Source organism: Bos grunniens, chromosome 5 (genome assembly GCF_055505025.1).
Source record: "Bos grunniens cultivar Pamir isolate PY7600 chromosome 5, Bosgru_T2T1.0, whole genome shotgun sequence".
Classification (NCBI taxonomy): Eukaryota; Metazoa; Chordata; class Mammalia; order Artiodactyla; family Bovidae; genus Bos; species Bos grunniens.
In genome coordinates, this window is record NC_141169.1 from 116,025,355 (window position 1) to 116,153,494 (window position 128,140).

A 128,140-nucleotide genomic window follows, 5' to 3' on the forward strand; every position below is an offset into this window, starting at 1 on the left:
AGCCTAACCTCCCTTTGTGGAGCGCTGTGGAAATTCTCCGTGCAGTGCCATCACAGAGTCCAAGGGGAACCCAGGCACTTCCTAAGGGCACAAGAAATACCCCAGGCCTGAGCCTCCAGAACCCCTGATCCTGCACAGCCCACCCGACCCCCAAGCACCTGTTATGTACAATTTTGACTTAGAAGTGAATTTTTGAAGGGGACTTCCTATCATTATCATTCAGTGAAAAATCTCCACCATTTGCCGAGAACCGAAGACATCATGCAAAAACTTGCAGGAAGTCAAAAACATGAAATTCCATTTAGATGCTGGTGCCTACTGCAAGCTTGCTTCCTCCTGTAAAAAGGTAAATGAATACACGGTCCGAAGGATATTAAGAACCTAAGTGGCGGACTCCCACGTGGTTCGTCTGCCCACTAACGCAGGCCACAGGAATTATATCCCTGGTCCAGGAAGATTCCACCCGCTGCGGAGCAACTAAGCCCCTGGATCCCAATTACTGAAGCCCAGGCGTCCTAAAAGCCCACGCGCTGCAACTCCTGAGCCTGAGTGTTGCAACTGCTGAAGCCGGTGTGCCTAGGGCCTGCGCTCGGCAACAAGAGAAACGAGGAGAAACCCACGCACTGCAGTGAAGAGGAGGTCCTCTGGGGCAGCAAAGAAGACACAGGGCTACCGAAAATTTAAAAAAAAAAATTGTTTTTAAACTTAAACAAAGAACGTTAAGTAGGCAGCTGTAACGTTCTAACTGGTTTAAGGGGTGAAAAGGAACCGGCAAGGAAGCTCTGGATCTGCACTGTCAAAGGAGCTGCAGGAACTCCCTCCTCCACCCTCACCTGGCCCAGGTCTTCCGCTCTCTGCTCCGCAGGGTCCAGACCCCTCCCAGCCTCCCGCCTCCGGGGAGGGCGGGGTGGCCGCGCTACCCGCACTGGGCCGCCCGGAGGCTGGCTCGCGTGGTCCGAGTGGGGCGGGGGCGGGGCCGGTGACGTCGCGCCGGGAATAGCCCGGGCTGCGGCGCCCAGGCCCGGCGGAGAAGCAGGGTGGGCGCCGGACGGAGCCGCGGCGCGCTCGGACCCCGGCCCACCGCCCCAACCTCCCGCCGCTATGTACGACGCCGAGAGCGGCTGGAGCCTGTCCTTCGCCGGCTGCGGCTTCCTGGGCTTCTACCACATCGGGGTGACCCGCTGCCTGAGCGAGCACGCCCCGCACCTCCTCCGCCAAGTGCAAAAGTTCTTCGGCGCCTCGGCGGGCGCGCTGCACTGCGCCTCCTTCCTCTCCGGGATCCCGCTGGGTAGGTCCCGGGCTCCGCGCCGGGATGGGGCGCGCGCTGGGAGCCGGGGCTGGAAGCGGGCCCTGCGGGGGTAAAGCCGGGGTCTCCCCCCAACAGTTGGGTCGTCCAGTGCATCTTTTTTTGCCCGGCGCCGGGGAGCCCTGGAAGCGGGGCGTGCAAACCCGGAGCGCATCCTCGCCTCAATTCCCTTTTGGCTCCCGGGCTTGGAGGAAGCCCCTCTGCCCATTCCGGGACTAAGAGCCAGGTGGTGTCGGAGCGACCGGGAGGAGGGAGCGTGACGCGGTCGGGGGAGCGGAGTTCCCATTTCCCCTGCGTGAGGCCAGGAGGGAGGTTTGGGGCTGTGTCCCAGGCAGGGGTGAGTACCTTCTTCCCTCTGGGGACTCGAGGGGCTGAGACAGCCCCCCGTCTCCGCCGCCGCCAGGGGCCTTTGAACTCCGCCCAACCCTGGGGACTGGGGGGCGCCAGGGTGCCTCTGAGGTAGAAGGCAGCTTGCTGGTTTGGGGTGAAAGGGGGTTGAGGAGAGCTGTTTTGGGAGAGGAGAGGAATTCGCAAAGTTGTCTCCTCTCCTCCTTTCCTGGTGTTGGAGACCCTTTGGGGGACTGGACGTTCCCATCCCATCCTCCCCACCACGTCCCTGCACAGTGCCCTGGAAACAGGTCCTGGCTGTTTGAATCTTGTCCTAGTGAAGGTCTCCGTCCCCGTAGAGACCGGAGGGAGGGGAGGACCGAGGCTGGTGGCCAGCGGGCCTGAATCACTAGGGCCTGGCGTCCTTGGCCTGTGGTTCTGGCCAGGGAGCAGAGCCTGGAGCGGTGAGGCTGTTGGTGCCCACACTGGGCGACAGAGCTTCTTCTCACCGGCCCCTGTTTTACTGGGCTTCCTCAACACTTTACATTTTGCTCTACCCGGGGACAGCTGTGTTGGGCACTGCCAGCAGGAAGTGACTGTTCCTGGAGACCAGGAATCCCTTACGAATACTCACAGCCCTGCCACTGGATAGGATCAGTGAGGAGACCCTGGGCTGATTGTGAGTTGGGGATTGGGAGAGGCCACGCTGGCAACCGTCTCCATCGAGAGGGAGAGGGGCAAAGAGCAGGAAATGTGACCTCGGGGGTGACTAGACTGGACACACAGCCAGTCTGCACAGCTTGGACTTGAGCTGTGATAAAAGCCAACCCTTGCGTCTCCCGCTTGTGACCTGGAGACACGCACACAGTCCAGTGTTTCATTGATTCCGATGCACAGACCCCAGCACCGGAAGTTGGCCGAATCCAGCCTGGAGGAGGTTCACAGGTAGAGGACAGGTGCAGCGGAGCGTCTGGGCTTGCAGGGGGAGGCTCGGGACCAGCAAGTCCCCCGAAAGGGTCTGGAGGTTTTGGCAAGAACTGCTCCGCAGGGTCTGGGAGCCCCGGTTTCCTGCTTTAACTGCCTGTCTGACTTTGGGGAGCTCCGGGGAGCATTCCCAGGGCCTGTGGCTTGGGCAGGGTTCCTGAGCACATCTCTCAGCCAGGGCTGACCTGGAAGAAGAGCCTGGCAGAACCAAGCAGCTCTGTGCAATCATGTGCCTTCTGTCTGGCCTCAAAGGGGCCACATGTGCAGGGAGAACCCAGTGGAGTCGGAAGTGGGTCAGGGCCTGCTGGTGTGTCCGGGCCCTCTGCGTCCCCGCATCTGTGGATGACCAGGGCTTGGGCTGGCACTGCCTGCCAGGGCAGTGCAGGCCACCAGAGGGGCCCAGGCCAGTGAGTGAGGTCAGATGGAGCATGAAAGGGCCCTGTGTCCACTAGACGGTCTGGCAATCGTAGCATTAGAGGTTAAAAGTGTCCTTGGTGGCTCAGAGGGTAAAGAATCTGCCTGCACTGCAGGAGACCCAGGTTCGATCCCTGGGTGGGGAAGATCCCCTGGAGGAGGGCATGGCCCACTCCAGTATTCTTGCCTGGAGAATCCCCATGGACAGAGGAGCCCCGGGGCTGAGTGACTCCCTTTCCAGAGGTTCAGAGTTAAGTCTGGGGACTTCCTTGGTGGTCCAGTAGCTAAGACTCCGTGCTGCCAATGCAGGGGACCCGGGTTGCGTCCCTGGTTGGGGAACTAGATCCCACATGTCACAACTAAGGGTTCTCATGCTGCACTGGGAATTTGCATGCTGCCTGGGAAGAACTGGCCTGCACAGTGACGATCAAAGATCTTCACACAGTTCCATGTGCCGCAACAAGACCTGGTGCAGCAAATAAATAAGCAAATGTGTTTTTGAAAGTTAAGTCTAGAAATTTACGAGGTGCTTCCTCCGGGTTGACCGTGTACAGATTTTAGTGTACCTAACCTTCTCCATCTCCAGAATACAGGTGAGTGTTGTCCCACATTAAAAACATACTGTCTGAGGCTCAGAAGGAGTGATGTAACGTGTTGAAGTTGCTCAGCTAGTAAGCGGTAGAGACAGGATTCAAACTCAGGTCCCAGCCTGCGCTTGCTCTCTGCTCCCTGCAGGGTTAGGCCCATCCATGCTCAAGCTCTGATGCTGTGGGTTCCTGGCATCTGGCCTTGATGGAGGGATGAAGACGAAGGGAGGGCTCCCTGGGCCTCTGGAGGCTCGTTCCTCTGGCCCGGGAGGGTCAAGAACGGCTCTGACCAACAGGATTATGTGTATCTTTATTTCCTAGTTGTGGTTCAGTCAGCAAGTCGTGTCTGATTCTTTGCCACCCCGTGGACTGCAGCACACCAGGCTTCCCTGTCCTTCAGTATTTCCTGGAATTTGCTCAAATTCATGTCCATTGAACTACGTGGAAGAAATAAAAGACATCAGTGAAATTTATTTGATTTATCCCAGTGTAGCCCAAATATTGCCATTTTCACATCTAATCAACACAAAACATTACCCATGAGATAGTCAACGTTTTGTTGTTGTGATCGTCATTCTAAGCCCTCGGGATCCCGTGCGTCTTTTACCCATCAGTGTGGACTAACCACATCTCACGCTCAGGAACCACCGGCCCGATCCGGCAGCCCAGGTCTAGACAAAGGAGAGGGTTGGCAGCTTCCTTGCCATCAGGTTTCTGGTCCCACCGCAAAGCAATGGCCACCTCCAGGGTGGTACATTCCTTTGCATATTTCTCTCTCCACCCCTCCCCCTCCCTTCTTCCCCTCCCTGCCCATCCTCCACTTCACCCCCGACCCAGACCAGATGTTGCAGATCCTCGTGGACCTCACCCGGAGCGCCAGAAGCCAGAAATTCGGGATCGTCCACCCAGGCTTCAGTTTGAGCAAGCACATCCGAGACGGTCTCCAGAGACACCTCCCTGACAACGTCCACCAGCTTGTCTCGGGCAAGATGGTCGTCTCGCTTACCAGAGTGTCCGACGGAAAAAACGTGCTGGTGTCGGATTTTCATTCCAAAGACGAAGTCGTGGACGTAAGCGGCTTATCTGGGTACTGTCGAGTCGGAAGGGCCATTTCGTTTTGGAAGCAACACAGGGAGGGGCTGTTGTAAGCCAGTCTGCCCCATGTTTTACTTAAGATGCAGGAGAACCTGGCTGCCCGTGATGCAGGTTGGCTTCCTGCACCAGAGTGATGGAAGCTGTGTGCCTCCAGCGGGCTGGTCCAGAGCCTGTGCAAACCTGGGGTGTCCCAGACAGTGTCAGCTTCGAACAGTGTCTCCCCCTCCTTCACGCCTTGGTTCATAACCTCCTGCTCCAGGGACCTTATGTGTGTGGCCGTCCTCCCAACGATGCCTGTTCCTTAATGAGGACCCGCCCAGTGAAGCCCACAAGGGTGGGAGCGTGTCTTGGTTACCTCTGTCCTCTGGCTCTAGCACAGAGAAGATCATTGGCGATATCAAAATGCCGTTTGGTTTGGCTGAGTCTTTTGTGAGAATGCCTTGGGCGTCATTTCACTTAACACAGGTCCATACGAGCCAGCTGCCTGGCGAATATAACCAGCTGCTTCTCAGCAGCCAGTGTCGTCTTCCACTTAACCTTGTTTCTGGGAGCATTTTCTAGGTCCCAGCACCTGTGCATTCCCACAGGAGCCCTTTTCTCTCATTGCACCAGTGTTACATCATGCTTAATTTAGTGCTCGCTAGCTCGGTGAGATGCAGAGCGTGGTCCCCCGGGGACCCGCAGCAGCAGTATCTCCTGGGGGTGTTTTAGAAGTGCAGGCTCTCAGGCCCCGCCTCCAGCCTGCCTCATCAGAATCTTAGGGGTGGGGCCCCGAGTCTGTGATTGGCCAAGCTTTCCAGGTGATTCTGATGAGTGTCAGTAATTGCAAAGCCCTGATCTAATCTCCCAGAGAAGGCAATGGCACTCCACTCCAGTGTTCTTGCCTGGAAAACCGCATGGACAGAGGAGCGTGGTGGGCTACGGTCCATGCGGGTCACAAAGAGTCGGATGTGACGTAGCACACAAGCACGCTGAAGTAATAAGTGTGTGGGCAGGCTCATCTTCATCCAACCATTCAGAAAAGCACCTGCTCTGCCAGCAGCGCTTTCAGGCTTATTGCTGTCCTTGCTTGTAGAAGGCTTGTGAAGGCCCAGGGAGTAAAAGGCCGCCTGGTCTGGGCTGTGCTGTGGTTTCACTCTCTTTTGCCTTCGCAGGCCTTGTGCTGTTCCTCCTACGTCCCTTTCATCTGTGGCTGGATCCCCCCTTCCTTCAGAGGCGTGGTAAGTCCACTTTTCAACGGTGTTTCTGGGAATTCCCTGGTGGTCCAGTGGTTAAGACTCTGCACTTTCACTCCCAAGGGCCTGGGTCTATCCCTGGTCCAGGAACTAAATCCCGTACTAAGCATCTTGGAAAAAAAAAAGGAAGACAAGGCCCTGGGCTCAGGCACCCTGGGCCCCTGAGACCTGTCCCTAAATGAAGAAAGCCTTTTGCCTCTCAGCCTTCAGACAGAGGTTCCACAGCTGAACCCCTTCCAAGCTCTCTTGAAGCAAAACTGACTTTGTGTGGGATAATTAACTGCTCACCTGTAACGTAAGCTGTTCACATTATCTCCACATGAGCACCGACATAGGTGCCCAGTGGCCTACTTAGAGTATAAGTTGCTCAAGAGTCAATTTACTCACTTAAGGTTTAATTCTGAGGAGCTGAGAGTTTCAATCCTCTCTGCCTCTGACTCTGTCTTTTTCGGTCCATGGCTTTGGGCAGAGGCTTCCGACAGGGCTGTGATTCAACTCCGGTGTAGACACATGTGGCTGTTCCTGAGCACTGGCTCAGGAGGAAGAGCAGAAGTTGAGGTGTCGGTCCTACAGACTCTGGGCTGGATGCTGGACCACCTGGCAGCCTCCTTCTAGGGCAGTGGTTGTCAGATAATTCTGTCCCTTGTCCCGGGACATCTGGCGACGTCTGGAGACCGTTTAGGTTGTCACAGCTGTGGGAGAGAAGACGAGACATCCCCATGTCTCAGCAGGAAGGCACTTCAGAAGCCCTTTCGGTTCACGCTTTAACAGCAGTACGGGCCTCACACTGCAAAGCGACTTGCAAAGGCAGGTTGCGAATAGGCTCACTCGTGCCCCGGAGCTTCCGCCGGACAGACACACAGCTGGCCCTATTTACAGATGAGAAAACCGAGGCCTGGAGCCATGAAGCGGTCACCTGTGGTTCTCACAGCCCCTGCCTGGCAGACAAACCTAGAATCGAGTGTCTGCTTTAGCCCATGTTAGCTGGGCCACGTTGATCCGTTCCTTTCTTTCTTTCTAACATTTATTTGCTGATTTGGCTGTGCCGGGTCTTAGTTGCGGAACTCTGGCTCTTCGGTTGTGGCATGCAAATGCTTAGCTGTGGTGTCCCCGGTCTAGTTCCCTGACCAGCTACTGAAGCCGGCCCCCCTGTATTGGGAGTGTGGGATCTTAGCCACCGAGCCTCCAGAAAAGTCTCTGGACACATTTCTTAAGTCTTAGAAAGAATTGCAAACTGGGAGTCAATAATAGTGTGCAGTTGTTGCACTTTCGTGGAACTTACCTGCAATAATGCACTGAAGTGCCCGGCACAGAGGCCGGCACTCTTAAGTATTAGGTAAATGTGGGTTGTTTTGTCGTTGTTGTCATTGTCATCTTTGCACTTCCCCTTGGCCGCCCCGGCCGTGGGCCACACACAGTCACAGCCTCAGTGTCCTCAGACAAAACCTGCTGAAAGTCAGAGCAGAGTGTTCTTGGGATTCCACTGAGCAAACTCAGAACATTCCTCCAGGAAAGTTCAGGCTGGAGGAAAACCCCACAGGACAGAGGAGTCATTGGACTTTACAGTAGACCTTGAGCGGCAAAAGAGGGCATGTGTGTGTGTGTATAACAGCTGCCCGTTGTTGTACAGCAGAAAGTAAGACGACAGTGGGAAGCACCTAGGCTCCAGCAAACATGAATTAAAAACATAAAAAACAATTGGAAAAACAGTCCCTTGCTTCTGCCCATCTCAATCTCAACTTTGCTGATGTTGGGTTCCGAGTCCCTTTCTGCCAGTGAGGGATCTGACGATGACAAACAGCTACGATGCAGAAACTAGTGGTGTGTGTGCACAGCTGATCACTGTGGGCCTCAAGGGAGGACTCTCCTGATCCCGAAGGCGTGCCTGAGCATGCCCAATCCTGTCCGGGACTCACATTAGGCCAAAGTGTGCCCTGGCATGTCTCCCTTTGGAAGGACTGGCTGGGGAAAGCCTCCCCCTTGTGATATTTGAAGGCTCCCCCACCCCCACCATGGGCAACGACAGCTAGACTATGATGGTTTGAGGTTCGGGAATCATTCAAGATGTTGGCTTCATAGGTCTAGACTCGATCCAAACTGTAGCACAACCTTGCTGCCCCAGCCTGGCCGTGGGCACTAAGGTTGTTTGAGGCTATGAATACATTAATAGGAGGACTTCCCAGGTGGCACAGTGATAAAGACCTGCCTGCCAATGCAGGAGATGCAAGAGTTTGGGTTTGATTCCTGGGTCGGGAAGATCACTTGGAGTAGGAGATGGCACCCCCATTCCAGGTATTCTTGCCTGGAGAATCCCATGGGCAGAGGAGTCTGGCGGGCCACAGTCCATGGGGTCGTAAACAGCTGGACACAACAGAGTTCCTGAGTGCTTACATGGAATATAGGAAAATGGATTCTCACAGTGCTTACCCAGATGCTCCTTTCCTGTGGGATAAGATGCCAGTTTTTAAGAGCGCAAGTCCTGGGTTTGCCGTGTCATTTAAGTCTCCAGTGCTGGTTCTCATTGCCCAGGTGTGGACAGAGAGTCAGGACCACAGGTTAGGTGTCTCGTCCAAGATCGCTCAAGCAGCAGGGGGCCTCGGGAATCGAACCCATGACCATCTGTCTCTCTCTGGCGCCACCTACATCACACTCTACCCTGAGTGCGCTCAGCGCCCCTAGTGGATGCGAATTACATGGACTCGCCTGGGGTCGCTCGTGACTGGGCACAGCAACGTGGCCAGGCGCCAGCCTCCGTGTGCCTCTTCACCCGGCACTGTTCTGGTGCAGCGCGCGCGCTGCGTAACAGCATGTGGCAGTCCTGAGTGCCAGCCTGCAGCCTGGCCTGGCACAGAAATGCTCGCTAACAGCATGTGGCAGTCCTGAGTGCCAGCCTGCAGCCTGGCCTGGCACAGAAATGCTCGCTGGGGATTTGCTGCAAGAGTTGTTCCAAACTCCCTGGTCTCTCACTAGGTCTCCCTGCGGCTCTGAGAAGTCTCTATCCCTAATCTGAAGCACACAGAGAACTCCAGCCTAGAACTAATGACAATGTGTCCTTTTTTTTGTCCTCTCCCTTAAAAGCGATATGTGGACGGAGGAGTAAGTGATATCATGCCCTTCGTTGATTCCAAAAAGACCATCACTGTGTCCCCCTTCTATGGGGAGAGCGACATCTGCCCCAAAGTCAAGTCCACGTTCTTTCTTAACGAAGGGTTCACCAAGCTCAACATGCACTTCTGCACAGAGAACCTCTACCTGATGTTCCGGTCGCTGTTAATGCTGGATGTCAAGGTGAGAGGGGGCTGTGAGTTCTGGGGGTGCTGTTCTCCCCTTTGCGTCCCTCCTTGCCAGGCGACCCAGCAGCTGTTCAGGCTTCCCGGATGGCTCACTGGGTGAAGAATCTGCCTGAAATGCAGGAGACTCGGGAGATGTGGGTTCGATCCCTGAGTTGGGGGAAGGAAATGGGAAGCCACTCCATAATTCTTGCCTGAAAAATCCCCCGGACAGAGGAGCCTGGCGGGCTACAGTCCAAAGGGTCACAAAGAGTCGGAGATGACTGAGTGAGCAGAGCAGCAGCTGTTCCCCACACTGATGGACCAACAGCAACAAAGCCCATCCTTGGAAAGGAGCTCAGTTCAGGGCTGCCTCCCGCTGGCCACCGGAATCCCCTGGGGCCATTGGAACGGAGGGCTGGGGGTTGCCACTGAGATCTCACTTCCAGGGGCTGTGGCTTAAGTATCCACAGCCTGGATCCATCTGCCAATGCAGGAGATGCAAGAGACTGGGGTTTGGTCCCTGGGTTGGTAAGATCCCCTGGAGAAAGAAATGGCAAGCCACTCCAGTATTCTTGCCTGGGAAATCCCAAGGCAAAGGAGCAATTGAGTTGGACATGACCGACCATAGCACATCACAGCCTGGGCAGTAGGGTGTTTTGTTTTTTATTATTTAATTATCCCGATGATTCTTTTTAAATTAATTAATTTGGCTGCACTGGGTCTTAGTTGTGGCACAAGATCTAGTTCCCTGACCGGAGGTCGACACCCCCTGCCTTGGGCGTGCAGAGCCTGAGCCACCAGACCACCAGGTGAGGCCCCCAGTGATTATTGGCAGCCATGGTCAAGAATTACACTGCGTTTGGTGGTTTAATCTTTTCCTTTTTTTCCCCAGCTGGGCCTTGAGACTTGTAGGATCTTGAGGGATTGAACTCGAGTCCTTGGCCTGAGAGCGTGGAGTCTTAACCGCTGGACCACCGGGAAATTCCCCATTTAATCTTTTGTTTTGACTGTCACTATAGTGTGCTGGAACTTACCACCCTAATATAGTAAGAAAGTTGGTAGAATCTGCACAGTGACAGCTCTCTGGGGAGAAAGAAGGCCATGCCATACAGCGTACGTGAAGGCGTGTCGTCATGGGTAGAGATAAGGCTGGACCACAGCATCAGGTGCCCATGTGGTTTGAGTGCAGAGGAGGCAGCTCAGTGTCCCATGACAAGGAGATCAGGCCCCGGTATTTGTGAAGATGGAGGCTCATCCAGGGACCAAAGGACACCAGAGGAACCAGCTCCCGTCATGTTGGGATGCCAGTCCAGGCTGCACGCGGAGCGGGTGTCCTTCGAGGGGAGTCCTGCGAGGAAGAAGGGCTGCCTCTTCCGGGGAGCGCAGAACCCTGTCCACAGGCGGCGTCGACTCGGAGCTCGGGGGTTCCTGGCTCTGTGCCTGCCGTCTTCAGGCGCTGCTGGAAGGATTGCCGCTTAGTGACTCCGCCTGCGGTTCACGTCATGTGGTTTGTCCACAGATGCTTGGAGAGCTGTGCTTTCAAGGATATGTGGACGCGCTCAGGTTCTTGGAGAAGAACGGTGCGTATGGCGAGGGCGGCAGGCATGCCCTTTGAGTCACTTTTCTGTTCAGTCTTGGTCACCAGGGGAGCCATGCTGGTGCCATCACTCAACGCTCAGCACATTCACCTGCCATCAGGCTCGGCCCTGAGAGATAGGCAATCATTGGCCCATTTTACAGATGGAGAAATGGAGGCAGCCACGGCCCGCAGTCTGGGGAGCAGGGCTGGGGTGAGCCTGGCTGACCCTGCAGAGGTCACAGCCCCAGGGTTCCTTTCCCTCCGCAGTGTCCCTGTCTGCCAGCCGAAGGCAGCTCCTTTGCTTTTTCATTTCTGCTTGAACAATTGTGAACCTTTAGTTTGATGGGGAGAAGTCAGTGGCACTCCACTCCAGTACTGTTGCCTGGAAAATCCCATGGATAGAGGAGCCTGGTAGGCTGCAGTCCGTGGGGTCACACAGAGTCGGACATGACTGAAGCAACTTAGCAGCAGCAGTTTGATGAGGAAGGAAGAGAAACGGTTTCTGAGTCTCAGGTGAAGCCATCAGGAGAGCTGCCTCCAGCCAGGTGTGGGCCGCGCCCACCAGCCCAGCTGTGTTCTGGGGAAGGTCCTGGCTGGTCTGGGCTGGGGAACTTGGGTTCTTCACATGTTAGTGTGGAACCAAGTATTAGTTGTGTCTCGAGCTATTTTTCCCGGACACTAACGGTTGCTACAGTCACTGATCCTCTGAGTTAGTCTTTGTCCGAGGCCGAGGAGCTGGTGTGGTTCATGGGACATCTGTGTATTTATCTGCTCAGAAAGTGCTTACCGTATACCTTCCGGGCGCTAAGCAGTTGGCTGTGTGCTTGGGACTCCACAGTGGGTAGACAGATGCAGCCTCTGCCTTCCTGGAGCTTAGTCTTGGGATTGGGGAGGGGCCAGGTGCCTGAATAGAAGGCTGCCAGAGGGCTCAGTGCCCTGGCAGGAACGTACAGGATGCTGTAGATTCAGCTGGGGTTCAGTTAGGGGAAGGGGGGTGGGGTTCTGCAAGGCAGGGGAAAGCAGGGCTCCTGGGAGGACGCAAATCCGCAGTGATGCTTTGAGGGTGAACAGGAATGTTCTAGGCATGGGGGGGTGTGAGCGTGAGTCCTGCAGACAGGTAGTCTGTTCGAGGTGGAAAGAGGCATGTGTCACTGGAATGGTGGGGGTGGGGGACAGAGGAACAGATAAGAGGGAACAGGAATGGGGGTGAATGGAAAGAGGGGCAAGGCTGGGCCTTGTGGAGGTGGAGAGGGGCTTGCCTCTCACAGCCATAGGGAGCCAGGGAGGGCTGCTGACGCGGGAGTGAGGGCAGGCAGAGGGAGCTCTGCCAGGGCCCCTGGCTGCAGTACAGAGAGGGTGAGGCCAACATCCCCGGTCAAGGTGGCCACCATGGGTTTGGCTGGGGTCACGGCAGCAAGGTGGAAGGGGCCGGAGGGGACAGGACTTGGAGACGACCCACCAGAGATTGCCGAGGAGGAGGACTCGGGGATGAAGTCCTGCCCTTGGCGTCTGTGGCTGGGACCGGAGCAGAGGGTGGTGCTCACAGTTTGGGCCCTTGGGAGGGAGCGGGTCCTGCAGGAAAGCTCGAGAGCCCCATGGGTGGTGCCCTGGGAGAGATTTGGGTGGTTGGCAGAGGGACTGGGCCTTCCCAGGTGGCACTCGTGGTAAAGAACCCACTGGCCAACGCGAGAGTCGTGGGAGACGCAGGTTTGTTCCGTGGGTCGGAAAGACCCCCTGGAGGAGGGCCTGGCAACCCACTCCAGTATTCTAGCCTTGACAAACTCCATGGACAGAGGAGCCTGGCGGGCTACAGTCCACAGGGTCTCAGAGTTGGACACGACTGAAGCGACTTAGCAGGCATGTACACAGAAGGCATGGTGATGTCAGAGTTCGAGGTTCTAGAACGCAGGTCTGAACTGGGATTGGCATTTGGGAGCCACCTGGAAATAAAAGACAATGAGGAACCTTCTAGAAGTTGCTAGGTGACTTTGGGCTAGCCCCTTCTCTGTCTGGGCCTCTGTTTCCACATCTGTAGCAAGAGGAGTTTGGAGTGAATGATGCCGACTGATTCTTAGTAATTCTAAATCCTGGCGTGGGCTGGGCGCTTGCAGCATGGGTGCTGGGTTTGGGTTTAAGGATCTAAGCCAGGTTCTGCCTCGGTCACCCTGGCTTCCTTGGGGTTCAGCAGAGGATGCATGGGGGCGGGACAGGTGTTCCTTGGAAACAGATTCTCTGACACATTCCTCAGAGAGAATAAGTCCCCAGAGGCTGAGCTGTGTGTCTGTCAGAGGCTGGAAAGATGCAAGGGAGTCGAAGCGGGAGGTGTAGCTTGGGAGTGAGGCGAGGGGCATGCAGGGACAGCCCCTGGGCTTTTAACCTGAGGTTGGAAGCGAGAGGTGAGCCCGGGGAGGTGTGGGCATCCAAGTCTACCCGTCCCACCGTCCCCACGCAGCGTGAGAGCAGCAATCACCCACGGGGATCAGCCCCTGAGCCCTGGCACCCAGGGCAGGGCCAGCACAGACTCTCCAACCTGTGGCTTCTTCTCAAGGTCGGGTGACGGAAGGGTGCCATCTTTGATATCAGACCTGGGTTTGAATATCGCTCTGCCGCGTGTCGGCTGTGTGACTTTAGGCAAATCCCTTCACCTCTCTGGCTTCTGATTCCTCAGCGTTCAGCTGGGAGCAGCTGCATGGGTCGTGCAGGGCCTGGAACACTGGGCTTCTCGAGTGGTTCAGTTGTTATGAATCATCCTTTCCTCTGAACCTCATGAATCCACATGTGGCTCTAGAGCCCACACGGCTTGTGCGTGACAGAGCCAGCTGCCCGCCTCATCCGTCCCCTTCCAAGTACCACCCTGCGCTCTCCCTGTTAGGACTGGTGGTCCCTGTTCGAGGTGGAGCAGGGGGGATCCCAGGCGGATTATTCCCAGGTGGATCCACGCTGCGTACCTATAACAGGCCTGTTAGCTTCCTCCAACTGGGTGGGCAGGTGGCTGGGCGAGTAGTGGCCCTGCAGACTGAAATCGCCTGATGGGTTTTGTTTCCGTGCCCTTCGCAGGCATCCGTGAGGGGCCCCATCCGTGCCTGAGCGCGTCCCCCGCAGAGGCAGAGTCGGAGCCCAGGAGCCTGGAGCCTCTTCTGGGTGTGGCCACGTGGGAGGCGGGGCCTGAGGCAGTCGAGCTGCTGGACCACCTGCGCCTCAGCGTGCTGACCTGGGACGAGGGCGTCCTGGAGACCCTGTCGCCCGAGCTCAGCATGGGTACTGGCTCTGGGGGCGGGGAGGCGGGGGGTGCAGAGGAGGCGGTGGTCAGTGCCCCTTTCAGAGGAGGAAGGGCGGCTTCCCCGTGAGCTGTGGAGGAAGGTCCTGCTGCTGCCCCGGGAGAAACAGGGCAGAGCGACCAACGCTCGTTGGTCGGGACCCCCACCTCCGCGCATGGACCTCCCATCCCCCTGGGTCCTTGCTCTGTCTCCCTTCCCATTTGGTCATGGCTAGAGGAAAACAAATTCCAAAGAGTTTTTATTTCATTTATCTATTTATTTTTAACACCAAAAACATTTTATATTGGGGTAGAACTGATTTACAGTGTCCTGATATTTTCAGGGGATCAGTGAAGGAACTCAGCCATACAGGTATCCATTCTGTCAAACCCTCCTGCCACCCAGGCTGGCACATAACATTGCAGCTGGGTTGTTTTTTTTTTTTTAATGTAATTCATTTTTGGTTGCACTGGGTCTTCGTTCCGTCTAGCCAAGGCTATAGTTTTTCCAGGAGTCATGTATGGATATAAGAGTTGGGACTATGAAGAAAGCTGAGCGCAGAAGAATTGGTGCTTTTGAACTGTGGTGTTGGAGAAGACTCTTGAGAGTCTCCTTGGACTGCAAGGAGATCCAACCAGTCCATCCTAAAGGAGATCAGTTCTGAATACTCACTGGAAGGACTGATGCTGAAGCTGAAACTCCAATACTTTGGCCACGTGATGTGAAGAGCTGACTCCCTGAAAAAGACCCTGATGCTGGGAGAGATTGAGGGCAGGAGGAGAAGGGGATGACAGAGGATGAGATGGTTGGATGGCATCACCGACGTGATGGACATGAGTCTGAGCAAGCTCCCGGAGTTGGCAGTGGTCAGGGAGGCCTGGCGTCCTGCAGTCCATGGGGTCACAGTCAGACACGACTGGCTGACTGAGCTGAACTGGGTCTTGTTTGCTGTCCCTGAGCGAGCAGGGGCTACTCTTGGTTGTGGTACCCAGGTTCCTCATTGCGGTGGCTTCTTTTGCTGCGGAGCACAGGCTCCAGCTGCAAGGGCTCTGTCACTGCATCGCGAGGGCTCAGTAGTTGTGGCACACAGGCTTAGTGCTCGACAGCATATGGAGTTCCCTGGACCAGGGCTAGAACCCATGGCCCCTGCGCTGGCGGGAGGACCCTTATCCACTGGACCACCAGGAACGTCCTCTAGCTGAGTTTTGAGTTAACCTGCTGTGCTCTCTGCTCAAAAGTCCAAACACACTGGGTTTCTAGGGAGCCTCCTGGGGTGGCCCGTTCTTTGACAATGCTGTTTGCTCTCTGTCCTCCCATCTAAGAGTCTTCTCTCTCTTGAGGAGCCCCTCCAAACGTCTTCCTCCTCCCCAAACCACAGTTTTGAACCTTCACTGAAGGTGATGTATCTTATCGTGTCATCACAAACTGTCTGATGGACAGATGAGTGCACCGTCCAGTTTCCAGTCAGGCATTTGGGGAAAGTGAAGGAAATGGCAACCCAGTCCAGTCCTCTTGCCTGGAGGATCCCATGGACGGAGGAGCCTGGTGGGCTACAGTCCACGGGGTCGCAAAGAGTCAGACACGACTGAGCAACTTGACTTCACTTCAAAGCTGACTTATTGGAAAAGACCCTGATGCTGGGAAAGATTGAGGGCAGGAGGAGAAGGGGGCGACAGAGGATGAAATGGTTGGATCGCATCACTGACTCAACGCACATGAGTTTGAGCAAACTCTGGGAGATGGTGAAGGACAGGGAAGCCTGGCATGCTGCAGTCCACGGGGTCACAAAGAGTCGGACACAACTGAGCCGCTGAATAAAACAAAGATGAAAGGGATGCCGTTTCTTGCCTTAGGTACTAATGCCCTAGGATTCGCACTGACCAGCAGCTGCTCAGGTTATTGTGATCTGAGGCATGGTGAGGTCATCACAAAGGGGAAAATAGAAGGCTAGGGGTCCCAGGTGGCAGAGTGGAATCCAATTGCAGATGCAAAGAAAAGCTCATGAAGCCTGGGCTGGCCAGATTTGAGACAATTGTGTCTGCCTCCAAAAGTAATTTAAAGAGGTAGTGAAGTGGGATTTCCATTCTGGAAGCCTCAGTGCAGTGCCTAAGAGTCAGTGCAGCTCTCAAAGCACGGGGCCCAGGTTCAATGCCTGGTCCAGGAACTGGATCCCACATGTCACAGCTAAGACCCAGCACAGCCAAATAAATTTAATAAATAAAAAATAAACGAAGTAAAATGTAGTAGTGAAAGCTGCTCAGTCGTGTCCAACTCTTTGTGACCCCGTGGATTGTAGCCCAGCAGACGCCTCTGTCCATGAAATTCTGCAGGCGAGAATACTGGAGTGGGTTGCCATTCCCTTGTGCAGGGAGTCAGTTTAAAGGAGACTCTTTCAAAGGGATCCTGTGTCCTGTCGGCGATCCAAGGGCTGTGTAGGCACATTCCACATCTGACCTCAATTGTCATAGCTTCTGATTCTTTCCCTGCTGACTCAGATGGTCAAGGACACACCTGCAATGTGGGAGACCTGGGTTTGATCCCTGGGTTGGGAAGATCCCCTGGAGAAGGGAACAGCTACCCATTCCAGTATTCTGGCCTGGAGAATCCCATGAACAGAGGAGCCCGGCAGGCTACAGTCCATGGGGTCACAAAGAGTGGGGCACGACTGAGAAACTTTCACGTTCACTTTTTCACTTTCTGATTGCTTAGCTGCCAGGATTGGTAGGATTTATAGAAATTCCAGGCACCAGTTGGGGAAGGTGGCTTGGTTTTTACGCTGGTGGGAAACAGACCTCCAACTTGTGTTTTTCAGCTCTGAGGAAGGCAGTCAAAAACCCAGATGGGTACAGAAACAGGATTTGCAACTTCTTACCAGTTAAGATCATGTCCTACGTGATGCTGCCCTGTACGCTGCCCGTGGAGTCTGCCATCGCTGTGGTCCAGAGGTGAACGCTTTCCGTGGCTTTCTGGCTTCCTCTCGGGGCTTGGAGGTAGGGTGAGGATTCAGTGAGAGGAGTCACGCTGGGCGCTCAGCCCAGAGCCTGGCTCCTTGCACATCTGGGTGGAGCTCGCTGTCTGCGTGGAACACCCTGGAAAGGTGCCTGGTCGGGAGCCCCTGGCCACCCCAGCTCCTTTCCCATTGCTCCCTCAGGTTTGTGGCTTCTTGTAGGTCTGCGTTTTGGGGAGGGAGGGGGATTTATTCCTGTGTGTTGGAAGGATCCCGAGGCCTACGCTGTGTGGCTGCTAGATTCCCGGGCATGGTTTTCCCTCCGTTTTCTTCAGATTTTCTTTAGTGTTTATTTTCTTTTTGCAACGTAGTCAGCATGTCTTTCAGTCTGTCTTTCTAAACGTCCCAAAGTGAAAGTGAAGGTTGCTCAGTCATGTCCGATTCTTTGTGACCCCATGGACTATACAGTCCATGGAATTCTCCAGGCCAAGAATACTGGAGTGAGTAGGCTTTCCCTTCTTCAGGGGATCTTCCAAACCCAGGGATCAAACCGGGGTCTCCTACATTGCAGGCAGATTCTTTACCAGCTGAACCACAGGGGAAGCCCAAGAACCCTGGAGTGGGTACCCTTTCCCTTCTCCAGCGGATCTTCCCCACCCAGGGATCAAACCGGGTGGATTCTTTACCAACTGAGCTATGAGGGAAGCCCCTAAAAGTCCCAGCCATCCTTCAAAATCCGGCTCAGTTCTCTGGCTCTGCTGGACCTCCCACATCACTCCCCAGCCCTGCCAGTCAGCCACCTGCCTTGTCCTGGGAGGAGGGCTGGCTGCTCTGGCATAGTTTTTCCTTCCTTTTCCTTTGTGTTAAAAAAGGACTCTGATAACTTCTTTGATTTGTGTATTGTGCTTGTGCTTGGTTTTCAGACCAGGATGCACATGGGCTTCTCTAGTCGTGGCGAGCGGGCTTAGTTGCCCTGGGGCGTGTGTGATCTTAGTTCCCTGACTGCCGTGGACCAGCCCCGGCTGATCCAGGGTATTCGAAGCGGGGACGGCGTCAGCGACCTATTTATTTAAATGTTTTATCAAAGATATAAAGAGTAATAGGATGAGGATAGCTCAGTAGGAAAATTTAGTGGAGAAAAGAGGCTGAGTAGCTTGGTTTACACAGGAGACCAATAAAACTTCAAAACAAGAAGTTTGCACCACTTACGTAGGCCGCAGGCGTCCTTCCGTTCTCCCGAAGGAGAGGAGACACAGGCCTTCCCGGTCGGATCTTGGAAGCCCAGGCATAATTAGCAAGTGTGGCGGGTTCCGCGCTCCAGATGGAGACTCAGCCAGAATTTGAGAGAGAGAGCAACATGGGGAGACCAAGTTTCAGTGAACAAGGCCCGCACTTTATTTTCCAAAGTAGTTTTTATACCTTAAGTTGTGCATAGAGGATAATGGGGGACGGGGTGGAGTCATGCAAGGACAGCAGTTCCTGGTCGTAATCGAAGCCAGGCTTTCAAACTTATCATATGCAAAAGTTCAGGTGAATTACATCATCTTCTGGCCAGGAGGCCTGTTAACATTTTAAGAAACTTATCTTTCTCTAAAGGTGATTATTCCAAAGTCAGGCACCAGCCTCCAAAAAAGCATTGGACAAAGCTGCATTCCTATAGGGCAAAGGTGAGGTGGGCTCAATCAAGAAAAGAATTAACTCAAGGGTCCAAGGTTACACACATTGAGGCTACTACTTACATTTCTATACACCCATTCTATCAATCAATACACTGCCAAGGACACAGTAGGTAAGGAGTATGGAGACTTAGCAGCAAACCTTGGCCCAACAAGTGAAAAACCCTTCACCAATACAATTCCTAATCAATCTTTTAACTACTCACAGGAATCTGTGTTTAGACAGTTTAGAACACCTCCTGCCTCTCGCAGTTGGGAGGCTCTGAACAATCACATGTGGCCAGAAAAACCTATTCAGGCAGGCTAGAGGACTTCCAAAGGAGTTTGTAGGTTGAAACACTGTCACACCCAGGAATTATTAACTAGAGCTGTAAGCTAACTCTTTTTTCAGAGAGAGGTAGTGGGGGACAGCCCCCCGTAAAGTCAGAGGTGTAGGTGAGAGCACAAAGCAGAAAGTAGGCAGACTCTGGTTTTGGGGGTAGACGCTCAAGAATTTCCAGGGGGACTCCTGAGGTTCGATCCCGCCTTTGCGTATGCCGAGCCTCCTTCCTCATGACCTTTGTCATGGGTGGAGCTCCTCACGCTGTCTCCCGGCAGTGATAGAATTCCAGTTGAGCTATTCCAGATCCTGAAAGATGATGCTGTGGAAAGTGCTGCACTCAATATGCAATATGCACTCAGTATGCAATATGCCGGCTCCCGGCACCTGACCAGGAATTGAACCCTCGTCCCCTGCAATGGAGGGCAGATTCTTTACCACTGGGCCGCCAGGAAGTCCCTTGACATTTTTTTTTTTTTTTTTAATCTTTTTAACACCAAAAACATGTTTATAGGAGTATAGACGATTAGCAATGTTCTGATAGTTTTGTGTGAACAGTGAAGGAACTCAGCCATACATATACACGTATCCATTCTCCCCCATATCCCCCTCCCAAGCAGGCTGGCACATAACATTGAGTAGAGTTCGATGTGCTATACAGTAGGTTTTTCTTTCTTTCTTTCTTTCTTTAATGCAGGAGACCCAGATTTGATTCCTGGGTTGGGAAGATCCCCTGGAGAAGGGAATGGAAACCCACTCCAGTATTCTTGCTTGGAGAATCCCAGGGACAGAGGCTCCAGTCCATGGGGTTGCAAAGAGTCGGACTCGACTGAGCAACTAACAGTTTCACTTTTAAAGAATATTTCTTTATTTTTGGCTGTGCTGGGTCTGCGTTGCTGCGTGGGCTTTTCTCTAGTTGCGGTGAGTGAGGGCTGCTCTCCAGGTGCGGGCATGGCTTCCCACTGCAGCGACGTCTCGTTGCTGAGCACGGGCTCTCGGGCGCGTGGCTTCAGTAGTTGCGGTTCCCGGGCTGGAGAGCACAGGCTCAGTAGTTGTGGTGTGCCGGGGTCCAGCCCCGGCTGATCCAGGGTATGCGAAGCGGGGACGGCGTCGGCGAGGATCAGGATACAATAGCTTCAGTTAGATGTTAACTAAAGATGTAAAGAGTAATAGAATGAGGATAGCTCAGTAGGAAAATTCAGTGGAGAAAAGAGGCTGAGTAGCTTGGTTTACGCGGGAGACCAATAAAATTCAAGACAAGAAGCTTGCACCACTTACGTAGGCCGCAGGCGTCCTTCTGTTCTCCCGAAGGAGAGGAGACACTGAGGCCTCCCCGGTCGGATCTTAGAAGCCCAGGCATAATTAGTAAGCATGGCATGTTCCACGCTCCAGATGGACACTCAGCCAGAGTGAGAGAGAAAGCAATATGGGGAGACCAGTATTTCGAGAAACTGATCCCAATTCTTTATTTTCCATGGTCTACTTTTATACAGTGAGATGTTATGCAAAAGTCACGTGGGGTCAGCAGTCCTGACTTTTATCAAAGTCAGGTGCTTCATACCAATGTATACAGAGGTCTTAGGGGTGTTACATCATCTTCTGGCCAGGGGGCCTGCTGACAATTTATGACCCTCTCCTTGTGACAGCGGTCAGTCAACCAGGACACTTATTTCTCCAGGGGTGATTATTCTTAAAACAGACACCACCCAAATAAACTTACATTCCTATAGGGTGAGAGTGTAGTGGGTTTTAGTTAAGAAAAGAATTTACTTAGCCTAAGGTCTAACGTGATTAATATCAAAGGTTAATACTTATTTCTTCTATATATTCGTTAACGTGTGTAAGGGCAGGGGATGTGGAGACTTAGCAACAAACATTGGCTCAACAAATGAAAAACCCTTCACCAATACAATTTCTAATCAGCCCATTATACTTATCCTAATAGTTTTCTAACTTTTCTAAGGAACCTGTTTTTAGAAGGTTTAAAGCATCTCGTGCCTCTCACAGTTGGGAGGCTGTGAGCAATCACATGTGGCCGGACAAGCCTGTCAGGCAGGCTAGAGAACCTTCAGAGGAGTTTGTAGGTTAAAACACTCTTGTCACGCCCAGGAGTTTTTATTAACTGGAGCTCTAGGTTAACTCCTTCTCCGAAAGAGGTTGTGGGGGACAGCCCCCCGTAAAGTCCGAGGTGTAGGTGGGAGCACAAAGTAGTAAAGCAGGCAGGCTCTGGTTATGGGGGTAGATGCTCGAGGATTTCCAGGGGGACTCCTGAGGCTCGATCCCGCCTTTGCGTATGTCGAGCCTCCTTCCTCATGACCTTTGCCACGGGCGGAGTGACTCACTCTGGCCCCCAACAGTGGTGCATGGGCTTAGGTGCTCCTCAGTGTGTGGGATCTTCCTGGAGCAGAGCTCGAACTCATGCTTCCTGCATTGGCAGGCGGGCTCTGCCACTGAGCCACCAGGGAAGTCCTCCGCTGACATTTCTTGAAGCCCGAGACGTGGGGTCCTTTTTGTGTCCGGGGTGTTGGAAGCCTGGAGGGCAGAGGTCAGGCCTCCTTGGCAGCTTCCTCTGCGGGCACGCACGTGGCCGAGCACCTTCGATGTGGGCGCAGGGGATAGTGTCTCAACCAGAAGATGCTGTGTGCCAGGGTCCACGTTGCCCCAGAGGACTGGGCTCTGGGAAGACCCAGGCCTTTTATCTTCGTGTAAGTCCTTTGAGCTTTCCTGAGTCCAAAGTGGCCTCATTTTGCTTTAGGCTTTTAGGTGGGTTTGCCTTGCGGCATTTATCAGCTTGGGGTTAGAAGTGACCCTGGCAGTACCTGAACGACGGTACTGGCGTCAGGTGTCTGCCTTCGGGGTGGGTTTCTTCTTGTCCTTTCTGCTGTGGCTCGTCTTCACTCACGTACGAGGTGTGCGTGTCTGCGTTTCCATCCTGCAGACTGGTGACGTGGCTTCCAGACATGCCCGGCGACATCCAGTGGCTGTGGTCGGCCACCTCCCACGTGTGTTCTCAAGCCATGGCGCGTCTGCTCCCCGCTTCCAGGTAAGTGATTTGGTTGTGGGTCTGGGGGTCCACCCAGCACCCTCTCATCTGCTCAGGCCTCACGCACCATCCTAGGAATGTCATCAGACCCCGGAGAGGGGACAGGGACCGTGTCCCCTGGTGCCAGAGGCCCTGCCTTACGGGAGGCCGCTGGGCCCATCAGAGGTCCCAGTGTACCTGCTGGAAGCTAGTGACCGAGACTCCCCTGCAGAGAGTGTGCTGAAGCCCGGGGAGGTGTGTCCATGGAGCGTAATTTTTAAAAAGTTGTTTATTTAGCTGGGCCAGGTCCTACTTTCAGCATGTGGGATCTTGAGTTGTGGCGTGTGGGCTCTACTTCCCTGACCAGGGATCGAACTCCAGCCCCCTGCAGTGGGATCACGGAGTCTTAGCCACTGGACAGCCAGGGAAGTCCCCCACTGAGCCCATTTTGAGGGCAGAGGAGGGGGGAGCTGGCTGATGGAGCAGGAGCAGGGCCAGTGGACAGGTAGCATTGGTTTGCCTAAAGGGAGTGGCTCTGGGTACCGGTAGCACAGGCAGGGGGTGAGGCAGGGAGAGAGGGTCAGGGCCCCTCTGTGTGTGTGTCTGCGTGTGTGTCTGTGTGTGAATGTGTGTGTGAATGTGTGCGCATCTGTTAATGGAAATTCCTGTCTCACCTTAGACCCCCTGAATCCTGGTCTCTTGGGCTGGAACCCGGCCGTCCACACTGTTAACATGGCCCGGGTACTGCTGCCACCACTTCCTGAATTCTGAAAGCTAATGAGGAGCAAGACGGGCCTGGTCCCAGCAATGATTCTGGGACTTTTGTCCTGAAAGTCTCGGACCTTGGCTTCCTCCCCCGTTCCCCGGGGGTGAGCCTCCTCACCCCATTAGGTGTCTGTGAGGCTTTGTGAGTCCCCAGCTCAGTCCTGACACGTGGCAGGTGGCTGGGAGACGAGCCCTCCAGTGTTTCTATTAACAGACATGGAAGGTTTAAAGTAGGGATGGAGGGGTCTGGCTTGTTCTGGGAAATGACAGCAGTGGGCTTGCAGAGGCCGGATCCCCAGAGAGGGCAGAACTGGCCCATCGAGGGGAAGGGCTTGCTCTCCAGAGAAACTGCAGGGCTGAGTGCTGTTCATAGGCTCCAGTCAGAAGGATGATAGCAGCTGGGAGGCGCTGCTGAGCTCCAGGCTGGTCGGCAGGCAGGAGCAGGGGTGGGGGGGATGGTGGTGTGGCTGCAGAGGGCCACCCTGGCGGGTGAGCTGGTATGCCTGGAGGTGACCGATGGGCTACTCCGGGCCTGTGCACGTCCAGTGGGAGGTGTCCAGGTGGCTGGGAGGGCCACAGGTTTGGAGGCCTGGGATGGTGATGTCAGCCAAGCACGGGGATGGGGGATCCGAGGAGGTGGTGAACTTGGGCTGGGCCACCCTGCACACCCCAGACCGTGTGACAATGTCCCCCCTCCCGCATCCCCACAGACACTGCAGACCAGAGCAGCAGGTCGGCGGCTGAGTCAGAATTCTTTGTTTGTTTCAGATCCTAAATCCCAGCAAGCGGCCAACGGCCTTCCTCCACAACCAGGACACTGTGGGCGTCGCTGGGCTCTCTGCTCCTACTAGGATCCGGACACCCACCCAGTGGACGTCCCGCAGAGGCTAGAGCTGACAACTATGATGTCCGCAGAATGACCTGTGTGCTGAGTTTGTAGTGTCCTGAAACCAAAGGCAATCTTTCTGTCTAACAAAAAGCTAGGAAGCTACTCTTGGTGTGCGCGGTGGGTGCAGAGCTCAAGCATATCCAGGATATGAGTCTCTAAGTATCGTTGGCTCGGTTGGGAAACTCCACGAGGGAGCCCGGCGTGGGGGCATCTGTGGCTGACTCGTCACCCACTCGGCTGTCCCAGGGCACGTTCCTAGGGTGACTGGTGTTTGGATCGGGTTTCCTTACCGGGGGGCACTGGGCTACCCTTTGTGCAGTCTCGGGGGTTGAGGGGAAGGGCTGTGGTCCCATCTCTCCGTACAGAAAGCAACCTGTGTCGGGCGAGGTGGGGTGCCATCCTCCCAAGGACACCCCTGGTTTCGGGGGGCATTACGAGGTGGTAACGTACGTGTGCTCTGGTACATCTTGCTGCTGCTGCTGCTGCTGCTGCTGCTAAGTCGCTTCAGTCGTGTCCGACTCTGTGTGACCCCATAGACGGCAGCCCATTAGGCTCCTCTGTCCCTGGGATTCTCCAGGCAAGAATACTGGAGTGGGTTGCCATTTCCTTCTCCAATGCATGAAAGTAAAAATGAAAGAAGTTGCTCAGTCATGCCCGACTCTTAGCGACCCCATGGACTGCAGCCTACCAGGCTCCTCCGTCCATGGGATTTTCCAGGCAATAGTACTTCCCTATCCTAAATATTTGGTGGCGTTATATTAAACATAACTTTCAGCAGGCACTGAGAGAGGGCATCAGAGGGCAGACAGATGGAAACCACAATCACAGACAACAGGCCAATCTGATCACACGGACCACAGCCTTGTCTAACTCCATGAAACTAAGCCGTGCCGTGTGGGGCCACCCAGGACAGACGGGTCATGCTGGAAAGGGCTGATGGAGTGTGGTCCACTGGAGAAGGGAATGGCAAACCACTTCAGTCTTCTTGCCTTGAGAACCCCATGAACAGCATGAAAAGCCAAAAAGATAGGACACTGAAAGATGAACCCCCCAGACTGGTAGGTGGCCGATATGCTACTGGAGATCAGTGGAGAAATAACTCCAGAAAGAATGAAGGGATGGGGCCAAAGCAAAAACAACACCCAGTTCTGGATGGAACTGGTGATAGAAGCAATTTTCGATGCTGGAAAGAGCAATATTGCATAGGAACCTGGAATGTTAGGTCCATGAATCAAAGCAAATTGGAAGTGGTCAAACAGGAGATGACGAGTGAATGTCGACATTCTAGGAATCAGCGAACTAAAATGGACTGGAATGGGTGAATTTAACTCCGGTGACCATTATATCTACTCCTGTGGGCAGGAATCCCTCAGAAGAAATGGAGTGGCCATCATGGTCAACAAAAGAGTCCAAAATGCAGTACTTGGATGCAATCTCAGAAACGACAGAATGATCTCTGTTCCTTTCCAAGGCAAACCATTCAATATCACAGGAATCCAAGTCTATGCCCCAACCAGTAACGCTGAAGAAGCTGAAGTTGAACGGTTCTATGAAGACTTACAAGACCTTTTAGAACTAACACCCAAAACAGATGTCCTTTTCCTTATAGGGGACTGGAATGCAAAAGTAGGAAGTCAAGAAACACCTGGAGTAACAGGCAAATTTGGCCTTGGAGTCCAGAATGAAGCAGGCCAAAGGCTAATAGAGTTTTGCCAAGAGAACGCACTGGTCATAGCAAACACCCTCTTCCAACAACACAAGAGAAGACTCTACACATAGACATCACCAGATGGTCAACAGCGAAATCAGATTGATTCTATTCTTTGCCGCCAAAGATGGAGAAGCTCTATACAGTCAGCGAAAGCAAGACCAGGAGCTGACTGTGGCTCAGATCTTGAACTCCTTATTGCCAAATTCAGACTGAAATGGAAGAAAGTGGAGAAGACGACTAGACCATTCAGGTATGACCTAAATCAGTCCCTTATGATTATACAGTGGAAGTGAGAAATAGATCTAAGGGCCTAGATCTGATAGAGTGCCTGATGAACTATGGATGGAGGTTCATGACATTGTGCAGGAGACAGGGATCAAGACCATCCCCAAGAAAAATACAAAAAAGCAAAATGGCTGTCTGAGGAGACCTTATAAATAGCTGTGAAAAGAAGGGAAGTGAAAAGCAGAGGAGAAAAGGAAAGATATAGCCATTTGAATACAGAGTTCCAAAGAATAGCAAGGACAGATAAGAAAGCCTTCCTCAGCGAACATGCAAAGAAATAGAGGAAAACAACAGAATAGGAAAGACGAGATCTCTTCAAGAAAATCAGAGATACCAAGGGAATATTTCATGCAAAGATGGACTCGATAAAGGACAGAAATGGTATGGACCTAACAGAAGCAGAAGATATTAAGAGAGGTGGCAAGAATACACAGAAGAACTGTACAAAAAAGATCTTCATGACCCAGATAAATCACGATGGTGTGATCATTCACCTAGAGCCAGACATCCTGGAATGTGAAGTCAAGTGGGCCTTAGGAAGCATCGCTAAGAAAAAAGCTTGTGGAGGTGATGGAATTCCAGTGGAGCTATTTCAAATCCTGAAAGATGATGCTGTGAAAGTGCTGCACTCGATATACCAGCAAATTTGGAAAACCCAGCAGTGGCCACAGGACTGGAAAAGGTAATTTTCATTCCAATCCCAAAGAAAGGCAATGCCAAAGAATGCTCAAACTACCGCACAATTGCACTCATCTCACATGCTAGTAAAGTAATGCTCAAAATTCTCCAAGCCAGGCTTCAGCAATATGTGAACCATGAACTTCCTGATGTTCAAGCTGGTTTTAGAAAAGGCAGAGGAACCAGAGATCAAATTGCCAACATCCGCTGGATCATCAAAAAAGCAAGACAGTTTCAGAAAAACATCTATTTCTGCTTTATTGACTACGCCAAAGCCGTTGACTGTGTGGATCACAACGAACTGTGGAAAATTCTGAGAGAGATGGGAATACCAGACCACCTGACCTGCCTCTTGAGAAATCTGTATGCAGGTCAGGAAGCAACAGTTAGAACTGGACATGGAACAACAGACTGGTTCCAAATAGGAAAAGGAGTTCGTCAAGGCTGTATGTTGTCACCCTACTTATTTAACTTATATGCAGAGTGTATCATGAGAAACCCTGGGCACGATGAAGCACAAGCAGGACTCAAGATTGCCAGGAGAAATATCAATAACCTCAGATATGCAGGTGATACCACCCTTATGGCAGAAAGTGAAGAAGAACTAAAGAGCCTCTTGATGAAAGTGAAAGAGGAGAGTGGAAAGGTTGGCTTAAAGCTCAACATTCAAAAAACGAAGAAAATGGCATCCGGTCCCGTCACTTCATGGCAAATAGATGGGGAAACAGTAGAAACAGTCACTGCCTTTATTTTTCTGGGCTCCCAAATCACTGCAGATGGTGATTGCAGCCATGAAATCAAAACTTGCTTACTCCTGGGAAGGAAAGTTATGACCAACCTAGACAGGGTATTAAAAAGTAGAGACATTACTTTGCCAACAAAGGTTCGTCTAGTCAAGGCTATGGTTTTTCCAGTGGTCATGTGCGGATGTGAGAGTTGGAATGTAAGGAAAGCTGAGCGCAGAAGAATTGATGGTTTTGAACTGTGGTGTGGGAGAAGACTCTTGAGAGTCCCTTGGACTGCAAGGAGATGAGTCCTGAATTTTCATTGGAAGGACTGATGTTGAAGCTGAAACTCCAATACTTTGGCCACCTGATGTGAAGAGCTGATTTGAAAACACCCTGATGCTGGGAACAATTGAGGGCAGGAGAAGTGGATGACAGAGGATGAGATGGTTGGATGGCATCACTGACTCAATGGACATGGGTTTGGGTGGACTCTGGGAGTTGGTAATGGACAGAGAGGCCTGGCGTGCAGCGGTTCATGTGGTCACAAAGAGTCGGACACGACTGAGCGACTGGACTGAACTGAACTGAACTGATATTAAACATAAAGGATTCTTAAAATCTGTTGAATTATCTATTATGAGAATCAATAAAATATTCAGAGAAGAAGCCTTGAAAATAAAAATCCAGCGCGTAAGACAGTCACCCTGGCACCTGCCTCCCCCTCCCCCCGCCAGAGCTCTAATGGAGACGAGCAGGAGGCAGGCACGCACTGTCTCTCCAGGGTGGTAATCTGTTGGCAGGCACAGATTACATGGGCCCACTGCCCGTGTAATATGACCCAAGGAGCAATGTGGTGTGTGTTTTGCTTATTTATGCATTTGAGGATACCAAAAAGGAAAGGAACAATCAGCTCAAATCCTACTTGTGGGCGTGCAAAGTCGCAGCTCTCACCCACATCGTGTAGGTGTCCTGGAGCCGAAGAACCAGCAGGGCCAGACAGAGCACCGCACTGTGAGGGCAGCAGGCAGGGGCTGCCTGTGAAAACACAGGGTCGGCTCGCAGTGCAGGGAAGTTCCCCGTGGGGGCTCCTGGCTGGCTCCTCACGTTTCTGAGGTCTCCTGTGCTGGTAACCCTCACTTCCCGAGTGAGGAAGGCTGAGTGGTGGGCTCTCTGGCCACCTGGGCCCCAAGTCAAAGCACTGTCCCCTTGCTGAGCTGACCTGGACTCCTGGTGACACCCTCACACCTTCCCTGAGCCCGGTGCTCGGGGTCCCAGTGGCTTTCTCTCCCAGAACCATGGCCCGGATCTAAACACATGCAACCCCACCTTAGCAGCATTTTACAATAACCAAGACACTTCCATTTAGATAGTATTCTCTGCACTGGGTCTGACGTCATCGTAGGGAAAAAGATGTGTTAAGATAGGATTACATGGGACTTATTTTCTTACTGTCTGTGATTATTCCATCTTCTTACGATCAGCATGTGTTTTATTAATTCGTTTCAAACGTGCACTAAGACGAGGAAGTGTATTACTGTTTCTTAGGAATATCCTGGGTTCCGCCTCACTGGTGCCTTGTCTCCTCCTCATTGGCTGACCCCAGGCCACCCCCCGACATCGTCACCGCCCCCCAGGCCCTCACCTCTCCAGCACTGCGGGTTTCTCATCAGCGTGTAAAACATTCTCAAGTTTCTCCCACCTTGTCAAATATTGATGATCCGCTCGGTATGCTGGGATGCTCCAGTATCAGGAATCATTGGTGTGCAGTGTGATTCATGCCAGGGAGCAACCGCCTGTTTGGTAAACAGATAGCAGAGCCTGCTGAGAAGCACGAGCCCAGTCTTGCTAAGGAAATAAAATGTGTGTGTAGAGTGGAGGCTGAAAGACTGTTTGCCCGGTTACCGACGGTGGTTACCATGATGCCGTTCCCTGTAATTACATTTTATATTAAATTTCTGCGTTCATCAGGATATAATTCATAACAAATGTGATTGTTCAACTGCTTCCCCGTGTCTCTGCATCCTTCGCGCTGTGCTGCTTTCCTTGCCTCACGGCCAAGCTCCTTTAATCTCTTCTGGGACCCCCCACCCGATCCCTAAGCAGGTTCACGGGTCTGCTGCCCCAGATGGGCCACGCCAGGCCAGGCGGCCTTCGCGTGCTCTGTCCTGAACACTGAAGCCCAGACCCTCCTTCCTCTGGGACCCCAGACTCCCCGATTTCACCCTGGGAACCCAGCTCTTCCCCAGGGCCTGGACATGCTGCTCTGCGGAAAGCATCCAGCCACCCCTGGGGAGGCCTCGCTCACTGAGGACTCTCCAGTCTCTGGTTCAGGGGAGAGCCCTAACACCGCCCTCCTGTATCAGGTGGCCAAGGTATTGGAGTTTCAGCTTTAGCATCAGTCCTTCCAAAGAACACCCAGGACTGTTCTCCTTTAGGATGGACTGGTTGGATTTCCTTGCAGTCCAAGGGACTCTCAAAAGTCTTCTCCAACACCACAGTTCAAAAGCATCAATTTTTCAGTGCTCAGCTTTCTTTATAGTCCAGCTCTCACATCTATACATGACCACTGGAAAAACCATAGCCTTGACTAGATGGACCTCTGTTGGCAAAGTAATGTCTGTGCTTTTTAATATGCTGTCTAGGTTGGCCATAACTTTCCTTCCAAGGAGTAAGCATCTTTTAATTTCATGGCTGCAATCACCATCTGCAGTGATTTTGGAGCCCAGAAAAATAAAGGCAGCCACTGTTTCCACTGTTTCCTCACCTATTTGCCATGAAGTGATGAGACTGGATGCCATGATCTTCGTTTTCTGAATGTTGAGCTTTAAGCCAACGTTTCCACTCTCTTCTTTCACTTTCATCAAGAGGCTCTTTAGTTCTTCTTCACTTTCTGCCATAAGGGTCGTGTCATCTGCATATCTGAGGTTATTGATATTTCTCCCGGCAATCTTGATTCTAGCCTGTGCTTCCTCTAGCCCAGCATTTCTCATGATGTACTCTGCATATAAGTTAAATAAGCAGGATGACAATATACAGCCTTGACGTACTCCTTTTCCTATTTGGAACCAGTCTGTTGTTCCATGTCCAGTTCTAACTGTCGCTTCCTGACCTGCATGTAGGTTTCTCAAGAGGCAGGTCGGGTGGTCTGGTATTCCCATCTCTTTCAGAATTTTCCACAGTTTGTTGTGATCCACACAGTCAAAGGCTTTGGCGTAGTCAATAAAGCAGAAATAAATGTTTTTCTGGAACTCTCTTGCTTTTTCGATGATCCAGTGGATGTTGGCAATTTGATCTCTGGTTCCTCTGCCTTTTCTAAAACCAGCTTGAACATCAGGAAGTTCACGGTTCACATATTGCTGAAGTCTGGCTTGGAGAATTTTGAGCATTACTTAACTAGCGTGTCAGATGAGTGCAATTGTGCGGTAGTTTAAGCATTCTTTGGCATTGCCTTTCTTAGGGATTGGAATGAAAACTGACCTTTTCCAGTCCTGTGGCCACTGCTGAGTTTTCCAAATTTGCTGGTATATTGAGTGCAGCACTTTCACAGCATCATCTTTCAGGATTTGACATAGCTCAACTGGAATTTCATCACCTCCACTAGCTTTGTTCGTAGTGATGCTTTCTAAGGCCCACTTGACTTCACATTTCAGGATGTCTGGCTGTAGGTGAATGATCACACCATCATGGTTATCTGGATCGTGAAGATCTTTTTTGTACAGTTCTTCTGTGTATTCTTGCCACCTCTCTTAATATCTTCTGCTTCTGTTAGGTCCGTACCATTTCTGCCCTTTATTGAGCCCATCTTTGCATGAAATGTTCCCTTGGTATCTCTAATTTTCTTGAAGAAACCTTTGGTCTTTCCCATTCTATTGTTTTCCTCTATTTCTTTGCATTGATCGCCGAGGAAGGCTTTCTTATCTCTCCTTGCTACTTTTTATAATTTATGGCTATAATTTATGGGGTCACAAAGAGTCAGACGCAACTTAGTGCCTGAACAACAACAGCAAGAACCCCAAACTCTTAATTTATCGCTCTCACACCCCCTCGCCTCTTTGGTGACCATAAGTCTGTCTTCTGTGTCTGGGAGTCTGTTTCTGTTTTGTATACAAGTTCATTTGCATCATATTTTCGATTCCGTGTATAAGTCAGATCATATGGGATTTGTCTTCCTTTGTCTTCACTTGGTGTGATAATCTCTAGGTGCATCCATGTTGCTGCACATGGCATTGTTTCACTCTTTTCTAATGGCTGAGTGATATTCCATTGCGTATATATACACCACATGTGTATGCATTCATCTGTTGATGGATATTTAGGCTGGTTCCGTGTCTTGCATAAGCAAAGTTTCTGTCTGCCTTCCCCCACTGGAGACTAAATATAGGAACATACAATAGCCAGACCACGCATCAAAAGAGAATTCTGACATATGTAGCAACCAGCCAAGGAAACCAACCCAGCATCTGAAGTAACTGGCCCCGGACACCCGCCACAAGGGGAGTCAGACTTGTAGGCGGTCAGATCACTATCTCTAGCAACCGGTCCAGGAAGCCAAACAATAACCCGGTGACAGCCATCCTCACAAGACCAGGATCTGTGGGCAGAGTCTTTGCCGTCTGAGCCACCAGGGAAGCCCTGATCACCGACAGCTTCCCCAGTTTTTGTCTTGCTTCCAACTTAGAACCAGAGAAAGTCAAATACACTTCAGTGCTGTTCAGTCCAATCACTGAGTCGGGCCCGACTCTGTGACCCCATGGACTGCAGCATGCCAGGCCTCCCTGTCGATCACCGAGTCCCGGAGTTTTCTCAAACCCATGTCCATTGAGTCGGTGATGCCATCCAACCATCTCATCCTCTGTCATCCCCTTCTCTGCTTGCCTTCAGTCTTTCCTACCATCAGGGTCTTTTCCAATGAGTCAGTTCTTTGCCTCAGGTGGCCAAAGTATTGGAGTTTCAGCTTCAACATCAGTCCATCCAATGAATATTCAGGACTGATTTCCTTTAGGATTGACTGATTGGATCTTAAAATTGGTTAAAATTGGAAATTTTACATTCTGCATATTTTACCAGGATTGGAATAAAAAAGAAGGTCTTCCTGATGATCCCGTGGCTAAGACGCTGCCCTCCCCATGCAGGGCGCTGAGGTTTGATCCCTCCTCAGGGAACTAAATCCCACAGGCTGTTAATACAACTGAGAGTTCAAGTGCCTCAACGTGCCTCACGTGCCTCAACTAAGCATTCGCACACTGCACCTAAGATCCCTTTGATGCTGCATTGAAGACCAGGGGCTGCAAGATGAATCAGTAAATACTTAGAAAAAACGCAGCCTTGTGTGATGGGCGCTTCTGTGTAAAGACGCCTCATGTGACGCACACATGACTCACGGATGTGGAACTGCCACTGGTGCCATTCCTAAGCTCACTGACACGCCATCGTCTCCACAGTGAGGCCGGCACAGCCTTCTTGAGCTTGGCCGTGCCAGGGGGCCCTCAGCTCTATGCCTGGGGACCATTTTAAGCTGGAAAATCGCCACCAAAGGGCACCACAATGTGAAACAAAGAAGTAAACCGATGACAGAAAGGACCCTTGTTTATAGCAGGGACTGAGACAGGCAGGCACAGCAGTTCGGCCACAGCTGGGAACGGCAGGTATGGGGCAACTTGAACGTTTTGGCTGCTCTGCAGATACCCATGAATGGCCCAAAACAGAGCTGTTTGCATTAATCTGGATTTATAAATATGCTCCAGTGAGTTCTAGGCGAGTTTGTGAATACAGAACCATCAACAGTGAGGATGGCTGAGTGTTTCTTTCCTTTCTGAGCTGGTCTCTCCTCTGTGACTTTCTCACTTGTCTCCTAGCCAGCGGTGAGGCTGTTTCCTGCCCAATAAGATGAACAATCCTAGGACTGTTCCTCCTGAAGATTTATAGGCCAGGCAGACCTACCCCGACATTTGCAAGTGGCATGGGTTTGACCCATATCCCAGTGGGTCTGGGACCAAAAGTTTTCCCAGGATGTAGGACTTTCAAGTGCCCAAAGCAGGGAAGTCCCTGGCAAAGTGAGCTGAGTTGGACTTTTTATATATGTGTGTGTGAAAAAGATCTAAAGGTTTTAAATCTATTTAATATGGCTGAAAGTTGAAACCTTAGTCAATGCTTTTATCAAGATAAAACTATTGGCAACTCTACTGGCCCACTCTCACCTAGCTGCCAAAGTAAAGAGTAACAGGTTTCATGCCTTAGAGTCAGGCCAGTGAACTAACCAGCTTAATAGCAACAGGTGTTTCTTAATACCACAAAGTGTTCCTCAGTCTTTGGGTACTGCTGCAGCTGCTGCTAAGTCACTTCAGTCGTGTCCGACCCTGTGCGACCCCATCGATGGCAGCCAACGAGGCTCCCCCGTCCCTGGGATTCTCCAGGCAAGAACACTGGAGTGGGTTGCCATTTCTTCTCCAATGCGTGAAAGTGAAAGTGAAGTCACTCAGGCGTGTCCAACCCTCAGCGACCCCATGGACTGCAGCCCACCAGGCTCCTCCGTCCATGGGATTTTCCAGGCACGAGTACTGGAGTGGGGTGCCATTGCCTTCTCCGAGTCTTTCGGTACAGCGACTGCCAAAACAGCCCACATTTGATCAGGATACCATGATATTTAGGACATGAAGTTCAGCAGGGAGTGGACACTTGCTATTTCTGGGTAACACTACTGTTCGCCATGTACCTTACTTGGCCCCAGACTACCAGACAGAGCTTTGACCTGGTCATTCCTAAATGCTTTGACTCGCAGTCAGATTCTTGTTCCGGGAGCAGTTCTAGCAAGTCATAACGGGGAGTGGTGGGACTCCGGGGACCCGATGTGCCAGTGGCATCTGGAGTGGGGCCAGTCTTGTGGAGTGAGCCCTTCACCCATGGAGACCGTGTTAACTCTGGATAACAAGCGTCAGAACTGAACGCAATGTTGGACACCCAGCTGGTGCTTCTGAGAGTTGTTGAAGTGGTGTTGGAAAAGTTGTCAACATAATTGATGTCAGAAGCTTGGTGGGGAAAAACAGCATGAAAGTGTTATTCCCTCCATTGTGTCTGACTCTTTGCAACCCCATGGAATGTAACCCACCAGGCTCCTCTGACCATAGCATTCTCCAGGCAAGAACACTGGAGTGGGTAGCCATTCCCTTTTCCAGGGGATCTTCCTGATCCAGGGATCAAACACAGGTTTCCTGCCTTGGCAGGCCGATTCCTTACCGTCTGAGCCACCAGGGAAGCCCATAAAACAGCTTAGCGTCAGGAATTCCCACAAGTGTTAACATAGGTTAACACTATGTGCCATCTCTGCAGGGTGCAAGGGTTCAATCCCTGCTTGAGGCACTAATACTCTGCAAGCCTTGCAGTGTGGCCAACAAAAACCCCGCAAAACAAAAACTGCCTCCCCTCACACAGCGGGATTGCTTAAAAGGAGTTCCTGGGTTACCACTTCCTGGTAGGTTTGAGACCTTGGGTAGAATAAGCTCAAGACGTGGTGATTCGGATCATCATTTCGGTTTGGAAACAGCTCCTCCTGCCTCTTGCCTCCCATAACTTCCATTGGAATCACTGAAATGAACAGAATTTTAGCTATCAGCATTATTTCACCCTTTAGTTTATTTAATAATGGACTTTGGCTCTGGAAAACTTCTCATATGTCCAAGGATATATATTTACCCAAAAGTTCAATGATAGATTACCAAAGTTGATATAGTTGTAGACTTACTGCATAAGGGCCTCCTTTTGGAGAATATTCCCAGCGTGGGAGTAGTGGTTTGCCGCTCTCTTGTCAACGTGGCATGCCAGGCTCAGTCACTGGCTTAGGCTGTGAAGTCCTCATCTCCCTTTCTTTACCCTTGGATGTGTGGCAGAAATATCAGCATTGCCTTGTTTCCCATCCGTAGTCTGGATATTGTGAAAATGGTGTCAGTATCCGGCCTTTAAATATATTTGTGTACTCATTCTCCAAATAAGAGAAGTATTTTGAATTTTCTGTTTAATCCATTGGGAAGTAAAGAAATATCTCATCTCCCTCTTTAAATTTATAGCAGGTGCTAATGCTTTTAAAGACCCAGCCGTGTTACAATTTCCCCTTTATTTCAGTTTTCCAGGAGCGTCTCCAATAATGAACTCTTACATGGTGGCACGTAGTACGGATGCAGGAAGGAGCCTGACCACTTTGGCAGAGCAGGTCACGTGCTGTCTTCCCTTCCGTCCTTAAAACGTGCATTTATATCACATACAGGTTTGACACCGAATATTGAAAAGCAAAGTAGGATCTGCTACAGGTCCCTTTAAATTTTATAGAAAGCATCGAGATTTTTAAAAGGTTACTTAAATGTACACTATCTTAAAATACTTGACTGTTGTCAATAAAGTGTTAGTATTTGTGAAAGTATTAGTCCCATTCAGAAATATATCTTATATTTCCTGGAAATTTGTGGCATAATAAAGCATATCCAGAGGTTATGTGTTTATATATTATTTTCCAAACAATAAGTTTATTATCCTTAGGATAAACATGACTTGTTTCCTTGATTTCGGGCATATATTAACTTGCGAATTACTGAAGTTATCTGTTTCATCTTTCTAAAATTGTTACTGATTTTGTTGCACTACCGTTACCATTAGAGAGGAAGAGGAAGGCTTTCTGGGGTGTATTTCTAAGGGAATTTACTAAATGTAAATAGCTTGTCAATGGAGAAGGCAATGGCACCCCACTCCAGCGCTCTTGCCTGGAAAATCCCATGGACGGACCAGCCTGGTAGGCTGCAGTGCATGAGGTCACACAACCAAGCCACTTCACTTCACTCACCCTCACATGGTTAAGGAAACTAAGCTAAGAGGTGAAAGATGCCTGCAAAAATCTAACTCTGCTAATGAGTGGCGAAGCCTGCAATGGGCTCAGTCATCCCTGGCGGCTCAAATGATAAAGAGTCTGCCTGCAACGTGGGACATCTGGGTCTGATCCCTGGGTCAGGAAGATCCCCTGGAGGAGGAAATGGAAACCCACTTCAGTATTCTTGCCTGGAGAGTTCCACAGACAGAGGAGCCTAGCGGGCTAGAGTCCATGGGGCCGCAAAGAGTCGTACAGTACTGAAGCAACTAACACAACAACACTGATCCCATCTCAAAGCTCACAGCCTGCCCTGCGGGAGCACTGGGCAAGGGGCTGAGAGAGCTGGGACCTGGGACCCCCGCTCAGACCTTTCTTCTCTTTGTTTGGGCATAAGGGTGTCCACTTGCTGTTCATGTACCGCAGAGTCACTCTCAGCCCTGCTCCTCTCCCACCTTCATCCGGGTCACACCACGGAGCACAGATGTCCCTGGCAGCTGCCATGAACGTGTATCCGTGGACTGGAAGAGAATGCAAAGGCCAGTGGTTGTTGGCAAGACGACTCATCTGGAACCTGCATTCACAGCCTCTAATTTTAGTTGTAAGAGCAGCTACGCAACACAGGAGGGCTGGCGGGGGCAGGAGTCCCCGGTAAGGGGCAGGAGTCCCCGATAAGGGGCAGGAGTCGTCGAGAGATGTGGACCCAGCGGACCCTGCCAACAGCCTCAGTTTTCCCACCCAGAAATTTCATTTCTGTCCCACCCTGAGTGTTGGGTGGGTGTGGAGAGCAGTTAGTCGGGGCAGGCCTGTGAGTTTGGCCCCACCCTCATCCTAGCCAAGCCCACATGGTCCAGGACAAATAGAGGGGCCAGCCCTTTCCTTGCGTTGGACTTCCATCAGTGAAGTGTCCATGTGAGGTCGCTGTTGGTCCAGATGGTCACTCAGGTCTGATCCCACATCCCAGGGTCTGGTCCATAGAGGCGAGACAGACTGGCTCACCCTGGGGGTCTGCAGTTCCTGAAGCAGCCCAGCCTCAGCCTCTGCTCAGATCCTGGCACGCCCCTCCCCCATACCTCCAGGCACAGGCTCAGCTGGAGCAGGGGATGACTCAGACTTGGGAAATTCTGTGGGTGGGAGGCGGGGGCGGGGGGCGTGCATAACCGATGTGGCCAGGCCATAGGTGAGATTCGGAGTCCTGGCAGCATCTTCACCAGCGGTTTCACAGATGAGGATTACACAGAGGGGGAGGTCTGATCCCAAGGCCCACACTCTGCACCCCACATGGGCTTGGTGGAGGGGGAAGGGGGTGCTTCTGTCCACAAAACAGGGGGTGGGATGGCCCAGCAACCATGGCGTGGTTGCTGGCTGTGCAACTCTGGGTAAAAGCCTAACCTCCCTTTGTGGAGCGCTGTGGAAATTCTCCGTGCAGTGCCATCACAGAGTCCAAGGGGAACCCAGGCACTTCCTAAGGGCACAAGAAATACCCCAGGCCTGAGCCTCCAGAACCCCTGATCTTGCACAGCCCACCCAACCCCCAAGCACCTGTTATGTACAATTTTGACTTAGAAGTGAATTTTTGAAGGGGACTTCCTATCATTATCATTCAGTGAAAAATCTCCACCATTTGCCGAGAACCGAAGACATCATGCAAAAACTTGCAGGAAGTCAAAAACATGAAATTCCATTTAGATGCTGGTGCCTACTGCAAGCTTGCTTCCTCCTGTAAAAAGGTAAATGAATACACGGTCCGAAGGATATTAAGAACCTAAGTGGCGGACTCCCACGTGGTTCGTCTGCCCACTAACGCAGGCCACAGGAATTATATCCCTGGTCCAGGAAGATTCCACCCGCTGCGGAGCAACTAAGCCCCTGGATCCCAATTACTGAAGCCCAGGCGTCCTAAAAGCCCACGCGCTGCAACTCCTGAGCCTGAGTGTTGCAACTGCTGAAGCCGGTGTGCCTAGGGCCTGCGCTCGGCAACAAGAGAAACGAGGAGAAACCCACGCACTGCAGTGAAGAGGAGGTCCTCTGGGGCAGCAAAGAAGACACAGGGCTACCGAAAATTAAAAAAAAAAATTGTTTTTAAACTTAAACAAAGAACGTTAAGTAGGCAGCTGTAACGTTCTAACTGGTTTAAGGGGTGAAAAGGAACCGGCAAGGAAGCTCTGGATCTGCACTGTCAAAGGAGCTGCAGGAACTCCCTCCTCCACCCTCACCTGGCCCAGGTCTTCCGCTCTCTGCTCCGCAGGGTCCAGACCCCTCCCAGCCTCCCGCCTCCGGGGAGGGCGGGGTGGCCGCGCTACCCGCACTGGGCCGCCCGGAGGCTGGCTCGCGTGGTCCGAGTGGGGCGGGGGCGGGGCCGGTGACGTCGCGCCGGGAATAGCCCGGGCTGCGGCGCCCAGGCCCGGCGGAGAAGCAGGGTGGGCGCCGGACGGAGCCGCGGCGCGCTCGGACCCCGGCCCACCGCCCCAACCTCCCGCCGCTATGTACGACGCCGAGAGCGGCTGGAGCCTGTCCTTCGCCGGCTGCGGCTTCCTGGGCTTCTACCACATCGGGGTGACCCGCTGCCTGAGCGAGCACGCCCCGCACCTCCTCCGCCAAGTGCAAAAGTTCTTCGGCGCCTCGGCGGGCGCGCTGCACTGCGCCTCCTTCCTCTCCGGGATCCCGCTGGGTAGGTCCCGGGCTCCGCGCCGGGATGGGGCGCGCGCTGGGAGCCGGGGCTGGAAGCGGGCCCTGCGGGGGTAAAGCCGGGGTCTCCCCCCAACAGTTGGATCGTCCAGTGCATCTTTTTTTGCCCGGCGCCGGGGAGCCCTGGAAGCGGGGCGTGCAAACCCGGAGCGCATCCTCGCCTCAATTCCCTTTTGGCGCCCGGGCTTGGAGGAAGCCCCTCTGCCCATTCCGGGACTAAGAGCCAGGTGGTGTCGGAGCGACCGGGAGGAGGGAGCGTGACGCGGTCGGGGGAGCGGAGTTCCCATTTCCCCTGCGTGAGGCCAGGAGGGAGGTTTGGGGCTGTGTCCCAGGCAGGGGTGAGTACCTTCTTCCCTCTGGGGACTCGAGGGGCTGAGACAGCCCCCCGTCTCCGCCGCCGCCAGGGGCCTTTGAACTCCGCCCAACCCTGGGGACTGGGGGGCGCCAGGGTGCCTCTGAGGTAGAAGGCAGCTTGCTGGTTTGGGGTGAAAGGGGGTTGAGGAGAGCTGTTTTGGGAGAGGAGAGGAATTCGCAAAGTTGTCTCCTCTCCTCCTTTCCTGGTGTTGGAGACCCTTTGGGGGACTGGACGTTCCCATCCCATCCTCCCCACCACGTCCCTGCACAGTGCCCTGGAAACAGGTCCTGGCTGTTTGAATCTTGTCCTAGTGAAGGTCTCCGTCCCCGTAGAGACCGGAGGGAGGGGAGGACCGAGGCTGGTGGCCAGCGGGCCTGAATCACTAGGGCCTGGCGTCCTTGGCCTGTGGTTCTGGCCAGGGAGCAGAGCCTGGAGCGGTGAGGCTGTTGGTGCCCACACTGGGCGACAGAGCTTCTTCTCACCGGCCCCTGTTTTACTGGGCTTCCTCAACACTTTACTTTTTGCTCTACCCGGGGACAGCTGTGTTGGGCACTGCCAGCAGGAAGTGACTGTTCCTGGAGGCCAGGAATCCCTTGCCAATACTCACAGCCCTGCCATTGGATAGGATCAGTGAGGAGACCCTGAGCTGATTGTGAGGTGGGGATTGGGAGAGGCCACGCTGGCAACCGTCTCCATCGAGAGGGAGAGGGGCAAAGAGCAGGAAATGTGACCTCGGGGGTGACTAGACTGGACACACAGCCAGTCTGCACAGCTTGGACTTGAGCTGTGATAAAAGCCAACCCTTGCGTCTCCGGCTTGTGACCTGGAGCCACGCACACAGTCCAGTGTTTCATTGATTCAGATGCACAGACCCCAGCACCGGAAGTTGGCCGAATCCAGCCTGGAGGAGGTTCACAGGTAGAGGACAGGTGCAGCGGAGCGGCTGGGCTTGCAGGGGGAGGCTCGGGACCAGCACGTCCCCCGAAAGGGTCTGGAGGTTTTGGCAAGAACTGCTCCGCAGGGTCTGGGAGCCCCGGTTTCCTGCTTTAACTGCCTGTCTGACTTTGGGGAGCTCCGGGGAGCATTCCCAGGGCCTGTGGCTTGGGCAGGGTTCCTGAGCGCATCTCTCAGCCAGGGCTGACCTGGAAGAAGAGCCTGGCAGAACCAAGCAGCTCTGTGCAATCATGTGCCTTCTGTCTGGCCTCAAAGGGGCCACATGTGCAGGGAGAACCCAGTGGAGTCGGAAGTGGGTCAGGGCCTGCTGGTGTGTCCGGGCCCTCTGCGTCCCCACATCTGTGGATGACCAGGGCTTGGGCTGGCACTGCCTGCCAGGGCAGTGCAGGCCACCAGAGGGGCCCAGGCCAGTGAGTGAGGTCAGATGGAGCATGAAAGGGCCCTGTGTCCACTAGACGGTCTGGCAATTGTAGCATTAGAGGTTAAAAGTGTCCTTGGTGGCTCAGAGGGTAAAGAATCTGCCTGCACTGCAGGAGACCCAGGTTCGATCCCTGGGTGGGGAAGATCCCCTGGAGGAGGGCATGGCCCACTCCAGTATTCTTGCCTGGAGAATCCCCATGGACAGAGGAGCCCCGGGGCTGAGTGACTCCCTTTCCAGAGGTTCAGAGTTAAGTGTGGGGACTTCCTTGGTGGTCCAGTAGCTAAGACTCCGTGCTGCCAATGCAGGGGACCCAGGTTGCGTCCCTGGTTGGGGAACTAGATCCCACATGTCACAACTAAGAGTTCTCATGCTGCACTGGGAATTTGCATGCTGCCTGGGAAGAACTGGCCTGCACAGTGACGATCAAAGATCTTCACACAGTTCCGTGTGCCGCAACAAGACCTGGTGCAGCAAATAAATAAGCAAATGTGTTTTTGAAAGTTAAGTCTAGAAATTTACGAGGTGCTTCCTCCGGGTTGACCGTGTACAGATTTTAGTGTACCTAATCTTCTCCGTCTCCAGAATGTAGGTGAGTGTTGTCCCACATTAAAAACATACTGTCTGAGGCTCAGAAGGAGTGATGTAACGTGTTGAAGTTGCTCAGCTAGTAAGCGGTAGAGACAGGATTCAAACTCAGGTCCCAGCCTGCGCTTGCTCTCTGCTCCCTGCAGGGTTAGGCCCATCCATGCTCAAGCTCTGATGCTGTGGGTTCCTGGCATCTGGCCTTGATGGAGGGATGAAGACGAAGGGAGGGCTCCCTGGGCCTCTGGAGGCTCGTTCCTCTGGCCCGGGAGGGTCAAGAACGGCTCTGACCAACAGGATTATGTGTATCTTTATTTCCTAGTTGTGGTTCAGTCAGCAAGTCGTGTCTGATTCTTTGCCACCCTGTGGACTGCAGCACACCAGGCTTCCCTGTCCTTCAGTATTTCCTGGAATTTGCTTAAATTCATGTCCATTGAACCACGTGGAAGAAATAAAAGACATCAGTGAAATGTGTTTGATTTATCCCAGTGTAGCCCAAATATTGCCGTTTTCACGTCTAATCAACACAAAACATTACCCATGCGATAGTCAGCGTTTTGTTGTTGTGATCGTCATTCTAAGCCCTCGGGATCCCGTGCGTCTTTTACCCATCAGTGTGGACTAACCACATCTCAGGCTCAGGAACCACCGGCCCGATCCGGCAGCCCAGGCCTAGACAAAGGAGAGGGTTGGCAGCTTCCTTGCCATCAGGTTTCTGGTCCCACCGCAAAGCAATGGCCACCTCCAGGGTGGTACATTCCTTTGCATATTTCTCTCTCCACCCCTCCCCCTCCCTTCTTCCCCTCCCTGCCCATCCTCCACTTCACCCCCCACCCAGACCAGACGTTGCAGATCCTCGTGGACCTCACCCGGAGCGCCAGAAGCCAGAAATTCGGGATCGTCCACCCAGGCTTCAGTTTGAGCAAGCACATCCGAGACGGTCTCCAGAGACACCTCCCTGACAACGTCCACCAGCTTGTCTCGGGCAAGATGGTCGTCTCACTTACCAGAGTGTCCGACGGAAAAAACGTGCTGGTGTCGGATTTTCATTCCAAAGACGAAGTCGTGGACGTAAGCGGCTTATCTGGGTACTGTCGAGTCGGAAGGGCCATTTCGTTTTGGAAGCAACACAGGGAGGGGCTGTTGTAAGCCAGTCTGCCCCATGTTTTACTTAAGATGCAGGAGAACCTGGCTGCCCGTGATGCAGGTTGGCTTCCTGCACCAGAGTGATGGAAGCTGTGTGCCTCCAGCGGGCTGGTCCAGAGCCTGTGCAAACCTGGGGTGTCCCAGACAGTGTCAGCTTCGAACAGTGTCTCCCCCTCCTTCACGACTTGGTTCATAACCTCCTGCTCCAGGGACCTTATGTGTGTGGCCGTCCTCCCAACGATGCCTGTTCCTTAATGAGGACCCGCCCAGTGAAGCCCACAAGGGTGGGAGCGTGTCTTGGTTACCTCTGTCCTCTGGCTCTAGCACAGAGAAGATCATTGGCGATATCAAAATGCCGTTTGGTTTGGCTGAGTCTTTTGTGAGAATGCCTTGGGTGTCATTTCACTTAACACAGGTCCATACGAGCCAGCTGCCTGGCGAATATAACCAGCTGCTTCTCAGCAGCCAGTGTCGTCTTCCACTTAACCTTGTTTCTGGGAGCATTTTCTAGGTCCCAGCACCTGTGCATTCCCACAGGAGCCCTTTTCTCTCATTGCACCAGTGTTACATCATGCTTAATTTAGTGCTCGCTAGCTCGGTGAGATGCAGAGCGTGGTCCCCCGGGGACCCGCAGCAGCAGTATCTCCTGGGGGTGTTTTAGAAGTGCAGGCTCTCAGGCCCCGCCTCCAGCCTGCCTCATCAGAATCTTAGGGGTGGGGCCCCGAGTCTGTGATTGGCCAAGCTTTCCAGGTGATTCTGATGAGTGTCAGTAATTGCAAAGCCCTGATCTAATCTCCCAGAGAAGGCAATGGCACTCCACTCCAGTGTTCTTGCCTGGAAAACCGCATGGACAGAGGAGCGTGGTGGGCTACGGTCCATGCGGGTCACAAAGAGTCGGATGTGACGTAGCACACAAGCACGCTGAAGTAATAAGTGTGTGGGCAGGCTCATCTTCATCCAACCATTCAGAAAAGCACCTGCTCTGCCAGCAGCGCTTTCAGGCTTATTGCTGTCCTTGCTTGTAGAAGGCTTGTGAAGGCCCAGGGAGTAAAAGGCCGCCTGGTCTGGGCTGTGCTGTGGTTTCACTCTCTTTTGCCTTCGCAGGCCTTGTGTTGTTCCTCCTACGTCCCTTTCATCTGTGGCTGGATCCCCCCTTCCTTCAGAGGCGTGGTAAGTCCACTTTTCAACGGTGTTTCTGGGAATTCCCTGGTGGTCCAGTGGTTAAGACTCTGCACTTTCACTCCCAAGGGCCTGGGTCTATCCCTGGTCCAGGAACTAAATCCCGTACTAAGCATCTTGGAAAAAAAAAAGGAAGACAAGGCCCTGGGCTCAGGCACCCTGGGCCCCTGAGACCTGTCCCTAAATGAAGAAAGCCTTTTGCCTCTCAGCCTTCAGACAGAGGTTCCACAGCTGAACCCCTTCCAAGCTCTCTTGAAGCAAAACTGACTTTGTGTGGGATAATTAACTGCTCACCTGTAACGTAAGCTGTTCACATAATCTCCACATGAGCACCGACATAGGTGCCCAGTGGCCTACTTAGAGTATAAGTTGCTCAAGAGTCAATTTACTCACTTAAGGTTTAATTCTGAGGAGCTGAGAGTTTCAATCCTCTCTGCCTCTGACTCTGTCTTTTTCGGTCCATGGCTTTGGGCAGAGGCTTCCGACAGGGCTGTGATTCAACTCCCATGTAGACACATGTGGCTGTTCCTGAGCACTGGCTCAGGAGGAAGAGCAGAAGTTGAGGTGTCGGTCCTACAGACTCTGGGCTGGATGCTGGACCACCTGGCAGCCTCCTTCTAGGGCAGTGGTTGTCAGATAATTCTGTCCCTTGTCCCGGGACATCTGGCGACGTCTGGAGACCGTTTAGGTTGCCACAGCTGTGGGAGAGAAGACGAGACATCCCCATGTCTCAGCAGGAAGGCACTTCAGAAGCCCTTTCGGTTCACGCTTTAACAGCAGTACGGGCCTCACATTGCAAAGCGACTTGCAAAGGCAGGTTGCGAATAGGCTCACTCGTGCCCCGGAGCTTCCGCCGGACAGACACACAGCTGGCCCTATTTACAGATGAGAAAACCGAGGCCTGGAGCCATGAAGCGGTCACCTGTGGTTCTCACAGCCCCTGCCTGGCAGACAAACCTAGAATCGAGTGTCTGCTTTAGCCCATGTTAGCTGGGCCACGTTGATCCGTTCCTTTCTTTCTTTCTAACATTTATTTGCTGATTTGGCTGTGCCGGGTCTTAGTTGCGGAACTCTGGCTCTTCGGTTGTGGCATGCAAATGCTTAGCTGTGGTGTCCCCGGTCTAGTTCCCTGACCAGCTACTGAAGCCGGCCCCCCTGTATTGGGAGTGTGGGATCTTAGCCACCGAGCCTCCAGAAAAGTCTCTGGACACATTTCTTAAGTCTTAGAAAGAATTGCAAACTGGGAGTCAATAATAGTGTGCAGTTGTTGCACTTTCGTGGAACTTACCTGCAATAATGCACTGAAGTGCCCGGCACAGAGGCCGGCACTCTTAAGTATTAGGTAAATGTGGGTTGTTTTGTCGTTGTTGTCATTGTCATCTTTGCACTTCCCCTTGGCCGCCCCGGCCGTGGGCCACACACAGTCACAGCCTCAGTGTCCTCAGACAAAACCTGCTGAAAGTCAGAGCAGAGTGTTCTTGGGATTCCACTGAGCAAACTCAGAACATTCCTCCAGGAAAGTTCAGGCTGGAGGAAAACCCCACAGGACGGAGGAGTCATTGGACTTTACAGTAGACCTTGAGCGGCAAAAGAGGGCATGTGTGTGTGTGTATAACAGCTGCCCGTTGTTGTACAGCAGAAAGTAAGACGACAGTGGGAAGCACCTAGGCTCCAGCAAACATGAATTAAAAACATAAAAAACAATTGGAAAAACAGTCCCTTGCTTCTGCCCATCTCAATCTCAACTTTGCTGATGTTGGGTTCCGAGTCCCTTTCTGCCAGTGAGGGATCTGACGATGACAAACAGCTACGATGCAGAAACTAGTGGTGTGTGTGCACAGCTGATCACTGTGGGCCTCAAGGGAGGACTCTCCTGATCCCGAAGGCGTGCCTGAGCATGCCCAATCCTGTCCGGGACTCACATTAGGCCAAAGTGTGCCCTGGCATGTCTCCCTTTGGAAGGACTGGCTGGGGAAAGCCTCCCCCTTGTGATATTTGAAGGCTCCCCCACCCCCACCATGGGCAACGACAGCTAGACTATGATGGTTTGAGGTTCGGGAATCATTCAAGATGTTGGCTTCATAGGTCTAGACTCGATCCAAACTGTAGCACAACCTTGCTGCCCCAGCCTGGCCGTGGGCACTAAGGTTGTTTGAGGCTATGAATACATTAATAGGAGGACTTCCCAGGTGGCACAGTGATAAAGACCTGCCTGCCAATGCAGGAGATGCAAGAGTTTGGGTTTGATTCCTGGGTCGGGAAGATCACTTGGAGTAGGAGATGGCACCCCCATTCCAGGTATTCTTGCCTGGAGAATCCCATGGGCAGAGGAGTCTGGCGGGCCACAGTCCATGGGGTCGTAAACAGCTGGACACAACAGAGTTCCTGAGCACTTACATGGAATATAGGAAAATGGATTCTCACAGTGCTTACCCAGATGCTCCTTTCCTGTGGGATAAGATGCCAGTTTTTAAGAGCGCAAGTCCTGGGTTTGCCGTGTCATTTAAGTCTCCAGTGCTGGTTCTCATTGCCCAGGTGTGGACAGAGAGTCAGGACCACAGGTTAGGTGTCTCGTCCAAGATCGCTCAAGCAGCAGGGGGCCTCGGGAATCGAACCCATGACCATCTGTCTCTCTCTGGCGCCATCTACATCACACTCTACCCTGAGTGCGCTCAGCGCCCCTAGTGGATGCGAATTACATGGACTCGCCTGGGGTCGCTCGTGACTGGGCACAGCAACGTGGCCAGGCGCCAGCCTCCGTGTGCCTCTTCACCCGGCACTGTTCTGGTGCAGCGCGCGCGCTGCGTAACAGCATGTGGCAGTCCTGAGTGCCAGCCTGCAGCCTGGCCTGGCACAGAAATGCTCGCTAACAGCATGTGGCAGTCCTGAGTGCCAGCCTGCAGCCTGGCCTGGCACAGAAATGCTCGCTGGGGATTTGCTGCAAGAGTTGTTCCAAACTCCCTGGTCTCTCACTAGGTCTCCCTGCGGCTCTGAGAAGTCTCTATCCCTAATCTGAAGCACACAGAGAACTCCAGCCTAGAACTAATGACAATGTGTCCTTTTTTTTGTCCTCTCCCTTAAAAGCGATATGTGGACGGAGGAGTAAGTGATATCATGCCCTTCGTTGATTCCAAAAAGACCATCACTGTGTCCCCCTTCTATGGGGAGAGCGACATCTGCCCCAAAGTCAAGTCCACGTTCTTTCTTAACGAAGGGTTCACCAAGCTCAACATGCACTTCTGCACAGAGAACCTCTACCTGATGTTCCGGTCGCTGTTAATGCTGGATGTCAAGGTGAGAGGGGGCTGTGAGTTCTGGGGGTGCTGTTCTCCCCTTTGCGTCCCTCCTTGCCAGGCGACCCAGCAGCTGTTCAGGCTTCCCGGATGGCTCACTGGGTGAAGAATCTGCCTGAAATGCAGGAGACTCGGGAGATGTGGGTTCGATCCCTGAGTTGGGGGAAGGAAATGGGAAGCCACTCCATAATTCTTGCCTGAAAAATCCCCCGGACAGAGGAGCCTGGCGGGCTACAGTCCAAAGGGTCACAAAGAGTCGGAGATGACTGAGTGAGCAGAGCAGCAGCTGTTCCCCACACTGATGGACCAACAGCAACAAAGCCCATCCTTGGAAAGGAGCTCAGTTCAGGGCTGCCTCCCGCTGGCCACCGGAATCCCCTGGGGCCATTGGAACGGAGGGCTGGGGGTTGCCACTGAGATCTCACTTCCAGGGGCTGTGGCTTAAGTATCCACAGCCTGGATCCATCTGCCAATGCAGGAGATGCAAGAGACTGGGGTTTGGTCCCTGGGTTGGTAAGATCCCCTGGAGAAAGAAATGGCAAGCCACTCCAGTATTCTTGCCTGGGAAATCCCAAGGCAAAGGAGCAATTGAGTTGGACATGACCGACCATAGCACATCACAGCCTGGGCAGTAGGGTGTTTTGTTTTTTATTATTTAATTATCCCGATGATTCTTTTTAAATTAATTAATTTGGCTGCACTGGGTCTTAGTTGTGGCACAAGATCTAGTTCCCTGACCGGAGGTCGACACCCCCTGCCTTGGGCGTGCAGAGCCTGAGCCACCAGACCACCAGGTGAGGCCCCCAGTGATTATTGGCAGCCATGGTCAAGAATTACACTGCGTTTGGTGGTTTAATCTTTTCCTTTTTTTCCCCAGCTGGGCCTTGAGACTTGTAGGATCTTGAGGGATTGAACTCGAGTCCTTGGCCTGAGAGCGTGGAGTCTTAACCGCTGGACCACCGGGAAATTCCCCATTTAATCTTTTGTTTTGACTGTCACTATAGTGTGCTGGAACTTACCACCCTAATATAGTAAGAAAGTTGGTAGAATCTGCACAGTGACAGCTCTCTGGGGAGAAAGAAGGCCATGCCATACAGCGTACGTGAAGGCGTGTCGTCATGGGTAGAGATAAGGCTGGACCACAGCATCAGGTGCCCATGTGGTTTGAGTGCAGAGGAGGCAGCTCAGTGTCCCATGACAAGGAGATCAGGCCCCGGTATTTGTGAAGATGGAGGCTCATCCAGGGACCAAAGGACACCAGAGGAACCAGCTCCCGTCATGTTGGGATGCCAGTCCAGGCTGCACGCGGAGCGGGTGTCCTTCGAGGGGAGTCCTGCGAGGAAGAAGGGCTGCCTCTTCCGGGGAGCGCAGAACCCTGTCCACAGGCGGCGTCGACTCGGAGCTCGGGGGTTCCTGGCTCTGTGCCTGCCGTCTTCAGGCGCTGCTGGAAGGATTGCCGCTTAGTGACTCCGCCTGCGGTTCACGTCATGTGGTTTGTCCACAGATGCTTGGAGAGCTGTGCTTTCAAGGATATGTGGACGCGCTCAGGTTCTTGGAGAAGAACGGTGCGTATGGCGAGGGCGGCAGGCATGCCCTTTGAGTCACTTTTCTGTTCAGTCTTGGTCACCAGGGGAGCCATGCTGGTGCCATCACTCAACGCTCAGCACATTCACCTGCCATCAGGCTCGGCCCTGAGAGATAGGCAATCATTGGCCCATTTTACAGATGGAGAAATGGAGGCAGCCACGGCCCGCAGTCTGGGGAGCAGGGCTGGGGTGAGCCTGGCTGACCCTGCAGAGGTCACAGCCCCAGGGTTCCTTTCCCTCCGCAGTGTCCCTGTCTGCCAGCCGAAGGCAGCTCCTTTGCTTTTTCATTTCTGCTTGAACAATTGTGAACCTTTAGTTTGATGGGGAGAAGTCAGTGGCACTCCACTCCAGTACTGTTGCCTGGAAAATCCCATGGATAGAGGAGCCTGGTAGGCTGCAGTCCGTGGGGTCACACAGAGTCGGACATGACTGAAGCAACTTAGCAGCAGCAGTTTGATGAGGAAGGAAGAGAAACGGTTTCTGAGTCTCAGGTGAAGCCATCAGGAGAGCTGCCTCCAGCCAGGTGTGGGCCGCGCCCACCAGCCCAGCTGTGTTCTGGGGAAGGTCCTGGCTGGTCTGGGCTGGGGAACTTGGGTTCTTCACATGTTAGTGTGGAACCAAGTATTAGTTGTGTCTCGAGCTATTTTTCCCGGACACTAACGGTTGCTACAGTCACTGATCCTCTGAGTTAGTCTTTGTCCGAGGCCGAGGAGCTGGTGTGGTTCATGGGACATCCGTGTATTTATCTGCTCAGAAAGTGCTTACCGTATACCTTCCGGGCGCTAAGCAGTTGGCTGTGTGCTTGGGACTCCACAGTGGGTAGACAGATGCAGCCTCTGCCTTCCTGGAGCTTAGTCTTGGGATTGGGGAGGGGCCAGGTGCCTGAATAGAAGGCTGCCAGAGGGCTCAGTGCCCTGGCAGGAACGTACAGGATGCTGTAGATTCAGCTGGGGTTCAGTTAGGGGAAGGGGGGTGGGGTTCTGCAAGGCAGGGGAAAGCAGGGCTCCTGGGAGGACGCAAATCCGCAGTGATGCTTTGAGGGTGAACAGGAATGTTCTAGGCATGGGGGGGTGTGAGCGTGAGTCCTGCAGACAGGTAGTCTGTTCGAGGTGGAAAGAGGCATGTGTCACTGGAGTGGTGGGGGTGGGGGACAGAGGAACAGATTAGAGGGAACAGGAATGGGGGTGAATGGAAAGAGGGGCAAGGCTGGGCCTTGTGGAGGTGGAGAGGGGCTTGCCTCTCACAGCCATAGGGAGCCAGGGAGGGCTGCTGACGCGGGAGTGAGGGCAGGCAGAGGGAGCTCTGCCAGGGCCCCTGGCTGCAGTACAGAGAGGGTGAGGCCAACATCCCCGGTCAAGGTGGCCACCATGGGTTTGGCTGGGGTCACGGCAGCAAGGTGGAAGGGGCCGGAGGGGACAGGACTTGGAGACGACCCACCAGAGATTGCCGAGGAGGAGGACTCGGGGATGAAGTCCTGCCCTTGGCGTCTGTGGCTGGGACCGGAGCAGAGGGTGGTGCTCACAGTTTGGGCCCTTGGGAGGGAGCGGGTCCTGCAGGAAAGCTCGAGAGCCCCATGGGTGGTGCCCTGGGAGAGATTTGGGTGGTTGGCAGAGGGACTGGGCCTTCCCAGGTGGCACTCGTGGTAAAGAACCCACTGGCCAACGCGAGAGTCGTGGGAGACGCAGGTTTGTTCCGTGGGTCGGAAAGACCCCCTGGAGGAGGGCCTGGCAACCCACTCCAGTATTCTAGCCTTGACAAACTCCATGGACAGAGGAGCCTGGCGGGCTACAGTCCACAGGGTCTCAGAGTTGGACACGACTGAAGCGACTTAGCAGGCATGTACACAGAAGGCATGGTGATGTCAGAGTTCGAGGTTCTAGAACGCAGGTCTGAACTGGGATTGGCATTTGGGAGCCACCTGGAAATAAAAGACAATGAGGAACCTTCTAGAAGTTGCTAGGTGACTTTGGGCTAGCCCCTTCTCTGTCTGGGCCTCTGTTTCCACATCTGTAGCAAGAGGAGTTTGGAGTGAATGATGCCGACTGATTCTTAGTAATTCTAAATCCTGGCGTGGGCTGGGCGCTTGCAGCATGGGTGCTGGGTTTGGGTTTAAGGATCTAAGCCAGGTTCTGCCTCGGTCACCCTGGCTTCCTTGGGGTTCAGCAGAGGATGCATGGGGGCGGGACAGGTGTTCCTTGGAAACAGATTCTCTGACACATTCCTCAGAGAGAATAAGTCCCCAGAGGCTGAGCTGTGTGTCTGTCAGAGGCTGGAAAGATGCAAGGGAGTCGAAGCGGGAGGTGTAGCTTGGGAGTGAGGCGAGGGGCATGCAGGGACAGCCCCTGGGCTTTTAACCTGAGGTTGGAAGCGAGAGGTGAGCCCGGGGAGGTGTGGGCATCCAAGTCTACCCGTCCCACCGTCCCCACGCAGCGTGAGAGCAGCAATCACCCACGGGGATCAGCCCCTGAGCCCTGGCACCCAGGGCAGGGCCAGCACAGACTCTCCAACCTGTGGCTTCTTCTCAAGGTCGGGTGACGGAAGGGTGCCATCTTTGATATCAGACCTGGGTTTGAATATCGCTCTGCCGCGTGTCGGCTGTGTGACTTTAGGCAAATCCCTTCACCTCTCTGGCTTCTGATTCCTCAGCGTTCAGCTGGGAGCAGCTGCATGGGTCGTGCAGGGCCTGGAACACTGGGCTTCTCGAGTGGTTCAGTTGTTATGAATCATCCTTTCCTCTGAACCTCATGAATCCACATGTGGCTCTAGAGCCCACACGGCTTGTGCGTGACAGAGCCAGCTGCCCGCCTCATCCGTCCCCTTCCAAGTACCACCCTGCGCTCTCCCTGTTAGGACTGGTGGTCCCTGTTCGAGGTGGAGCAGGGGGGATCCCAGGCGGATTATTCCCAGGTGGATCCACGCTGCGTACCTATAACAGGCCTGTTAGCTTCCTCCAACTGGGTGGGCAGGTGGCTGGGCGAGTAGTGGCCCTGCAGACTGAAATCGCCTGATGGGTTTTGTTTCCGTGCCCTTCGCAGGCATCCGTGAGGGGCCCCATCCGTGCCTGAGCGCGTCCCCCGCAGAGGCAGAGTCGGAGCCCAGGAGCCTGGAGCCTCTTCTGGGTGTGGCCACGTGGGAGGCGGGGCCTGAGGCAGTCGAGCTGCTGGACCACCTGCGCCTCAGCGTGCTGACCTGGGACGAGGGCGTCCTGGAGACCCTGTCGCCCGAGCTCAGCATGGGTACTGGCTCTGGGGGCGGGGAGGCGGGGGGTGCAGAGGAGGCGGTGGTCAGTGCCCCTTTCAGAGGAGGAAGGGCGGCTTCCCCGTGAGCTGTGGAGGAAGGTCCTGCTGCTGCCCCGGGAGAAACAGGGCAGAGCGACCAACGCTCGTTGGTCGGGACCCCCACCTCCGCGCATGGACCTCCCATCCCCCTGGGTCCTTGCTCTGTCTCCCTTCCCATTTGGTCATGGCTAGAGGAAAACAAATTCCAACTGAGTTTTTATTTCATTTATCTATTTATTTTTAACACCAAAAACATTTTATATTGGGGTAGAACTGATTTACAGTGTCCTGATATTTTCAGGGGATCAGTGAAGGAACTCAGCCATACAGGTATCCATTCTGTCAAACCCTCCTGCCACCCAGGCTGGCACATAACATTGCAGCTGGGTTGTTTTTTTTTTTTTTAATGTAATTCATTTTTGGTTGCACTGGGTCTTCGTTCCGTCTAGCCAAGGCTATAGTTTTTCCAGGAGTCATGTATGGATATAAGAGTTGGGACTATGAAGAAAGCTGAGCGCAGAAGAATTGGTGCTTTTGAACTGTGGTGTTGGAGAAGACTCTTGAGAGTCTCCTTGGACTGCAAGGAGATCCAACCAGTCCATCCTAAAGGAGATCAGTTCTGAATACTCACTGGAAGGACTGATGCTGAAGCTGAAACTCCAATACTTTGGCCACGTGATGTGAAGAGCTGACTCCCTGAAAAAGACCCTGATGCTGGGAGAGATTGAGGGCAGGAGGAGAAGGGGATGACAGAGGATGAGATGGTTGGATGGCATCACCGACGTGATGGACATGAGTCTGAGCAAGCTCCCGGAGTTGGCAGTGGTCAGGGAGGCCTGGCGTCCTGCAGTCCATGGGGTCACAGTCAGACACGACTGGCTGACTGAGCTGAACTGGGTCTTGTTTGCTGTCCCTGAGCGAGCAGGGGCTACTCTTGGTTGTGGTACCCAGGTTCCTCATTGCGGTGGCTTCTTTTGCTGCGGAGCACAGGCTCCAGCTGCAAGGGCTCTGTCACTGCATCGCGAGGGCTCAGTAGTTGTGGCACACAGGCTTAGTGCTCGACAGCATATGGAGTTCCCTGGACCAGGGCTAGAACCCATGGCCCCTGCGCTGGCGGGAGGACCCTTATCCACTGGACCACCAGGAACGTCCTCTAGCTGAGTTTTGAGTTAACCTGCTGTGCTCTCTGCTCAAAAGTCCAAACACACTGGGTTTCTAGGGGGCCTCCTGGGGTGGCCCGTTCTTTGACAATGCTGTTTGCTCTCTGTCCTCCCATCTAAGAGTCTTCTCTCTCTTGAGGAGCCCCTCCAAACGTCTTCCTCCTCCCCAAACCACAGTTTTGAACCTTCACTGAAGGTGATGTATCTTATCGTGTCATCACAAACTATCTGATGGACAGATGAGTGCACCGTCCAGTTTCCAGTCAGGCATTTGGGGAAAGTGAAGGAAATGGCAACCCAGTCCAGTCCTCTTGCCTGGAGGATCCCATGGACGGAGGAGCCTGGTGGGCTACAGTCCACGGGGTCGCAAAGAGTCAGACACGACTGAGCAACTTGACTTCACTTCAAAGCTGACTTATTGGAAAAGACCCTGATGCTGGGAAAGATTGAGGGCAGGAGGAGAAGGGGGCGACAGAGGATGAAATGGTTGGATCGCATCACTGACTCAACGCACATGAGTTTGAGCAAACTCTGGGAGATGGTGAAGGACAGGGAAGCCTGGCATGCTGCAGTCCACAGCAGAGGGTCACAAAGAGTCGGACACAACTGAGCCGCTGAATAAAACAAAGATGAAAGGGATGCCGTTTCTTGCCTTAGGTACTAATGCCCTAGGATTCGCACTGACCAGCAGCTGCTCAGGTTATTGTGATCTGAGGCATGGTGAGGTCATCACAAAGGGGAAAATAGAAGGCTAGGGGTCCCAGGTGGCAGAGTGGAATCCAATTGCAGATGCAAAGAAAAGCTCATGAAGCCTGGGCTGGCCAGATTTGAGACAATTGTGTCTGCCTCCAAAAGTAATTTAAAGAGGTAGTGAAGTGGGATTTCCATTCTGGAAGCCTCAGTGCAGTGCCTAAGAGTCAGTGCAGCTCTCAAAGCACGGGGCCCAGGTTCAATGCCTGGTCCAGGAACTGGATCCCACATGTCACAGCTAAGACCCAGCACAGCCAAATAAATTTAATAAATAAAAAATAAACGAAGTAAAATGTAGTAGTGAAAGCTGCTCAGTCGTGTCCAACTCTTTGTGACCCCGTGGATTGTAGCCCAGCAGACGCCTCTGTCCATGAAATTCTGCAGGCGAGAATACTGGAGTGGGTTGCCATTCCCTTGTGCAGGGAGTCAGTTTAAAGGAGACTCTTTCAAAGGGATCCTGTGTCCTGTCGGCGATCCAAGGGCTGTGTAGGCACATTCCACATCTGACCTCAATTGTCATAGCTTCTGATTCTTTCCCTGCTGACTCAGATGGTCAAGGACACACCTGCAATGTGGGAGACCTGGGTTTGATCCCTGGGTTGGGAAGATCCCCTGGAGAAGGGAACAGCTACCCATTCCAGTATTCTGGCCTGGAGAATCCCATGAACAGAGGAGCCCGGCAGGCTACAGTCCATGGGGTCACAAAGAGTGGGGCACGACTGAGAAACTTTCATGTTCACTTTTTCACTTTCTGATTGCTTAGCTGCCAGGATTGGTAGGATTTATAGAAATTCCAGGCACCAGTTGGGGAAGGTGGCTTGGTTTTTACGCTGGTGGGAAACAGACCTCCAACTTGTGTTTTTCAGCACTGAGGAAGGCAGTCAGAAACCCAGATGGGTACAGAAGCAGGATTTGCAACTTCTTACCAGTTAAGATCATGTCCTACGTGATGCTGCCCTGTACGCTGCCCGTGGAGTCTGCCATCGCTGTGGTCCAGAGGTGAACGCTTTCTGTGGCTTTCTGGCTTCCTCTCGGGGCTTGGAGGTAGGGTGAGGATTCAGTGAGAGGAGTCACGCTGGGCGCTCAGCCCAGAGCCTGGTTCCTTGCACATCTGGGTGGAGCTCGCCGTCTGCGTGGAACACCCTGGAAAGGTGCCTGGTTGGGAGCCCCTGGCCACCCCAGCTCCTTTCCCATTGCTCCCTCAGGTTTGTGGCTTCTTGTAGGTCTGCGTTTTGGGGAGGGAGGGGGATTTATTCCTGTGTGTTGGAAGGATCCCGAGGCCTACGCTGTGTGGCTGCTAGATTCCCGGGCATGGTTTTCCCTCCGTTTTCTTCAGATTTTCTTTAGTGTTTATTTTCTTTTTGCAACGTAGTCAGCATGTCTTTCAGTCTGTCTTTCTAAAAGTCCCAAAGTGAAAGTGAAGGTTGCTCAGTCATGTCCGATTCTTTGTGACCCCATGGAATTCTCCAGGCCAAGAATACTGGAATGAGTAGGCTTTCCCTTCTTCAGGGGATCTTCCGAACCCAGGGATCAAACCGGGGTCTCCTACATTGCAGGCAGATTCTTTACCAGCTGAACCACAGGGGAAGCCCAAGAATCCTGGAGTGGGTACCCTTTCCCTTCTCCAGCGGATCTTCCCCACCCAGGGATCAAACCGGGCGGATTCTTTACCAACTGAGCTGTGAGGGAAGCCCCTAAAAGTCCCAGCCATCCTTCAAAATCCGGCTCAGTTCTCTGGCTCTGCTGGACCTCCCAGATCACTCCCCAGCCCTGCCAGTCAGCCACCTGCCTTGCCCTGGGAGGAGGGCTGGCTGCTCTGGCATAGGTTTTCCTTCCTTTTCTTTTGTTTTAGAAAAGTGCTTTGATAACTTCTTTGATTTGTGTATTGTGCTTGTGCTTGGTTTTCAGACCAGGATGCACGTGGGCTTCTCTAGTCGTGGCGAGCGGGCTTAGTTGCCCTGGGGCATGTGTGGTCTTAGTTCCCTGACCAGGAATTGAACCCTCGTCCCCTGCAATGGAGGGCAGATTCTTTACCACTAGACCACCAGGAAGTCCCTTGACATTTCTTTTTTTTTTTTAAATTTTTAACACCAAAAACATGTTTATAGGAGTATAGTCGATTAACACTGTTCTGATAGTTTTGGGTGAACAGTGAAGGAACTCAGCCATACATATACACGTATCCATTCTCCCCCATACCCCCTCCCAAGCAGGCTGGCACAAAAGTTCCATGTGCTATACAGTAAGTTTTTCTTTCTTTCTTTTTTTAATGCATGAGACTCAGATTTGATTCCTGGGTTGGGAAGATCCCCTGGAGAAGGGAATGGAAACCCACTCCAGTATTCTTGCTTGGAGAATCCCAGGGACAGAGGTTCCAGTCCATGGGGTTGCAGAGAGTCAGACCAGACTGAGCAACTAACAGTTTCACTTTTAAAAAATACTTATTTTTGTGTGCTGGGTCTTCACCGCTGCTTGGGCTTTTCTCTAGTTGCGGTGAGTGAGGGCTGCTCTCCAGGTGCAGGCATGGCTTCCCACTGCAGCGACTTCTCTGGTTGCTGAGCGCGGGCTCTCGGGCACGTGGGCTTCAGTAGTTGCGGTTCCCGGGCTGTAGAGCACAGCGGGCATGCGTATGGCCAGGTACCTTCGATGTGGGTGCAGGGGGTGGTGTTTCAACCAGAAGATGCTGTGTGTCAGAGTCCATGATGCCCCGGAGGAGTGAGCTCTTGGAAGACCCAGGCCTTTTATCTCCGTGTAAGTCCCTTGAGGTTTCCTGAATCCAAAGTGGCCTCATTTTGCTTTAGGCTTTTAGGTGGGTTTGCCTTGCGACATTTATCAGCTTGGGGTTAGAAGTGACCCTGGCAGTACCTGAACGATGGTACTGGCGTCAGGTGTCTGCCTTCGGGGTGGGTTTCTTCTTGTCCTTTCTGCTGTGGCTCGTCTTCACTCACATACGAGGTGTGCGTGTCTGCGTTTCCTTCCTGCAGACTGGTGACGTGGCTTCCAGACATGCCCGGTGACATCCAGTGGCTGTGGTCGGCCACCTCCCACGTGTGTTCTCAAGCCATGGCGCGTCTGCTCCCCGCTTCCAGGTAAGTGATTTGGTTGTGGGTCTGGGGGTCCACCTGGCACCCTCTCATCTGCTCAGGCCTCACGCGCCATCCTAGGTATGTTATCAAGCCCCGGAGAGGGGGCAGGGACCGTGTCCCCTGGTGCCAGAGGCCCTGCCTTACGGGAGGCAGCTGGGCCCATCAGAGGTCCCAGTGTACCTGCTGGAAGCTAGTGACCGAGACTCCCCTGCAAAGGGTGTCCTGAAGCCCGGGGAGGTGTGTCCATGGAGCGTAATTTAAAAAAAATTTGTTTATTTAGCTGGGCCAGGTCCTACTTTCAGCATGTGGGATCTTGAGTTCTCGCGTGTGGGCTCTAGTTCCCTGACCAGGGATTGAACTCCGGCCCCTTACGCTGGGGTCATGGAGTCTTAGCCACTGGACAGCCAGGGGAAGTCCCCCACTGAGCCCATTTTGAGGGCAGAGGAGGGAGGAGCTGGCTGATGGAGCAGGAGCAGGGCCAGTGGACAGGTAGCATTGGTTTGCCTAAAGGGAGTGGCTCTGGGTACCGGTAGCACAGGCAGGGGGTGAGGCAGGGAGAGAGGGGCAGGGCCCCTCTGTGTGTGTGTCTGCGTGTGTGTCTGTGTGTGAATGTGTGTGTGTGAATGTGTGCCCATCTGTTAATGCAAATTCCCGTCTGACCTTAGACCCCCTGAATCCCGGTCTCTTGGGCTGGAACCCGGCCACCCACACTGTTAACACGACCCAGGTACTGCTGCCACCACTTCCTGAAATCTGAACTAATGAGGAGCAAGGAGGGCCTGGTTCCCGTCAGGATTCTGGGACTTTTGTCCTGAAAGTCGTGGACCTCGGCTTCCTCCCCCGTTCCCCGGGGGTGAGCCTCCTTGCCCCATTAGATGTCTGCGAGGCTTTTGGGGGCCCCCAGCTCAGTCCTGACACATGGCAGGTGCTTGGGAGATGAGCCCTCCAGGTTTTCTATTAACAGACGTGGAAGGTTTAAAGTAGGGACGGAGGGGTCTGGCTTGTGTGGGGAAAAGGACAGCAGTGGCCTTGTGGAGGCCAGATCCCCAGAGAGGGCAGAACTGGCCCAGCGAGGGGAAGGGCTTGCTCTCCAGAGAAACTGCAGGGCTGAGTGCTGTTCGTAGGCTCCAGGTGAGAAGGATGATAGCAGCTGGGAGGCGCTCCTGAGCTCCAGGCTGGTCGGCAGGCACTGGCAGGGGTGGGGGGGCATGGTGGTGTGGCTGCAGAGGGCCACCCTGGCGGGTGAGCTGATGTGCGTGGGGGTAACTGATGGGCTCCTCCGGGCCTGTGCATGTCCAGTGGGAGGTGTCCAGGTGGCTGGGAGGGCCACAGGTTTGGAGGCCTGGGATGGTGATGTCAGCCCAGCACGGGGATGGGGGATCCGAGGAGGTGATGAACTTGGGCTGGGCCACCCTGCACACCCCAGACCGTGTGACAATGTCCCCCCTCCCGCATCCCCACTGACACTGCAGACCAGAGCGGCAGGTCGGCAGCTGAGTCAGAATTCTTCGTTTGTTTCAGATCCCAAATCCCAGCAAGCAGCCAACGGCCTTCCTCCACAAACCAGGACAGTGTGGGCGTCGCTGGGCTCTCTGTTCCTCCGAGGACCCGGACACCCACCCAGTGGACGTCCCGCAGAGGCCAGAGCTGACACCTATGATGTACGCAGAATGACCTGTGTGCTGAGTTTGTAGTGTCCTGAAACCAAAGGCAATCTTTCTGTCTAACAAAAAGCTAGGAAGCTACTCTTGGTGTGCGTGGTGGGTGCAGAGCTCAAGCATATCCAGGCTATGAGTCTCTAAGTATCATTGGCTCGGTTGGGAAACTGCACAAGGGAGCCCGGCGTGGGGGCATCTGTGGCTGACTCCTCACCCTCTCAGCTGCCCCAGGGCAGGTTCCTAGGGTGACTGGTGTTTGGATCGGGGACGTTGTGGCGGGGAGCTGGGCTGCCCTTTGTGAAGTCACAGTGGTTGGGGGGAAGGACTGTGGTCCCATCTCTCCATAGAGAAAGCAGCCAGTGTCGGGCGAGGTGGGGTGCCATCCTCCCAAGGACACCCCTGGTTTCAGGGGGCATTCCGAGGTGGTAACTGACATGAACTCTGGTACATCTTTCTGCTGTTGCTGCTGCTAAGTCGCTTCAGTCGTGTCTGACTCTGTGTGACCCCATAGACGGCAGCCCACTAGGCTCCTCTGTCCCTGGATTCTCCAGGCAAGAATACTGGAATGTGCCGGGGTCCAGCCCCGGCTGATCCAGGGTATTCGAAGGAGAGACGGCGTAGGCGAAGATCAGGAAACAACTGCTTAATTAAACGTTAATTAAGGATATAAAGAGTAATAGAATAAGGATAGCTCAGTAGGAAATTCAGTGAAGAAAAGAGGCTGAAATAAGGATAGCTCAGTGAGGAAATTCAGTGGAAAAAAGAGGCTGAATAATTCAGCCAGAAGGTGAGAGATAGAACGACATGGGGAGACCAAGTTTCGGTGAACAAGGCCCGCACTTTATTTTCCAAAGTAGTTTTAATTTTTTTTTATTTTTATTTATTTATTTTTTTTCAAAGTAGTTTTTATACCTTAAGTTATGCATAGAGGATAATGGGGGAAGGGGTGGAGTCATGCAAGGACAGCAGCTCCTGGTCCTAAATGAAGCCAGGCTTTCTTCCTGCAAACTTATCATATGCAAAAGCTTAGGTGATTTGCATCATCTTCTGGCCCGGAGGCTTGTTAACATTTTAAGACCCTTTCTTCAAAAACTTATTTTTCTCTAAAGGTGATTGGTCAGGAGCCACCCTCCAAAAGCATTAGATAAAGTTGCATTCCTACAGAGCAAAGGTGTGGTGGGCTATAACAAGAAAAAGAATTAACTCAAGGCTCCCAGGTTACAAACATTAAAGCTACTACTTACACCAATTATATTAATCAATACACTGCCAGGGACACAGCAGGTAAGGGATATGGAAACTTAGCAGCAAACATTGGCCCAACAAGTGAAAATCCCTTCACCAATACAATTTCTAATCAATCTTTTAACTACTCAAAAGAATCTGTGTTTAGACAGTTTAGAACATCTCCTGCCTCTCACAGTTGGGAGGCTTTGAACAATCACATGTGGCCAGAAAAACCTATTCAGGCAGGCTAGAGGATTTCCAAAGGAGTTTGTAGCTTAAACACTGTCACACCCAGGAATTATTAACTGGAGCTGCAAGCCAACTCCTCTCCCAGAGAGGTAGTGGGGGACAGCCCCCTGCAAAATCAGAGGTGCAGGTGAAGGCACAAAGCAGAAAGTAGGCAGACTCTGGTTTTGGGGGTAGATGGACTCCTGAGGCTCGATCCCGCCTTTGCGTATGCCGAGCCTCCTTCCTCATGACCTTTGTCATGGGCGGAGTTCCTCACGCTGGCTCCTGGCAGTGATAGAATTCCAGTTGAGCTATTCCAGATCCTGAAAGATGATGCTGTGGAAAGTGCTGCATTCAATATGCAATGTGCTGGCTCCCGGCAGGAGTGGGTTGCAATTTCCTTCTCCAGTGCATGAAAGTGAAAAGTGAATCAGTCGTGCCCGACTCTTAGCGACCGCATGGACTGCAGCCTACCAGGATCCTCCGTCCATGGGATTTTCCAGGCAATAGTACTTACCTATCCTAAATATTTGGTGGAGTTATATTAAACATAACTCTCAGCAGGCACTGAGAGAGAGCATCAGAGGGCACACAGATGGAAACCACAATCACAGACAACAGGCCAATCTGATCAAACGGACCACCCAAGACGGACGGGTCATGGTGGAGAGGTCTGACAGAATGTGGACCACTGGAGAAGGGAATGGCAAACCACTTCAGTATTCTTGCCTTGAGAACCCTTGAACAGCATGAAAAGGCAAAAAGATAGGACACTGAAAGATGAACCCCCCAGGTTGGTAGGTTGCTGATATGCTACTGGAGATCAGTGGAGAAAAAACTCCAGAAAGAAATGAAGTGATGGGGCCAAAGCAAAAACACCACCCAGTTGTGGATGGGACTGGTGACAGAAGCAAGGTCCGATGCTGGAAAGAGCAATATTGCATAGGAACCTGGAATGTTAGGTCCATGAATCAAGGCAAATTGGAAGTGGTCAGACAGGAGATGACAAGAGTGAATGTCGACATTCTAGGAATCAGCGAACTAAAATGGACTGGAATGGGTGAATTTAACTCAGATGACCATTATATCTAGTACTGTGGGCAGGAATCCCTTAGAAGAAATGGAGTAGCCATCATGGTCAACAAGAGAGTCTGAAATGCAGTACTTGGATGCAATCTCAAAAACGACAGAATGATCTGTGTTCGTTTCCAAGGCAAACCATTCAATATCTTGGTAATCCAAGCCTATGTCCCAACCAGTAACAGTGAAGAAGCTGAAGTCGAACAATTCTATGAAGACCTACAAGACCTTCTAGAACTAATACCCCAAAATGATGTCCTTTTCATTATAGGGGACTGGAATGCAAAGTAGGAAGTCAAGAAACACCTGGAGTAACAGGCAAATTTGGCCTTGGAGTACAGAATGAAGCAGGCCAAAAGCTAATAGAGTTCTGCTAAGAGAACACACTGGTCATAGCAAACACTCTCTTCCAACAACACAAGAGAAGATTCTACACATGGACATCACCAGATGGTCAACACTGAAATCAGATTGATTCTATTCTTTGAAGCCAAAGATGGAGAAGCTCTATACAGTCAACAAAAAGAAGACTGGGAGCTGACTGTGGCTCAGATCATGAACTCCTTATTGCCAAATTCAGACTGAAATTCAAGAAAGTGGAGAAAACCATTCAGATATGACCTAAATCAAATCCCTTATGACTATACAGTGGAAGTGAGAAATAGATTTAAGGGACTAGATGTGATAGAGTGCCTGATGAACTATGGACGGAGGTTCGTGACATTGTACAGGAGACAGGAATCAAGACCATCCCCAAGAAAAAGAAATACAAAAAAGCAAAATGGCTGTCTGAGGAGGCCTTACAAATAGCTGCGAAAAGAACTGAAGTGAAAAGCAGAGGAGAAAAGGAAAGATATAAGCATCTGAATGCAGAGTTCCAAAGAATAGCACAGAGAGATAAGAAAGCCTTCCTCAGAGATCATGCAAAGAAATAGAGGAAAACAATAGAATGGGAAAGACGAGATCTCTTCAAGAAAATCAGAGATACCAAGGGAATATTTCATGGCAAAGATGGGCTCAATAAAGGACAGAAATGGTATGGACCTAACAGAAGCAGAAGATATTAAGAAGAGGTGGCAAGAATACACAGAAGAACTGTACAAAAAAGATCTTCACGACTCAGATAATCACGATGGTGTGATCACTGACCTATAGCCAGACATCCTGGAATGTGAAGTTAAGTGGGCCTTAGAAAGCATCGCTACGAACAAAGCTAGTGGAGGTGATAGAATTCCAGTTGAGCTATTCCAAATCCTGAAAGATGATGCTGTGAAAGTGCTGCACCCAATATGCCAGCAAATTTGGAACACTCAGCAGTGGCCACAGGACTGGAAAGGTTCAGTTTTCAATCCAATCCCAAAGAAGAGCAATGCAAAGAATGCTCAAGCAAACCACACAGTTGCACTCATCTCACACGCTAGTAAAGTAATGCTCAAAATTCTCCAAGCCAGGCTTCAGCAATATGTGAACCATGAACTTCCAGCTGTTCAAGCTGGTTTTAGAAAAGGCAGAGGAACCAGAGATCAAATTGCCAATATCCGCTGGATCAGCGAAAAAGCAAGAGAGTTCCAGAAAAACATCTATTTCTGCTTTCTTGACTACGCCAAAGCCGTTGACTGTGTGGATCACAATCAACTGTGGAAAATTCTGGAAGAGATGGGAATACCAGACCACCTGACCTGCCTCTTGAGAAATCTGTATGCAGTTCAGGAAGCAACAGTTAGAACTGGACATGGAACAACAGACTGGTTCCAAATAGGAAAAGGAGTACGTCAAGGCTGTATATTGTCACCCTGCTTATTTAACTTATATGCAGAATACATCATGAGAAACGCTGGGCTGGAGGAAGCACAAGGTGGAATCAAGATTGCCAGGAGAAATATCAATAACCTCAGATATGCAGATGACACCACCCTTATGGCAGAAAGTGAAGAACTAAAGAGCCTCTTGATGAAAGTGAAAGAGGAGAATGGAAAAGTTGGCTTAAAGCTCAACATTCAGAAAACGAAGATCATGGCATCCGGTCCCATCACTTCATTGCAAATACATGGGGAAATAGTGACTGACTTTATTCTTCTGGGCTCCAAAATCACTGCAGATGGTGACTGCAGCCACCATCTGAAATTAAAAGATGAAATTCAAAGGTGCTTACTCCTCGGAAGGAAATTTATAACCAACCTAGACAGGGTATTAGAAAGCACAGAGACATTACTTTGCCAACAGAGGTTCATCTAGTCAAGACTATGGTTTTTCCAGTGGTCACGTGTGGATGTGAGAGTTAGAATATAAAGAATGCTGAGCACAGAATTATTGATGCTTTTGAACTGTCGTGTTGGAGAAGACTCTTGAGAGTCCCCTGGACCACAAGGAGAGCCAATCAGTCCATCCTAAAGGAGATCAGTCCTTGGGTATTCATTGGAAGGACTGATGTTGAAGCTGAAACTCCAATACTTTGGCCACCTGATGTGAAGAGTTCATTTGAAAAGACCCTGATGCTGGGAAGGATTGAGGGCAGGAGAAGTGGATGACAGAGGATGAGATGGTTGGATGGCATCACTGACTCAATGGACATGGGTTTGGGTGGACCCTGGGAGTTGGTAATTGACAGAGGCCTACATGCTACAGTTCATGGGGTCGCAAAGAGTCGGACACGACTGAGTGACTGAACTGAACTGAACTGAACTTATATTAAACATAAAGGATTCTTAAAATGTGTTGAATTAACTATTATGAGGATCAAGAAAACATTCAGAGAAGAAGTCTTGAAAATAGATATCCAGTGCATAAGACAGTCACCCTGGCACCTGCCCCCGCCCCCCCTCCCCCGCGAGCTCTAATGGAGACGAGCAGGAGGCAGACACGCACTGTCTCTCCAGGGTGGTAATCTGTTTGCAAGCACAGATTACATAGGCCCACTGCCCCGTGTAATATGACCCCAGGAGCAACGTGTGCGTGTGTTTTTCTTATTTATGCATTTGAGGATAACAAAAAGGAAAGGAACAATCAGCTCAAATCCTACTTGTGGGCGTGAAAAGTCGCAGCTCTCACCCACATCGTGTAGGCGTCCTGGAGCCGAAGAACCAGCAGGGTCAGACAGAGCACCGCACTGTGAGGGCAGCAGGCAGGGGCTGCCTGTGAAAACACAGGGTCGGCTCGCAGTGCAGGGAAGTGTCCCATGGGGGCTCCTGGCTGGCTCCTCAGGGTTCCGGGGTCTCCTGTGCTGGTAACCCTCACTTCCCGAGTGAGGAAGGCTGAGTGGTGGGCTCTCTGGCCACCTGGGCCCCAGGTCAAAGCACTGTCCCCTTGCTGAGCTGACCTGGACTCCTGGTGACACCCTCACACCTTCCCTGAGCCCGGTGCTCGGGGTCCCAGTGGCCTTCTCTGCCAGAACCATCGCCCGGGTCTTAACACATGCAACCCCACCTTAGCAGCATTTTACAATAACCAAGACACTTCCATTTAGATAGTATTCTCTGCACTGGTTCTGACGTCATCGTAGGGAAAAAGATGTGTTAAGATAGGATTACATGGGACTTATTTTCTTACTGTCTGTGATTATTCCATCTTCTTACGATCAGCATGTGTTTTATTAATTCGTTTCAAACGTGCACTAAGACGAGGAAGTGTATTACTGTTTCTTAGGAATATCCCGGGTTCCGCCTCACTGGTGCCTTGTCTCCTCCTCATTGGCTGACCCCAGGCCACCCCCCAACATCCTCACCGCCCCCCAGGCCCTCACCTCTCCAGCACTGCGGGTTTCTCATCAGCGTGGAAAACATTCTCAAGTTTCTCCCACCTTGTCAAATATTGATGATCCGCTTGGTATGCTGGGATGCTCCAGTATCAGGAATCACTGGTGTGCAGTGTGATTCATGCCAGGGAGCAACCGTCTGTTTGGTAAACAGATAGCAGAGCCTGCTGAGAAGCACGAGCCCAGTCTTGCTAAGGAAATAAAATGTGTGTGTAGAGTGGAGACTGAAAGACTGTTTGCCCGGTTACCGACGGTGGTTACCATGATGCCGTTCCCTGTAATTACATTTTATATTAAATTTCTGCGTTCATCACGATATAATTCATAACAAATGTGATTGTTCAACTGCTTCCCCGTGTCTCTGCATCCTTCGCGCTGTGCTGCTTGCCTCACGGCCAAGCTCCTTTAATCTCTTCTGGGACCCCCCACCCGATCCCTAAGCAGGTTCACGGGTCCGCTGCCCCAGATGGGCCACGCCAGGCCAGGCGGCCTTCACATGCTCTGTCCTGAACACTGAGGCCCAGACCCTCCTTCCTTTGGGACCCCAGACACCCCGATTTCATCCTGGGTACCCGGCTCTTCCCCAGGGCCTGGACGTGCAGAAAGCATCCAGCCACCCCTGGGGAGGCCTCGCTCACTCCGAGGACTCCCCAGTCTCTGGTTCGGGGGAGAGCCCACCTAACACCCCCCACCTGCCCCTGGTTGCCTCCCTCACACCCTCCCCCAGGGCAGAGCCCCTCAGCTCTGTCATCGGAGCGAGGAACGAGCCAGGAACGAGCGGCGCCTTGAGTCCCGCCGCCCTTCTCCCCCAGCTAGTCCCTGTCCTGCCCGTCCACCTCCACTTCCACTTCAGGCATCTGGAAGCCAGTCCCTCTTGGCAACCTGCCTCTGCCCTGGGCTGTGGCAACAACTTCTGGGCAGGGGCTGGTGGCCTGAACTCTGCCTCGGGCCATTCTTGGGCCCAGAATCGGTCAAGTCACCTCCCACCCCAACCCGAAGAAGATGCCTTCCCTGCAATGCCCCCAGCCCTGGGCATCCTGCCTGGTCTTCCACTTCCTGCTGGCACCCTTGTCCTTTCCTCGTAGCCGCTCACCTTCACTCCTCCGGTGGCAGGAGCTGGGGAGACGGGATGGAGGCGAGGCCCTCACCTCAGGCCACCCCAAACTAAAAGCAGGGGTCGCCACTGCAGGGATCCGTGAAGACCCAGTGTGCCTTCCTCATGACCTCTGAGACTCAGGGTTTGCCTTTGTCAAGGGAACCAGTGTGGTCACTAACCTGCATTTAGGTCAGCCCTTCGTAAACCAAGTTTTCCAGAACGCTGATGTTCTTGCAGATGGGACTAGGGACTTTTATCAGTTAGGATAAACGGTGTTATGTTCCCCAAAGTCTCACTTCTCAGGCCACCCTTCGGACCCAGGTGGCCCATGGTGCTTGAAGGTTTCCATCCAGGTGTCAGCTCTCCCTTCCGCCCACCACTTGTTGACCAAAGCAAGTCACATGGATGGGGGGCATGCAAACCCAAGTCTACCTTTTGCCCCAAAGAGGAAGAGCAGAAATTCTGGTGAACAGGGCCACTGAAAACCTCAAAAAAACCACAAAGTCTTTATGGCAGAATAAATAACCCAGGAAATACTGGGGTAAAGAAACCCTAACAGGTGTATGCATTACAGGATGTCTCAGAGCCTTTGAAATGTTAATGTACGGGGAATTCCCTGGCAGTCCAGTGGTTAGGACTCCATGCTTCTACTTCAGGGGGCATAGCAGGGGGCAAGGGCTTGATCCCTGGATAGGAACTAAGATCCTGCATGCCACACGGCGTGACCAAAAAAAAAAGCGTACGTTGTGACCAGAGAGGGCAGAGCTGTGACTGTGTTTGACACGTCCTCAGCTACCCTGGCCCTTGTACACAGTAGGCTCTCAGATATTTGGCTCAGGACTTGTGTTGTAATCTGCAGGTCAAAGTCACGGCTTATCTTTGAGAGGAGGCTTTCGTAAGAAAATAACAAGGAAATGCAGGAAGAAAGCCTAGTTTATTCAGCGTTCAGTGAGCCAGGCCCCGTGTTCTCTCTCCTTAAATCCTCACTACACCATTATGCTTTAGGAACCACTATCTTCATCTTGTACTTGAGCAAACTGAGGTTCAGGCAACAGGAGGATGAATTTTAAAAATAAGTGTCCAACTTGTGTGACTTGTGCTTAAAATTTGCTCCTTCTCCTAGATTATCTTTGGAAATCTGTGTCCAAGTTTTCACACATCACAATCTTTTGTGTCTGAGCTGGGGATCGGTAAGACCCTCAAAGCGTCACTTTGGTGGCCAGAGGCAGGTGTCCGGGGACCCAGGGTCCGGGCCTGTGGGCACTGAGCCGAGGCCCCTCGGGGTCTTGCCCAGAAACAATCCAGCACAGCCTGTTATATATGCTCCCCCCTCCCTTTTAAGGGTCCGGAGGCTTCTAAGTCATATCTACTTCACTGCCCTGTCTCCAGACCCTGGGACATGTGGGCATCATTCAGAGGTGGCTAAGAGCCAGTGGCGGGGCCATATCACTCTGGGTCCAGCTTGGCTATAGGGTAAGTTGCTTACTCTTTCTGGGTCTGTTTCATCCTTTATAAAAGCTCCCCTAACTGTGATGGTTAACTGTATGTGTGTGTGTGTACACGCACATGCTCTCTCTAGGCCTGGTTTCAGGCTGTGTGTGTGCACGCGTGCGCACATGTTCTCTCTCTCTAGGCCTGGTTGCAGCTGTGTGGGTGTGTGTATACACACACACGTGCTCTTTCTCTCTAGGCCTGGTTGCAGGCTCTATGTGTGTGAGTGTGCTCACATGCTCTCTCCCTCTAGGCCTGCTTGCAGCTGTGTGTGTGTGTGTGTGTGTGTGCGCTCACATGCTCTCTCTAGGCCTGCTTGCAGCTGTGGGTGTGTGTGGGTGTGCACACGTGCTCTCTCTCCCTCTAGGCCTGCTTGCAGCTGTGTGTGTGTGTGTGTGTGTGTGCTTACATGCTCTCTCTAGGCCTGGTTACAGCTGTGTGTGGGTGTGCACACGTGCTCTCTCTCTCTAGGCCTGGTTGCAGGCACTGTGTGTGTGTGTGCTCACATGCTCTCTCTCTCTAAGCCTGGTTGCAGGCTCTATGTGTGTGAGTGTGCTCACATGCTCTCTCCCTCTAGGCCTGCTTGCAGCTGTGTGTGTGTGTGTGTGTGTGTGTGTGTGTGCGCTCACATGCTCTCTCTAGGCCTGCTTGCAGCTGTGGGTGTGTGTGGGTGTGCACACGTGCTCTCTCTCCCTCTAGGCCTGCTTGCAGCTGTGTGTGTGTGTGTGTGTGTGTGTGTGCTTACATGCTCTCTCTAGGCCTGGTTACAGCTGTGTGTGGGTGTGCACACGTGCTCTCTCTCTCTAGGCCTGGTTGCAGGCACTGTGTGTGTGAGTGTGCTCACATGCTCTCTCTCTCTAGGCTTGGTTGTAGGCTCTGTGTGTGTGGGTGTGCACATGTGCTCTCTCTAGGCCTGGTTGCAGGCTCTGTGTGTGTGTGTGCTCACATGCTCTCTCTCTCTAAGCCTGGTTGCAGGCTCTGTTTGTGTGGGTGTGCACACGTGCTCTCTCTCTCTAGGCCTGGTTGCAGGCTCTGTGTGTGTGTGTGCTCACATGCTCTCTCTCTCTAAGCCTGGTTGCAGGCTCTGTTTGTGTGGGTGTGCACACGTGCTCTCTCTCTCTAGGCCTGGTTGCAGGCTCTGTGTGACTGTGCTCACGTGCTCTTCTCCCTCTAGGCCTGCTTGCAGCTGTGTGTGTGTGTGTGTGTGGGCGTGCACACGTGCTCTCTCCAGGCCTGGTTGCAGGCTGTGTCTGTGTATGCGTGTGTGTGCACCTGCCCTTTCTCTCTAGGCCAGGCAAACCTTTACCTTATTTACTAACCTTATGAGGTAGATACCATCACCACCCTCACTTCACCAAAGAGGAAACTGACCCAGAGAGGTACAGGCCCTGCCTAAGTCCACACAGCTTAGCAGTGACAGAATCATGGCTGAAACCCAACCAGTGGGTCTGCCCATAAAGCCAGCTCTCATAACCATTAATGGGGAACTAATCTGGTTGTGGTTTCCTGCCAAGGGGTGATCCTAAATGGCCTAAACGAGTACAAAAGCCCAGGACCCGTTACTTCCCAGTGTAAAATATAAAACATGTAAAACAATAACCTGTTTTTGGTCCTTAGCAAGCTCATCTCTATTTTACAGTGGAGAAAAGTAACCCTTAAAGAGGGTGTAACTTGCCAGGGGTCAACTGCTAACTTACAGCCCAGTTCTTCCATCAGCTCGCTGTCCTTCAAATGTATGCCCAGACCCAGAAGCCTCTGGGCCAGACCTCTGTCACAGCCCTGCCCCGCTTGCAGATGCTCTGTTGCTGCCGCAGCCTCTGCTTCCTCCTCCCCCTTGCTGAGCACCTCTCCACTCAATTCTGGCCAAGTTCCTTATAAGCAGGTGAGTAGCCCAAGTCTTCAGAGACTTTAGAAATGAGTGATAAAGTCAGACACAGATCTAAAGCTTTTTAGAATGTTGCTGTTTAATCACGAAGTCGTGTCTGCCTCTTTTACAACCCCATGGACTGTAGGCCACCAGTCTCCTCTGTCCATGGCATTTCCCAGGCAAGAATACTGCAGTGGGTTGGCATTTCCTTCTGCAGGGGATCTTCCTCACCCAGGGACGGAACCTGCACTGCAGGCAGATTCTTTACTGTGGGGTTCTTAAACATAATGGCTAAAAGAATTATGTAGCCCACTTTAAAAAACTCACATCTCCAGGTTCTACTTTCCGGGGGTTGGTTCAGTAGATCAGGGCTGAGGCCCAGGAATGTGCATTTTTAATATAAGCAGTGTCTTTCTGTCTGCTGTAGCCTACGGTGGGAGAGCAGTTAATTCGGGAAATATTAACTGAGTCGCTACACCACGCCAGGCACTGTGCAGCCTCTGGGCTCGTGGAGCGAAGGACTGGGCCGTGCCTCCAGGCACTAGTCCAGCTCAAACAGATAACTAGGTCAACTGGCAAGGAATGCAGTGTGGGAAGGGGCGCCTAGGAGGAGCTAATGTCTTGTTTCTTCCCAGGCAAGAAGGGGAACGTGGACTTAATATTTACCCCAGGAAGGCAAGAGAATTAAGGTACTGCTACTTAAATGGGAAAGGGTGTCAGAGTCTCTGGGAAGGGGTGGAAACGTGAGACCACATGATACTGAAAACCCTTCTCTTGTTTATCTCACTGCATTTATCACCATGTGCTATTACTTATTACATGCCGTCATTTGAGACAGGAAGCTGTTTCCACCACCAAAATAAAGCCCCATGTTGCAGGGAGAAGTCAATTCTGACTCCACCTTGAAACTGTTCCACTTGCTTTCTGTTGCTTTCGTTATTACAATCATACATAATGCCCTGCCTCAGAGAATTCTGCCCCTCTGCCTGTTAAGCTAAAGTGCCTTTGTGCATAACCCTGTCCACCTGGAGAAGGCAGGAAGAAAGAAGTTAACACATCTCTCTGCCTGAGACTTGGCATTCTAAAAGAGTATTTCCAAGATTAAAGGCCTTTACTTTACTTTGTCTCCTCATCCCTCCCCCATCTCAGATCCATAAAAGAACCTGGCATCCAGACCCCTACAAGATGGGTTACTTTGAGACATCAGTCTGCCCTCTTCTCAGTCAGCCAGCTTTCCAAATAAAGTCAGACTCCTGGCCTCATTTCCTCCTCTCCCCAGATTCACTGCCTATCCTACCAGGATCAGAGCGAGCTTAGACTCAGTAACACCAGAGCTGTCTTGTTTTTCAATGTGAATAGTCCCCACGTCAACCCTGGTTAACACTCTTGACATTTACTGCAGTTGAAAGAATAGGGGCCATTGACTAGCTGCTCACTCAGTGCCCAGCCCTGTGCCCGGCGCTTTTTATACTGTCGTGCAAAAGCCTTGTAATCCATCCCTGCTAAGCAGGTAAGACGTCACCTTCATTCTGTCAACGAGGAGCCTTAGCCCTGGGAGCTTCAGAGACCTGAAGGGTCCATGTGGCCAGCGGAAGAGGTGCAGGGCGCCAATCCGGATTTGTGAGGCTCCGCAGGCAGGGGCGGGGGAGGCCACAGCCGCAGCCAGGCGTGGAGAGCCGCGGCGCTTCGCCAAAGTGCGGGGACCAGAGAGGCACCGCGGAGTCAAGGACATTGACACGAGTTTGAGCAAACTCCGAGGAGGTGGCGATGGACAGGGAGGCCTGGCGTGCTGCAGTCCATGGGGTCGCAAAGAGTCTGACATGACTCAGCGGCTGAACTGAACTAAACACGAGGTTTAAGGGAAAGACATGAGGCCCGACGCGCTCACCAGCTGGCGTACTGTACCCCAGGGGCAACTCCGGGGCGCCTACCCCCACTAGACAACCACGGAGACCCGCCGTCCACTCGCCGCCAGCTCCTCTGAACGCCAACGAACGCGCGGTGCTGGGGCCGTCTCTGGGTCTCAGGGCTTCCGGGCGTTCGCGTGTACATCCGGGTCACGGACGCCTATGAGCCAATGAGCGGAAGCATCGTGAGCCAAGGGGCGGGGCGAAGGCGGGACATCATGGCCGCCCCCAGTCCGCAGCGTCTAGGGGCTTGTGGGTGTTGCCTTAACCCGGAGCTCGGTCACCGGAGCCCCGCCCTCTGTCCTCACCCGCCGAGCCTTCGTCCGGCCGGGACTGCTCTGGGAGGCGGCGGCCAGAGAGGGAGCCATGGGGACGGTGCACGCCCGGGTAAGAGGCCCAGCGACCCGCGCGGGCTGCGTGACCTCGGGGCGGGCGCCGCGGGGAGACGCTCTCGCGGCTGCGCCCGGGGCTGCCCGGGTAAAAAGAGGGCGGCGGGGCCCGCTAGCCTTCGGGGAACGGTGCCGGGGTGGGGGTGGGGGGAGCCCCAGCGCTGCGCCGCCGCGGGCCGGGTGGAGGAGGCCGCAAAGATGCCTCCACCCGCTACGGCAGGCTTCCGAACTGGAAAACCGATACCCAGGGGAGAGACCTGACTTGCCCAAGGTCACTTAGCAGTGGGGCCTAGAAAGGGCCAGCAGGCTTTCCGCGATGTCTTGCAGCGGAGGAATAAATTTTTTCTGCCCTCAGCGGTTTCGGGCGTCTGAGTTCCTTCAGTTCAGTTGCTCGGTCGTGTCCGACTCTTTGCGACCCCGTGGACTGCAGCATCTCAGGCCTCCCTGTCCATCACCGACTCCCGGAGTTAGCTCAGACTCATGTCCATTGAGTCGGTGATGTCCCCCAACCATCTCATCTTCTGTCGTCCCTTCTCCTCCCTCCTTCAATCTTTCCCAGCATCAGGATCTTTTCCAATGAGTTGGTTTCTTCGCATCAGGTGGCCCGCATCAGGTGGCCAAAGTATTGGAGTTTCAGCTATAGCATCAGTCCTTCCAAAGAATATTCAGTACCGATTTCCTTTAGGACGGACTGGTTGGATCTCCTTGCAGTTCAAGGGACTCTCAAGAGTCTTCTCCAACACCACAGTTCAAAAGCATCAATTCTTCGGCGCTCAGCTTTCTTTATAGTCCAACTCTCACATCCATCCATGACCACTGGAAAAACCAGAGCTTTGACTAGATGGATCTCTGTTGGCAAAGTAATGTCTCTGCTTTTTTGCTTTTTCCAGTCTCTCCCGCTCAGCTGCTGCTGGGGTCTTGTGAGGCTTTCCTAGAGCAGGAAGCATCTTCTGAAGTCTTCCAACCCAGGCTCAGGAGTCCTCATGTCTCCTGGTTACCGCCGCGCAAAGAGGAAACCCGGCTGAGTGGAGGCAGTAATAGTGTCCACTCACTGGGCCCTTGGGAGAATTGAAACAGAATGCATGTAAATGCACTTGCTTGCCTGCGGTGCGGTAGGCAGACTGCCCAGCTGCTCTCCTTTATCGCAATCTTAACTGAGGCCCAGAGAAAGAATATATGTCCAAGGCCTTACTGTTCAAGCCTCAGAATGTTCTGAAACTGAATGTTGGGAACCATCTGCATGTTCCTGAGTCCCAGCCCACAGCACAACTTTTTCTGCAGCGTAGATAGCTGCGCTGCTCAGAAGTTTTCAGGAGTTTTCCTGAATTTAGCACAGATGTCTCAGCATGGTGTCCGGAATTGAACTTAACCTCCCTTTGCCAGATATTTCCTTCAAATAAAACACTATTTGGACCGTGCTGGTGGGCGTAGCTCCTCTCTCTCATCACTCGCAATAGCTGGCGAAACGGGCCAGTCTCTTAGAAGTGAAGTGAAGGTTCCTCATTCGTGTCCGACTCTTTGCGACCCCGTGGACTATACAGTCCATGGAATTCTCCAGGCCAGAATACTGGAGTGGGGAGCCTTTCCCTTCTCCAGGGGATCGTCCCAACCCAGGGATCGAACCCAGGTCTCCCGCATTGCAGGTGGATTCTTTACCAGCTGAGCCACAAAGGAAGCCCATGGTTTTTTAGAACTCAGTTCAAATCATTTTCTGCACAAACCTTGTCTCCCGTCCGTTCCTCATTTTGGATGTGCTACCAACCTCCTTGATTGACATTTCTATTCTGGTGCTCTGTTTTAGCTCTGCATTTTTCACTTAACCTTTTAGATTCTTAGTTTCTAGATGACAATATGAACCACATCTTATTTGCCTTGGATCCCTTGTAGCATCTTGGCAAAGTTGTTTACCGATGGTCAGCTGTGTGCTGCCTGGCACTGTTCTAGGTGCTCAGAGTACAGGAACAAAAAGACTTTGCTTTTATCGAGCTCCTTTGACACGGAAACTGCCACTCCTTTGTTGAATATATTGACAAAAAGTAATTTCAGTTCTTTAACTTCACTAGCTAGTGTTTGAATTTTTTGGTCAGAACTCACAGTAAGAAAACTTCCCATATTTGCTATCTAGTACCCTCATGCATATGTGAAACAAAAGTTTTCTGAATCAGGACTTCCCTGGCGGTCCAGTGGTTGGGATGCTGTTTCCACTGTGGGGCGGGGGGTGCAGGAAAGGTTCAATCCCAGGTTGGGGAGCTAGGATCCCAAACATTTCGTGGCAAGACCAAAAAATTAAAAAAAAAATTGGAATAAAAAAGTTTTCTGAAACAGTATTTATCATCTTTTTGTTTTTCTGGTATTTTCTGTCTTATTCTAGTCTATATCACTTTAAAGATGGTGTTCATAACTCATTAAATTTATTTCATGTCCTGTTTCTTCTGTTAGCACTGCCTGCCCAGTGCTTGGCATGTGGTGCTCGGTAAAGTTTGTCGACTCACAGTAGACATCTGCTTAAAGCTTAGAGGCTGGATCCAAATATTTATTTTAATTCATTTCACTGACTACTTAGCCAGGCACTGCAATGTAAATTCTGTGAAGGTGAGACTCTTGCAAGTGCTTGTCACGTAGTGAATGGATATTTGGTGAATGAATGAATCTCTACTGGTGAAGCAGTTAATCTAGGACATCAAGCTTTGGTGCAATTGGTGAGACTGTAAAGACACCATCTGTTGAACTTAAAGTGTAAATTTCGGATTTAAGACTACAAATGGGTGTGACAAGTCTTTGGTGAAATATGTTCTGTGCTTCGAGATTTTAGGAACCACAAGGGAATTTTTTTTAGCACAATAGCACATGAACTTTATGTCCAGACAAAAATCTGTTTGTCAAGCATTCGGATTTAGAACAATGAATATGTGTGTATGTTCCTAACCATAGTATATACTCTGCATATAGGATTTACTCATCTGTAATACACTTTTTAGCACTATGTAAAATCCCAGGGACAGGGGAGCCTGGTGGGCTGCCGTCTATGGGGTCGCACAGAGTTGGACACGACTGAAGGGACTTAGCAAACGTAAATACAGAAGCATGTTCATGAAAGGTTGCATTAAAAAGTTACTATTTTAGGGACTTCCCTGGCAGTCCAGTGGTTAAGACTTCGCCTTCCAATGCAGGAGGTGTTTGTCTGATCCCTGGTCAGAAAGCTAAGATCCCACATGCCTTGTGGCCAAAAAACCAACAAACATAAACCAGAAGCAATATGATAACAGACTCAATAAAGACTTTAAAAATGGTCCACATTAAAAAAAATTAAAAAGTTACTATTTTGATTTGTTCGCATGTTTGAGAAATACAGTAATGATCCCCTGTTTTAAATATTTACACAACAGAAGTGAAAGGATAATTATGTGAAATAAATTCTATTTCTTTGCCCAACATCATCTTCCCTTTTTACTCATGTAAATAATCCATGTCAACCCCCGGGGGAAGGACCCAGTCTGTCTTATTCACGGCTGCCTTCCCTGCTCTTAAGCAGACAGTAGGCACTCAGATATTTATTAAACTTGAGAACAAAAGAAAAAAAATAATTCACTAACCCATTCCATAAATGCGTATTTCTGATATAGCCGGGCAGGTAAAAATAGAAAGGAGTACTTGCCAAGGTCGTAAACTTCGGCCGAGGGGTATCCCTGTGAAGGAGGGCCGGATTCTCGCTGAAGAAGCAGGGACGGCTCACAGAGGAGATAACGCCGAGGGTGGTTCTTCAGCTCACCTCTGGGGAGGAGGCTGGTTATCCTGGGCGGAGAGGACCGGGGGCGCCCAGACAGGAGGGCGAGGGCTGCGTGTGGTCGGGTCGAGTCTGGAGTGGTGGAAGGGGCTGCGTAGTGGAGCTCCTCCGCGCCCCGCTGAGGAGTCCGCTGCACTGCGTCCCTGGGGGCGCTTTTTAGGGCCAGGATGGGAAATCGGCCATGGTACTGTCAGGCAGTTCCTTTCCAGAGGACCAGCGCCATGACGAAGGGTGTGCTGACAGGCCACTGAACATTCCAGGGAAAAGGCGAGAACGGCCCGGAGCCCGCCTTGCTGCACGGTCCGCAGGCGGCAGACACGCCCGCGCGCTTCAGAAGTGCTTCTCTCTGGAGAGAGCTGGTGGCGGGAGGAAGCAGCCGGCTACGGGTACCATGGTGCTCCCAGAGCTGCCTGTGTGTGCACCCACCTGGTGCCACTCGAGCGTCTGGGAGTCACGTTGTTCAGTCGTGTCTGATTCTTTGTGACCCCGTGAAGTGAAGTCGCTCAGTCGTGTCCGACTCTTTGCGACCCCATGGACTGTAGTCCACCAGGCTCCACCATCCATGGGATTTTCCAGGCAAGAGTCCTGGAGTGGGTTGCCATTGCCTTCTCCAGATCTTCCCTACCCAGGGATTGAACCCGGGTCTCCAGCAATGTATTGGCTCCGGCTTTACCATGTGACCCCGTGGACTGAAGCAATTATGTATGTAATAAATATACCATATTATATGTGCATTGTTTTGCATACTATTATCATATCTCCATAATTATTACTGTAGAATCCTTCCTCAGAAGATGCTTGAACGCTTTGGAGGTAATGTCACTTCAGACTGAAGGACTGCTTTCTGGCATATGCTGCTCCCCTCAGTGTGTAAGTGAGACTTTCTGAACCAAAACAAATCTTATCAGAGTCCGAAGAAGTATCTTTAAATAATTTGGTGTGTTAATGTAACTATCCTAGATTGTATCTAGTTTTGATTTAAAAAAATGAGGACGCTTTCTATAACAGGAAAGCAATTTTTTTTTTTTTGTTTTCACATGGGTCTCAGGTGTACAGAGCTAAGTTCTTGGAACAGTCATTGTAGTTTGCGCCTGATCCTTTTGTTGATTAATTTTCACCTTTGTTTTCTGTAATAACAATACTCTGGACCCCGAAGGGTCACTGTCAGCCGAAGGCTCGCAAGTCGACAGCTGCTCCCATTCTCTGTGCTCCCCACCCCACTGCCACCAGCACTAGAAGGGGCTGTGGTCCTGAGTTTTCTGGAGCGCCATCTGAAGACGAAAACGAAAAGATTTGGCTTTTTAATGGAAGTTCATTTATCTGTGGTTCCCCCCACTCCCTTTCAGAGTTTGGAGCCTCTTCCAGCCAGTGGACCTGATTTCGGAGCATTAGGAGAAGAAGCTGAATTTGTTGAAGTTGAACCTGAAGCTAAGCAGGAAATTCTTGAGAACAAGGATGTACGTATCCCGTGGAGGGTGAGGGCTCCATACTGTTGTTGCTAGAAGCACTCGCTTCCACAAACCGCTGGGAAAACAGACGGGTTAATCTTGTTGACACCTTAATCAAAGAAGAGTTTGCAGCCAGCTACATTTTAGAAAGACTGGACGCTGAAAGAAATAGCTTCTGGTTTTAGAGGAACAGTTTTTTCTTGGTGATTCTTTGTGTGGGAAGGGTAAACAAACCCATTTTTGTATTTCTGTTAGAAAAAAAACCCAAAAGTATTTCAAAGAGAAACTCAAGTGGTGTTAAAATTTAAACTGTGTTCCCTCCTCCCAGAAAAGACTTTGGGTCTTGAATGAAACTTTTTCTAAACTTTGTTGCCTTTGAAATTAAATAGAGAAACGTAAACACATTTTAATTAGTTCTTTTTCTATTTTAAATTTACTTAGTTTTAATTGGAGGATAATTGCTTTACCCTGTTGTGTTGGTTTCTGCCATACATCGACCTGAATCAGCCATAGGTGAACATATGTCGCTGCCCTCTTGAACCTCCCTCTCGCCTTCCTCCCTTTGATTAGTTCTTTGATTACGATTGTAGTATAGTGTTCTGATCACCTATAAGTCATGCAGGCCCTAGCACTCCCCGTTATGCCTGCTTGATTTTTCTCTGTTACTCACTACCATCTACTCTACTATGTACATTGCCTGTTTCTCTCCCTTTTAGAATATAACCTCCATAGAGTCAGAAATTTTTAAGTTTTGGTTGCTGATATATTCTCAGTGTTCAGTATGATACTTGGTTCATAGGTAATCAGTGCATTTTCATTGAATGAATGAATGAAGTAAGTCTTTATAGACAAGGGAAAGGCTCTGAGCTGGTGTTTATCATGCCATATTGAGATCCACACAGGATCTCCTGCAAAATACTCAGTTATTAAACCAGGTCACAGTCGGCATCATCCAGAGGCCAGTGCCCCAGGGAGCATGTGGGGAAGGGGGTCCAGAGGATCTCTGCACCCTGCCTGGCTTTAGGACTGACCTGGCCCTTGGTCATCTGGCTGCAGGGAGCTTGTAAGTCTAGTTCACTAGTCAGTTCAAGGGACCAGTTGTTTTGAAAAGGCATGGAGTTAAGAAACGTGGCTCATTAAATTAAAAAAAGAAAGTCTTTGAAAGTAACTTTAGGCATTTGTCTTTGGCCTTGGCGTCTGATCTTTTGCCGCGTCTTGTCCTCAACAGTCTTGTGTCCCCTTATCACGTCCAGGTGGTGGTTCAACATGTGCATTTCGATGGACTTGGAAGGACTAAGGACGACATCATCATGTATGAAATTAGAGATGTTTTTAAGGCTAAAAACCTTATTGAGGCAAGTATTCCCCTCTGTGTGGCCTTTTTCCCATCCCTTCTGGAGACCCCGTGGACCTCTGCTCGCACCACCGGGTATCCCGCCCCCACTGATGAGCTCGCCTCCTCCCGGGAAGGGGGCTGAACCCCCTCCATTCCCAGAAGCCCCCCCACAAACTGACATGCTCTCGCGTCCACCCTGACCCCAGAGAAGAGGTGTTTCCCTGTCCTGCCCAGGGCCGCCCATCCCCGTGTCCCTTGCAGCCATCCCAGCTTTGCTGCAGAGCTGCTGGTGGGGGGTCTTGACCCTTCCTGCACCCCCCTGGTGCTCAGCGCACTTTCCCTTCAGGGCCCTCCATGACCATGGGGGCTGGGCTCTTCCCTGCCACCCACCCCTGCCGACTCCTCGGGCCCTTACTTGTTTATGCCCCGCATCTTTCCCGGCTTGCACCATCCTCTCCTCTGTGGCTTTCTTGTGTCTGCTCTCGGAACCACACTTAGGCGCCTGGCAGAGTCGCCAGCAGCTTCCTCGTGACCACGTCTGGCTGGCTCCAGCCCCCATTGCATGTGATCTCTTAAGCAGTGTTCAGCCATTCCCGCTTTTAAAAATATAGTATTTTTTTTTAAAGATTAATATTCTTCTCAGGGAATCATCAACTTTGCACGAATGCTAAGCCGCCAGCTTGGTCTCACAGCCACCGTGTATGTCTCTGTATCTTAGAGGAATACAGTTTCTGTTTTTCTCTCTTACAGGTTATGAGGAAATCTCACGAAGCCCGTGAAAAGTTGCTGCGTCTAGGAATATTCAGACAAGTGGATGTTTTGATCGATACGTGTCAGGGTAGGCATCCTGGTTGCAGCTTCTCTCTGATTTCACCTAGGATATGTTCCCCTAGGATCACGGACGCTATTTACGTGTCCAGGCAGAGAGCACGTGCGTTCTCAAGGAATTCACTGGGTCTTCAAGTCAGGCTGAGGGAGGTCAGGTAACTTTGAAGATGCTGCTTGCTGATGGGACCAGGGTTCTGAGAAGGAGAGAGCCGGGCTTTTTCGGGATAGCCCACCCCAGCGGGTGTCTGGATAAGCTCTTGGCAGATTCCACCTAAATATGTGTTAAGAAGAGGAGGCAAGTGGGAGTCAGATTTCACTTTTGAGCGTCTGTTCACTTTCTCAATTGCTATGATATTGGGCAGCTGTCTTACCTTGGTGTTTATTCTTTGGTTAATGAGTCCATGCCGTAGGAAGAGCCCGTGGCAGATAAGACATGGTATCTTTCCAAAGAAGCTTCTGGTCAAGTGGAAGAGGGTTGGGGACAGACAGAGAAGTGAGGACAGTTCAGCTGATAGGTTGTGCTGTATGGGGGCGAGGCCCTGGAGGAGGAGACCTCCTCTCGGTCAGCAAAGTGGATCAGAGAAGACTTCCTGGACGAGGTGACACAGATGCTGAGACCTAAAAGATGCGCATAAGTGCGTTTGGGGAGCAGGGCTGATGAGGAATGTTCTAGGGAGAGAGAATAGGCCCTGTGGCCAGAGAGAAAGTGTCATTGGGTGGACGCCAGGGCTCCAGAGCCAGAAGGCAGTCATGGGGATGAGTGAAGCAAGACGAGGCAGGAGAAGGATCAGGAGACGGGTTGTGAAGGACTCCATGTGTGGCGGTTCACTCCGTTCCGATGTCCCCCGAAAAATACATACTTGGAATGAATCAGAGAACAAGTGAACTCTTCAGGATTGAGTGAAAGATAATTTTGAGAAGATGAAAATGAAACAGTATATGAAAGTGCTTGCAAAAATATAAAATGCTGTGTAAATGAAAGACGTTTCTATTACCTGGAATACAGAGTCATCTGTGACTAACAGAGGCCCCTGGTCTCTCTCCCCCAGCGGGACAGGGTGCGACAGTGGCCCTTGCCAGCGCTCCGGAGTGCTTACTGGTGGCGAGTCCTGGGGTGACGTTTAGATTTAGCGCTCTCCTGTCTTTTGTGAATGTGATGTGTATGTGGTCAGCTGGTTCACTCCTGTCTGTGGTTCTCCACCCTGGCTGCCTTTAGAACTACCCAGGAGCTTTTAAGAAAGAATGTGGACATCATCCATTTGTCAGATGTCTAGAATGTGCAGTGCCCAAAGTGAACCTTAGCGCAGGCCACACTTGAGTTAACAGGAACATCTCTCTGTTGGTTCATCAGTTGTAACAAACATGGCCACCAGTGCAGCATGTGAATGGGGGGAGGGGGTGTGTGTAGAGGGGGCTTATGGGAACTCTCTGTACTTTCTGCTCAGTTTTTCTATAAACCTAAAACCGCTCCTCTAAACAATAAATTCTGCTAATTAAAAAAAAAAGTGGCGCCAAGGCTCCAGCCTGGACCAGCTGAATCTGAGAGTTCGGGAGCCCCTGCCTGGGTGTCCGTGGGTCTGACAGCTCCCAGAGGCCGTGGGTGTCCAGCCAGGGCTGCAGGATCAACCTCGGCCTTTCTGGCGCTCAGGGCCCTGCCCTGCAGGACCCTCGATGGGTGAGGGGCAGCTCTACTGAACTCAGGCCCATGCCACCAGCTTGGGAAGGACAGAACCATCCACGTCCTACATCCGGCTCCAGCTCTTGCTTCTCCGTCAGGGTTACTTGAGCCCCTCTCACTCGAATTCCACGTTTTAACGTCCATTGAACTGAGGCCCCCCCCGGCATTTTTAAGGAACTCATTTGTGGGGGAACAAGTACCGTAAGGAAGTAATGCAAATGATGCGTGTTTACATAATGCTGCTGCTGCTGCTTATGACTCCTTTCAGCAGCAGCTGAAAGACCTCGCGGTCTTCCACCACGGAAACCAGAGCCGTGTGTCGGGATGTGATGGGGTTTTCACGCACGTTCCTGGGCTTTAGACCACGGTGTGTGTGTTCCGAAGGAGGCTATAAAGTCAGCGGAGGCTCAGTTTGCATCCTGCCATTTATCTCAGCGGGACAGAAAATAAAGCTGCACACCCACGCTGCCTTAACTGTTTCATCTTTCGCGCTTACTAGGTGATGATGCACTTCCCAACGGGTTAGATGTTACCTTTGAAGTAACTGAGTTAAGGAGGCTAACGGGCAGTTACAACACCATGGTCGGGAACAACGAAGGCAGTATGGTAAGACACGGGCTTTCCCTTCCTGAGGGTGGGACTTGCCATAGTGAAGTTCTAATTTTTTAAAAAATGTTTCTTTATTTGCCTGTTCTGGTCTCGGCTGTGGCGTGAGGGATCTGCTTCCCTGACCAGGCCCCCGCATGGCAAGTGTGGAGTCCCAGTCACCAGGAAGTCCCCAGTTGTGAACTATGCTCTAAAAACTAATGGTAGTTCCAGAACTTTTCCATGACCTTTAGTCTTTATTTGTAAGCTGTCCTGTGGTTCTCATTAATCTTCCTAGAGCTGATTACAACACGCTTTGTTATGAAGATGGGTTGTTTGAGAACGGGGTGTCGATAACCCATGTTCATATTAATAGTTTCTTCTTCAAATTCTCCTGAACTCCAAGTACACAGAGTCCATTTCTCTGAGCTTCACAGTCAGCAGGATTAGCCTAACCCTAACATTCATCAGGCTTGTGCCCCCGGCAGAGGCAGGCTTTAAAGAAGAGCAATTACAGATGAAAGGTGGACCCTCGTGTACATCTTTACTCCGTGTCTGTGAGAGTTATTCCTTCCATCTAAACCCCTACTGTTTTTCTTTTTTGTATGATTCCATTTTTTTCCTTAAACTTTTTATTTTGCATTAGGGTGTAGCTGATAAACAGTGTTGTGATGGTTTCGGGTGGACAGCAAAGGGACTCAGCCGTACGCATGCGTGTATCCATTCTCCCCCAAGCTCTCCTCCCATCCAGACTGCTGCGAAACATTGAGTGCAGGTCCTTATTGGTTATCCATTTTAAATACAGCCATGTGTACATGTCCATCCCAGACTCGCTCACTCTCCCTCCCCCTCCCTTCCCTACCAGTAACCCTAAGTTTATCCCCTAAGTCCGTGAGAGGTGTGTATATATAACAGAATATTACTCAGCCATTAAGCAGAGCGAAACAATGCCATTTGCAGCAACGTGGGTGGATCTAGAGACTGTCGTGCCGAGTGAGGTAACTCGGAAGGGGACACACACACCCCTTGTAAGTGGGCTGTCGTGCCGAGTGAGGTAACTCGGAAGGGGACACACACACCCCTTGTAAGTGGGCTGTCGTGCCGAGTGAGGTAACTCGGAAGGGGACACACACACCCCTTGTAAGTGGGCTGTCGTGCCGAGTGAGGTAACTCGGAAGGGGACACACACACCCCTTGTAAGTGGGCTGTCGTGCTGAGTGAGGTAGCTCGGAAGGGGACACACACACCCCTTGCAAGTGGGCTGTCGTGCCGAGTGAGGTAACTCAGGGAAGGAGACACACACACCCCTTGCAAGTGGGCTGTCGTGCCGAGTGAGGTAACTCGGAAGGGGACACACACCCCTTGCAAGTGGGCTGTCGTGCCGAGTGAGGTAACTCGGAAGGGGACACACACACCCCTTGCAAGTGGGCTGTCGTGCCGAGTGAGGTAACTCGGAAGGACACACAGCCCTTGCACGTGGGCTCTAAAAAGAAGTGGCGCGGATGAACCCACTTACAGAACCTCTGCTGTTTCTCTTTTGCTCCCAGGTCCTTGGCCTCAAACTCCCCAATCTTCTAGGCCGGGCAGAAAAGGTGACTTTCCAGTTTTCCTATGGAACAAAAGAGACTTCGTATGGCCTGTCCTTCTTCAAACCACAGCCTGGAAACTTCGATAGAAAGTAGGAAGCCCAGCGGATCGCTGTGTTCAGTGGCCTGGTTTAGGGGTTAAGGTAGCCGTAGTGGACGTTTCTGAAGAGAAACTTTGCAGGATCAGCCAACGCTTCTGTTGCGTCACCACACACGTAGATTTCCCCGTGCAGATGAGCCCCGAGGCGTAGCTGTGAGTCTGTTGATTTAGGTGGTGCTCCAGGCATAACCACCTTCCCAGCGTGTAAAGCTCTGTCCCCTTGTCTTCTAGTTTCTCCGTAAACTTATACAAAGTCACGGGACAGTTCCCTTGGAGCTCGCTCCGGGAGACAGACCGAGGCGTGTCAGCAGAGTACAGCGTGAGTGGCTTTCCCGTCCTTCCCTCTGTGTGCCTACGTGGGACCTGATCCCCAGGCTCGGCCGAGGGGGCGGGGCCAGGCGCGCATCCACAGTGGGCTAAGCTTGGAGCCGGGGCCCCGTCGCTGGGGTCACCCTCGCTGCCTGTCCTGCTGCCAGCTGCCTCCCGGGCGGCCCCTCCCCACTCGCCAAGTGCCCGTTGCCAGGGCCAGAGAGGGTGGCCAACTCCCACAGCGGCAGGTACTTTGCCCCGGTCGCGTCTCTTCCCTGCCCCTGACTTCCTGGGACACCGTCTGTTTGTCCTTCCTCGTGAACGCTCAGATCGATCGCTCCTGACAGCCAGTTAAGGTCACATCAGGTTACCGGATGCTTTCATCATCGGTTTATAGCACGTTCCCTTCCGGCGGGATGCATCGCGTGGAATTACTGTTCTTTGACCATTTTTCAATTTTACAACGAACACTGCTCTTCTTTACCTTCCTTCCTAGCTTGTCCCCCTTCCTCCCCTCCTGGTGTAGGCTTTAGTTTGATGAGGAAAGACTTGAGGCACGTGCTTTGTAAAAGTAGTTCCTCGCGTGCGGTCTTCAGACCCGCTGCTTCTGCCTCTCCTGCACATTCATGGCCCTGCATGCCCTGCTGGGTGAGCATCTCCAGAGAGGGGCCCAGGAAGCTATCGTGGCATGCCCCCCACCGAGTACCTCCACTCATCACGGACTTGTGACCCCGTCTCCCTACTCTTCTCTGGGGGCTGAGGTGGCTCACATGGGTCACCCTGCCTGGCTTCAGCAAACCAGGTGGGGTGTGTGTCCCGTGGTCTTTTGGATGGAAAAGAAACCAGGTGGTTATAAAGTTCCCTGCAGCGTCAGACCAGCGACGCCCGTCTCCTGGCTCAGAGCACAGCCCTGCTGCTCACACAGTTTTTCCCTCTGATGGCGACCCTGGCTTTCTCCCCAGCCCTGCCCCGCCCGCCTCCACTCCCTCCTTCCCAGCTTGCCTTGTCTTGGTCTCTTCCCATCCCATCGTTTCACAGAGCGTCTTAGTTTTTGATCGGCTAACAATCTAATGACGCGTCACCCCAAGACCCGGGCTGGGATGACGCCGCGTCCACGCAGCACGAAGGCTGACGGTTCTCTGCGTTTGCTCGCAGTTTCCCACCTGGAAGACGAGCCACACGGTCAAGTGGGAGGGCGTCTGGCGGGAGCTGGGCTGCCTCTCCAGGGTCGCGTCCTTCGCCGTCCGGAAGGAGAGCGGGCACTCGCTGAAGTCGTCTCTCTCAGTAAGGGCTCTGCGTCTGCCGTCGACGTGTGCCTGCCCTGGTGCAGCCAGGCCGTGTGCGTTGCGAGAATCGCGTTTACCTCCATCAGGAGGGACTGAGTGGCGTCACGGTTGGGGCAGCTAGAACGGTGGCTAGGACCGGTCACTGTAAATATCTGGACACAGCCTCATGTCCTTTTTTCCTAAGTAACATTGGAGGTGATGGAAACGGAGGGAATAAGGGCCCACCATGGTGTCTTAGCTGGAAGCAGGCTGAGCTGACGTCCATCAGAGCATCAAGCTCCCTGAGAAAACAGGGCTGGGGACGGGCTCGGAGTCACCCAGCCAGCAGACATGCCCTGTCTCCCTGACTCTGTTGGGTCCTCACACAGAATGGGAGGTTTTCCTGAAGGTGAAGCCACCTAAGGGAACACTCGGCACTGAGCTTGGTGAGCAGCCAGCGCTCAGGGAGTGTCATTCCATATTAAAGCACAAACACCCTGTCCTTACCTCTTCCAGCACTCGATGGTCATCGACTCTCGGAACTCCTCCATCCTGCCGAAAAGAGGTGCTTTGTTGAAAGTGAACCAGGTGAGCGGTCCCTCCCCTGTGGCCCCGCAGGCTCCTGGGGGACTGGGGCGTCCCTCGGGGCGGTCACGTCGTTAATACTTGCAGCTGCCTTTAGCTGTAAAGGTCGTTCTGGAATGGCTTGCGAGGGTGTCCCTCCCTCCCAGGGTTCCTAGCCCTGGATTTGCTCCCTCCGCTCAGACTCTGCCTTCACGGAGCTGAGTCGGGATGAGGTGCCAGGATGCCGTGTCACTTCACAGACCGGAGCCCAGTCGGGCCTTGGTGGGGCTGGTTTCCTTGGTGATCCTTGATGAGCACACAAGCCCGGGGTTGTGACCCTGACACTGGCAGGGCCCAGCTGGTGACCTCGGGGAGAAGCTGGCTGGGGAGGGGGCTCCGACCCTCTGTCTGCCTGAACTCAGTGTCAGAGGAGCAGCTGGGAATCCAGTTTTCATATGCTGTTGCTGCTGCTAAGTCACTTAGTCATGTCCGACCCTGTGTGACCCCGTAGATGGCAGCCCACCAGGCTCCTCTGTCCCTGGGATTCTCCAGGCAAGAACACTGGAGCGGATCACCATTCCTTCTGCAATGCATACATGCATGCTAAGTCGCTTCAGTCGTGTCCGACTCTGTGCGACCCAATGGACAGTAGCCCGCCAGGCTCCTCTGTCCACGGGACTCTCTAGGCAAGAGTACTGGAGTGGGCTGCCTTTTCCTTCTCCCATTTTCATATGAAAATGAAATTGTGAGAGATGGGCTAATATTCTTTTTCCGAGCACTGATTGGGCCGAACAAGTCATGTCATCCTGTTACTGTTCACTTGCTAAGTCGTGCCTGACTCTTTGCGACCCCATGGACTGTAGCCCTCCAGGCTCCTCTGTCCATGGGATTTCCTAGGCAAGAATACTGGAATAGCTTACCATTTCCTACTCCAAGGGATTTTCCCAACCCGGGGATTGAACCCTCATCTCCTGCATCAGCAGGCAGGTTCTCTGCGCCTGAGCCACCATCCTTAGCAAGCTCTGTAATGAACATCGGTGTCACCAGTGTTTTCCTGGCACATGTAAGCAGCGACTTCTCTGTGGTCGCTCTGTGTTTGGTGACAGTGTCTCTGCCAGGCCCCTGATGCTGTCCCGAACGACCAGCAGGCAGCCTCTGGGACACAGACGTGGTCTGTTGCCTTTCTAAAAATACAGAACAACAGCCTGTAGTGCTGACTGCAGTGACTCTGCAGTCAGTCTGTGGGCTCCATACCACCTGAGGATCCTCCCTGACAGGAGCTGGCTGGCTACACCGGAGGGGACGTGAGCTTCTTAAAAGAAGATTTTGAGCTTCAGTTGAATAAACAACTCATCCTTGACACAGTGAGTATCTCGTCAGCTGCTTGTCACCTGTGTTTCTGGAATCTGACTAGATCCTAGTTCCCGAATATCTAAAGCTCGGAAGAGGAAATGAGAACAGTCACGCTTAAAGCTCAAGTGTGTCATCTCTTAAGTGTGGCCAGAATTGAGGCTGCTCTGGGGAGAAGCGATGGTTAGCTCCTTTAAAACTCACCTGTCAGTCATTTCACACGGAAGAGCCCCTTCCCCACTCACCATCATCTCAGGGCCGTCAAGAAACGTGTCTGGAGGACAAGTGTGCCTCCGTCTTTGCCTCCTGATGTTACGTCCCTAGAAATTCTGCGTCTTCACCTGACTTTTCTAGGTCTTTAGGCTCTGGGTGTCTCTAGGAATCTGTGTGTTAAATGTTTTTAACCAGCTTTGGTTTAGTTCCTCCTGCTTCCCTCAGGACCTGAGGAGCGAGTGACCAGATTCTGCCCGAGGCAGTGGAGCCCCAGGCCGGGAGACACTGTGCCTGTTGTCCACTCTTCCTAGCGCCTGGGTGGCTGGGGACAGCCCTCCACACCCCACTGCTGCCTCAGAACCTGGGGGCAAGGCGCGAGTTCTGACGAAACAGTACACACGTCTGACCGTGAAATCATTTATCACTGCTTCCGATCGGTCCTGGACTCAGCGCACTCAGAATGTGGTCCCTGCCTTTTCTTTTTCTCTGCTTCTCCGGAGGCTGCCGGGGCCGATTTCCTGTTGAGTTCAGCAAGCTCTCTCCTGTCCCCTCCTGTGCCCGCTCCCTGGCACACCACCAGCCCTCCTGGTCTGCATCATGCCTTCTCCTCCCATGCCTCGATGTCTCTTCCTTGGCCTCCTTTCCCTCCGTCCATCCGTCTGCCCGCCCATCTGTCCTCCCACCTGTCCATTCGGCGTACATCCATCCCTCCCTTCTTCTCACACAGACTGGCTGGCTGCCAGGCACTGTCTGGGCACCAAGAACACCCCAGTAAATAAAGCAGTCCGTGCTCTCACACGCTAGTGGAGGGGGAGTCCCGCAAGCACTGAGATGGATATGTAACCCGGCAGGTGGTGATGAGAGGCGGGAGGAGCAGGGCAGCAGACTGAAGGGGTAGAAGGTGGCCATGGGGGTGCTGCCTCATCGTCGTTGGTCGGGGGGGGAGGGGGGCGTCTTTAATGAGCCCCTCTACCCTCAGGGGTGTCTCCCCCTGCCCCCAACCCACCCGGGGACAGCCATGTGAGGTGCATAAAGCAGCTCATTTTTAGTAACAGGCCGTGGGATTTCAGTGGGGTGAGTGGGGAGTCAGGACAGGAGGGAACCAGGGGGTGGGCTCATCGTCCTGCTGGTGTTGAAGAATTGGGGTGCCCGGTGCTGGAGGGAGCGGGTGGAGATGCCTAGTTGTAGGGGCACCTGGGGCTCCCGTGGTCACTGAGCTCAGTGGGACACGTGGCACGGTGGGCCTGTCTTGGCGGGGCATCAGTGCTCCTTGTCGCCCCCCGCCCCTTAGGTCGTGACCGTTGGGGGGTCGGGGCGGGGAGGACAGTCTGCCAGGAGCGTCTTGTCCAAGGGGCGGCCGCCCCACCGCGCACCAGGCTCCAGCCCCTCGCCCTGTTTTGCAGCAGTCTGTCCCGTTGTTGAGCAAAGACGCATTTCTCAGAATAGAATGTGCGCTTGGCCCTCTCTGCCCACTCTGCCCCGGTTTTCATCTGCGATTCTTCCTACAGAAGCTTCTAAAAAAGAGCCCTCTGGGCAGCTTTGAAGGATGTGGACTTTGCATGTCCAAGAGGACAAGTTGGGCAGAAGCCTGTGGGGAGCGCTCAGGAGATGCCGGGGCGCATGATGACGGCCAGGGGTCAGGAGCCCAGAGGGCCCACTGTGGTCTCAGGCATCACCGGGGCATTTCTGGGCAGGGATGACATGGCGTGAAGATCAGATCCCTGCATGGGATCATTCACCGCCCCGACCCTGACCTGTCAGACGAAAGTGCTGTCCCCAAGGGTTGGGTTGGACGTGTGTTTCTCTGCATTTCTTTTTTTTTCCTTTGTTTTATTATTTATTTTTGGCCATTCCGGGCTTTCATTGCTCTGCAGGCTTTTCTCTGGTCAGATTGTGAGGGTTTCGCATTGTGGCAGCTTCCCTCATTGTAGAGTGCGAGCTCTAGGGCTCCCATCATTGCGCCCCTGGGCCCTAGAATGCAGACTCGGTAGTTGGGGTGCACGGGCTTAGTTGCTCTGCAGCACCTGCGGTCTTCGCAGATTGGGGATCAAACCTGTGTCTCCAGCATCAGCAGGTGGATTCGTTACCGTGGAGCCACCAGCAAAGCCCTGAATTTCTTAGTTGTAGCATTTTCTTACCTGCTGCCTCCCTCTCCTGAGATGCCAGGCACCCTCAGGACGTGAGGCCAAGCCACAGAGGCCTTTGGATGCCGACTCCCTTGTCGGGGCCTGGTCCCCCTCCATCTGGCCGTGGCATGGCTACTGGGCTTGGCTTCTCAGAAGGGAGGGTGCTGCCCAGTGTCAGAGCCAGGCCCTGCTGAGGGCTTGGGCTTGTTTTTTTGCTTATGTCTCATACGTCTTGAAATTTGAAGTTGCGAGTTACACAGATACCCTCAGAACGCTTCGAGCTGTGGCTCTTCCCCTGCCCGAGCCAGGCGTTCCCCTCTGCAGCCTTCACGCCCCAGCCCAGAGCTCCGCACTGGACACGCGGGGCCGTGACCAGACCTCAGCGCATTTTCTGTCCGCTGATACTAGGAAGGAAAGAAACGCTGGAAGAAAACGGTTGTTTGTTTCTATTTCAATAGGTTTTTTCCGCATCTCTCTGGGGTGGCATGTTGGTACCCATGGGTGATAAACCGTCGAGCATTGCTGATAGGTAAGTGATAATAAACGAATGGGTGGTTTGCAAGTGGCTTCCTTTGGATCTTTCTGGTTGGTTTCTTACAAAAGAAGTTTACCTATTTAGGAGAGCACTTATTTCACATTCTAATTTAGTTTTTAGGTTTAAGCTAATTTCAAAATACCCTGTATAGCTTTATGCTGATTTTTAAAAAACAAGAAGGATGCAAAAATGTATGCAAAATGTAGTATGTCACCAATTTAATACAGATGTGTACATAAATTTGTATGTATATACTCTCACACAAATACACATTCACAAAAAATTGATAAACAGTAAGTACCTTTGACCCTGAACAAACGTGAGTTTGATCACGGGGGTCCACCTGTCGGTGGGCATCCTTCAGCAGTACACTGCAGCACTGCGTGGCCAGGAGTTGGTTACATCTGTGGCTGTGGAGGAAGCCCAGGCACAGAGGACTGACCGCAGGATATATTTGGGTTAACCTCTGAGTTGTTCAAGTGAAAGAAAGTGAAAGTCGCTCAGTGGTATCTGACTCTTTGCAACCCCATGGACTGTAGCCTACCAGCCTCCTCTGTCCATGGGATTTCCCAGACAAGAATACTGGAGTGGGTTGCAGTCTCCTTCTCCAGGGGATCTTCCCGACCCAGGGACTGAACCTGGGTCTCCTGCATTGCAGGCAGATTCTTTACTGTCAGAGCCACAAGGGAAGCCAGTGGGTTGTTTAAGGATTCACTGTAATCCTAAATGTTAGCCCTGCTTGCAATAACAGGATTGTTTTATTACTTTCTTAAATGTTTCTCTGTGTTTCTATAACATATACGGGGCTTCCCTGGTGGCTCCGTGGTAAAGAATCTGCCTGCCAATGCAGGAGATGCAGGTTTGATCCCTGGATCGGGATGATCCACGTGAGAAGGAAATGGCAACCTGCTCCAGTATTCTTGCCTGGGAAATCCCATGGACAGAGGAGCCTGGCGGCCTATAGTCCATGGGGGTCGCAAAGAGCTGGACAGGACTAAGCGACTAAACGATAACCCGTATGAACTTTTTTCTTTCATACTCAAAGAGAACATACAATTTTTAATATAATGAAGTATCTCCCCGCCCCCAAAGCTTGGGTTTTAACGGCGTTCTCCGTTCTCGCGTGCATCTCCCCAGTCCTGAGATGTGCAGCACGTGGCGATGTGGGCCCCCCAGAAGCGAGCGTGCCCTCTGCACTTGCGGTGTGTGACAGCGACTTCCTCTGACAGCTCTTCCCTCTTCCAGGTTCTACCTTGGCGGACCCACCAGCGTGCGGGGCTTCAGCATGCACAGCGTCGGGCCACAGAGCGAAGGTCTGTCCTTTCCCAGAATACACCATGTTGGAAAAAAACCGAAGCTGCATTTACGTCTCATTTTTGAACCCTGTATTTGTTTGTTTAAATTACAAAATAATATATACTTACCACCCCCTCAGTAACAGTATATGAAAAGATGTTTATAAGAATAAGTACTTTATCATTTTTTATGGCTGCTTATTTTATCTCATTGACAAACTACAATTTTTTTAATTTTATTTTATTTTTAAACTTTACAATATTGTATTGGTTTTGCCAAATATTGAAATGAATCCACCACAGGTATACATGTGTTCCCCATTCTGAACCCTCCTCCCTTCACCCTCCCCGTACCATCCCTCTGGGTCATCCCAGTGCACCAGCCCCAAGCATCCAGTATCGTGCATCGAACCTGGACTGGTGACTCGTTTCATACATGATATTATACATGTTTCAATGTCATTCTCCCAAATCTTCCCACCCTCTCCCTGTCCCACAGAGTCCATAAGACTGTTCTATACATCAGTGTCTCTTTTGCTGTCTCGTATACAGGGTTATTGTTATCATCTTTCTAAATTCCATATATATACGTTAGTATACTGTATTGGTGTTTTTCTTTCTGGCTTACTTCACTCTGTATAATAGGCTCCAGTTTCATCCACCTCGTTAGAACTGATTCCAATGTATTCTTTTTAATGGCTGAGTAATACTCCATTGTGTATATGTGCCATAGCTTTCTTATCCATTCATCTGCTGATGGGCATCTAGGTTGCTTCCATGTCCTGGCTACAAACTACAATTTTTTTAAGTAGTGTACTTTATTTAAAATTTTAAAAAATGCATATAGTAAAAGTAAACAATAAACATGCATTTTTATAAAAATACCTAGAGAAAATATAACTAAACATTAGTTATGGTTTTATCTGGGTGATGGGACTGATGAATGACATTTTTTTTTAAGTGTTTTTCTGCACTTTGCAAATTTTTCACACGTTTACATTAAGCTTGTTTACTGAGATATATAGTCAGTTTATAATATTACATAAATTTTAGTTGTGCAGCGTAGGGATTCATAAAATGTCGTCGACTCTATACCCTGTGTAATGGACTTTATTTTTGAGAGTAGTTTTAGGTTTAACAGAAAAATTGGGCACCGAGTGCAGCGCTCACCGTACACGCCCGTGGGACCCTTTTTCACCAGCGCCCTCTGTTAGCGTGGGGCGGTGTCACAGCTGATGCGCCAGCAGGGACGTGTTGCTGCTGCTGCTAAATGGCTCAGTTGTGTCCCACTCTGCGACCCCATGGACTCTAGCCCACCAGGCTCCTCTGTCCATGGGATTCTCCAGGCAAGAATACCGGAGCAGGTTGCCATTCCCTTCTCCAGGTACTGACCTGTTACTACCAACTAAGCCACATGGTTCCCGTGGGCATCCCCTGCCTGTGCTGTGAAGTGTCCGGGTTTTGGCAGATGGGTGACGGCACGCGTCCATCGAGCGTTCACCCCCGAACATTCGCTGTGCTCCACCTGTTCATTCCCTCCTCCCTGCCTCCTCCTCTGCTCCTGACAGCCTCTGACCTTGACTTCCTCCCTGGTTTTGCCTTTTCCAGAATGTCATATAGTTGGAGTCACAGTACATGTGCTTTTCAGACTGGCTTTTTTGACGAAGCAGTACGCATTTCAGGTTCCTCTGTATCTTTTTCCCTCTTTTGGTCAATGTATTTATCACGTTTTGTTTACGTGTGTGTGTGTGTGTGTGTCTAAGGAGCTGTGTGTGTGTGTGTGTGTATATGTGTGTGTCTTAATTGAAGTGTAGCTGGTTTATAGCATTGTATTCGTTTCAGATGTCCAGTGTGTGTGTATGTATGTCTAAGGAGCTCTGTGTGTGTGTGTGTATGTGTGTCTAAGGAGCTCTGTGTGTGTGTGTGTGTCTTAATTGGAGTGTAGCTAGTTTATAGCATTGTATTCGTTTCAGATGTCCTGTGTGTGTGTGTGTGTGTGTGTGTGTGTGTCTAAGGAGCTCTGTGTGTGTGTGTGTCTTAATTGGAGTGTAGCTAGTTTATAGCATTGTATTCGTTTCAGATGTCCTCTGTGTGTGTGTGTGTGTGTGTGTGTGTCTGTGTGTCTAAGGAGCTCTGTGTGTGTGTGTGTGTCTTAATTGGAGTGTAGCTGGTTTATAGCATTGTATTTGTTTCAGATGTCCAATATAGTGACTCGGCCCTCTGTGTCTTTTCATAGCTTGATTGCTCATATCTTTTTATCACCAAATAATACTCCCCCCACTGCCTGGCTGTTTCACAGGGTGGTTTATCCATTCACCTATTGAAGGACATCTTGCTTGCAGGACATCCAACTTTTCGCAATTACAAGTAAAGCTGATAGAGATATCTGTGTGCAGCTTTTTTTTATCTGGACGTAAGATTTTTCAGCTCGTTTGGATAAAAACCAAGGAGTGCAGTTGCTGGATTGTATGGTAAAATTATGTTTAGCTTTGTAAGAACATGCCAGACTGTCCTCCAAAATAGCAATACCATTTTGCATTCCCACCAGCAATGACTCAGAAAGATAAAAGCCTTATCATTTTTAATGGCTGCATATTTCACGTTCTTGCCATACTGTGACCTTTCTAAACCAAATCCCAAGTGTTAGACATTTAGACTGTTTTCTTTTTTTCTTATTTTAGATAACTGTGTGTCAGTGAATAACCTAACTCAATCTTTGTGCTTATCTATAAGTTTTACTATATAATATAAAGTCCTAGGTTGGAATTGCTAGATCGATGGGTTTTGAGTATCCTCAGGGGTTTATATGGTGCTCAGTCATAGTCTGTCTAGCAGAGTGTAAGCATCCTGTTTCGGGAACTCTCTCCAGTCTCTGACGTTTTATTAGAGAATTGCCATGTATTATGAAAAACATCATTTAGATAGGACACATGTTATTATATTATAAAATAGTCTATCCTGATTTTCTTAACTTTTTTTAAACATCTTTGTTGTTCTTATATTATTAAAAATAATGATCATCCACAGCATAAATTTTTGTACAAAATATAAATTACTTGTTTTCATTTGCTTTTAGGATGCTTTTATTAGTCTGTCCTTTTCTCTTGGAAAAGTAACAATTTCTTTTTTTCACTGTAGCAAGTATTATTTAGTGACTAGATAAAAGTTTTGGAGTCTTCCGTTTGCCTGAAAATTAAAACACAGTGATGTTTTATTTAATTACCTATTAAAAGGCCATTGGTAGGATTCTGTGAGTAAGGGTGTAAATCGCCGTAACTTTTTATGAAAGCGGTTTGACAATATTTATCAGGAGCCTAAAACGTATATATGTATACAAGAACTAGAAGGGAATGGCAACCTGCTCCAGTATTCTTGCCTGGAAAATCCCATGGACAGAGGATCCAGGCTGGCTACAGTCTGTAGGGGTCGCAAAGAGTTGGACACGACTGAGTGACCAACACACGTGGATAACAGCACTGAAAACTGGAAACCCAAATGCCCGCCAGCCATAGGACAGGCAGCTCAACGGTGTGTCTTCACACTGTGGTTTATCATATAGCAACGAGGACGAGCAAGTTAGGGCCACTGATGGGGTGGCCTGAACAAACTTAAGAAACATACACCTCCCCGCAAAGAGTCAGCCCCAGCAGGTGCCCACTCTGTGTTCCATCTGTGCAAAGTGTGGCGGCCGGGTAAAGAGCTCTGCGCTGTCGGGCGACACTGACGGTTGCCCTGGCGTGGGTGGTGATTAGAGGGGAGCACCGGGCCTCCCAGGGCGCTGCGCGTGTCTGTCTCTTGGTCTAGGTGCTCACTGTATCGTGTGTTCTGGGCCTGGAAATTCACTGCATTGTACACTTAGGATGTGTGTGCTTTTTGTGTGTATATTATCCTTCAAGACGGTTTAAAAACGTGCGTGTGCAGGAAAGCCCATCACAGGTTAACGTCCACTCTCAAGAAGCTGAACACCGACAGGACAGTAGTCAAGGGTAGGCCGTCACATCGGGCTTCCCTGCTGGCTCAGTCGGTAAAGAATCAGCCTCCAGTGCGGGAGACTGCCTGCAGGAGCCCAGGCAGGTGCCATCTGTGGCCCAGAAGGTACCCTGGAGCAGGAAATGGCAATCCACTCCAGTATTCTGGCTTGGGAAATCTCATGGACAGCGCAGCCTGGTGGGCTACAGACTGTGGGGTCAAAGACTCAGACATGAGTTAGCGACCGAACCACAGGTCATTGCATTATGGTCCATATATCTGATTGTTCAGGCATCAAAATCACATTTTCAAAGAATAAGCAGTCTTAGAGGGAAGTGCTTATAGTACAGTAAATGAAAAAAAAAATCAGGACTGAAAAATATGTATATATATACTTACATTTTATTTTCTTATTTAATGTTTCATTGTAATTCACTGAAAGGAAGGACACCAGGATGTTAGCTGGTTTTCTCTTAATGGTAGAAATTAAAGGAGAATTTCCTTTTTTATACTCCCGTGATGAGAATAAAGAGGTTATTTAAGGAAGGAGAGGAGCACTTGCTGGGAAATGAACATCAGGCCCGGTTGACCTCCTGCTCTCGGTCTGCTGTTCCCTCTAGAACTCCAGTGCTGACCGGGGTGAGGAGACACTGGAGTCTCGAATAAGCAGTTCATCCCTTGAGAGGTTAATCTTGGAGACAACCTGCAGTTTTCTTTGTCATGGTCGGGTCATTTTGTATTAAAGGAGACTGAGGCACTTTACAAATAGTATTTAGTAACAAAGTATAAACAATTCAGAGGGTTTTGTTGTTGTTTTAATGTTGTGGCTATTTGTAGTTGAAATAGTAGGGACAATTGTAGAAGTAATTTGTATTATTATGCATTATGTAAGCAAACAAAAAAAACCCCACGTGGTCATGAACCTTTGAGAACGAGCCTCTTCTCTGAAGACGTTGAGCTGGGACAGCGTCCTTGTGCAGTGGGGAGCTGGCCCTCCGTACCTTTGGGTTAATAGCTAGTCTGACCATTTCCAGAAACTGCGGAGACATTTTCTGCATTTTGTCTCTCTGTAGTGCGGTCTTGAAATTTCTGCAGAATAATGCATTTCATTTGTCAAGCAACAATGATCTAGTCATCTGCAGTTGCGGAGAAAGCGATTTCCATTAGTTCGCTTGTTGTAAGCATTTCACAGATACGATCAATTACTGGTTTCATTCTTTCCTAAATGACGTATTAGCTTTTTTTTTCCTTCAGTTAAAGCAAATTATAAAACAAACAAAGAGAATAAGAAACATTGTTTAAAAGGAGGCTGACGGCCTCAGCGGTTAGAAGAGCAGCTGCTCGTGGCCCGGGCATGGAGTGTGTCCTGATCACAGCACACCCCTCACTCTTGTTCCTGGTGGGCAGTCGGGGTGGTCCTGAACCTGTGACTTCGTTTTGATCTGTGCTCCTTCCTTGCCTAGGTGACTACCTGGGCGGGGAAGCCTACTGGGCCGGTGGGCTGCACCTGTACACCCCGTTACCCTTCCGGCCCGGCCAGGGCGGCTTTGGCGAGCTCTTCAGGACACACTTCTTCCTCAACGCGGGGAACCTCTGCAACCTCAACTACGGTAAGACTTGGACTCCTTAGCAGCCAGTCGGCACACCTGACCTTGTGTTTAAAGGCACGGGACGCGAGTAGGTGTCTTTCTCCTTTAGATTGCTGTGCTCAGTTGCTCAGCCGTGTCTGACTCCATAGAGTGTGGCCCGCCAGGCTCCTCTGTCCAGGGGATTTTCCAGGCAAGAATACTGGAGTGGGTTGCCACTTCCTTCTCCAGGGGATCTTCCCGACCCAGGGATTGAACCCTCGTCCCTCATGTCTCCTGCATTGGCAGGAGGGTTCTTTACCCCTAAGCCACCTGGGAAGCCCCTGGTTTAGATTATGTCATCTTTAAATGTACCAACTATGCCCTGGAGGAGAAAATGGTAACCCATTCCAGTACTCTTGCTGGGACAATTCCACAGACTGAGGAGCCTCGTGGGCTACGGTCCATAGGGTCACGAAGAGCTGGGCACGACTGAGCGTGCACACGCGTGCTCACCTTCAATGCCTACGTCATCTGATACGATGCCCAGAGTAAAGCGATTGGCCAAATGACTGAAACATGCATGAAAATCATCTGGTGCTCTCTTGCCAAATAAAAAAAAAAGGTATTTATTTAGCAAACATTTCTCGAGCAAACATAACTCTGTGCCAGTCGTTAAGGCTACAGAGCCGGTCTCTTCCTCTCGGAGCTCAGGGCTGGGTGAGGGGCACAGACATATCCAGCAGCAGAGACATGGGAGGTGTCTGGAAACCAAGGCTTGGAGTTAGGCTTCCTGGGCGCCCAGGGGTACAGAAAAGGGGCCACAAGGCGCCGGGCCCAGAGAACTGAGGCCTGCGTCCTCCTGGGCGGCGAGGTGGTGTGGTCCCCAGCCCTGTCTTGAGTTGGGACCTGGTGTCACTGTCGTGCATTCTCCTCACAGAGCTCGACCTGGCTCTCACGATGACCGGAGGCCACGCGGAGAGAGCCGGGGCTGTCCACAGACAGCGCGTGGGGGGCCACGTGCGGTTGGTCACGCCCCCCTCCCCTCTCTTTTCAGGGGAGGGCCCCAAAGCCCACATCCGGAAGCTGGCCGAGTGCATCCGCTGGTCCTACGGGGCGGGCATCGTCCTCAGGCTGGGCAACATCGCGCGGCTGGAGCTCAACTACTGCGTCCCCATGGGCGTGCAGCGCGGGGACAGGTAGGTGCGGGGGTCCTCTCGAGAGGCACGTGGGCCTCTCCCGTCACTGTGCTCTGAGCCTGCTTCATCACTGGCATCACCGACTCAATGGGCAGGAGTTTGAGCAAACTCCAGAAGACAGGGAAGCCTGGCATGCTACAGTCCATGGGGTCACAAAGAGTCAGACGCGACTTAGCAACTCAGCAGCAGCAGTCACTTCACCAACAGCCTTTAAGATTCAGGACTTTAGGAGAAATTGAATAGTTGGCAAAGGAGTGAAAATACAGGGATTTTCCTCCACGGGGTTTTTCTTTCCATCCGATTTGGAGGACAGGCTGTGGGGTGTCCTCGTCCCCCCACCTCACGCTATTTGCACTTGCTGCCGAGCAGCGGGAGCCCCTCAGGCGGTCTGGCTGGAGGTGGTGGCCTGCGCTGCTGGTCTGTGCTGAGGGGGATGAGGTGTTGCCGTGGGGCCTTTGCAGGCCGGGAGCCCGAAAGGCTGGGGTGGACGCAGCTCTGCGCCCTCCAGAGCCTTCTCTGGGCAGCAGAGGACCCGGCTGTCTGGAGTTTCTCCAGCCGTCATTGATTTGTGCTGAAGAAGAAATTAATTCTGTTTCTTAAAGTGTTTGGTTTGCGTTTTAGAAAGTTTAAGAAGCCCAGAGATAACATCATCACAGTATGTAATACCACGGACTGGCAGCTTAGAGAGCAGACGTGGATTCCTCACCGTCTGGGCGCTGGGAAGGCTGGGGTCAGGACGCTGGCAGGTGCGGTTTGTGGCCCAGGGCGCCCTTCCTGGTTGGCGGATGGCCCCTTCTCTCTGCATCCTCGCCTGAGGACAGAGCGAGCTCTCTGGTGTCTCTCCTCACAGGGACACTGAGCCCACCAAGGACCCCGTCCTGGCTAAGCTCCCTCGTCTGTGGTGACTGGGTCACCTCCCCAGGTCCCGTCACGTGAGCTTAGGGTTCGGGCCTCAGCTTATGCGGGTGGGGAGGCCACATGTTTCTGTTAACCTCTGAGTATCTTCACACGCACACACTTCAGAGTCTCGACGGCTGTGTGTTTTTATCTTCGGCGTTCTGTCTGTGATCCGCCGTGATGCTGAGTCGTCGTTGCCCAGGCATCCAGTGCCAAGCTGTGGTCTGCGGTGTTGGAGGGGGTCTCGTGCCGCCTCTGCTCCCTCCTCTTTCCGCTCGGCGCGCTGGGTGACGGTGTTCTAGGAGGAGCCGTGTCAGGGACCTTCTGACGAGGCTGTGCTCTCAGGTGTGGGTCAGCAGCCATCACCTGAGTCCTCTGTGGCCCTTGGCCCAGTGCAGTCTGCCCTGCTCGTCTCGCTGGAAGGCTGGCTCGGGCCGGGGCCCCCCGTGATGTCGGAGCCCTTCCTCCCCACGCCCTCGCGGGTCTGCGGCTCTGACCATGGTTAACGCCTCTGCACGCCTTGCCTGTTCTCGGCACAGAGCGGAGCCGAGGAGGGTCTGGGTGCTCAGGTTGGGTGTGCTCTGGAGCCAGCTCGGCCGCCGTGTGGCCTGGGGTGAGGGGCGTGACCTTTGCAGGCCTCTGTTTTCACGTCTAGAGAACGGGCACTAGTGGCAGTGAGCGCTCCGCCGGTCTGGGGACTGAGTGAGTGAGCGCCCACTCATGTGCAGGCCGTGTCCGGTGCGGCGTCAGCAGGGCTGGTTGTTCCTCATGGTGCTGCTGTGACCGGTGCAGTCACCCCGGCCAGCTGCTCCCTTGGGAAGCACACCGCGTCCCCCCGCTCCCTCCCCGTCTGCAGTGTGCCCGGGGCTGCCACCTGGCTCACTGTGATGGAGACATGTAATAGAGGTGGGTGATGTGTCCTGATTTCAGGGAGAGTGCAGTGTGGGGGATCGGGCACTTTGTCCAGAGCCAGGCTTGTGCACTAGGTGACATCTTACCTGCCTGCCACAGGTGTGGACCCAGGGCTCCCTGGCATAATACCCAGGTGCTCACTGAATCCTTGCAGGGAGCGGCCGAGGTGCGGTGCTGACCCTGCACCCGCCCTGGGATGGAGTTACGGAGAACCATTCCAGCCGGCGCTTCTCAAGCCATCATGTGCCTGGGTGAGCAGGACGATGGTGTGTGTGTCCGTCAGGGGTGCCAGGGAGCACCAGCCCGCTGAGGCCAGAGCGCGCGCCATTCCCTCCACCCCCGATGCCAGCAGAGGAGCCCAGCACCCCACCCACCTGCTCAGAGACCCCTGCCGTGAGGCTGCGCCACACCGCGGGCAAAAGCAAAGATGAAAACTGTCTCTGTCTCCTCATTCACACTTTGACTCGCTACCAGCTTCTCTGTCTCAGAGAGTACCCAGGCTGTTTCCATGACGATTGTTTGATGGAGATTAACCGTGTGTAATATTAGTCCCGATCATACAAGTAAATAGGTCATAGATGTTCCTTGTTTCAGGGGAGCCTGGACACGCGGGTGGGGTTTTCGCTGTAGCTCTACTGTTTCACCGTGACTGTCAGCCGCGGAGGAGTGGCCACGGCCCCTCGACTGGCTGAGCTGTGGGTGGGCTGCAGGGCCAGCCCCTGCCTGTCCCTGGCTGTGTGACCTGGGCCCGCCCTGCTGACTCTGGGGAGGCCTCCCATCCTTCCCACTGGAAGTGTAGTTGCAGCGTCCCTGGAGTCCACTGGGTGTCGCTGTGCTCCCAGAATCCGAGGCTCTGAGGAAGCCCGGCTGGGTCCACTCTCCTCGCAGACTCTGCAAGCAGGAGATGCCTGCGGGCGCCAGCTTGCACCCCTTCTGCAGGGGCAGAAGCGAGGCGTGGGGCGGCCTTGATGCCGGGTGGGGACTGAGTTCCGGGCACTCGCATCCCCTCGCGTCTCCTCTGGCCTTTTCCCCTCGGGCACACACCAGGGTCTCTGAGTTCTGGCCCTCGTCAGCCTGCCTCCCGCGGAGTCGCCCGTGCCAGATCAGGCCCGGGGCCTGCAGGGGGATGATGGGAGCCTGATGCTGGGGGACCCTGCAGGGCCGGAGACTGTGCCGGCGGGAGGGGGCGACTGAAGACACGGGGGATTTCTGAGGCGCCTCCTGAGTTACAAGCTCACAAGTTACAGGGGACACAGAACAGGATGAGGGGCATTTGGTGAGGCTGTCTCCATGCTCCTGGCATCGGCCACACCGTTCTGGGTGTGTGTGGCAGGTGTCTTTCCTGTGACACGTTTATACGGTCTCTGAACATAAACATGCACTTGTAAAGTTGTTTAATCTGTTTATATAGTCCGAGTAAACGAGCCTTTATTGGAATGCCTGCTTGTTTCTGAACCATGTGAACCTAGGACTTGACTTGTTTTTATCTTGTAGCCTGTTTCAGACGTTTTCCTAAATAGCGAACATGTGAACCTAGGACTTGACTTGTTTTTATCTTGTAGCCTGTTTCAGACGTTTTCCTAAATAGCGAACGTAGGCATTGGGCCCCCTTTTATGGACCCGGAAATATAAAAGGTAAAGACACGTTGTTTGGGTTTCAGCGGAATTAAGCTGTGCAAACACAGTCGTGTCCTGACTGTGGGTCTTTGCCATTTAAGGACAGCGGTGAGGTTTACTCAGGGTCACGTTGGGGCTGGACTGTGGCGTCCCTTCCGGTCAGGTGACTTCTGCTGACACCGTCTGTCAGTGAGTACCCTTGACCCTGCAGGTGGTCACTGGCAACAGCAGTGATTCTCTGTCTCGAGTCTCTTAATTGATCTGGTTATTTTGTTCCCCGGCTCACAGTCAGGCTGAAAACCACTTTCTGTCAGCTTTCTTGCATCTTAAGTTCTAAGGATGGGGAGCGGGGAGGCACAGGTGTTGTGACACTGAAACATCAGCTTTCCTCTGAATGAGGGGGCTGTTCTTGTCCAGTTTTTCTGGAAACTGTCAGAACTTGCAAAAACACGCCGTGTTCCACAAACATATCGTCATCAACTGCCGGTTGGGATTTGGAACTCCGCTTTCGCTGGAAGCTTCTGCTTCCTGGCGTTGTGACCCCAGGATCATACAGCCCTGGTCCTGCCTCTGAGCCCAGCCAGCAGGTGGGCAGTGCGGGAGACCACCTTCCGTGCTGGGGGGCAGTTCTTGGCCCGGTGGGCATCAACATCACTGGGGGGGTCCCAGGAACGCACCTCGGCCAGTGATTCTCCGCCTGTGTGCTGCATGCGGCTGGCACAGGGGCCAGGCCGTCATGGACACTGCCAGGCCCTCGGGCACGCGTGCGTCTGGGTGCGGAGCTCGGCTCCCAGGACCCTGCCGTGACCACAGCCGCCTCCTTGCTGCTCGGCCCCCTTGCCCATCTGAACTTGGGCCCAGGGGCCTGTCAGCTGGTGATCAACAGCACACAGAAGGGAACCTGCGAAAGTTTCAGTGGGTGACAGATGCTGCAACCCGCGTGACCTCCTGCATCCTTTCTTTCCTGTGAGAGGAGCAGGCTGCCAAGCGGTGGTCGGGGCAAACCCTGCGGGACTGTGGGTTCTGCTGTTGCCAGACCCTGGGACTCTTCTGGGTTCTGCACTCCTGCCAGTTCCCTCCCCGACCTCCCTGGGTCATCCTGGTAGCCTTAGAAATAAACAAAGCTTCTCCCCCAACCCGCCCCACCACCCACCCCAGAGTTTTGTTGTTGGTGACTGTTTCGCTCGAGGTCCTCCTGTTGTCTCTACTTGGGTCAGGACTGGGGAAACAGGAGTAGAGGAGGAAGCAGGGAGGGGTATTTGTGTCTCCCGTTTCGTTCCCTCATCCATCCTCCGAAGGTGGAGGAGGGAGTGGCCAGGGCCAGCGGGTGAGGCCGGGAGGCCAGGAGGGCCCGGGCCTCCCGAGAGGCAGGGCCACGGGCCTTGTGTCTGAGCCGTGCACGTCTCTGGTGCCGACAGCGGCGGGGCGAGCAGGGCAGACCTGAGCTTTGACTTCCTGCCTTAAGAGAAAGCACTTTGTTTTCCAGGATCTGTGACGGCGTCCAGTTCGGAGCTGGGATCAGGTTCCTGTAGCGGATGCAGCGCGTCCTCTGGCCCCCCCAGCAGCGGCTCCAGGATGCAGGCAGCACTGAGATTCTCAGGGCCACACTCTCTCTCCAGACAGACACGCTTCACGGATCCTTCGACTGCAGTCCTTGTGGAAAACCATGTCAATAAATTTTCAAATACAGATCCTCGGCCGCGTCGTGGATGGGATTTCCTCTCCGAGGCTGCGCTTGCCGCTTTCTCTGAGGTCAGGTGGCCTTGTGCGCGTTCCTTCGTGCGTGCCGCCGGGTGGGGGGCCGGCCAGTCACCTCCTGATTCCCCTTTCATCCCGGACTCTTCGGGTCTCAGTGCTCAGTTGCCACAGATTAGGTGGAATCAGCAATGGGATGGCTGTGTGCAAACTGTAAAACAGCATTAGAAAGAGTTATTATTATCCTCATTCCTGGGCTTCCCTGGTGGCTGGCTCCGTAGCGAAGCATCTGCCTCCAGTGCAGGAGATGCCGGTTCGACCCCTGAGTCGGGAAGGTCCCCTGGAGGAGGGCATGGCAACCCACTCCAGTATCCTTGCCTGGAGAGTCCCATGGACAGAGGAGCCTGGCGGGCTACAGTCCATAGGGTCTCAGAGTCAGACAGGACTAAGTGACTAACAACTCTCATTATCATCATTACTATTATATTTTTTGGTGGATTGACTGAAATAGTCCATCTGGGCTGTTTCTCAAAGCTTCTGTGAGCCCCCGCCTCAAATTCTCATGACCGTGATGGGCATTCTCCATGAAGCGATCCTCAGAGCCCGCTGCTAGGGGGCGTGCGTGCTCTGACTCAGTGCTGGCTGAGAAGGGCCTGTGCAGGGCTGCAGGCACAGGGTCATCTCAGCCAGTGTGAGCGCCCTGCAAGGATGAACCAGCCTGATGGCAGGGAGGCAGGGAGGGAGGCGCAGCCACCTCGTGTTAAAGACGCGTGAATCCGCTTCCGTGCTGCCCTAACCAAGCACCGCACACCTAGAGGCTCGGCGTGACACAGAGCCGTCCCCTTGCAGTCCATACGCCAGGAGTCCAAAATGGGTCTTGCTGGCCTGAAACCAGGCGTCCGCAGGGCCGCATGCCTGCTGGACGTTCCAGGGGAGGGTCGGTTTCCTGACCTTCCCCAGCTTCCTGAGGCGCCCACGATCCCTGGCTGATGGCCCCTTCCTGTGTCTTCAATGCCACAGCTCAATCTTCCTTCTCCCTCTGACTCTTTGCCTCGTCTCTGGCCCACCCGGACACTCCACGCTGGTCTGATGTTACCATCAGGTGGTCAGCAGCCTCAGTTCTACCACAATCTAATAATGCACCAGCCACACTGAGTCAGATACCCACAGGTTCCAGGAGAACCTGGAATGTGGGCATCTTTGGGGAACCTTTATCCTGCCTAACACACGTAGTATCTATCTCTCAAAGTAATATTTTAGGGTAGACTTAATTATTCACGTGAGAAGAAAGTTTTAACAATTTAAACCTCCTCTGAATTCTTCTAAAAACGGTACCCTGTAAAAATGTCCAGGGGTGCAGGTGTTATCCCAGTGGGCCTTAGCCAGAGTTTCCTATCAGATATCCCTCCCAACCCCCACGCCCCCGGCTGGGGCTCAGTGCCCCTCAGCTTCATCCTCCCGTTACCTGGTTAATATTCCTGCCAAGGGCGCCCAAGTCCAGGGACCCACTTGCGCTCAGGCCTCCGAGGCGTATCTCCCCCTCACAGCCCACGTGAACTATGGAGATTTTGCAGAGGATACTTAAGGAGAAAATTTTACCTCTCTTAATAGTTGGGAACCTGGGAGAATATACTTTTTTCCCCCTGAGTTGCTTTATTGTTTCCAGTTTCATATCGATACATTTGGCAAAATTAGAAACCCACAGTAGGGCTCTGTTGTGTTCAGTCTACAGATTAGGAACAGAAAAAATTCGGGTAACCCAGACTCTCAGACTCCATGACCTTTGTGAATTCATCTCCCACTCTGGTGGAGAATCCAAAAAGAAGTCACTTTTGAAACGGTGCATCTTTAATCACGCAGGGCTGGGTCACCTCGGGCCGCCAGCCTAGCTCCTTAATGAAGGCGCAGCAGGTCGGCCATCTGCCAGGTCAGGAGCGGGTTTCAGTGGCAAACACGCTTCTCAGGCTGCTTCACAGGGTGGAGTGGAAGCGGTGGAGACACGGGGTGAGATCAGAATTCTGTCCCTTCTTGGTGGGGTTCAGTGGGCAGACTGGAGCAGGAAGCCAGGAGCCCTTCACAAAGTGCTGGAAGACCAGAGCCCAGGCCAGTTCACTGTGGACTGAGCTTCACAGCTGCTGTTTAGAGCAAAAGATGTCATGAAAAGGAGCGTGAAGAGCACCACCCTGCCTCCACGAGTCTCTGTGGCTGCGCCTCCCACTAGTTCCCCAACCAGGGATCGAACCCGCGGCCACTGCTCAGCAGTGAAAGCACCAAGCTCTAACCACTGGACCACCAGGGAATTCCCTTTGCATCTTAATTTGACTTCATTTTTCTCTAAATACCTGAGCTTTTGGGATTAGACCGGAGTTCAATATTTGTTCAATCAGGGTTTCATGTCACTCTGCAAAGGAATGGGCCAAGACACGAAGCCTTCCGTGTCTTCATCCTGAAGGGGAACGCTGCCGTCTCCCTTGCTGGAAACATGCTGGGCCAGTCATGTGCGTATGACCGAGGCTAGCTTCAGCAAAGATAGTTGTCTCAATGCCTGCAGAAGCAAACCCGTCTGCGATGCATCGTGTCGCCCGTTACTGTGACCCTGTGGTGGTCTCTGCCCTTGCACGCTGACCTTTTACACAAGTTTCATCAGCCACGTGCTCCTGGAGCTGAGCCGCCAGCCGCCCGTGTCCCGCCCCGCCGACCCCCTCCCTCTTGTCTGTTGTCTGCACGGCTTTTACTACCCAAGGAGGAGACAGGCTGTGCTACAAGGGTCTCGGTCACTGGAGCAGAGGACAGTCAAGCAGGCCCTGCTGATGAAGGTCAGGCCACACTTCCCCTGAGGCTGATTCCGGCATAGACCCTGCACTTTTGACATCTTCCTCATACCCGCACAGCTCCTGAAGCTAAGAATTCTCTTTAGTTTGTGAGTTTGCTTTTTTTTTTTTAATATAAATGTATTTATTTTAATTGGAGGCTAGTTACTTTAGAATATTGTATTGGTTTTGCCATACACTGACATGAATCCACCACGGGTGTACATGTGTTCCCCATCCTGAACCCCCCTCCCACCTCCCTCCCCATCCCATCCCTCTGGATCATCCCAGTGCACCAGCCCCGAGCATGCTGTATCCTGCATCGAACCTGGACTGGCGATTCGTTTCACATATGATAATATACATATTTCAATGCCATTCTCCCAAATCATCCCCCCTCTTCCCTCTCCCACAGAGTCCAAAAGACTGTTCTATACACCTGTGTCTCTTTTGCTATCTCACATACAGGGTTGTCATTACCATCTTTCTAAATTCCATGTGAATTTGCTTAAGACCAGATAAACCTGCCTTGAGGGTAATTAGATGTGCTCAAATGCACTGTGTGGTTCAGTTCAGCTCAGTCGCTCAGTCGTGTCCGACTCTCTGCGACCCCATGGACTGCAGCACGCCAGGCCTCCCTGTCCATCACCAACTCCTGGTGCCTACTCAGACTCATGTCCATTGAGTCAGTGATGCCATCCAACCATCTCATCCTCTGTCGTCCCCTTCTCCTCCTGCCCTCAATCTTTCCCAGCCTCAGAGTCTTTTCCAGTGAGTTAGTTCTTTGCATCAGGTGGCCAAAGTATTGGAGCTTCAGCTTCAGCATTATGTTAAAGATCACCAAAGAGAAGTGGATGCCTTAGTCTAGAACAAAAAGCAGAGAGCTGCACTTGAAAGAAAATGAAATGTTTGAAATCAGGTGGCTGGGGACTTCCTAAGGTGGTGCAGTGGCTAAGACTCTGTGCTCCCAATTCAGGGTGTCGGGGTGGGGGGCGGGGCCCAGGTTTGATCCCTGGTCGGGGAACTAGATCCCACGTGGTGCAATTAAGAGCTCACATGTCAAAACTAAAGATCCCACATGCAGCAACGAAGACCCGGGGCAGCCAAAAAATAAATAAATCAGGTGGCTGTACCCAAGATTTCCATTTCTAGCTTCTCTAAAGAAGTGGGTCGGACGACAAGATGTCTTCATTGCTACAGGCAGCAGAGGGCTGGAGCTGGGAGTGGTTCTCCTTTAGCACACATCACTCCTGGGTGCCCGTGGGCCCTGTTTGACTGTTTTAGCATCTATATAGTTCCTGCCGTGGGCCCGTCAGAAGTGGGAGCACCTGCGCTTCTGAGGAAGGAGAAGGAGGATACAGGATACAGGGAGGAGGCACGGAAGGTGGATAACCACGGGCCCCACGTCCTGATGCTGCCCTGGTCCTTAGGGCTCTTCACCAGCCCCACCCACTCCTTCCCTCTGGCTGCCGCCCTCTTCTGTCAAAGGACAGGACTTGGGTTTGGTCCCTTCAGATGCTGTATTCCCGGGGTCCCAAGGATGCTGCCTGTGGGTTTTCTGAGGCCTTTATGCCCCCGTGTAGCTCAGAGCTGACACGTAACACCGTCGATCGCCCTGCCTGTGTTTCCACGTTAGATACAAGGAGAAAGCAGTGGGTACTTTGTGATTCAGGCTGGACTCGAACCCCAGCCAGATGAGCATTTTCTGAACCAGATGATGCTTACCCAGAAATTCTCTCCCAAGCCATCAGTACCACTTCATGAAATATTTACATGGTCAATGATCTCCATGACACAACCACTTATTAGACCATTTTTAAAAGCTTGTTTACAGCACCAACATTTAATTTCAGGGACAATAACTAAATATTGCCTCTTTTATCTTTTTACTGATCTCTTCAGATGATTGTGTACGACTGCGTTTCTCAGATTTTTTGGCCTGTGGACTCCTTCACCCTGCCAAAAATTTTGGAGGACCCTCCAAAGAGCTTTTGTTTATGTAGATGGATATGAATACTTACTGAACTAGAAATTAAGACAAAATTTTGAAAAACATAATTCATTTAAAAATAACAAACCCATTGCTGGCTAACATACATCGCATTTTATGGGAGGGAAAACAACTATTCCAAAAAATAGAGTGAATAGAGTGGCATTGTTTGGCCGTTTTGCAAATCTCTTTATTAGGTGTCTTCAAAAATACATGGTTTCTTATATCTGCTTCTGCATCAATCTCTTGCACTTAGAGTGGTTTAGGTATATAAGAAACGCTAACCTCATATAGATAGGTATTTGGAAAAGAGGAGAGTATTTTTTTTTAATCTTCATTGTGGTGCACGAGCTTAACTGCTCCTCAAGCCTGTGGAATCTTAGTTTCCCTACTGGGATCAAACCCCCGTCCCCTGCGTTGGAAAGCAGACTCTTAACCTCTGGACCTCCAGGGAAGTCCTTAGACGTGGTTACTTTAATAGTCTTTTCAGATGACTTGGCTGAATATTCTTTGATAATTCACCAAAACTCAACAAGTGGTGGTTTTTCAAAGGTTAGTTGCCAGTTGGAATCTGAAATCACATCAGTGACTTCTCACACTCAGTTACATCAAGTCCATGGGTCCATCTGGCACTGTAACTGGGTCTGCTACCCAGGCACGATTTTTGTAGCATCATACAGTGGTCATTTGGGAAATACTGGCCCACAAAGTTGTGCAAATCTTCCAAATACCGACCCATGGCATGATTATGCAAAATTAAAAGATCACATTCATTAATGTCACCACCACTCTCATCAGAAGAATCGGTTAAGTATTGCGAAGCTGCCAAGCTCACGGTGGCAGATACGAGTTTCTCCAAGTTCCAATGTTCACGTGAAAGCTCCCATGCTCTCCTTGGCAGCAAATTCTGTTAGTTGCTTTCCTTGAAGCTCATTTCATGCATTTTTAGGGAAATGTCTGCCAAGTAACCCATCTGAATAACCCCAGGTCATCAGTCATTCCTTAAGTAACAATGATTGACACTTCATGGGAAGAGTGGCTGTTTTCCCCCAGCCCAGCCACTCAGCTTTTCCCTGAGACAGACGTGCCTCTGTGCCCCCTGTGTCAAAGCACAGAATGTTAAAGGGCTGGAATTTAATGAAATCCAGTGTTTCTGCCTCACCAAGGATGTTCTCCAGTGAACCTGGCATTTTTGCTTCAGTCCCAGGGTGTAGGATACAGTGACCTCGAGTGCGGGCTGGGGCTCAGCCCTGCCCCGTGTCCAGGCCCCAGCGCTTGTACCCACTATCATGCTTGTGTGAGTGCACGTGTCACCCCAGGGAACTGAATCACCAGGGAACATCTTTGTTGTTGTTCAGTCACTCAGTCGTGTCTGACTCTTTGCAACCCCATGAGCTGCAGCACGCCAGGCTTCCCTGTCCTTCACTGTCTCCCAGAGGTTGCTCAAACTCATGTCCATGGAGTCGGTGATGCCATCCAACCATCTCATCCTCTTGCCCTCTTCTCCTCTTGCCCTCAATCTTTCCCAGCATCAGTGTCTTTTCCAGTTAAGTGGGCTCTTCACATCAGGTGGCCAAAGTATTGGAGCTCCAACTTCAGCATCAGTCCTTCCAGTGAATATTCAGGGTTGCGAAACGACCAGAGTAATTCCTAGAGTCCTTGTGAGGGCTCTGTATGGACCTGAGTGAGAAGGGACTCTTGTCTTTGCTGAGGGACAAGCTGGGAATTAAAAACCCTCCTTTTATTACCAGATATAAACCATGTTCCCCTCCCTGCCCTCACATTTCTCTTCTGTGAAATGGGGCTGGTGGAACCTCTGTGTTGGAGGAAATGTACGTGGAGGGCCTGGCACACAGTAGGGGCTGAGACCCGCTGTCCGCACTGGGGTGGGTGGGAGTAGGGATGAGGATGGAGTGGGTGGGCTTTAGCTTGGATTGTAAATACCATCCAGAGCGTGGTGTGAGCAGGGCAGAAATTTTGAGTCTTTCCTGAATTATCACCTGGGTGTACCGTAAAGAGAAAAGATTGGTTTAAATTTGGAGTAAAACGTAGGCGTGTTTTACGTTTACACTCATACGTGTGGGTCTGAGAAGTGAACCGTGGGAAGCCGTCTTGACTCTGCTTTCCTGGGGTCAAACCAGCCGCCTTGAAGCACAAAGGATGCTCTGCCAGAGGGCCCGATGGTCACCTCGTCCCCAAGCCTGGTTGTGACTCTACATGGCGTTCCCCTGATGAGTAAATTACCGGATTCCTTTGCCAAATCATTAGATAACTTTAAAGAACAAAGACAGTTCGTGCATTATCCTGCTGGGGAAATAAACACTAATCATTTTTGAGAAGAACATACATTCTACGAATCTGGATCAACTATGAGAATTGCAGCCTCTCTACCCAGTTTTTCCTCCTTTTCCATCAATCCGTTTCTAACAAAGGAAGCATTTTCTACTGTCACTAGATAGATGGGCTTGGTCAATTAAAATATTCCGGCTTCGCCTGGCTGAGATAATAGCCAGCCTGGCTCCATCCGTCATGTGAAATAGAAGGTGACCTCCCTAGACTGAGTCAGAGACCCAAGTACAACGGCTTCAATCTTATTATCATACCCAGAAATTACCGCTCATCTAAACGTAATTTCCCTGAAACACTAAGCAGACAGAGCCACGGCTGGAAGTATCAGAACACAGTCAGGAGACCGTGGCGTGAGTGGACATTGAACACGTAGGGTAAAAGTGGATATGCTGTCCTTAACGGGGGGACAAGCTGAGATCCGACGGGGTGAGACTTCTGAGCTGCTGCTGTAGTGAAGGTGAGGTCGGGTTCGTCCGCAAGCTTGCATGCACAGCCCTCACCTGAGCACCGATAGGAACCAGCTGCAGTGCCAGGCCAGGACCGAGCCACCGGGACTCTGACCCTTCCCATCCCCGCGGCCTCAGCTCTGGGCTCGGCCTCGCCTCCTGTCTGTCTGGAAACAGCCTCCTCTGGCCCTTCCGGGTGTGGGGAACAGGAAAAGCTCGTGCTCAGGAGCCAGGAGCCAGAGGCCTTGAATCCTCACTTCCTCTGTTCGTTTGCTCATTCACTCAACACACGTGCTTGGTGCTGGGCTCGGAGCAGGAGTGCAAGGGGCCTTCCCACCCCCAACCTATAATCCATCGACACGGCCTCCTTATTTATCCCTGAATCCCCTGGGCCTCTCATGTCTGCTCATCCCTCATCCCTGTCCCGCCCCGGGTGCCCACTGCCCCCGGCCATTTCCAGTGACCTGTAGCTGCCAGCCGCTGGTCCTCTGTTCTGCGGGGCCTGCCCCTCGCCCTCTCTGAGAGTCAGCTCCCCCTCAGTCTTGTGGTCCCACCGCCCCCCGCCCCCGCCTGCCCCCAACACCCCGGGGGAGCCCAGGCTGACTCTCCAGTGGGTCTCAGAGATCCAGAAAGGTGCTGGAGGAGTGTGTTGATCCTGTTCTGTGGGGTCCGAAGAGGCTTCTCTGAAGACTGGACACTTAAGCTGAGATGTGAGGAAGGAGAAGCAAGCAGGCAGGGCAGCAGGTGAAGGGAACAGCAACTAGGAAGAGGAACAGCCTATACAAAGGCCTCAGGGGGAGAGTAGCTGGGCATTTCCAGGAGTTAAACTGTGGTGCTGGAGAAGGCGCTTGAGAGGCCTTAGGACTGCAAGGACATCAAACCAGTCCATCCTAAAGGAAATCAACCCTGAATACTCATTGGAAGGACTGATCCTGAAGCTGAAGCTCCAATACTTTGGCCACCTGATGCGAAGAGCCGATTCCTTGGAAAAGACCCTGATGCTGGGAAAGATCGAAGGCGGGAGGAGAAGGGGACGACAGAGGATGAGATGGTTGGATGGCGTCACTGATTCAGTGGACACGAACTTGGGCAAACTCCAGGAGTTGGTGATGAACGGAGGCCTGGCATACTGCAGTCCCTGGGGTTGCAAAGAGTTGAACATGACTTACCGACTGAACAAAGACAGGACTCTCCAGGAAAACAGAATCAGTAGGATACATATACATATAAAAGGAGATTTAATACAGGGAATTGGCTCACTCCATTACAGAGGCTGAGAAGTCCCTATCTGCTGTCCGCCAGCTAGAGACTCGGGAAGGCTGGTGGCACAATTCAGTCCAAGTCCCGGGGCCTGAGAACCAGCAGAGCTGGGGTGCAAATCCAGCTGAGGGGCAGGAGAGGAGGAGAGGAGATGTCCCAGTTCAACAGAGAGGCAGGAAACAGGGCAACTTCTTTCTTCCTCCAACTTCTGTTTTATTCCAATCCTTAATGGGCTGGCTGACGCCCGCCCTGGGATCTGTCTCTGTCTCTCTCTGTTTATATAGGAGAAGACTACATCTGTCTAGCTGTCTATCCCTCCTGAGACACATGTAGTGATATGTCATCTTCTATTGGTTCTGCTTCTCCGGACACTCCCACTGACGCACAGTCCTCCCCAGTCCTTTGTGTCTGAGACTCTGGAGCTGGAAAAGAGCTCATTTCTCTGCATGTCATTCTCTTGTCAGAGAACATAAGGAAACAAGTCCCACCTCTTCTGGGCTTGAGTAACTTTAAAAAAAAAGAAACTAAGTGATTGCTGAAGGTGGACATCGGTCACTGAGAGACGGAGCCAAAGGCAGAGGAAGGGCAAATGCATCTCGAGACCTGAACGCCCCCTGCTGGCAGCAGGTGCCGGGACAGGTGAGCGAGCTCTCAGGTGGACTGTTGATGTCTTTTCGGAGGGCACCCCATCTGCGCATGGCCGCTCCCCTGGGTCCCCGCAGCTTCCCCTCGGTTCGCTTGCAACTGCTCGTGTCTGCTGACGAAGCCAGAACACTCAGGAGGGTTAACACCTGAAGTCCATTTAAGGGAAATTAAGAACCACGGATCCAAAAGGATTCTAAAAATATCTAATTGATTTGCAAAGGTTTTGGGTGGGGACAGAGGGCGGAGAAGGCTGCCGCCTGCTCATAACAGATTCCCCAGCTGACTTCCTTATGAGCTTTGAAAACTTGGAAAATGGAAATCTTTCCTTTGAAATGAAGGTGAAAAGAGTAACCCAGCTCTTTAAAAATCGATGATGAACTTTTTAAAACTGAGCCTTCCGCCTTACAGTTCTATGTTTACAGATACATTTTGAAAAGAGGGCAGAGTTTCCACACCGCCCTCACCCAGCTTTCCCACATTAATGAGCCCATTAATCACATTCATTATTAATGAGCAATTATTGCAATTATTAATGAGCAATTAATTACATTCATCACATTAGTCTGGGTCCGTTTGTTACAACTAATGAACCCACACGAACACGTTACCACTAACTCATCTAGTCTCAGATTTTCTTCGTTTTCACCCCATGTACTTTTCTGGTCCAGGTCCCACATGACCCCAGTTGTCCTGTCTTCTTAGCTCCTCTGGTGGTGAGGATCTCTCAGACTCCCCTTTTTTTGATGACCTTGACAGCTTGGCGGAGGCCTGGGCCGGTTGTGCAGAAGCAACTGGAGTTTGCCTGCTGTTTTTCTCCTGATTAGACTGGAGTTGTGGGCTTGAGGGGGATGACCACAGAGGCAAACTGTCATTTTCATCCCATCACATCAGGGCACATGCTGTCACCGTGGCTGACGGCTGTGACATCGGCCTTGATCACATGGCTGAAGGTGTGTTTGTCAGGCAGGTTCTATAAAAAAAAAATATATTGTTTTAAAAGAAAAACTCCGATGAAATAGGCGAGGTGTGTGTTATTTAGCGATTTAAGTCAGATCCAATCTTAATGTTTATCCTAAGACATGTACATGAAAATCTATAGCTTGCCTTCTTCAGGAATGAGACGGAAATGCCAAGACAGCCTGGAAAACAAGTGGAATCGATTTGAACTGCACACAGAGCTCAGAAGATTGGTAAAGGCCGGGAAGGAAAGCAGCTCTTTCATCAAGCCTGACTCCAGATCTGACAGCTCCCACGCAAGGCTGCCGGTGCCTGTCGGAGTCCGGATGGTTCGGGGAGACACGGTGACGGGAGCCGAAGTTAGTGATTCTCTTGCAAGTTCCTGACTGCTCCGCGGGGAAATGAATAATAGATCTCTGAAATTAATAAGGCACACTAGACCCGCAGACAAAAGACTTCAGGATAAAGAATGTTCCAAGTTCTACACAAGTTTCAAATCCAGCAATGAACATAAGCCTCGAACAGCACCCACAGCCTCTAAGGCCCCTTGCTCTGGAGTGTCAGCTGTGCAAGTGTTAGTCGCTCAGTCGTGTCTGACTCTGTGACCCCATGGACTGAAACCCACCAGGCTCCTCCGTCCATGGGATTCTCCAGGCAAGAATACTGGAGTGGGTTGCCATGCCCTTCTCCAGGGGCTCTTCCTGACCCAGGGATCCAACTCAAGTTTCCTGCATTGTAAGCAGATTCTTTACTGTCTGAACTCCCAGGGAAGTAGTAAACTTCTATTTAAAAGACAGTTCTCTCAAATATTCTGGGTTAATATTTCCAAATAATTGGTAGCAGAATTAAAGAAAAATCAAGCATTTAAAAGATGTGTTCATGGGACTTCCTTGGAAGCCCAGTGGTTAAGACTCCACACTTCCAACGTAAGGGGAGAAGTTTCGCTCCCTGTTTGGGGAACTAAGATCTTGCTTGCTGCATGGTGCAGCCAAAAAAAAAAAAGATGTATTCATTTCTGCAAGGAGCATGATTATTCTTATGTTAAAATCTGCAATAGTGGCAAAGAATCTGATTGTGAAAAAAGAAAAAAAAATTAAGAAAAAGAGCAGAAAGTTGCCAGGAAACATTCTTTTGTTGATATATTTTCACTATTTAAAAACCACCCTTAGGTCTCAGATCTTATAAAACAGGCACAGGCTGGATAGCTGGGCTGGTCGTTTGCTAACCCCTGAGGTTTGTGGATCTGGAGCCCAGTGGCTACAGGACCAAAGAAGGAAGCGTGGGAATCGTTAATGTCAATGTGGTGTTTAAACCCACATAATTTTTTGTTTTGGTCACGTGGCTCGTGGGACCTTATCAAACCCACACCCCAGGCAGGGAAAGCTCAGAGTCCTAAGCACTGGACTACCAGGGGATTCCCATAAACCCGCATACCTGCCCTTCACTTACGACAACCTTCTATTTGAACTCTGTGTGTGTGTGAGCTTTTGTCCCCTAGAATGGAAGCTCTATACGAGCAGGCACTTGATACGCTTGTTGAATGAATGAATGAGCAAATGAATGAATAAGTAAATGTGACAAACACCCACGTCACCCAGTGTGATGACTCAACCAGAAGGGCCTCCAGGGAACGGAGAGACACCAAGAAGGAGGTGAGCCGCTGGGCCTGGGGGGGAGTCAAGTCAGAGAAGCAAGGTGGGGAGAGAGCACACTGCGTGTGTAAAGCCTGGGGAGTCAAGGAGGGCTTGTTGAGGACAGCTGTGAATCGGACAAAAAGATGGAGAGTCAGGCGGTGACAAGACCACGGAGCGCCAAGGAAGGACTGGGGGTCTTGGGAAGCCTTTGAAACATGAAGCCAGGGAGTGCTGTGATCAGATTTGGGATTTCCTGGCTGAGAGACCCTTATCGTGATCCAGGTGAGTGATGCAAAAGCATGAGCTCAGGCTTGTAGAGAGGAGGGCTGATAACGAGATTGAAGACAAGAGACCGACAGGTCCAGGAGAAGGAGGAGTCCCGGATGACCCCACATCCTAGACAGGGGACTGGCTGACTTCACTAAGTGCTCAGTCACTCAGTCATAGCCGACTCTTTGCGACCCCATGGACTGTAGCCCGCCAGGCTCCTCAGTCCATGGGATTTTCCAGGCAAGAATACTGGAGTGGGTTGCCATTTCCTCCTCCAGGGGATCTTCCCAACCTTAGGGATTGAACCCGAGTCTCCTACTTGGCACACCAGATTCTTTATTGCTGAGCCACCTGGGAAGCCAGTGTGTTCTTAGTCGCTTCAGTCGTGTCTGACTCTTTGTGACCCCGGGGACTGCAGCCCACCAGGCTCCTCTGTCCATGGGGATTCTCCAGGCAAGAAAACTGGAGTGGATTGCCATGTCCTCCTCCAGATCTTCCCAACCCAGGGATCGAACCCAGGTCTCCTGCATTGCAGGCGGATTTTTTTTTTTTTTACTATCTGAACCACCAGGGAAGCCAGACTACCCTCCAAATACATGTGGTTCCTTGGGGGGTAATCACTCTGCTCCCCTGGGGCTGACTGTGGATGGCAAGTCCGAAATCAAGGTCCAAATCCACGAGGCGTCTCTGAAGCCTCTGGGAGGACCTTCCTACGCCTTTCTCTAGCTTCTGGTGTCCCAGGGGACCCTTGGTGTGTCTTGGCTTGTGGACTGCCTCCAGCTTCCCGGGTACTCTGCCGGTCTATGGACGAAGGCCCACCCTAACGACTCATCTTAACTCCATCACATCTGCAAAGACCCTACTTCCAGGCAAGGTCCCAGTCCAAGGACTGGGCTTCAACACGCTTTGGGGAAACAATTCAACCTGTAATTAGACCGTGCGAAGGACAGTTGAGGATGAAGGCATGAAGGGGGCAGCAGAGAACAGAAGGCTCTTTCAGCAGGAGTGTCAGGAAGGGAGAGGAGGCGGAAGGTGAAGAAGGGGGTCAGAATAGGAGAGACGCCCCCCACCCCAGCCTGGCCTGTGGAGCCTCGTTCTGGTGACAATGGTTCCTTTACTAAAAAGGGGAATCCGGGTTTCAAAGGGAGACCTTCATCCTTTGGTGGGGGGACGACCGACCAGACTCACAATGGCCTTTCTGTCCCTTCCCTTGAGCAGATGGCCCAGGCGCCTCCTCCCTGGCAGGGGTCTGCCCCTCCCATCCACGAAAGGGGGAGAGCAGGAGAGCCGCATGCATACTTTTTTTTTTTAATTTTAATTTTTTTATTTTGGAGGTTTTTTTTTTTTAATTTGTATTTATTTATTTATGGCTGCACCAGGTCTCTGTGGCTGCGCACGGGCTTTCTCATGCTGCGGTGTGCAGGCTTCTCACGGCTGTGACTTCTTATTTCGGAGCAGGGACTGTTCAGTAATTGTGGCTCATGGGCTTAGTTGTCCCATGGCCTGTGGGATCTTCCTGGACCAGGGATTGAACCCGTGTCCCCTGCATTGGCTTCTTGACCACCAGACCACCAGGGAAGTCCAACCAGCATACATTTTTAAAAAGTAATTATTTGAGTAGTTGGAGGATTTAAAAAATACATTGAGAATGCCTGAAACCTCCTAGGCCCAGGCTCGGTCACTGGGGTTCCCACTGTGCACTGGAGGATCGGTGCTGTGCATCATTTTAAAACAGTGAATGCGTTAAAGGGGAGTCTTTTAGCATCATACACTTGGAAATTTCTGAGAAAACAAGTGATATTCTGGGGGGGGGGCGGTGGTGGCGATTTTCTTACCCCAGAAGCCCATGGTGACCTTTTAATAAAAGAATATTGTATAGCCTTCCCACTCAGAGAGTGACACAGGAACCAAAAAGCCAGAGGCATCAGCTTCACTTGGGGGTGCACCAGCAATGCAGAGTCTCAGGCCTCGACCAGCGCTCCTCCTCCAGGTCCTGTGGTTTCCCACGGCCCCACGCAGCCAGCTGGTGTGCATTAACTCAGAAGCGCCTGGGAGGTTTGGGATTGACGTGGTTTGATCCTTTCCAGTCCCTCCTTGAACGCTAGAGCCCACTCTCCCCCCAGCATAGGCTCTGTCAGCCCCCCTTTCCTTCCTGAAGAGGCAGCCGGAAAGCAAGCGCCAGTAAAGCTTCGCTTCCTAATGTTTCCATGTCACGCCTTCTTCTCTCATTTCCTCATCCCCACATCTGTCACTGGGACTGAGTGTACGAAGAAGCCGTAAATAATTTGTGTCCATCGATAAAAGCTTTTCTGGGTGGATGCAAACGTCACAATTATCCCAAGTGGCAGGAGTAACCTCCTGCTGTAATTACCACCAGCCTCCAGTCATCCATCATTTGCCCTTCATCCATCCATCCATCCATCCTTCCATCCTTCCAACCATCCAGTGAACACTGATTGGGCTCTGAGTGTGTGCAAGGCTCTGTGTGGGGTTCAGAAGCAGAGGCGACACTCCCTGATTGCGGGGGAAGGGCCATCATGGGGTCAGGAGGGAGCTCTGGAAAGCTGGAGGCTGGAAGACCAGGATGGGGAGGAGGGTGGGGAGGAGGGGGGGGAGGAGGGAGGGAAGGGCAGGGATCATTCACAGCCCCTTCTTCCCAGAAGCTGGTTACTCTCTCCTGCGCTCACTCTGCAGTTCAGCCGGGGGCCTTCTCACCAGGCCACGCACCCCACTCTGCAGCAGGATTTATGTGCGATTCTCCGAGTCCCCATCGTCCCCTCGGGGCTGGCGGTGTAGCAATCCTTCGTTCTCTCCTTCTCCAGGGCCGGCCCTCCGGTTAACCCTCTTCTGTCTCTAGGGGACTATCCACTCTCTGTTCTTCCATCTCAGCTGCTTGGTTTATTCATCCGTCTCTCTTTCCTGTTACCTCTCCTCCCTGGGAAAGTCTCAGCTTTTCCCACACGGTTCTTTCTGTTTGTTACATTACCTTTATTTTCAGGGCCCGATTTATTTGGGGTCTTAGACACGGGCTTAAAAAATGGTGGTAAAAACACACTTAAGATAAAAGCCACCATTCCAACCATTTAAAATACACAGCTCAGTGGCATTAAGTTCACTGTCGGACACCATCACCGCCCTTCACCTCCACACTCATTTTATCCTGCAAAGATGAAACTCTGTCCCTATTAAACCGACTCCCCATTCTCTCTGTCCCTATTAAACCAGCCCCCCACGACCCCCCTTCTACTTTCTGTCTCTGGGAACTTGACTCTTCTGGGTGCCCTTGTGAGGGAAATCGTACGGTATTGCTTTTGTGTCTGGCTTATTTCACTGAGCGACACGTCCTCAGGGTGGTCCCTGCTGTTGTGTGGGTAGGCATTGCGTGTGGGTATGTCGGGTTGGACCATGTTTCGTTTATCCATTCATCTGTGATGGACACCAGGCTGTTTCCACCTCTGGGGCAGGCTTTTCTGATTCATGAAATATTTACTGAATATTTACTGCATGGAAGGCATGACTCATCTAGAGAAAATAAAGACTCATTCTGCCTTTTTCTTTCAGATGACAAGAAAACTGCCGCGTTTCATTGCAGAAAAGTGTTTTTGGTTGCAGTCTGTGGGGCTGACTTTTATAACGCTTTGTAGGTTATATTACAGGTAGCTTCATGGTCAGCCACATGGAGGGCGAGGGCCCAGGCTACTGCTACCACAGTGTTTCTGGGAAAAAAAAATCAGCTCCATATTTTAGTAGTTTTTCATAATAAAATTTTTAAAACTTTTAAATTTATATTGGAGTATAGTCAATTAACAATTTTGTAATAGCTTCAAGTGGACAGCAAAGGGACTTAGCCATACATTTACATGTATCCATTCTCCCATCCAGGCCGCCAGGTAACATGGAGCAGAGTTCCCTGTGCTATACAATAGGTCTTTGTTGGAGATCCATTTTAAATACAGCTGTGTGTACACATTCTTTCCAAACTCCCTAACTGTCCCTCTCCCCTACCCTTACCCACTGGTGACCATAATTTCATTCTCTAAGTCTGTGAGTCTCTTTCTGCTTTGTAAGTAATAAATATTTAAACAGCACTGAAGATCGAATAGCCTTTTCAAGCCTTGCATTTTCTTATTTCCTTGCAAATTTGAAATTTTGACAGTCTAAGATAATTTATCACACAGAGCTGAGCTTCACGGTTTAATACTGTCCTGATTCCAGAGCATAATTTGCTTACAGCTGCTCAGCCTTCAAGTCTCAGTTAGTGATGAACTACTGTAGGTGTGATAGGTGGATAATCACGGAACATACTTTAAAACATACCTTAATATAGGAGTCGTGACCCTGAACAAATGAAAATTGGTCTCCCTTATGCACGAGATGGTGCGTTTCTCTGATGATGACGTGCTTTCCGAGTATCCGCTTTCTCAATCAAAATGTATTCTGATTAGTCCTGAAATCAGTTCTATTTGCTCTGCATAAATTTCCATTTGTTATTGTTAGTTCTGCCAGATAGAAAGGCAGAGTTCAAAATCAGCCATTTCCCCTTGACAAAGTGAGGATTAAAAGGCAGATTTCCGTAAAGGTTCACATATGTGTAAAATGTACGTATGTATAACACATATATGTACTTGGGTTATTTTTTGAAAACTTCCTTTAAAGTTTTTTATTTGAAATATAGTTGATTTACAGTATGGTGTTAGTCTTCGACGTACAGCAAAGTGATTCAGTTATGCATCTATGTATATTCTTTTTAGATTCTTCCCCACTTTAGGTGACTACAAGATACTGAGTAGAGTTCCCTGTGCTATACAGTAGATCCTTGTGGGTTATACATTTTATATACGGAGGTGCATATATGTCAATCCCAAACTCCTAAGTTCCCCTTTCCCCTTTGATAACCGTAAGTTTGTTTTTTATGTCTGTGAGTCTATTCCTGTTTCATAAATAAGTGTATTTCATCATTTTTTTTAGATTCCACATAAGCAATATCATGATATTTGTCTTTCTCTTGTTCATGGGTTTTTAAAATCACTGACTTTATTCCTCTGCCGTGAGACTGTAAGCTCCACCGGGCAGGCCTGCTCGAGTTTGTGCCTGGTATGTCCCAAGGCCTGGAGTCATGCCCAGTATCCACCTTGACACCCAGGGTGTGTGAAATCAGTGAGTGCATGAGTGTGGAAAGTGGAAGCACAGCTTGCTTTTCTATCTAACCCCACATCGTGGATGGCGTCACACATGTCAGGCAGCCCCGCCCTGCTCCATGTCATATGGTGTCGCTGGACTCTGCTTTAACTTATGTGTTCAGTGATGTATGTTGAAGTGGTTCCTATTTTCCAGAAAGACAATCCATCCCAGCGGTAAAGCACCCGTTTGCTAATGCCGGAGACATGGGTTTGACCCCTGGGTCAGGAAGATCCCCTGGAGGAGGAAATGGCAACCCATTCCAGTATTCTTGCCTGGGAAATCCTATGGATAGAGGAGCCTGGTAGGCTACAGTCCATGGGGTCGAAAAAGAGTTGGATACGACTTAGAGGCTAAACAACAACCACCACCACCAACAGCCGGAACACACTCCTACCTCTGGGTAACAGTGTGGAGAGTCTTACAGAATAAACAATCTTATAGAATAAGTAAGACATAAGAAGCGCAGTTGTTACCGGCCCGCTTTGGAAGAGGTGTGCTAACAATGCATTTCCAGTGCCGGGAGGCTTTGTGCACTGCTTTGCGGTTACAAACAGCGGGCTCTGGGTCACTGGCACCTTTAAGCCGTGACTCTTAGTGGGGCCATCATTATTACCACCATTAGGGCTTTCTGGCAAAAACATGCAGATCAGAAGTAAAAAAAGAAATTAAAAAAAAATGCAGTTAAATGAAATGCAGTTTGGGTACGATCTGCCTCCAAATCCAGCCTGCTTTTTGTATCACCTATGAGCTAAGAATGGGTTCATGTTTTAACTGTGTTGATAGAAACATCAAAAGAATGTTTCATGACACGTGAAAATAATGTGAACTCCAAAGTTCTGAGTGCAGAATGAACTTGTTTTGGAACAGAGCCACGCATTTGCTTCCGTATTGTCTATGGCTGTTTTCAGATTATGAGAGCAAAACTGAGGAGCTGCAAAGGCTGTCTGGCCCCAAAAGTGGAAAATATTTCCTGCCTGACTCCTTATTGATCCCTACCCCAGCCCCTGTCTTCCCCAGCCCCAGTGATGTTCTAATGATGTGCTTGGTGTCTAAGTCCCCTGCTCCATCTGGCAGCAAGCTCACTGCCCTAGAGGACCCCTACCGTTCACCATTTTCCCTCCATACAAAGGCCAGCTCTCAGGACTTACGCGGTGGTTCAGTGGTTAAGAATCTGCCTTCCAAGGCAGGGGACATGGGTTTGACTGCTGGTCTGAGAACTAAGATCCCATATGCTGCACGGCGATTTACTCTGCAGGCCACAGCTACTGAGCCTTTGTGACAGCTCTACTGCAATTCAGACCTGATGCAGCCAAATAAATTAAACAAAAACAAAAAAGCACAGCTTTTATTCCCTTACTGTGCCCAGTGAGACAGGAGGAGGAAAGTAAGGCCTTTTATTTTCTAGGCAGGTGATAATACATTATGATAAATGAATGGTGAAAGAAATTTAGACTAAAGTGTGACTGTCTAATAGGCTGGGCCTTTGTTCTCCCACCTGCATAAGAGATGTTGGCATTTTTTCAAGGAACTTGCTCTCTGAAAACTAGGAGTCAATCTTTTTTGAAGGGGGCATAATCTTTTAGAAGACTTTCCCAATCTCTCCCCCATGCAAGATGAGGAATTAATAACTTGGTGCCAATCTCTCATGCATTCCTCATCTCTAAAATATTTACAGGAACAAAGTGTATGTGTAGTTTAATTTGCCTACTAGGCAAAAAGAAGACTCAGAGGAGTTGCCAATAAATGAAAATCCAACTTCCCTTGTTTCAAAGTGTGCTGATGTTTCCAAAATCGCTTGAGTGAAAAGCTGTTGATCATTGCAGTCAGGCATTTGTGTTTCTCTCCCATGTGGTTCTGGAAAAAAGTGTTACCACCACAGTTTCAAGATTCTGGGCAAGTGTGGTCATCTTTTCATGCTTCTAGCATTTAAAGCGAAAATCACAGGTTCCTCCCTTGCCAGATCACTAAATTAGCAAACTGATTAAATCACGCCGTTCAAAAGACTACTTTGGATGTTATGATTACAGCACGCTTGAAAATGCTGCTCCAAAGGGCAGAAAGACTGCATTGGCGTGTAACCTGGGGGAAATAAGGCATTTTCTCCATCACTGAATCAATTAAGTATTTCTATCGCTTGCCTACACACTTCTAAGTCTCCTGAAATTACTAGGTTTGAAAATTAACAGTACAGGGGAACATTTCACAGTTTCATTCCTCCTTCGAACAAGCTCTCTTTTCTCTCCCCGAAAGCTAAAGGCTGTTTTTCGTGTTTTGAAAGATATCACTTCTTCTCTGGAAGGGAAATGGGAGAAGGCGTGCAGCTTTTAAGACTCCCTTTAAGGGCTTCCTGAGCTGCCGTATTATCACAGGAGACGCGTTGAGAAGGAATGAAACCCAAATGCAGGTAAGGAACAGAACTCAAATTATCTTGCCTTGGCATGTCATCCATTTGTTTTCTTTCCCCCAAGCCTCTATGGAGGTGTAACTGACACACAGTGAAACACACAATTCTCCAGTGTGTGGGTGATGGAGTTGTACTTAGCAAACAACCTGTGTGACCCCCAGCCCCCCACCCGCCCCAGCCAGCCCAAGATATGGCCAGCGTGCATCACTCAGAGCTCTGACCACTCTCAGCATAGGAGAGAGGCCACCTGCTGCTGAACTTCAAATAAGTGGACTCCCCCAGTGTGCGCCTTTGCACTGGCTTTTGTTGCTGAATGCATTTTTTTTTTCTTTTTCTAATTTGGCCTCATCGCACCACCTGTGGGATATTAGTTCCCTGACGTCGGATTGAACGTGTCCTCCCTGCACTGGGAGCTCGGGGTCTTAACCTCTGGACCGCCAGAGAAGTCCCTGGACATGTTTTTGAGATACGGTGAATGCAGCTCTTTCTGATTGCTTGCTAGAATTCCATTACATGAATATAGCCATAGGTATATTCATCCTCCTGTCTGGTTACTTTCAAGGCGGCTTGTTTGGTCTGCCGCAACTGAAGTGTTAGGACAGGTGACATCCGCCTGCATTGCCCAGAGCCTGTCCATCTGCAAGGAAGACGGACGGAATGGCCGGAGAACCTGGCTCTGAGTTTGCCCGAGAGCACACGGTGTGGGGCCTCCCCCAGGGCCTGGATCCGGCTTGTGCTCCTGGAATGTTTGTTTCTTATTCTTATATCCATCCACATGTGCTCAGTCATGTCCCACTCTTCGCGACCCCATGGACCATAGCCCGCCAGGCTCCTCTGTCCATGGGATTCTCCAGGCAAGAATACTGCATTGGGTTGCCATTTCCTCCTACAGGGGATCTTCCCCACCCAGGGATCAAGCTCATGTCTCCTGCGTTGGCAGGAGGATTCTTTACCGCTGAGCCATTTGGGTAAGGAGATGGAACCTTTGGAAGCCATAGTTCAAAAGTAAATTGAGGGGTTTCCCTGGTGGTCCAGTGGTTAAGAATCTGCCTTGCAATACAAGGGACACGGGTTCAATCCCTGGTCCGGGAAGATCCCATATGCCAAGGAGCAACTAAGCCCATGCACCACAACTCAGGGGCCTGAGCTCTAGAGCCCCTGAGCTGCAACCACTGAAGCTACAAGAGAAGCCACCACAGTGAGAAGCCTGGAGCATCGCAGCTAGAGAGTAGGTCCCGCCTGCTACAGCTAGAGAAAGCCTGCACACAGCAACAAAGACCCAGCACAGCCAAAGTAAATAAATAAAAAATTTTTTTAAAGCAAATCAAATAGTTTTCTATCATGGGGGTGGCTGCATGTAACCTGATTTTCATAATGATTTTCTAAATGTAAAATGCATGCCAAGCTGTGGCACAGGCGATACGCATGCGGCATGCTAAGAAGTGGAACAAAGCTGTGAACAAAGCTAGTGGAGGTGATGGAATTCCAGCTGAGCTCTTTCAAATCCTAAAAGATGATGCTGCGAAAGTGCTGCACTCAGTATGTCAGCAAATTTGGAAAACTCAGCAGTGGAAAAGGTCAGTTTTCATTCCAATCCCAAAGAAAGGCAATGTCAAAGAATGTTCAAACTACCACACAACTGCACTCATCTCACATGCTAGCAAAGTAGTGCTCAAATTCCTCCAAGCCAGGCTTCAACAATACGTGAACCGTGAACTTCCACATGTTCAAGCCGGTTTTAGAAAAGGCAGAGGAACGAGAGATCAAATTGCCAACATCTGCTAGATCATAGAAAAAGCAAGAGACTTCCAGAAAAACATTTAATTCTGCTTTATTGACTACACCAAAGCCTTTGACTGTGTGGATCACAACAAACTGTGGAAAATTGTTAAAGAGATGGGAATACCAGACCACCTGACCTGCCTTCTGAGAAATATGTATGCAGGTCAAGATGCAACAGTTAGAACTGGACATGGAACAATGGACTGGTTCCAAATTGAGAAAGGAGTACATCAAGGCTGTGTATTGCCACCCTGCTTATTTATATGCAGAGTACATCATGCGAAATGCTGGGTTGGATGAAGCACAAGCTGGAATCAAGATTGCCAGGAGAAATATTGATAACCTCAGATATGCAGATGACACCACCCTTATGGCAGAAAGCAAAGAAGAATTAAAGAGCCCCTTGATGAAAGTGAAAGAGGAGCATGAAAAAGTTGGCTTAAAACTCAATATTCAGAAAACTAAGATCATGGCATCTGGTCCCATCACTTCATGGCAAATACATGTGGAAACAGTGAACAACTTTACTTTTGGGGGCTCTAAAATCCCTGCAGATGGTGACTGCAGCCATGAAATTAGAAGGAGCAAGTGAAATTAAAAGACACTTGCTCTTTGGAAGAAAAGCTATGACCAACCTAGACAGCCATTAAAAAGCAGAGACATCAGTATTCTTGCCTGGAGAATCCCATAGACAGAGTTGCCTGGTGGGCTACCGTTCATGGGGTGGCAAAGAGTGGCCACCGCTGAGCAATTAACACTTTGTTTCCCCTGGAAGAGTACACAGCCAATGGCAGTACTGTTGCATGAGGGTTTTGAACAACCCAGAGACATGTTAGCTCCACAGTGCTAGGTGGGGAATAAAAAAAAAAAAAGCAGAGACATTACTTTGCCAACAAAGATCTGTCTAGTCAAAGCTATGGTTTTTGCAGTGGTCATGTATGGATGTGAGAGTTGGGCCATAAAGAAAGCTGAGCGCCAAAGAACTGATGCTTTTGAACTGTGGTGTTGGAGAAGGCTCTTGAGAGTCCCTTGGACTGCAAGGAGATCCAACCAGTCCATCCTAAAGGAGATCAGTCCTGAATATTCATTGGAAGGATTGATGCTGAAGCTGAAACTCCAATACTTTGGCCACCTGATGCAAAGAACTGACTCATTGGAAAAGACCCTGATGTTGGGAAAGATTGAAGGCAGGAAGAGAAGGGGACTGCAGAGGATGAGATGGTTGCATGGCATCACCAACTTGATGGACGTGAGTCTGAGTAAACTCTGGGAGTTGGTGATAGACAGGGATGCCTGGCGTGCTGCAGTCCATGGGGTCACAAAGAGTCAGACATGACTGAGTGCTCAACTGAACTGAAGTGAAGAAGTGGAATGTCAAGTAGGTGGGGACAGGAACTAAGATCATTTTTCTGCTTCTCATTAAATTCTCTCTCTTAACAACCAGCACTTTCCAACCTTCAAATGAATATAGACGTTTGCTGCTCTGAAAGCAATTTGGAAAGTTGTTTTAGTTAGACTGCTCCGGAGAGAATGCTGGGCAAATTCCCCAGGAGCCAGGCCTGGAGCGAGGGAAACTTTCTGGGGTTTAGTTGAATCCCTCCAGCCTCTAACCCTGCAAAAGGAACCCAAATTCATCCACAGCCACTAAGTCACTTCTTGATTGTTATCTGTAGCATACAAGAGTCAAAAATAACAACAAATATGTTACAACCAACACAATAATTGTAAAAAAGCTTGTAAGCTGCATTTGATAAGAAACCAGGACTTCCCAGGTGGCACAGTGGATAAGAATCCTCCTGTCAATGCAGGGGACACGGGTTCAATCCCTGATGTGGGAAGATCCCACACACTGAGGGGCAACTAAGTCCGGGAGCCACAAGCTCTGAGCCAGCATCTCCTAGAGCCTGTTCGGTCGGAAACAGGAGAAGCCACCACGATGAGGAGGCCAAGCACTGCACCTGCTTGTCACAAGTAGAGAAAGCCCACCCCAGGCAATGAAGACTCAGAGCAGCCAAAAATTTAAAAAAAAAAGGTCAAAGGTCCAAGACCATTAAAAAAAAATCAGACTATCCTCCAGTCCAAGAGGTGCAAGGGAAACAGAGCCCATGGTCCAGCGTCTTTGAGGCTGCCAGGACCATCCCTCACCTCGGGGGAGGGAATGACAATGAACTGAACCCAAGAGTCTCTGCTTTGCATGGATTTCTCAGCAGCACGTACCACCTGGCACTGGAAACATGATTCTGTTTCTACACACATGATGTCTACAAAACTCCAGAACCCCATCGTCATGTGAGGCCCAAGTCAGTTCCTCTTCCAACTGAGAATCACTTGACTGCAGCCAATAGTCCTTTCTGAAATAGGTGGGCGGTTGGCAGGACTTGAGTATCTTCTAGAGAGATTCTTCCATGGGGTAACGGCATCTTTTAAAGTAGGCTCCAATCTGTCTTTGTGGTGTTCAAGTTAGCAGTGACCTAAGGAAAATTGTCGGAGAAGGCAATGGCACCCCACTCCAGTACTCTTGCCTGGAAAATCCCATGGACGGAGGAGCCTGGTGGGCTGCAGTCCATGGGGTCGCTAAGAGTCGGACACGACTGAGCGACTTCCCTTTCACTTTTCACTTTCATGCACTGGAGAAGGAAATGGCAACCCACTCCAGTGTTCTTGCCTGGAGAATCCCAGGGACGGGGGAGCCTGGTGGGCTGCTGTCTATGGGGTCGCACAGAGTCAGACACGACTGAAGCGACTTAGCAGCAGTAGCAGCAGCAAGGAAAATTGTAAATTCTGTGTGTCCGCTGGGAAGCTGGAGCCACTGATGAAATATCCAATTAATCATCGACTGGGCAATTACAAGGCGTCCAGGACCATGCCCGGGAGCTCAGCTTTTCCTATTTTATTTCCCAAGAGTTTTTTTCCTCCCCCTCTCCTGATCGCACACTCTCCTCCTGGGTTCTGTGGCCATGCCTGGGGCGGTGGGAGGGTGGGCTGACCGTGGGCATCCGTGAACAGTGTCCAGCACCTTGCGTGTGTGTCTCCTTAGAGGGGATGGTCTGTACCTCACACCAGATTCTCAAAGGGGCCAGAAATGCCTGCCCCAGACGTCAGTCTCCCTCAGCATTCAGAGCAGTCTAGCCTTGACTGTGCCGTGACGCCATCAGGATTTCAGTGACCACATTCACCGCCTTTCTGTGTTATCCGCCGTGTGGTTAGTGACACCCCAAATCAGGCCGTGCAGCTAAGAAGCCTCAGAGCCCTCTGACCCTTCCCTGTCCCTAAATCAATCATCCAAGGATTCCCCTCGGGTTGTGGTTTGCAGCCTTGAAAGTTTATTCTTATCCGTCCCTTCCTTCTGCCACTGCCACGGGCAACTCTGGCCTCGCCCCTTACAGTAGCTTCTGAATTGGTCTCTGGCTCAGAGTTTTGCTTTAACCATCCTCAGGGTTCCTAGTGCGGGATCCCTGATCCCCCTACCTCATCCGCTCACTCAGTCACACCGGGCAGCCTGCATCCCTGGCTCGCCTCCCCTCTCCCGGGTACCTGGGTCTTCCCTCGAGTTCTCTCCATCCTGCCTGCTGCTAATGAGAGGATGAGGCATCCATATCCCTTCTCTTCTTCCTGAGATAGGCCTGGGCCCCGGGACGCTGTGCTGCAATGCCTGCACCTGGACACATTTCTCCTTCAGCAACAAAATACCAAGAAACAATGCAGGACTAAAAACAACTGCACGCATGTGCAGTCAGGGCAAGTTCTGGACAAAAGACACAGAGAGACCCAAAGACCCCACTGCCACTTTTGAAGAGCCAGGAGCAAAGGCGCTGCACCTGCCCCCTGCACCCAGCATCACCTCAGTTCAGTTCAGTTCAGTTGCTCAGTCGTGTCTGACTCTCTGCGACCCCATGGATGGCAGCACGCCAGGCCTCCCTGTCCATCACTAACCCCCCAGAGCTTGCTCAAACTCATGTCCATCAAGTCGGTGATGCCATCCAACCATCTCATCCTCTGTGGCCCCCTTCTCCTCCTGCCTTCAATCTTTCCCAGCATCAGAGTCTTTTCCAATGAGTCAGTTCTTCACATCAGGTGGTCACAGTATGGGAGTTTCAGCGTCAGCAATCAGTCCTTCCAATGAATATTCAGGACTGATTTCCTTTGGGATGGACTGGTTGGATGTCCTTGCAGATCACCTAAGGGGTGACAAACCACCTAAGCCACCCCTCCCACCTGACCCTGGACACCCCCTCCCTCACCCCATATAAAGAACCAGTTTTCCCACCCCCAGGAAGTGAGGAAGGGGGCCTGTGGTTTGTTCTTGCTCCCCCTTGCTGCAGCAGAGCCCCCAGTAAAGCCCTGCCTGGAAGTCTTGTCTGGCCTCTGATCAGTTTCTGTTGGTTAAGCAGGGCAAGCACCCTGGTCCATAACACTCTGGCTGCCCTCCCACCTGGCTGGGTTCCTAACTGCGGGGCATG

At 51.5% G+C, this 128,140-nt stretch overlaps 3 protein-coding genes and 1 long non-coding RNA gene across 11 annotated transcripts; 3 read left to right on the forward strand and 1 right to left on the reverse strand.

Annotated features, from left to right (window-relative positions):
- Positions 1 to 903: 903 nt before the first annotated feature.
- LOC147373225 (1-acylglycerol-3-phosphate O-acyltransferase PNPLA3-like) lies at positions 904 to 29,080 on the forward strand. 4 transcript variants are annotated; one of them, XM_086403211.1, is made up of 9 exons: positions 904 to 1,288; positions 4,456 to 4,688; positions 5,868 to 5,933; positions 9,027 to 9,236; positions 10,740 to 10,800; positions 13,857 to 14,057; positions 16,869 to 17,001; positions 21,937 to 22,041; positions 23,554 to 29,080. In XM_086403211.1, exons 1-9 carry the CDS (start codon positions 1,102 to 1,104, stop codon positions 23,558 to 23,560), a joined length of 1,203 nt encoding a protein of 400 aa, XP_086259337.1. In that variant the 5' UTR covers positions 904 to 1,101; the 3' UTR covers positions 23,561 to 29,080. The 4 variants fall into 4 exon arrangements, with proteins under 4 accessions (XP_086259337.1, XP_086259339.1, XP_086259338.1 ...); XM_086403210.1 differs by lacking the exon at positions 13,857 to 14,057 and having other exon boundaries at positions 971 to 1,288; positions 23,554 to 23,776; XM_086403213.1 differs by lacking the exons at positions 10,740 to 10,800; positions 13,857 to 14,057; positions 21,937 to 22,041; positions 23,554 to 29,080 and having other exon boundaries at positions 970 to 1,288; positions 16,869 to 16,999.
- A 9,140-nt stretch (positions 29,081 to 38,220) lies between these two features.
- LOC147373226 (1-acylglycerol-3-phosphate O-acyltransferase PNPLA3-like) lies at positions 38,221 to 64,696 on the forward strand. Of its 5 annotated transcripts, none has more exons than XM_086403205.1 (10): positions 38,282 to 38,595; positions 41,763 to 41,995; positions 43,175 to 43,240; positions 46,334 to 46,543; positions 48,047 to 48,107; positions 51,164 to 51,364; positions 54,183 to 54,315; positions 56,301 to 56,405; positions 57,068 to 57,129; positions 57,924 to 58,147. In XM_086403205.1, exons 1-9 carry the CDS (start codon positions 38,409 to 38,411, stop codon positions 57,117 to 57,119), a joined length of 1,248 nt encoding a protein of 415 aa, XP_086259331.1. In that variant the 5' UTR covers positions 38,282 to 38,408; the 3' UTR covers positions 57,120 to 57,129; positions 57,924 to 58,147. The 5 variants fall into 5 exon arrangements, with proteins under 5 accessions (XP_086259333.1, XP_086259334.1, XP_086259331.1 ...); XM_086403204.1 differs by lacking the exon at positions 57,068 to 57,129 and adding an exon at positions 64,238 to 64,696 and having other exon boundaries at positions 38,283 to 38,595; positions 57,924 to 58,063; XM_086403207.1 differs by lacking the exon at positions 57,068 to 57,129 and having other exon boundaries at positions 38,221 to 38,595.
- LOC147373227 (uncharacterized) lies at positions 41,222 to 43,947 on the reverse strand. The gene is made up of 2 exons (XR_015164626.1): positions 41,932 to 43,947; positions 41,222 to 41,596 (listed from the first exon to the last, which is right to left on the reverse strand). It is a non-coding gene; the product is annotated as an uncharacterized LOC147373227 (long non-coding RNA).
- A 6,346-nt stretch (positions 64,697 to 71,042) lies between the features above and the next one.
- Positions 71,043 to 101,948, forward strand: SAMM50 (SAMM50 sorting and assembly machinery component). Its single transcript, XM_086403203.1, has 15 exons — positions 71,043 to 71,094; positions 76,227 to 76,337; positions 77,582 to 77,683; positions 78,415 to 78,502; positions 80,670 to 80,776; positions 82,303 to 82,433; positions 82,673 to 82,760; positions 83,906 to 84,034; positions 84,532 to 84,603; positions 85,857 to 85,943; positions 88,727 to 88,797; positions 90,049 to 90,116; positions 95,531 to 95,677; positions 96,690 to 96,831; positions 101,744 to 101,948. The coding sequence occupies exons 1-15, from the start codon at positions 71,074 to 71,076 to the stop codon at positions 101,787 to 101,789; spliced, it is 1,410 nt and encodes a 469-aa protein (XP_086259329.1). The 5' UTR covers positions 71,043 to 71,073; the 3' UTR covers positions 101,790 to 101,948.
- The last annotated feature ends 26,192 nt before the right edge of the window (positions 101,949 to 128,140 follow it).

What these genes read in the sequence shown, in the direction of transcription:
- LOC147373225 (XM_086403211.1), top strand. Translation starts at nt 1,102, where the DNA reads ATGTACGACGCCGAGAGCGGCTGGAGCCTGTCCTTCGCCGGCTGCGGC. An exon ending in CCTCTCCGGGATCCCGCTGG is followed by an intron (nt 1,289 to 4,455) that starts GTAGGTCCCGGG and finishes CCCCCGACCCAG; the next exon opens with ACCAGATGTTGCAGATCCTC. An exon ending in GCCATCGCTGTGGTCCAGAG is followed by an intron (nt 17,002 to 21,936) that starts GTGAACGCTTTC and finishes TCCATCCTGCAG; the next exon opens with ACTGGTGACGTGGCTTCCAG.
- LOC147373226 (XM_086403207.1), top strand. Translation starts at nt 38,409, where the DNA reads ATGTACGACGCCGAGAGCGGCTGGAGCCTGTCCTTCGCCGGCTGCGGC. An exon ending in CAGGTTCTTGGAGAAGAACG is followed by an intron (nt 48,108 to 51,163) that starts GTGCGTATGGCG and finishes TGCCCTTCGCAG; the next exon opens with GCATCCGTGAGGGGCCCCAT. An exon ending in GCCATCGCTGTGGTCCAGAG is followed by an intron (nt 54,316 to 56,300) that starts GTGAACGCTTTC and finishes TCCTTCCTGCAG; the next exon opens with ACTGGTGACGTGGCTTCCAG.
- SAMM50 (XM_086403203.1), top strand. Translation starts at nt 71,074, where the DNA reads ATGGGGACGGTGCACGCCCGG. An exon ending in TGGGGACGGTGCACGCCCGG is followed by an intron (nt 71,095 to 76,226) that starts GTAAGAGGCCCA and finishes ACTCCCTTTCAG; the next exon opens with AGTTTGGAGCCTCTTCCAGC. An exon ending in CCTCTGCAACCTCAACTACG is followed by an intron (nt 95,678 to 96,689) that starts GTAAGACTTGGA and finishes CTCTCTTTTCAG; the next exon opens with GGGAGGGCCCCAAAGCCCAC.